The following is a 144,179-nucleotide window of genomic DNA, read 5'->3' as shown; positions in this document are numbered from 1 at the left end:
TATGATGAGATTGCTCATGCATTTATACATGGATAATGTTGGGTATCAAATCCACCATGGTGGTTAGACAATGGGGGATACGTTTAAAAGTATTATAATAGTTTTATTTAAAAAATCAGTATTTACAATATATTGGATCTTCTTTTGCAAGTAATTAAACTTTGTTGAGAACTTATTGATACCAACTTGTAAATGCATGTGGGGTATTTTCTTCAATGTTCCTTTAGCAGTAAAAGAAAAAATGTTTTGGGACTTCATTCTTTAGTTATTGATGAAATCAACACATATCCTTCAGCTCCTTTTAATTTTTTTAAGTTTATATTATTTATTTTGAGAGAGACAGAGAGAGAATGAGAGGTGGAGGGGCAGAGAGAGAGGCAGAGAGAGAATCCCATGCAGGCCCAGTGCTGTCAGCACAGAGCCCCACGTGAAGCAGGGTTTCATTTCATGAACCATGAGATCATGACCTGAGCTGAAACCAAGAGTAGGATGCTTAACCAACTGAGTCTCTCCTTCAGCCCCTTTTAAANCAAAGTAGTACCTGATGGTAATGCTAGTAGCTATGTGTAATATTACATAGATAATGGTCCTTCCAGTTTTCTAATTTTTAACTATAAATTTATCAATCTAAGTTTGAGAGGCTAGGTCATAAAAATAATATTATTAGGAACAAACGATCAAACTCCATAGATCCTGGATGGAAAAATCACAGTTTTCCCTTGACATAGTCCATTTATATTCAAGATGANAACTCTCAACTGCTACTTCAAAGTAGTACCTGATGGTAATGCTAGTAGCTATGTGTAATATTACATAGATAATGGTCCTTCCAGTTTTCTAATTTTTAACTATAAATTTATCAATCTAAGTTTGAGAGGCTAGGTCATAAAAATAATATTATTAGGAATAAACGATCAAACTCCATAGATCCTGGATGGAAAATCACAGTTTTCCCTTGACATAGTCCATTTATATTCAAGATGCTGCCATAAGTTACATTGGGGACCAGTGTGGCTGGGGCTGGGCCACCACTCCTAAAAGGCTTAGAGTTCAAATTCTACTGAATGACACTATATTAGAAAGTTGTTCTTGTTAATATATTATTGGAAAGATAGAAAAGTTAAATGTTCATTTCTGCTGGTGAGGTTTTTTTCCTCTTTGTAAGCCAGAGTTCCAAAATTAGTCTGAAATCAGATTTTGTCGCTAACATTGGTCTTAAATTAAAAAAATAAGGTCATGGTGTGTTTCTTATAAGTTGATTTATGCCAGTCCCAACTGTGTCAAGGGAGAAAAAAGATGACAATCAAATTTTGTACTGAGAATATATTAATGTCTTTTATGTAAACCTCCACTCTGAAATATATTTTTAAAAAATAGTCATGGGAATTGCTAATACTCCTTTACGTTCTGAATCAGACACGAAAGAATCAAATAAAATGATTTTTGTAGCTTTTTTTCTCTAAATGAGAACGTGTTTATCAGGTTTTATACACATCCATATCACTGCATGTTCTCCTGAGTTATCCTTCATAGAAAATATTATTAAGCATTACTCTGAAATTATCACAATATAAAAATGATTCTGCGGATATGGCAACCACAAAATAATATGAGTTAGAGAAAGAATATTCAGGACTATGGTAAAGGAAGTGAAAAGCAGCCTAAATAGGCCAAAATTTGAAGAGGAAAGAAGCCAGAAATTGACTTACTCAAAATAAGTCATGGAAATGGGAAAAAATTAAAATTACATATTGTGCTAAAATAAGACAAAAAACAATGGGTATGTAGTTTTGGAACTGAATGCTTCCTTTCAAGGCTTTAAGATCGTGGAAGAACATTAATGGCAAATATCATATGTTTGCACGTATAGGAGGATTAGGAGGAAATTGACGGAGGAACAAGGGGGAGAAGAAGGGCGGAAATGGTGGGGGAAAGGGAGAGAGGCAAACCATGAGAGACTCTTGAATGCTGACAAAAACTGAGGACTGATGGATGTGGGGGGAGGGGGGATGGGCATGGAGGAGGGCACTTTGGGGATGAGCACTGAGTGTTATGTGGAAACTAATTTGACAATAAACTATTTGTTAAAAAAAAAAAAGATCGTGGAAGAACATTAATGATCTTGTACAAAATGGAAAACCAGAAAATTATCTTCTGTATAATGTTCATTGAAAACATTTTTAACTTTAGTATTGACCTGTTCTTCATTGCAATGTGATACCTTTCTAGAAAGAGGTTAATATATACACTGGATTTTATAAACAGGACTTAATGAAGGATTATGGAATTGAAGGGAAACTTCAAAGTAAAGTCCAGCCATCATTCATTCATTCATCCATTCATTCAATATTCCTTTATTCACTCAACAAATATATTTTTCAATAATTGGGGAAAGAGCAGTGAATGAGCAGATAATTCTTACTTATATTTTCATAGGGAGATATAAACAACAAGTAAGTAAACATGCAAAATGACTAGAAGAGCTATGTAGAAAGAACATAGTAAGGGGAAGTAATAGAGAAAATGGATAATTACATTAATACATGGGATGATGGAGGGAAGGTTTACTGAGAAGATGACTCCTGAGTAAGGCTAGAGAAGGTGAGGCATGACACCAACAGGTATCTAGTGGAAGAGTTACTTAGGAACAGCAAGCACATGCAATAGAGCTTAAGACAGTGGTGGATCTGGTTATCAGTGCAGTGATCGGCAGTACAGAGCATGCCAAAAGGTACGCTTTGGGTAGAAAACTCATTTAAAGATGTTTGTTATATGGACTGATGCAGGATTTCAGTCAGGGCCACCCATAGGTTGTATGGGGTCCTAGACAAAGGATTTTTGTGGGCCCCTGTTCTTATAAACAATTTCATTAAACTGTATCACATTTTAATGGGCTCATGCATGGAAATGTAGACTAATGAGTAGATGAGAGACACTTAAGTTTATGGTTAGCAACGATCCTGGGTGAAATTGAGGCAGGGATTATTAGTCAACCACTTTCTTCCCAGCCCCTAGTACCCAGATCCTTATATGAGACACTTTCTGCCATCCTTTTAATTCCATTGTTTGTTTCATTTGCTCTTCTACATAATCAATTCAATCTCTAGCCCTTGGCAAGATTCTGTACAATTACTATGCATTCTTATCGACTGTGCTTGAAGCAGAGACATTAGTTAGAAGACTATTGCAATAATCCAGGAAATAGATGATTGTGATCAGCTGTATCAAATACTGCTGATACATCAAAAAAGATGACTGAGAAATGATCCTTGAATCATCAGTCCATCCTGATTGTTCATGTTGGCTAATGACCGAACACTGCAAGAGAAAGGAAATTTCTTGCTAAAGTACTCCTTCCAAACTTCTACAGCTCTGGCTGTTAGACTTCTGCTTAAGGCATACAATGTCTAAAGTTAATGTTGAATTCCCTGATGTATCCACGCACTAGTTTAGTTCTTCTCTTCTGTAACACCACAAAGAACATATGGGCACGGGAAATCTTCCTCCTTCATTAAACTTGTTAGTAAAGGAGAGGTTCAACTAAAAATTTAGACACTGGTCCAAATAAACCTTAAATTATTATCCACTTTCTTAGTCTCCTAAGAAATTAATCTATTGTTGCTTTTTTTTTTTTTTCTTTGTCAAGGACTAGAGGCTGAGTTGGTAATTTGGGCAACAGGACAATTAAATAAGCAGTAGAATTAGCTAGATGGTAGAAAGTGGCTCCAATAATGATCTGAGGACCAGGGGCTGGAAATGAAGAGGACTGTACAATAGTTCCTCCCCATCTATAGCCAGGGTTACTCCTGACACTGAACCACATTCCTAATTAGGCAAGAGGTACCTACATGCTTTTGTCCTTGGGTCACAGTTGGTCTCAGGATATGGGTTAATTCAAACTCATTGGTAGAGGTCAAGAGAGACATTTGTCAGACAGTTTCTGACATTAGGGGATAGACTGTAACTGGAATGATCCTCAAAAATAGGAGCTTAGAGCCTTATGACAACAGAAGTATATTCTACATGCAAAACATGACTGTTAGGCAGTTCAGGTGTATGTGAAACATTTTACTATGTAAATATAAAATAACATTATGATAGCTGAAGGACCATTTTCTTTTCTATCTGTCATATATTTTATGACATTTTCCAGCTTCACTTGAGATATTTCTGGTAAATGAGGTACAAAAGTCAAAATATCAATTGAAGCTGCAGACCATAGATTTTTTTTCTCTTTGTGTTTTATTTTTTCAAAATTCTGTTAAAGAAATAACTTGAGATTTTGGTTCAGGTTATAAATAAGAAGCATCCAGGGATAAGACCCATGCATGAGTCAGCATGAGTCAGTAATTCAGTAAGCCTGGGAACTGGAAATGAGTTGGAATGTAATAACTTTCTAGCACTTAAGTGAATAAAACTTTTGAACGCTTGAAATTTCAAATGTCTGTGGTTGTCTGTTTGAAGATGATTTTGTAATACAAAGTAATTCAGGGAAAGGTCTTTCAGACAGGACCAAAAGTTGCTTCCACGTCTTATTAAAAGAATTACATTACTTGAGTAACTCAGCCATGGTGAAATACAGAAGTTACATAGTGTGAAATCCTGCAACAGCCACAGCTAGTGAAAGCCTGAAGTACTTAACGTGAAACCCCAAATAAATCATTTCCGGGACAGATCTAAACAAATTTCATAATATAAAACAAATGTAACTTTCAAATCTTCAAACACTGTACTCTTATAAGGAGGGGTTTCCACTTGTCGAAGGAAGGAGCTGCATTTGATTTTATCAGTCTCTTCAGCTCTGGTGATGGTAAAGACATCTAAATAAATTGCTGGTGAATTCCTGTTATAGAAAAGCAAACAATCAAATAAATAGGCAGATAATCTCCCACTGCCAACTACTGAGCTAATTGACTAAGAGATCCAAACAGGGACACTGAGTAGTTATAAATTATAAGTAGTAATGACATTCCAACTGATTAAAGAAAAAAACCAAAATAACATAGTCACAAGCCAATCAGTATGGGTGGCCCAATTATTCAAAAAGCAGCTGTAACTAACCAGGAGAGTCTTACCGGTAAATATCTCTTGAATATTAGTCTAGGTTATGAGTAAATTCACCTAGCAAGTTAATGATACAAAGGAGACTTTGACATCAACTAAGTCACTTTTATGTGCCAGTACACTTATATGTACCGAAATTTTATTCATATTCATATGTTGGAATTTGATCACTACCTCACAAGCTGTTTGGAAAAGTATACAAATTTATTGGGTTGTTGAGAAATAACGAAATTAAAATTTTTCAGTCAGTAAACTAACTTGGATACATGTGTGGGTAATAATAGACCAGTATTATTTGTCAAGGTCCTTCCTATCAAAAGTGTGGTAGCTAATTTGACTCCGGTGAAAGGATTAGAAACTGACTCAGTTTGTAGAATATACTGAATCTTAGCTAGAGTATATGTCTCCCTATGACTTCGAGTAATATTTTGTGGTTTGCATTGAATGCTTGGTTAGAGAGATAAGATCAGTGTTGTTGGTTTCTTATTTATGGTGCTATAACTCTAAAAGCAGCAAATTGGAATTAGTGATGTGGCGGCTGATATCTTACCCCACTTCTAAATCATAGTGTTGGCTGTGAATTAGAGCTTGATGATCCTGGATGTATTCCCAAGCTCTTTCAGACCCACTTGTGTTGCAGGTCAGTGCTAAGTTACCAAAAGCTTCATAATAAACTGTTCATCTGAATGTGGAATTGCTAAACAGAAAGAAATTTAGGAGAGAGAAGGAGCCCCACTCCCCTTTTAAACTATTATGTTCAATCTGTTTTATTATATTTGATAATATCAAAGGCTTTTGATTTTTATATATTACTGCATACTTAAAAATTACCCAAGACTTATCCCATGTTTTTCCATTCTTACAGAGTATCTAGAAATATAATGTATACAAAACAAGAAAACCTCTTTTGCAAGATTAAAAGAGTTCTGGAGATTGATTGCACAACTATGTGAATGCACTTACTACTGGAATGCATGCTTAAGAATTGTTAAGATGGGAAATTGATGCCATCTGCATTTTACTATGATTTTTTAAATGCTGAAAAAAGTGAGCAGCAGGCAAGCAAAAAGCAATGCCATGTCCTGGGGAAATTCTAAAGTCACTTCACTCATGGAAGGTCCACAAATAACCTACACTATCCTTAGTCATGTAACTTCTTAATCAGGCAACCTTTTCAAAGCAGCATACTAACTTACTTCCTGGAGAGGTTGGATACATAAGGGGAGAGGATGCTATCTGCTTTGTTCTCTGCTATATCCCCATTGCCTGGAATAGTGCCTGGCATGGAATAGACAATACATCCAACAAATGGGAGCCCACTTATTTTCTACATTACATTATCTGCTAAAAGTAAAAAAAACAAAAGAAAAGTCAATCTCTGAGGATAGATATTTTTGTGACTCTCAATTCTAGGAGAAATATATCTTAAAGCCCTGTTTTCAAGCATCATATGCAGTCCATTTCAAAATATTGTTTCTGCAACCATGTTTTACATTCTCACCACAGTATCTTCCAAAATGATATCCCACACGATGCTTTCTGGAAATTTGGCGGATGTGTTGAGCACAAAAGAATTTTAGATTACAGATGACTGGGAAGGGCTAGGTTACATCTTCCCACTTTTCTATGTGGTAAGAATACTCATCCCTTTTATAAGCCAGTGAGCATCAGGGGCCCTCAGGAGGGCATTAACAACAAGCTGTGCTTCCCAAACACTTTTAATCATAGAGCATTGTGAGTGTGTGTATGTACATAGTACTTGGTATATATTTCCTGGAAGGAAAGCTCTCCAGCTCAACATTCCACAGAATGGAGTTGGAAAATGCTGTTCCAGCTTGAGACCCGCGTGTTGATTCTGTGTCAGAGACACCCCTGCTAGGTGGAATTATGTTAAGTTTCTACTTAGTGGGTGAGGATGCTCCAGGTGTCCTTTTGAGTGATCTAATCAGGTTTAAAATGTACATCATCTCAAAAAGATCCATCAGTCTCCTATTGATTGGTTATCAATTTAACTTCTGACACTAAGTTATGTTTGGAGAACTGTGATATCAGGATGATTCATTTTTGGGTCACACACAGGCTCCGAGCAGATTCTCCATTCCTGCTATTTTTATCATAGTTCTCCAGGATGCATCTCCAAAGATCAGCACAGTTGTTCTTTTCCAATGTAAAGCAGTCCACCTTAATTTACTTTCTGCAGGACAAGAGTGCTGTTTTTTCTGCTCAGGAACTAGTAGGAAAACATGGAATCACATCATTTCTGTATTACATTTAAAATCACAAAGATTTATGTATACATATATTTTTTTCTAGTTGACGTGTATTCCATAAATTCTGTGTATAGTGATGTTTTATTATGGGATATTGTTGAAGCATATGATTAACATGATTTATCTGGAGCAACCCAGGAGCAAATTCTTTCAGTAAAGATAAGAATCCTTTCTGCCTTCATTTTAAAGGATATATGTGTTTGACTATTTTCATAAAGGAGGATACAGCTGCAACCATGAAATTTTAGTTGTGGTGGTGTTGGTAAAAAGATGATTGATAATCTGGAATTTCTGAAGAGATTTCATCTGTCCATTCTCATTTAATTTTTGCAAATACTCTGTAAGGTAGATATTATTAGAACTGCAAAATGGTTCTGACAATCAAACAAGTTTTAGTGGTTTGCTCAAGTGTCTGTAGTTAATAAAATGAGCTGAAACTTAAATCTAGTTTTACCAAATCCAGCCTCGATTCTTCTTTCATTAGGCTGCAGCTACTTACCTTGATAAATATATAATGCAATTTAAATAATTCGGTAAGTGCATTTATATGATGAATTCCTAGAAAAGGAATTGATGGGTCAAAAGATGCACACACAAAAAAATTGATATATATTGTCAAAATCTTTCCAGAGGCTAAGTCAATTACATGCTCACATAGGGGTTTCTCTTTACTCATACCCTAGACAGCTGTGTGTCTTATTAAATATTGAACATTTTAACAAATTGTTCTTCTAGTAATTTTGATTTCTCTAAGTGGTGAGTTACTTTGAGGGCCTTTTAATGCTTTTTTTAGAAATGTACAGTTCTGTTTTCACAAGGTAGATTTGCTTTCCTTTTGGTCCTTTTAGAAAAACCATTTTGCCTCATTGATTTATAAAAACTCGTTGCACCTTAAAATTAGCCTTCAGGGGCACCTGGGTGGCTCAGTCAGTAAAGCAACCAACCCTTAATTTCAGCTCAGGTCATGATCTCGCGATTTGTGGAATTAAGCCCCACCTTGGGATCAGTGCTGACAGGGTGGAGCCTGCTTGGGATTCCCTTTCTCCCTCTCTTTCTCTCTGCGCTCTCTCTCTCTCAAAATAAACAAACAGACTTTTTAAAAAAGATTAGCTTTAATTTATGGGAATATAAATTAGTGTGGAACTGTTATGCCCAGATCGCGATCTCCCCAAAATCCCAAGACCACCAAAGAGTCCAAGTCACGTATGCAAAGGCAAAGGGCTTTATTACAGGCTTAAGCTCCGGCTCCCAGACCTCACCAACGCAATGGATCCATGCTGAGACCCCCAAGCAAAGGCAGAGTAGGGTTTTTATGGGGTTTGAGACGGGGGAGTTACAGAAGTTGTGACATGGGAACAGTGATCCAATCATAATTATACAACATCATTGACAGCGGGTTTGAACCATACACATTGTCTAGAGTATGCGATACTTTTGGCGAGATCCAATTACAACGTTTAGAGTACCTTTAAATTTAACCAATCACAGAGCGAGCCTAGGGTCTTACTCGGCGACTAACGGGTTAACTTTAACATTAGGTAACAGGGTCCTATCTATAGTTTCTATCTCCAGGCCTCTCCCTTAGTAATGTGGAGGGTGGTCGCTGGCCTTTCCTGATTGGGTGTTGCAAGGGTGGTTTCTCCTGCCTTGGGCAATGTGTAACTACCTGATAGTTTCGGGGAAGCCGAAACTCAGGCCATCTAGTTTAGAGGGGAAACTTAAAGCCTGTCATGGAGTCAGTTCGGTTTAGACGTTTCGACTTGTGGCCTTACAGAACCAAATTTATCCTTGTAATAACACTTTCCACAGTCATTCCAATATATTTTCTTCAGTGGGAGAGAAGAGGCAGAGTGCTGGCTAATACACTGAGAATTCAGTGTACATGATCTGTTTTATCTGTGATTTGGTCCGTCTGAAACATTATTTACTTTATTCCCCACCAGATTTTCTTTTATGTCAAAATATGGACATGCTCATGGGAAAGTGTCACACATGTGAAAGTCATCTGCTATGAATGTCACAGAAGAAAACAGTTTGCGAAATATTTATCGGGTATATCATCCCTTTTTCTAATGCAAGGGTGGAATGGGGATGGGGTGAATAGGTGAGAGGGGAAGAGTCCAGAAGCACCGAGGTCAGGTGACTCACCAACAGTCATGGGATTACTGAGCACCAAAGGGAAAGACTACCAGGCTCTTGGAAGCCTCACATTTCGATCCCAACTTGCCAACAAATAAATTCTACTGCCCTGGCATTCCATTTCTTCTTCAGATCCAAGCAAGGAAAAACAGCATCCTAGGAAGCTCTGCAACATTCTTGATATGGTTTCCCATAAAAATCCCCTTGACAATTAGCTAATATGAAGCATTCACATGAGTTTATTTGGGAATTTGGCCGAGGCTGTGTTTTTGCTGTTGTTGCTGCTGCTGAAATAGTTTGAGTCTGAAATCATTATGGCTGTGGTTACATTTCTTTGGCCAAAGGATATTGTGAAAGTCTCCATCACCACAGAAACAGATGAATATTCCTCCGCTCATACTGGAAAAAAAGTGAATTGGTGACAGCAGCTCTGACTGCTTCATGGGAGGCCTCAAGCGGTGACTCAGGCTCGTGAGTTGATGTCCCCAAACATGATGACCCATTTCCTCTCCTGCTAGTACTCGCTGCTGCTCACAGGACCCTTGGTGCACTTTGAGCAGTCTCTTTGAAAAGTTACTTTTCTCCCAATTATTTTCTGGATTTTGGATAGCTTTTCTAAAGAAAGGATTTGACATTATCCTATCTGGAAAAAGTGAGTTCTTTCATGAAGCTAAGGAGCAAAATTGCTAGATTCATTAAAAAAAAAAATCTTAGGTTCTGATTCCTGAAACTTTGATATTCCAAAACAATAAATGTAATTATAGAAAATTTACATAACAGAAACAAGCAAAATCCAAAGAAACCACCTGCTATGCCAGCACACGATATGATTCCTGTTGCCGGTGATGAACAGGGAGTTTCTCTTCTATGAATTTTTGTCTTTCAGCCTTTTAAAGTTTTGATTTAATTACAGGTAACTTAAAAGAGCACAAGGACAATTCTTTTTATATACTCAGATAATATAATATTGTTGTTTGGTGAAACATTCATCTCCATTTTATGAAAAATATCAAATATATAATGTGGCAATGTGGCTAAATTTGACTGATTTTAAAAGACAGGTCTTAGCGCTGTCTCCTCAGTGAAAATCACTAAGCTCTTTAGGCTTTTCTTTACCCCATTTCTGAAATGGAATTTGATGACCCCTAAATTTTTTTAAATCCATACTTTTATGACTCCATTCAAAAGCAAACATAGGGAAATCCCCCAACTCAATCTCCGAATTCTGTTAAGTGTGTGGGAGGCCTCAGACTAGTTAGAAGGTCTTAGTTTACCATCTCAGAAACATGAAAAACATCAGACTAAGTGATTATTTTTAGTTACAGATATATTTTGGGTTTTGGAGAAACCAAGAAAATGACTCTTTCATTGCAAGAATGCTGCTTGTTGCACAGTTTAATATTTCCTTTTAAAATGTGGTCATAATCCTGAAAAGCTTCTGGTATGCATCAAGATGCTCTCTTTTCTTTTTCTTGTATGTAATCATTTCATTATTTTTATTAAAAAACATGAGTTCTTTATAGAAAATTCAAGGATTTCCAAAAATGTTTAAAGAAGAGGTGACTCCACATGCCACCACCATAAACTAACAAGAATCAGCATTTGTGAACATCACTACAAATATCTTCTGTGCATTAATATAGAGGGAAAGATGGACAAACAGACTAACATAACAATGTAAAGCGAGTTTGACAGGTGTAGTTAGCTCTATAGGTAGAATCAATTTTATAATACTTTGATAATTCTGTACATACAATTTTAATAAAATTCTAAAGTTTAAATATACTCGAACCTAATAGAAAAAATAAGGAAATGGAATTTGAAGTAAAGGAAATGCTGAATATCATTTCAATCAATTTGTCTTCAACTCATGGGATGGGGAAACAATTTTGAAAACTGTAAAAATGTTATAATCAATTTTTTCTTTAATTTCTTTTTCAATTTTCTGAAAAATTGACTCCCTAATATAAAAGGTAAAGAAGTTAGGAATCTTACATCTTCTCTATCCTTCCTTCCCCCATCTCATTTTTATTAGTTCTATTATCACTATTGCTTTTAAGACTTTTAAGATTTCCATAGAACTAACAATCCTTATTTTTGTTTAATATTTGTCATATGTTCAAATATTCACTGATTATCACTAGTTCTTTTCCCAAAGCTTCTCCATTTCTAAGAACATCGTTTTAAATCATCTCTTGATTATTCTGATTTTATTCGCAATATAAACTTTCAGGAAAGGCTCTGATTATTACATCCTCCAAGCTCTCTTATTTAAAATTGTCGAGCTCTTGCCTTTATACTGGAATTGTGATTTTTTTAGATAAAAATTTGGAATAAGAGTTCTATAGAACTATAATTCTATAGAATCCATATCTATAATTCTATAGAATCCCTGATTTCTATAGTTAACAGTAACAATTCCATTGTATTGTCAAACTAAAGGACGCTATGATAATAGTTTTAAAACACTTAGAATAGCACGTGGAAAGCACTTAGAAAGTCCTATGTAAATAAACATCTGAGGCCAGTCTTCTTTTTTATCTCTTTACTAATGGGTTGCTTCATTTGTTTAGATGCTTGAAGATTTGTTTATATTTTAATACATCAGCAGGATATGCCACAATACTGATTACTCTGCATCAGTATTTCTTGGAATATAGTGCATCATTTCAAATTGCAAATTAAATTTCCTCTTCATTTTAGGGAAGTTTCTTCTTTTATATCTAGGCATATTTTTCCACTGTATTTATTTATGTCTCTGTTTTAGAAATACCAATTTTGCTTCAAGTGTTTCAACTCTGCTTCACTTCCATATTGATAAACATCTCATCTTTTAAATTTTCTTGTATTTTTCTTCCTGTGTTTACTGTAATTATCCTAAATCTTCCTGCATGATAATGTTTTTAGTCATAAATATCTTTCTTCTCTTTCTTCTTCCAGTTCTTTTTAATTCATTTATTAAATATGCAGAAATGTAGCCTTTGTTAAGATATTTCCATAGCTCTGTAATCACTGCTTTTCTCTTATTCTATTCTCTTATTACCTTTTCTTTAATTTTATTTGTTTCTGGCTGTTTTGAAATGTAATAACATTGTGCAAGTTGAAAAAGTACAACATGACTATGTGATACATGTGTATATTGTGAATTATGATCATAATCATGTTAGTTAATACATCTATCACCTCGTATAATTATAACTTTTGTATGTGTATGGTAAGAATATTTAAAACCTAGTCTTAGCAATATTCAAATATACCATACATTATTGTTAACTATAGTCGCTATGCTGTATGTTGGATCCCCAGAATTTATTCACATAATAACTGGAAGCTTGTGCCCTTTGACCAAACTCTCCCCATTTCTCCCAGCCCCTGCCAACCACCATTCTACTTTCTGTTTCTATGAGTTCAGCTTTTTTAGATTCTACACATAAGTGAGATCATGCGATATGTGTTCTATTCTGCCTGTCTTCTTTCACTTAGCTTAATGCCCTCAGGTTCCATCCATGGTGTCATAAATGGAAGGATTTCCCTCTTTTTCATGGTTGAAGAATATTCCATTGTATGTATATCCACATTTTCTTTATCCATTCATCTGTCGATAAACATTTAGGTTAATTCCATTACTTGGCTATAGTGAATAATGCTGCAAGGGACATGGGAGTGCAGTTATTTCTTCGAGATCATGATTTCATTTTCTTATCTACCTGTGTTTTCTTGTTCACTGAATTTCTTTAAGAGGATTAGTCTGAATGCTTTGTCAGACACTTCCTAGATCTTCATTGCTCATCAGCTCTCGAAATTTTATTAGCTTCTTTTGATGGTATCCTACTTCTCTGATATGTTGTGATGTTTGCATTGGTATCTGAGCATTTGAGAAAGTGGTCTTTCCCAAGCCTTCTTCAGGACTTGGTTGGGGCTGCTGACTCCCTCACCTGCCCTGGGCCACAGGACCTGCCCTGCAGATGCCTGGCATCTCCAACCAGGATTCCTGGCTTAATGAGGCTGAAGATGGTCCTCCGCATTCTCTATCCAGATAGATCTCTAAACTGGGCTCCCGAGCTCTGATGGAAGTGGACAGAACTACTAACCACACTCCCTGGATTTTTTTGTTCTTTTTTAAAAAATGTGTATTCATTTTTGAGAGAGAGAGAGTGCAGACTAGGGAGGGGCAGAGAGAGACAGGGAGACAGATCAAAAGCAGTTGTGAACTTGGAGCCCGAAGTGGGGCTCGAACTGTTGTGCCTGAATCGCGAGTCCCCTGAGACCTCCAAGGAGCCGACACCAATACAAGTACATAAGGGTCTTTATTACAGGCTCGAGCAGGGGCTCACCCATTAGCCGGCTCAGCGGCAGCAAGCAGAAGCCCTGAACAATAGCGAGCAGGGTTTTTATGGGGTAAGGGACGGGGGTGTTACAGTGCACACGTTGTCCGTATTGCATCATCACATAAGCACCAATCCTAATTGTACAGGACCCATAGTAACAGTTCTGACCATTCAGTGTCTGTGAGGCGTCCGTTACTTTTGGCGGGACCCAATCATGACCTTTGAGAATCCTTTGAAAATGACCAATTATGAGATGAGCTCAAAGGGCCTACTGGGGTTTAGGCAAGCGGTGAGTGATTGGCTAGTTTGTAGAGTAACTACCTGCAGTGCCCAGCGCTGACTCAGATCACAGGAATGTTTCACATTTCTTTGGATTAGCTGATCTGAGGGCGGTCCCAGGGTGGCTTCAGCTGAAGCTTTTCCTGGAACTGGGGCTACGTGCAGCCCGAGGTTGCTCTTAATGGAGGCCTTAATTTCAGGCTCCTCAGAACTTATGAACTGTGAAATCATGACCTGAGCTAAAGTCAGACGCCTCACCGACTGAGCCACCCAGGAGCCCCCACATCCCACAAAGATGAAAATTTAAATTCTCAAGATTTTGTTGAGTGATTTTCTTTTTTTAAGCATCACTTTAAAAAAAGTTAGGAACAGAATCATACTCTAACCGAATCTTGTGTTCTTTTCCTCAACAACCATTTTTCAAGCAGCATTGGGTCCTACCTAGTCCTTCTGATAAGCTTTTATTAAGGTTTTATGATTTCTGTTTCACTTAGTTGGATGTTGGGAGAGAAAATTTCTGTAATCTGGCTTTATTCTGCCAACTATAACTACAAAAGCAAATGGATTGATTTTCTTTCTTTTTTATTTCTTTGTTCCTTCATCCCTTTCCTCTTTCACATTATTATGTTTCCTTTTTAAATTTAATTTCTTTGCAAATGTAATCTATTAGCGTGATTTAAAAACTAATGAGTGTAGGGGCACCTGGGCAGTGTCTGACTTCCACTCAGGTCATGATCTCCTGGTTCTTGAGTTCCAGCCCCATGTCGGGCTCTGTGCTGACAGCTAGGAACCTGGAACCTGCTTCAGATTCTGTCTCCCTCTCTGTCTGCCACTCCCCTGCTTGTGCTCTCTCTGCCTCTCAAAAACAAATAAACATTAAAAAAAAACCTAATGAGTTTATTTAGGAGGTATATCTCATTCCTATCCCACCCTTTAAGTTCCCATGCATCTCACATAAGTTCTAGTGCTCTCAGGTGTACACTTCCAAAGTTCTTGATGTATATAAAAGTACAAATGAATAGGATCTAATATTTCCCATTTTACACAAAACATTCCATATTGAACACCCTGTTATGCATATATTTTTTCATTTCTTTGGAGATTTTTCCATACCAGAACACAGAAACCCCCCTCATTATTTTTTACAGCAGCCTCAAATTCCATTTCATGCCTATATCATGATTTTATTTAACCAATTTACTATTAGGAGACTTTTAGGCTAGTTTTTTTTTTTAATGTTTTATTTATTTCTAGGAGAGAGAGAGAGACAGTGTGAGCAGGAGAGGGTCAGAGAGAGAGAGAGAGGGAGTCACAGACTGAAACAGGCTCCAGGCTCTGAGCTGGCAGTCAGCACAGAGCCCGACGCGGGGCTTGAACCCATGAACCGCGAGATCATGACCTAAGTCAAAGTCGGACGCTTAATGGACTAAGCCACCCAGGCGCCCCTCTTTTAGGCTAGTTTTAAAATTTGATGCTATATACAATGCTAACAACTGTTACAATTTTAATTTGATGTCTTAATTGTATGCACTCCCCCATGAACTATGCATGTGGTTTCCAACAGCTTCAACAATGTTTGTTATCAAACTTCTGGACTTTTGCTCATGTGATCAGTAAGAAGTGATATAATAGTATAGTTTTAATTCATGCATATCTTGTTGTGAGTGTATTTAGTTACGTTTTCATATGGCTAAAAGCCATTTACATTTTCTTATTCTTTGTTCATTTGTCTATTGTGTTCTATGTTTGTTGTTTTTAAGTTCTATCTAATTTTATNTCATATGGCTAAAAGCCATTTACATTTTCTTATTCTTTGTTCATTTGTCTATTGTGTTCTATGTTTGTTGTTGTTTTTAAGTTCTATCTAATTTTACTTATTTTTGAGATAGAGAGACCACGTGAGCAGGGGAGGGGCAGAAAGAGGGAGATAGAGTATCCAAAGCAGGCTCTGCGTTGACAGTAGAGAGCCCAGTGTGGGACTCAAACTCATGAACCAAGTCAACTGTGAGATCGTGACCTGAGCTGCAGGTAGAAGCTTAACCTACTGAGCCACCCAGGTCCCCCTGTTTGGTTGTTTTTTGAATTTCAAATAGCTGTTTAGATATTATGGAGATCCTATAGGTCATCTCAACTCATTGGTTGGGGTATTCTGTCATCAAGGCAGATTCATATCTACAGTGGGCATTAAGTTTAGGAACCACTGAGTTAGGGCATATGTATATGTGAATGTGGGTTTAATGTACATACTAATTATGATGCTGGTCTTTTCATCTTGAGACTGCTAACAAGATCATCGTTCTTTTTTTTTTAATCTCATATTATTATGTGAGTTTTCCTCTTATTGCTGAGAATGGTATCCCTCTCCATTGTACATGACCCATTGTGAAAGTGGTGACTCCCATGTCACATAGATCTAGACAGGTGCCTTATAATTTTTTTAATGTTTCATTTATTTCTGAGAGAGAGACAGTGTGAGCAGGGGAGGGTCAGAGAGAGAGGGAGATACAGAATCTGAAGCAGACTCCAGGCTATGAATTAGCTGTCAGCACAGAGCCCGATGTGAGGCTCGAACCAAGGAACCTTAAGATCATGACCTGAGCCAAACTCAGACGCCTAACCGACAGAGCCACCCAGGCGCACCTACAGGCGCCTTATAAAAAGATATATATACACCAATGGGTGTAGTAGAGTAACGGTAAATTCTGGCCAAGGCAATTTCAGTCATTATCCTAGAAGGTAGAACTTGATCCCAACCTTATAAATGATATTATTTCCATTTTCTAAAATATATATTTGGATTTGACAAAGGAAGCCGGATGCACACACAAACACAAACATGCACATGTGTGTGCGCACACACACAGCACATACAGCACACACACGCACATCTGACAACTAGAAAATGTATATCCAGTTCTCTACTGTCTATTTTTAAGTACATGTTCATTAAGATGAAAAGCAGAGTTAAATAACGAGCTGGAAGAGGTTAAACTAAAAAGCACCTGCTTTTACTCCTTACTTTGTTTTAAAGCCGCTTGGGGCTACATTTCTCTCTCTTGAAAGGGTATCTTAGAAAGTTTCAATTTTTTTCATTTATCCTTAGTAAATCCTATGGACTATTTACCAAATATCATCTCAACTTAGAATTAAAAGTCTTGTACAGTTCTCAGCTACTATATTAAAAGAAACTTCCCTCCTCCCTCAGACCGAGGAGGCTGCAGCGGGGAGGGCACTGGGGGTGCAGGGAAGGAAGAACTCTCTCTCCTCTTCTACCCAGAGCTACCTCTGGTGTGTTGAGCTGGGGAAATAGAAGGAAAAGAGAAAAGATAACACAAATGTGCAGACGGTGTCTTCTTTGGTTGATACTCTGAATCCTGGAGTTGGTGCCTTTATGTATATATTTATAAACACAAATAGATAGTTAATGGAAATTAGCTTTTTTAATTCTTTGGCAACTACCTGATTATTTAACAGGTAATAAAAGAAAAGTGATTAAAATTTAGGAAAAGAAAGTAAGATGCTTACATCATAATGTACTACGAAATAAAATTACAGATTTAGAAAGGAATTGTAACAAACCACCACCACCACTAACAAAAACAACAACNGGTGTGTTGAGCTGGGGAAATAGAAGGAAAAGAGAAAAGATAACACAAATGTGCAGACGGTGTCTTCTTTGGTTGATACTCTGAATCCTGGAGTTGGTGCCTTTATGTATATATTTATAAACACAAATAGATAGTTAATGGAAATTAGCTTTTTTAATTCTTTGGCAACTACCTGATTATTTAACAGGTAATAAAAGAAAAGTGATTAAAATTTAGGAAAAGAAAGTAAGATGCTTACATCATAATGTACTACGAAATAAAATTACAGATTTAGAAAGGAATTGTAAAAAACCACCACCACCACTAACAAAAACAACAACAACCACTTAAAAGGATTAGCACAGGCAAATGGATCAACAAATTGTGGTATATCCAAATAGTGGGATAAAAAGGAACAAGCTATTTGCAACATGGGTGAATCTCAAAACGACGCTTGAGAATAAGAGCCTAGATGAGAGAGTTTGTGTGTATGTTGCCACTTATGTAAAAGTCGAGGACAAGCCACTGGTCTACAGTGACAGCAGTAGTGGTCAACTGGGAAGTAGGCTGGGGACAGTGAGGAAAGGGTCTGTAAGGGAACACAAAGAAGTGTTGGGGGTGATCAATATGTTCCCTCTGGTGGTGATAGTTTTATGGGGGTACACATATGTCAAAACCTATCAAATGGTACACTTTAGATATGTATAATTAATTACATATCAATAATACCTCAATAAAGCCTCTTTTTTAAAAACAGAAAAGAACTTATTGGGAGGTGTTGGAAAAACTAGATATTCACCTGTGAAAGAATGGAATTACACCCTGAACTTATACCAGTCAATTCAAAATGGATTAATGAGTTAATTGTCAGACCCAAAACCATAAATCAGTTTATAGAAACTATAGGGACAGAGGTGCCTGGGTGGCTCAGTGAGTTAAGCATCTGACTCTTGGTTTTGGCTTAGGTCATGATCTCACGGTTCATAAGTTCAAGTCCCCTGTCAGGCAGAGCCTGCTTGGGATTCTCTCTGTCTCCCTCTCTCTCTCTGCCAATCCCCCCTCAAAATAATAAATAAACTTAAAAAAAAAAAGAAAATATAGGGCGCCTGGGTGGCTCCATCAGTTAAGTCTCCAGCTTCAGCTCAGGTCATGATCTTGCAGTGTGTGAGTTTGAGTTCTTCATCGGGCTCTGTGCTGACAGTTCGGAGCCTGGAGCCTTCTTCAAATTCTGTCTGTCTGTCTGTCTCTCTCTGCCCCTCCCTTGCATTCACTCTGTCTCTTTCTCCCTCCAAATAAATAAACATTAAAAAAAACATTAAAAAAAGAAAACATAGGGACAAAGCTAATTGATATGAGTCTTAACAGTATTTGGGGGGGGCATGCGGATATGACTCCAAATCACAGGCAACAAAAGCAAACATACAAGTGTTATTATATCAAACTTTTCTGTACAGCAAAGGAGAAATTAACAAAGTTTAAGGGCAACCTATAAAATGGGATAAAGTAACCACAAAACATATACCTGGTAAGAGGTTAATATTTAAAATATATGAGGAATTTTTACAACTCAATAACAAAACCTAATCACTCAGTTAAAAGATGGGCAAAGAACTAGAAGTGACAATTGCCAAAGAACACATACAAATGGCCAGCAGGTATATGAAGAGTTACTCAAACATAACTAATCATCAGGAAAAGGCAAAGCAAAATCGCAATGAAATACCACTTCACACATATTAGGATGGCTCTTTTATTAAAAAAAAGTATAGAAAACATGTTTATAAGGATACAGAAAGAAGGGTACCCTTTTGTTCACTTGGTGGTAATTTAAATTAGTAGAGCCATTATGGAAAACAGTATGGAGTTTCCTCCAAAAATTAAAACTAGCGGGGTGCCTGGGTGGGTCAGTCAGTTAAGCATCTGACTTTGGCTCAGTCATGGTCTCGCGGTTCATGAGTTTAAACCCCGTGTCAAACTCTGTGCTGACAGCTCAGAGCCTGGAGCCTGCTTCAAATTCTGTGTGTCACTCTCTTTGCCCCTCCCCCACTGACATTCTGTCTCTGTCTCTCTCAAAAGTAAATAAACATTAAAAAATTTTTAAAAATTAAAACTAGCATATGACTCAGCAGTCCTACTTCTGGGTACATATCAAAAAAAAAAAAGGCTAGGAGAAAAGTTGTGTAAATACTACCTTTCTCAAGTATGGGAAAGATCATTCTCTGAATAAAAACACAAAATGACTTATTATTTGAATAATAAGTTGTTAAATTATATCATATGAAAATTAAGGCATTCTACATATGAGAAACGCCATAAAATTGAGTTACTCTGACCAAAAAGTCTTTGCGAACAAATCCATAGATATGTCTCCTAAAAATACTTCAGAAAATAACAATCTCAACAGAAAATTGTATTATCACTCATGCTTAGAAATTGTTCAATGATACAGGAAAATGCTCATTTCCTATTATCAGTTAAAATTGCATAAGAACCAATTGGCAAAAATATGCTATAAAATGCCCATCGTGTTTAGTTCTGTGTAACGACATTACAGAAACTTTTAAAATATTTTCATACTTTTCTGGATTGTCTCAATTTTCTTTTATATTTAGAAAAGAATATTGTGTTTTAAAAATGCAAAAGTCTAAAATAAAGTAAAAAATAATTATTGATCCCTAAACCAACTTCAGGGGAATGGTATGGGAAGATATTTGAATAATGTATGTGTTCACACTTGGTGAAAAGATTACCGTTAGAAATGTTTGTCCTATTGAAAATGTGATGGCAATTATTTATTTCAAGAAGGCTTTTTTTGAAAAGCATGTTGAATGTCTAGAACTGTCTAGCCTATTATCATTTTGTAAGGTTACAAAAATGTCATAAGTGAGCAAAACAATAGAATAGGTTAAGTGTTGTCTAAGCTTCATCACTGTGTGTGTTCTTAGATGAATCATTTTATTTTTCCGTCTTTTAGCTCATTTATTAGAAAGGTTTGAGCTTTAAGCTTAAGCAACATTTGAGCATGTCAGGGAGCACTGTGATGTGGGCAGCCAGAGATCTATTTGCATAGAGGGCAGGAGGTCAGTCAGGCTATAATATCCCAACATTAGCAGGGATTCTGGTGGGGCAGGAATGCTTCTCAACCGAGTTTTAGCCATGAGAACAGAAGAGTGGGTCTGAGTACACACAATTTCTTTTATTTGAATTTGTTTTTGGCTCATTCCCCATAGACTTGTGACTTAAGAAAATAACATCTAAGTAAAAAGCGTAAAAACAATTTTAGTAAAAATTTCATAAGGCAATAAATAGAGCATAAACTGCCTTACTAAGAAATCTAGTTGTTTCTCACCAGAGTGAGCTTTCCATGTAGCTCCACAGAGTCAAGCTGAGTGATGATGTCTGACCTGAGAGGTCAGAGTAGGCAGAGGACCCAAGAGAAACCATTGGTTACATTCATAAATGGACTCTCCCAGGGAAGCTTTGTAGTGAAAGGACTTTTAGAACAGCTGGAGCAAGAAAAAAGACAGAAGTCATCATTCTGCTTGAGGCACAGATGAGATAGTGCATGTGGAAGAGCTCTGCGAAATAAGGATCATTACAGGAGTGTTCACGATGTGTATTTGTTCAGTTTGGACACCATGTGAGCAACCGAAAAGAAAGGGAACAAATCTGGGACTGGCTGTTCTTTTACTCTGAGGCCCCACTCTTCACTGTTAATTATTGCGAGGCCTTGTCTACATTAGTAATTATAAGAAAGATCAAAAATCAACCAAAAATGGGGTGCCTGGGTGGCGCAGTCGGCTAAGCGTCTGACTTTGGCGTAGGTCGTGATCTCCTGGTTCGTGAACTGAAGCCCTGCATTGAGCTCTCTGCTGTCAGCACAGGGCCTGCTTTGGATCCTATGTCCCTGTCTCTTTCTCTGTCCCTTTCCCGCTTGTGCTCTTTCTCAAAAGTAAATAAGCATTTAAAAACATCAATCAAAGAAATTAAAAAAAAAATACCTTAAAGCAAATTGTTAAAGTTCTTTATAATATCCTGGTATGTATACACAGACATACATAATTTATGTAAATCGGGTTATATCATGCATACTCTTTAGCAACTTAATGTTTTCACCCAGAGTTATTCATTAACAGCTTCATCCCATTTGGGGGAATGCATAGTATCCCACTGTACGGACAGATCATCTTTATTTAACCAGACATGTACTGCTGGAGAATCATTCAATCAAGTCTTTATTGAGCACCTACTATGTGATAGGCAACTGTGCTACATTGAGGTACTACAGTGAGCAAAGTGGAGATGATTCTGGAGAGCTTCCAGACAGATGTGCAGAGACACAAAATGAAGCACCAGGAGATCCTGGTCTCTTCCACCCAAACAGTAACTGGGCAGGGCCTGAGAAGTGGAGAAGATTTTGGTTCAGTTGCCTCTAACTGTGAGCCGCCCTGTGTGGTGCTCGTTGGAGCAGGGTAGTGATTAACGTTGTAGGCTGCGAACACAGTGAGGGTACCAAGCGCAGGCTGTTTCCTTATGACACAGCGACAATGTCCAGGAAGCACTCTCTTCTTTCTTGGACATCTAGAGCAGCGGCCAGCCTCAGAGCTCACGCTGCTGCCCGTAGCCAAAGGCCTGGGAGCTACTGAAGGAGTTCACAGTCCAGGTGTCAGGGAGCATGATGAAGAGGCCACCCCGTGGCCAGATGTGGTGGAGGGAAAAGGAAGCGAGATGAGGCACCAGGCAGTGGCGGCTTCAGGTAACATCCTCCGTTTCTGTTTCCATGCATTAGAAAACGTGTTTTCTTTTCGTTCTCATAAAATTTGTTTGCACGTCAGTATATTTTTCTCTGTGTTTGAAAATGTTCTCTCTTTTAAACTTAGAATATAGATGACACACAATGTTATATCAGTTACAGGGGTACGACTTAGTGATGTGACAAGTTTACATATTATGCTCTGTTCTCCACAAGCGTAGCTACCATCCATCCGGTTACATTGCTGTTACCATCTCATTGACTGTATCCCTCGTGCTGTGCTTCCGGGAATTGCATCGGGACTGCTCTGACAATGCATGGTCATTCTGCAAATTAGAGTATCCTGGATATCTTGAAATACTTGATATGAAAACAGTCTAGTTGGATTAAAAATCCATTAGTACTCTCAAACAAAAAATTTGTTGATGGAAGGAAAGGAAAACCTGTTAGATTCCTTAGATACAAATTCAACTCTTACGTCCTGATGCAAAGAATCACCTCCACAGAAAACAAGTTCATATTTCTCATTTTAAAAATAGTAGAAAAGATTTAATTTGGTTCAATAATCAATTTCTTCTGTGTTTTGCATTATGCTTTTCTTATCATAAATATGTGGTGTAATAGTAATATTCTTCATCCAAGCCCAGTTAGAAAGCAATTAAAAGCCCTTTATTTTACCCCAGTGTCTCACATAAATATTATCAACTTTTTAAAAATCTTTGCTAGGAAATGATACAAGCTAAGAAGCACTGATCCAATGACTGATTCTTAAAGAATATGTGGTGAGGGGCGCCTAGGTGACTCAACTCAGTCAGTTAAGTGTCTGACTTCAGTTCAGGTTCTGATTTCATGGTTCATAGGTTCGAGCCCCACATCAGGCTCAGTGCTGACAGCTCAAAGCTCAGAGCCTAGAACCTGCTTTGGATTCTGTGTCTCCCTCTCTCTCTGTCCTTCCCCTGCGTGCTCGTGCTCTCTCTCTCTATCTCTCAAAAATAAATAAACATTAGATAAATAAATAAATAAATACATTAAAGTATCTGTGGTGAAGGACCTTTTTTTTTTTTTAAAATTTCCCGTCTGTAGTGGATTTTTGTGACAAATGAAGTGGCGATAAAAATGAATGACTAAAAAGAGAAAAGATAAAAAGGCATAAAATATAAGCTTCCATTTTTTAATTACAAAGTTCAACATATATGAAATTATCTTGTCAAATTGCTATAAAAGTTTAATGCTTTCCCCCAGTTATTTATGTTATCATGAACTCACTAAAAACCAGTTTGCAGACCAACAATAGAAAATAGACCACACTTTGTTCACCCTGATCTGTCAGTTTGATTCAGAATTTCATCTATTTTGAAGCCACTGAGGCATTTCTATATTATTAGGCATACAACTTAATAAATTTTCTGATTATTTCCTGGCAATAAATTCTTAGAAGCAGAATAATAGTCTTTTTAAACTTCTTCCATAGATAATGTAAATCATTTTTTTTCCCACTGATACATTTTAGCATAGCCAAAACAATCCTGAAATAGAAGAATAAAGTGAGAGAAATCAATCTTCCCAATGTTAAGACGGTGTGGACCTGGTTGAGGGACAGACACATAGATCAACAGAACAGCGAAGCCAGAAATATCCATTTAAACACATATGTCCAATTTTTTCTTGACAAAAGAGCAAAAAAAGAAAAAAAACTGAATGGAGAAGGGACAGCTTTTTCAATAAATGGTGCTGGAGCAATTGGACATCTATGGGGAAAATGTGAATCTCAACCAAAATTCACATTTCATACAAAAATTATCTCAAAAAGTAGGTCATGGATTTAAATATTGAGCAGAAAACTATAAAACTTCTAGGGAACAAATGAGAGAACATCTTTAGGACCTAGGATTAGACAAAGAATTCTTAGATTTGATCCAAAACATGTCCCATAAAAGGAAAAATCATTAGATGGGATTTCATCAAAATTAAAAATTTTGTGCTGTGAAGACTCTTCTAAAAGGATGAAAAGACAGGTTTCAGACTTGGAGAAATAATTGCAAATAACACATACAATAAGGGGTTTATATTTAGTATATATAAAGAACTCTCAAAAGTCAGCATTAATAAACAACCCAATTAAAAATGGGCAGAAGGTACCCATAGGCACTGAACTGAAGAGAATACACAATGCAAATAAGCACATGAAAAGATGTTTGACATTATCGGAGGGGCAGAATCTGAGGGTCCAGGAAAGGCAGAGCTTAGCAGCTATACTCAAAGAAGGAGCTATGAAAAATACCATCATCATTGTCACTGTTTCCATGATCATCAGTCATTAGAGAATTGCAAGTTACAGCCAGGAGGAGATAACGCCCCTTCAGAATAGCTAAAATTAAAAAAAAAAAAAAAAACAAAAAAACCCCCAACAAACTGGTGATAACCTTAAATACTGGAGAGGTTGCACAGAAACTGGATCATTCATTTATTGCCTTTGGGAATGTAAAATGGTACAGCTACTGTGAAAAATAGTTTGGCAGTTACTTTCAAAACTAAAAATACGGACGCCTGGATGGCTCAGTTGGTTAAGTGTCCAACTTTGGCTCAGGTCATGATCTCTTGCTTTGTGGGTTCGAGCTCTGCGTAGGGCTCTGAGCTGTCAGCAAAGCTGGAGCCTGCTTTGGATTCTGTTTCTCCCCCTCTCTCAGCTCCTCCCCTACTCACAATCTGTCTCTCTCTCTCAAAAAATAAAATACAGACATAAAAAAAAAAAAACTAAAAATAGACTTCCACATAACCAGGACATATATTACAGAGAATTTTTTTAAAACATTTATGTAGATGGTAACCCTGGGTGGCTCAGTCGGTTAAGCATCCAACTTCGGCTCAGGTCATGATCTCACGGTTCATCGGTTTGAGCCCTGCATCGGGCTCTGTGCTGACTGCCAGCTAAGAGCCTGGAGCCTGTTTCGGATTCTGTGTCATGCTCTCTCTCTCTCAGAAATAAATAAAACATTTAAAAAATTATGTAGAAATGTGTCCATTAATGCTTATGGCACCTTTTTTTTTTTTTTTTAAGTCAAATACTGGAAACAACCCAGATGGCATTTCAGTAGGTACATTCATATCATGGGATACTACTCATCAAGAACAAAGAGAGAGATATTGATACAGACAACTTGGAGGAACCTCAAAGAAATTACATTAAGTGCAAAATCTAATCTCAAAAGGACACATACTTGAGATCCATTCATGAGTCTACTGATGTAACATGTCTGTGAATGACATAATTATAGTTAGGGAAAACAGATGAGTGGTTGCTAGGGATTAGGCATGCTTTGGGACTGGGCAGAGTGGCATTAAACAGATAGGACAAGGTTAAGTATCTTAATTAAGATGGTACAGTTAAGTATCTTCATTGTGGTGATGGTCACAAAGAGCTACACATGTGATGCAACTACAGAGACACACACACGCACACACACTCGTACAAGTACATATATTATCAGTGAAACATGAATAAGCTCTATAGTTGTATCAGTTCCTGGTTGTATCAATACCCTGGTTTTAAGATTGTGCTATAGGTAAGCTAGATGTTAACAATGGGAGGACATTAAAAGTTTTATATATATGTATATGTAATCAATTTTATAATTTAACATTCTATTTCTAATGACTCAACATTAAAGCATTTGGAGAGAAAAAAAAAGGTCACACAATGATGTGAGGAGGGAGGGAGCCTGGGGAAATTTTCAGAATGGAAGAGAGGTAATGTGGCATTTACCAGTATAAATTATGCGTATATTGACATCTCAGTTTTATATCCTTACATTGTGGTAAAGAAAAGTTAGAGAAAATGAACAAGAGCCTACTAACAGAAATTTCAGGCAGGCTGGTGAGTTGGCACTTGGTTATTGAAAGTACTCAGAATTCCTTGGTATAAGGGCTCTGTCCAAGTTCATGGCATTATTATGCCTATGACTTCGAAAGCCTTATTGGGTAAAAGCAAGGGGACTTTCTATAAACACGCTGTTTTTATCCAGATGATTTCCGAGAATAATAATGAAAAATGATAGTGAAATATTAAAGGAATGGGCACCAAGTAAGGAGATTGCTTTTGAAATGATGCTTGGGGATATTTATACTTCACTCACTAAGACTTGAAAGATTTCTCTCTGCCCATCAGTGATAGCACTATCGTTGTGATGGAATCACCAGTCTATCAAATGGTGCCCTTTCTGGTATAAGTTTCCTTGGATTGGTTGAAAAGTCTAGAACTTTCCATCCCTGATAGGTATCAGGACAAATGGGTAAAGAGATCCCAAATATGAGAGAAAAAGAAAAGGAACTGAAGGGGAGGGAGGAGGATATGGCTTAAGTGAGAAAACAAACACACACAAAAACAAGCAAACCCAGGATCCTTTCCCCATCTGTCAGAGCAAGCCAGCCATCCACGTTAGGCTGACCCAATTCATAGCTACACCTCTCTGTCCCACATGATCTCGAAGGCAGAAGACAGAGAACAGGCAGCGGACTCTGCCATAGGAAAACCCACATGGGAGATCTCTGTCTGTAAGCATCCCATGTGAGACAACTCACCGGGAATACCAGGCATGAGATGGCATCTGTAGGGTGTGAGAAAGGGGGTTGAGAATGGAGATCTACCAGTACTATTCTTGGACCCTGAAGTAAATATAAAATTAGAATTTTTGCTGATCAGCCTATGCAATCACTTAATAGATATTTAGAGTCATACCTTTAACCGAATAAAGTGGATTTGTCATAATTTTAAATAAAAACTCTTCAAAGGTCAGATAAAAATTATACTGGGGCAAAAGCATAGATGGGTCCTTTGAAAATCCTTTGAAAATGTGATTTATTTGCATGATTACTTACTTTTTAAAGGATTATGAAGCAGAGGTCTATTCAATTTACTTTAACCAGTAAATAATAAAAGACAGTTCATTTTCTTTATAATTGAACAATTATTTTTCATGCTTCTGCCGAAAGAGATGGATTCTGAAGTGTGACTAGGTGGTGAAGCCAGTTAATAGAGCCTGTTACGATGAAAGGAGAGAGAAGCGGGGAGGGAGAGAGAGGAAGGAAGGAAGGAAGGAAGGAAGGAAGGAAGGAAGAGAGAGGTGGGGGAGAGAGAGAGAGAGAAAGGAAGGAGGGAAGGAAGGAAGGAAGAGAAAATTTTTTACAAGAACATTATTCACAACTTTTGGAGGGTAAGATCATGAGCACTGGAATCCATCTGGCTGGGTTTGAATCCTGGCTTCACCACTTACAAGTTGCATAAACTTGTTTTGGTTGCTTAAACTCTATGTTCTTCATCTATAAATTAAGGGTAATAAAACAACTTGCCATATAGTGTTATTGTGAGGGTTAAATAAATCAACAAAGCTTTTTATTTTTACAATCATAAACTCACCAAAAAACTTGAGGGCCAAGGAAAGATAGGGTTTACTAGCTGTGCTCATAGAAATAGTAATGAAAAATATCATCATCGTCATCATCATCATCATCATCATCATAATCATCATTATCATCGTCATTATCATGGCTGAGATGGCTTCACTGGTCAATTCTACCAAACATTTAAGAAAGAAATAGTACTCAACCAAAACTCTTTTTTAAAAGAGAAGAAGAGTTTAAAATAGAGGAAACAGAATGAGTTCCCAACTCATTCTTGGAGGCTAGTTTTACTATATCACAGTAGGAGAAAGATATCACAAGAAAATAATACTAAAGACAATAATACCCATGAACAAAAACTAAAAAAAAAATTAACAACAAAAAGAAACTGAATCCAGAAATACATATATGTATGTATATATTGACTATATGACCATATATGACTATACACTATCCAAGGGGACATTTCTGCAATGTATCAAGGACTCAGGAAGGCCATTCTGTGGGATTAAGTATTTAATAAATTCATTCTCTGTAAAGAAATTGAATGTCTCATTCTTCATGTACTCACACTTGTTTCTCAGCCTCTTCAGCACTTGCTATGAAATATGGGAAGTTCAAAGACAGAGTACAATGATCAGAAGGAACAATAGAAAGGGAACAAAGAAAAATCTAGTTATTCAGGTCTGGTGTTGGCATAAGTATAGTAGTAGAAACTTGATGTGTATCCCACAGTGACAAAGAGATCCCTCAAGTACTGTCTCTATCCACTAACAGATAGTCTTAAGGAACACACTCATTACACTGAGTTAGGCAAGTACTAGATGAAAAATCTCTCCACATCTTTCCATAACCAATCCAAGGCTGATTGACTGGACCAGGCTCCCGTCCCCACATTCCATGATGCTGTGTTTCTTTCATGACATGTATAACCAGTTTACAAGAATATGTTTATAAATGTAACTACTGTGGCGGGGCATCTGTGTGGCTCAGTGGGTTAAGCCTCCAACTCTTGGTTTTAGCTCAGATCTTGATCTCAGTGTTTTGTGAGTTCAAGCCCCGTGTCCAGCAATGGCAGTGTGGAGTCTGCTTGGGATTCTTCCTCTTCCTCTCTCTCTGCGCCTCCCCTACTCATGTTGTCTCTGTCGCTCTCAAAATAAATAAATAAACTTAAAAATATAAAAATAAAAAAATAAACATAACTACCTAATATCTATATTTGTTTAAAGGTTTTAGACTAACCAGTGTGAATGGACACTAAACTGAAAATACAAATAATTTTTATGCCTTGGCAAAAAACAAGTCTTACATTTGGTCAAGAACTAAAGGTCAAAGGAGATAGGCAGCTTACAAGAAAAACAAATTATAGGGACTGATTCCCATAATAGTTTGGCCAGATTTTTCCTATACATGTTACACATTCTTGTTTGGAATGCAGTGCTGTTTTTTCAGTAATTACAAAAGAATGATAATGCATTTTTTTCACGTTGGAGATTATCTTTGGAATCAATGATATGCTCAGTTTGCTATGTCCTTAAAAATTAAACCTTATGATAGAATGCTTAAGAACCTTTGGGAACTGTAGTCTGGAAGAATGTCTCTGCCATCTGGTAGAAACAGGAAAACTGCTTCTGCCTTCCAAGGCAAGTTTAGCCTCGATATTCCAAGTCAGTAAGACTCTTCCTTTAGGGGGAGCTCATGGTTTCAGTGTGAGCCTAATGGCCAGTGGGCGGGCAAAGGTGTGGTGGGGAGTGAGGATGGGGGGAGTGGAGTGGGGGGAGGAAGAGGTAGACACTCTCAAGAGTTGAGGGGCTTTTGCAGCTGCCTCCACAAACCAAGTGTGTCTCCTCTGAACCCTGAGGTCAGCACTGAAATACTTGCTGTTGTTTTCTACCTCCTTCAGAGAGATTTCTTTGCAGTGGGTGAAATCTTGCCCAGAAGTATGTGGCTTTGAATCTTAGTAATAATTTGCGATGCTGGTCAGTGGGTAAATGTGAATATAATTTGGCAACACTTCACCTTACCCTGACAGCTGTTGAAGTTTAGCTGAACTAGGAACTCGTAAAAATGACTCCAAACATTCCACATACTGTCTTTAATTGTATTTCCCTGAATCTGCTCGAGGGAAGTCTTTTAGCAGATGTCCTAACCATATGGAACTGTCCTAGCAATTAATTTTTATAACTCATGGGCTGAGAATGTATTGAATGGAAATAGGCCTGCTGGATAGATAAGTGTTGTTGACACTTTTTATAGAAACAGTACATTGGGGGAACTTCTCGTTTATGGCAAGTTCATCCTTCCTTCTCTGAAGCACTGCTCAGACATTCCTCCATTATTCTGCCCTGCATGTTGTCAAAATGTTAAATACTCTTTGTTCTGAGCACCTCCGCTTTCTCATCAAGGTCTCTGACACTGTTATTTTTCTTCTTTCTGAATAGATAGGAGGGAGGCAAGATGGCGGAGAAGTAGGGAGCTCTGTACATTTCACTCGCCCCCATCTTTCTTTCTGAATAGACAGGTAAGTTTTTTTCTCTTCCTGTCCTGTACGTCTAACCCCTTCATGAAACTCCTCAAAGTCTTAGTCTTTATCTTCCCACACCTGTCCCAATTGACTGTTTTGAGGGTGGATTTTGAGATTTTTGAAACTACTGATTAATTTCCTCTCCCACCAACCATGTACGCCTCCTATAGTGATTATAGGAAAGTTGTCTTTTAGACTTCTACCCCATTCATGCTAAAGATGTAGAAGAGAAATTTATGATAGAAGGCCAGAGCGGTGTTTTAAGAAACCTTTGTTTTGGTTTCATACATATTCACATGTATTGGTTATTATGGGATTTATATTAATTAATTGTATTCTAGAATACACTTACATTTTAAATTGTTATTTTTATTGTTGTTATTATTGTTATTGTAATCTACTTGCCCTCCTTATTCCCCGGGTACCTTTACAAATTCGGTCTCCTTGCATTTAAGGAGGGCAGAGAGTGAAGTTTGTTGCATACATTGTGCACCACATAAAAGTGTTCCCTGCTCTCAACTCACCCAGATCCCACGTTCACCTTTCTTGGAAGCGTTGAAGTTCTTTTTTTGTTGTTGTTAATTTATTTTTGAGAAGCGGGGGTAAGAGGCAGAAAGAGAAAGGGAGACAGAGAATCCAAAGCAGACTCTGGTCTGTCAGTGCAGAGCCCAATGCGGGTCTCAAACTCACATATCTGGAGATCAGAACCCGGGCAGAAGTGGGACACTTAACCGACTGAGCCACCCAGGCATCCGGCAGTGTTTAAGTTCTGTAGTTGTTTTCAACTGGCTTCTCTCACTTAAGGTGTGGGTATGCCCTGAGAAAAGGTGCAGCCAGTGAAGCAGGAGGAAAACTAAGAGAGGGCAGCACCTTGGAAGCTGAGTCGAAGGAGCAGTGATTCACAGTGTCCAAGCTGAGGAAAGCCCAGGTGAGGATGGAGAAGTTTCCATTAGGAACATAGAGGCTATTTTAGTGCAGTGGTTGGGTCTGTGTAACTGGCAGTGATTTAAGGAAGAAGGAAGGAGAAAACAGTAGGTAGGGAGCATATATAAATCATTTAAGAAATTTTGTAGTAAGGAGAAGCAGAGAAAGTAAGTAGGAAACGCAGGGGTGAAAGCAGACCAAGGTTTATTTGCTTTTGTGTTCCCTTTAGTGGAAAATCTTGCTGCAGTCAAGAGTAATGATTCAAGAGAGGGAAACTCAGCGGAGTTGGTAGAAGGGGACAGACTGCAAGGGGTAGGTTTGTCCTTCACAGGGGCACAAACAGTTCATCTATTTTGTGAGAGGCAAGTCAGGGTATGTGTGCATAAGGGGCTGTGAGTGAGTAGATCAGCAGGAGAAGGATTTCAAAGGAATCATTTGATTGCTTCTGTTACCGCCATGACATTGGAAGCAATGCTTTTAGCTAATTTATGTAAAGCCTTTGCAGAGAATGTAAATTTCATTCCAGTGCAACCACTGAACATGTGCGCATCCACTTACTCGTGCATTTATTTCACTTTCTGTTTATAAAACATCCCCTTCAACTCATTCCTTCTTCTTCTTGGGAATATAGATTCAAACTCAAATAAGGGAAAGCTTGCTGAGGATACTGGTAAGTAATGCCTTTACGTGTGTGTGCGTTTGTACAGGTGTGTGTGTGTGTGTGTGTGTGTGTGTGTGTGTGTGTATTTTCTTTTCGTCCTCAACCACCTTCCCAAAGACTCTCAGAAGTGCTACACCAAAAGGCACACGCATTATATGACTGGACACATGCCTCCGGGGCCCTGCATCAGTCTCCTTGGCCTATTGGAGTTCAGCAGCAGTGGGGATTCATCCTCACCTGGCATGCTAGGTATCCTGATCAAGGCTTTACACTTAAATGCCTCCCACTGCAGAAATAACCCAGGAGACTCATCAGTGTGGGACAGGAGCTAGTGTATTATCTAAGTGACAAGTCTACTTTCTATGTGAGTTTCTTTCATGGGCTAAAGGGCATCAATCTCATTCTTCAGGGCACCTCAGGGGGACATGCTGTATACTCCTAAGGATCTAAAGAAACAGAGTCCCACTGCTCCCCGCAGTGAATGCTCCTGCTTTTCATCTCTCTCTCCTCTTGTCCCTGTTCCCTCACCTTCCTTCTGGGAATGACCCCCTAACAGACACCTGAGCCCCAGTACTCACCTTGGGCTCTGGTTTTGTAATCATTTAAATAAAAAGTGAACATCTAAAACCATAGAGGGGGCTGTAATATATAATAATAGAACAAATCTGAGCTGATAGAGGACCATATTTGGAAGCTGAATTTTATTCTGAAATTTCCTGATACCTGAAGCTCAAAGAAGAAATGATGGCAAATAATGATTATTGTCTTATAAAAAGATGTATAATGATTGACTTGGCAAAACTCTTATCTTTAAGAAAACTATAAAGAATATTCAAACTCAGATAAGATATAATAATGCCTTAAAATGAAATACTGTGGTGTGAAAGCCTTATTCTTCACATCTCCCCATCAGGAGAACCTAAACCCTAAAGTTGTTCATGCATTTTGGCAGGTGATCAAGCTAATAGAATGAGTCTTGTGTTGATCATCTGCATTATCTCAGATTATTCCAAAGTCTAAAATATAATCATATACCTTTATACTGCTAACAAAATTTTTGAGAGCTTTTTTAAAAGGTAGAGTACAAAGATCTGATAAAATATTTTTTCTTACTGCACAGATTCTACAATAAGCTAACAATGCTTTGATTTGCCTCATAATTAAGCAGATAAACTCCCCTCCCTCACGGAAAGGGTGGAGACTCCACATCTGTAAAGCTATGAAAAGGCAAAACATGTCACACCTGATACAACTGCCTTTCAGGTTTAAGTGGAGCTGTTTGCTGCCATAAGAATGCCTAGACCCGCTCAAAGGGTCTTGTTTGCCCTCAGCCATAATTATACAGTTAGAAGTCAGCAAAGTAGTGCCTGATATTTCTGTGCAATTGTTCAGTCTATAAATAGCAGTTTTGTGAACTATTAGTAGAAGAAATTTCTAATAATGCAGCACTCCCAGTGTGTAGAGTGAGGTTTTTCTGAAGAGCCTAAGATCTAGCCTGGTGCAAGGCTTCCTGGGTATGTTACCCTTTGTATCAACTAGGGTTCAGTCAAAGAAGCAGAGCCGCTAGGAGGTCTATGTTAAGAAATAAGTTGTGTATACTGACTAGATGAGTCCAAAATCCGCCGTCAGGAAGAACGGGCGGGAACACTTGGGCACCGAGGAAAACTTCCACAAGTGGAAACTCTTCTCTTAAGGAAACCTCAGCTCCTCTCAAGACTTTTCAACTCACTGAATCAGGTCCACCAAGATTATCTGGGATAATCCCCCTTACTAAATTCAGTTGATTATACTAAAGTCCCATGTACAAAATATTTTCATAGCAACACCTATATTAGTGTTTGTTTGAATCCCTGGGGACTGTAGCCTAGCCCAGTTGACACATCACACTGACCATGACACCCCTAAAGAAGAATTATGAACTTTTGCAGACTTTAGTAACACAAGAAGCAGCCTGGCAAAGCTTGTTTGGATAAAAGTAAGTAAGAAAAAAAGAATTGTGAAAACCTCTCTTCTTGCTAGTCTATTTCTGCCAAAGTACTTTGTAGTTCATAGTCATTCTTCAAGTACAGTACTAATCTCTTTTTTAAAAAAATTGTTTATTTGAGAGAGAGAAAGAGAGATTGAATGCATACAGGTGAGAGACAGAGAGTTAGGGAAACAGAGAATCCAAAGCAGGCTCCAGGTTCCCAGATGTCAGCGCAAAGCCAGATGCAGGGCTTGAACCCAAGAACCATGAGATCATGACCTGAGCCGAAGTCAGACGCTTAACCGACTGACTGAGCCACCCAGGTGCCCCCGTACTAATCTGTCTTAAGTATCGGGATACTTTTAAGCAAAGGGTCTCAGGGCTTCCAGGGATTCATGACTAAACAAGACCTAGTCCCCAGAGAACCTCAATGACACCAATCTGATTTTCTAGGGGATCTTTGGTGAATTGACTGAGGATCTTTGAGCAGCTAAAAGCAGAAAGATCAAAAAATTCTCTATTAGGGAAATCTCAGTGACGTTACCAAGGTTTCAGAGGATGTATACATTAACTTGATTTCTAGAGCATGGACTAGAAGCATCACTTATGCTATCTAATGCCTGCACTAATAACACTGACACGCCTTTGATCAGGACCAGCTGCTTAGGGTGAGGTACCAGCCCTCATTAAAGATGGTCTGGCAGCCTAGGAGGTCGCTAGCATAGATTCCCAAAGCAATGTCTTACCTTATTAAATCTTCATGCCTGAGGCTCTTTACATAAATTAAAAAACCCAACTTTCATTCCTAAAATAATCTACTTTTCTGGAAAGGTTATCTAGCTCAACAACAACTTTGAAAGGAAATGAGAAAGGCTGAACTCTGCAATATTAATGTGACATTAGCTTGTGCAGGTTCTTAATTGTCATTGGAATGAGTGGCTTTTTTTTTTCTTTTTTTTTTGGTAGTTACAGTAACTAAATCTCAGGAGCACACCTCTGAGGAATAAAATGAGAGTGGGAGAGAAGTACAAAGCTGGTAGTGCACAGTTTACCTTGAAAATCCCTCAATGGTATGAAAAATCTTCAGTGCAAAAAATGTAAGATTAACAGGAATTAAAAATTGCCTATGGGTAATGTGGGCCAAGAATACAGTCTACCACGTCCTTCTGTTCTCATAATTTGCCTTTAGCTAGTCTTTGCATGTTAGAAAACTCAATTGGTGATAATAGGAAGTAGTCAGTTATCATGGTTTGTTTTCTTTCCTTGTCACTTTTTTTTTATGATGAAGATTATGCCTTTCAAAATTTTCATATTTAGTTCCTGGCTTTTCCTGTAGCTTTGTTTTTGTTACAAATATTAGTGAAATGTGGGGTGCCTGGGTGGCTCGGTCAGTTAAGCATCTGGCTTTCAATTTTGTCTCAGGTCATGATCTCACGGTTCATGAGACCGAGCTCTAAGTCAGGCTTCGCTTACAGTGTGGAGCCTGGTTCTAATTCTGTGTTTCCCTCTCTCTCTCTCTGCCCCTACCCTGCTCATGAACGCTCTCTCTCTCTCTCTCTCTCAAAATAAATAAATAAAAACTTAAAAAATTTTATTAGAGAAATGCAAAACTGCCTCCCAGGCAGAATAAAAGGATATGCAGTTCCAATCAGCTTGGTTTATTATCAGTCTGTATTCACAGTTAGGTTCTATATGGGATTTTAAATTTTGCTGACTTTTAAAATATCCTCCTCCATTAACTTTTTAAATAAGTACAATTATGAATTTAAGGAAATTTTATTATTTCTAAATAAAATTAGAATTAGTTCTAAATAAACTTAGTTCTAAATAAAAAATTATAACCAACATTGCACTTTTAAATATATTACCTTTTCAGGAAGGCATTCAAAGCAACCAACTACAACACATTCTATGATGAAGTTGTTAACACATTTCTAGAAATTTACTTGTGTGAATTATCTTCAGAGCCTGCATTAGTTTTTCATATTTTTGAAGAAATAAATGAAATACACACACATAAATAAAATTTGGAGTTAAGCTGCAGCATAGACAAGTTATCAAGTGAATCATTCTATCTCTGATCAATAAGCTATGAAACTGGGGTGTCAGGGTAGCTCAGTTGGTTGAGTGTTCAACTCTTGATTTAGGCTCAGGTCATGATCCTGAGGTTGTGGGATCAAGCCCTGTGTTAGGCTCTACACTGAGCGTGGAAACTCCTTAAGATTCTCTCTCACCCTCTGCCACTCTCCCCCATTTGTGCTTTCTCTCTCTCTAAAATAAAGAAGAAGAAGAAGAAGAAGAAGAAGAAGAAAGAAGAAGCTATGAAGTGAAAACCATACATGAGTACGTATTATTGAATCTGAATACAATTTTCAAGAAGGAGTTATCAAAAAGTATCTCAAATATATTCCTTGCAGAGACATAACACCAACTTGGATGTATATTATTGGATATGTTTGCTTTAGAAAGTGATTTAATATGTGCAACACTTTTCTTACCTGCTTTAAAATTGCTTATACGTAGTTTAAAATTACCAGTTCATTATCATTCTACTAGGGGGTCTAGTCAGATGAATTACTGTTAGAAAACAGTGTTGCTTACTTATCTGGAAGGAGTTCTTCTCTCCTTCTAGATACACGGCTGGATTTCACTCTTCCTCCTGTTTGTAATAAGCAGGGCCCCATGACTAGTTCTAGACAATAGGTTGTGGGGCAAAGTGATCTATGTAACTTACTGGCAGAGATGGTACAAAGTCCATGTATAATTTCACTCTCTGTTCTTCAGCCAAGAAGACCATGTCATACATAGGATGCAGATAAAAGATATGGAACATGTAACAGCCTGTGTTTTGTGTGAATGTGGAGCCAAACCCCCTCCAGACCATTCTGGACATAGTGGGTGAACAGGAAATAACTTTTGTTCAAGTATGGAATCTTTGTGTTTACTTTTCAGCACAGAATAATAATGGAACCAAGCCCAACTAAGATTGTAAGTATTTCTTCACCTTAGAATTTAAAGAATGTTGGGTATCATTTGATCTTATGGTGAAATCTAATTAGCGATCAGTTCCATCCTGCATGGCATGGCCCCTCTTCCACTACCAGGCCTCAATTACCAGGAAAAATGCTAGCAACAAACCAAAGTCCTGGGTGGGGGGAGTATTTCAAGGGACCTCATTGTTATTATGGTTAGGTGGGGAAAGGCAGTCTTAAAAGAAGTAAAACATAAAACTCTTTATTCTACTAGGCTTATCTAGAATTAGACTATCCTTTTAAAGTCTTTCTAATTAGGAATTGGTTTTCTAAATTTTAGTTTCAATTTAGTTCATAGGCAATATCATACCTCATAGAAAATAATGCCAAGTATTAAAGCAATTTTCACTAACATATTCAAAGACAAACACTATCTTACTGAGCGAAGAGCCCTGATAATATAGGGAGATAATTTGTGATGGGGGTATTATCTAGGAAAGGTCCAGAATATATCCCAGTCTTATTCTGGTTGATCAATCCTGTGTGGAAACTGACACCCTGCAAACAAGAGGCGTCATGAGGCAGGAAGGAAGGGGGTCAAAAAGGAACTGAAGAACCAAGACATAAAGTGAGATGGCACAAAATGTATTTCATTCTTTTGTGATATTTAGCCTACTGCTCATACTGACTTTGATTCTGTTATTCTTGTTTTCTTTATCTCTAGTCTGCTAGGCCACCTAGGAGATGTATATGTCCAGGAGTGCCTGGTGGCTCAATTGATTAAGCATCTGATTCTTGGTTTTGGCTCAGGTCATGATCTCACAGTTTCATGAATTTGAGCCCTGCATCAGGATTTTGTTTGGGATTCTCTTCTCCCTGCTCTCTGACCCTCCCTGACTCATTCTGTCTCTATCTCTCTTAAAACAAAACAAAAACAAAACTAAACTAAAAAAAAATACATGTATCCACTTAGTTCACTGAATATGCTAATGAAGATTCATCAACACAAACACAACACAGTCACAATTTTGAATCCTTTTCTGCAGAATTTGCTGCCCAAACTACCTCATACTACCTATAGTTTTTAAATGACCAGATTAGGAACAACTTCAACCTAATTTGTGAATATTTTCCATTATTTCATCAGTGGTTTTGCTAAACCTTCTCCCTCTGGTTGGAGAGAGATATTAGGTCTCATGAGACTGTCTTAATATGTTTAAAGAGCTTTTAAAAATCAAATTGTAAGTACTAGCTATATAATGACCTAACCAAAAGAAGCTGGAGTTATTAAAAGGGCAACAGAAAATATATTCATAAGATATTCAAGAAAAGCATTGCTTCTATTTTTGTAAAGATACTGTCTGAAGTAATGTGAAAATGTTATTGTCTTAGTGATGCTGTTTTTGTTTTAACAGAAATGATCATACATTTATGCCATTGGCTATATAAATGGATCCATTAAAGCATGTACTAAAGTATCAATGTTAAAATAATTAAATAGTTATGATCATAGTCAGTGAGAAATAGCCCAAAACTTCAGCAAAGTCACACACCTAGTGAATATTTTATTCCTTAAAATAAACACATAGGTTTATTTGAATAAATAAAAGTGAGTTCCTGGATATTGTAGAGACATGAGTATCATATCTGGGAAATTAGACTGAGCTAATATCTTTGGCTGTCTAAACACAATGAAAGGACAGCATTCCAAATGCAGTCATGCCAGAAACAAAGTGAGAGAGAAAATAAAACAATTTCCAGCACTTTTATTTTCAGTCTTGGTTTCGAGGCCATGTTTTGGAAACTTATAGTGCTATGTATATGAAGGGTGTGTAGCATTCATGAGGAATGAATTGAAAAATCTCTTTGAAAGGTTCTAATTTGTTTCCAAGTCCCTGAAAGTCACTGTCAAAGTCAGGGTTATGCTAGGTTATAGTATAGTTGAGAATGAGGAGACAACATCCCTTTGCATTGGTCTGCTAAGGCTGCCATAACAAAATACCAGAGACGGGCTGGCTTAAACAACAGAAGTTTATTTTCTCATAGTTCTGGCGGCTGGAAGTCCAAGATCAAGATATTAGAAGATTTGATGTCTCCTGAGGCCTCTCTCCTTGGCTTGCAGATGGCTATCTTCTCACTTTGTCCTCACATGGCCCTTTTTCTGGGTGCTCACCTCCCTGTTTTCCCCTCTTTCCATAACTACATCAGTAATACTGTATTGGACAGTAATACTGTATTGGATTGAGGGCCACCTATATAACTCCATGTAACATTTCTTCTTTAAAAACATATCTCCAAATATAGTCGCATAAGAGATTAAGGCTTCAAGATATGAATTTGGGGGGAGGGACAATTCAGTCCATAACACCCTTCTGATAAAATATTAAGAAATATGCTCTGATCTTCAAAATCAGAAAAGATGTAGAAACAAATTCCACTTCTCCATGCTATGTTTTAACATGTTTCATATACAAGACATATCTACAGTCATAAGAATGATATATAAATACACTGGGTACTTAAAAATGGTTGGAATTATAATAATCAAGGGGCAAAGCCATTTTGAAAGATGAAATTCCAGATTCTCAAGAAAGTTTCTCCTGCAGGGGCCTCTTACTGTGGATGGCAGGTGTTGTCAGTGCTCTGGCCACAAGGCCTGCATCTTCCAGTGTGCTCCGGTGGCCTTTCAGTTGCTGGGATCTGTACATATATTCCTGAGGGCTGTTTTATCGGAATGGAGGAAAGCTTTATTCAAGCAGAGAAGAAATTCTGGAAAATTCACGTCTCATTCCACCTCCCCAGAATTTCTCACATAGGCTCTCAGGAGCTGGAATAATTCTTAGATGTGTGCTTAGCAGCTTCCTGGGTTCTCCATGAGATTAAATTCCAGTTGCTCCCTGCAGTAAATGGTTTAATAGTGTACCCTTTATTAGATGGCATTCCTATGTCTCTTGTATCCCACAGGTAAATTACTTGCACTTGATTCCTTGCAGCAGAGTCTACCCCTGGAAAAATCCAGTATCAGATCTCACAGTGGACTGAAAGATCAAATTTCCATCAGGACAGATGCACGTCTTACATAAGATGTTCTTGCTGGTGGGCCTTCTAATTTAGGCTTGCAGATAATTTTTTATTTCCATTTTCTAGAAACTGACGACACATGAATGTAAGGTGAAAGTTTTCGAATTAGAGTGTCTAGAGTTCCCAGTTCTGTGTACTGTCTGGAAGATTTGGTTATTTTACACATTTAGGTTTCTCTGAATTGCTAACCTGGGAGAACCAAAGGCATAAAAGTGGAGCTGCCAGAAAAGATCAAGTAGATAGAGATGGGGGGATCCAAGGTAGAGACAGCTCTTAAGGAGAATAGAGTAAGATGTAAGCCAGGGAAGGAGGATTTAAAAGGGTCCTAAAAAATAGTATGTTGGAGTGGGCTCATACCGCCTCACCAGACTGAACTATAAATTTTTCAGGAATTTTGTAAGGTTGTTGTTTAAAATAGCCAAAATTTAAAATTAAATTATATGAGCATAATTTAATAATATATGCAAAATAAAGGTAATAATCATTATTCCCTTTTTATTGCTATTTTCCATGGTCTTGAGGTTTTATGTCTATAGTATTTACAGAGTGGAAATACTATATAATAATATGTATTATTGCATCTCTTTTCAACTTTGCATTCAGTGATATCTTGTTGGTAACCTAAAATGAGATATACTGGGATATTGCTGTCAATCAGGGACTGTTTTTTATTTTGGTTTTTTTTCTGGAGACCCAATTATTAAACATTTACCAGCATAGTACTGATGACAAGATAAAATATTTATGATAATTGAGTATTCTGAATACAGAAGAAGTAAATTTGGAAGGAATACAGGAGACTTCTCTGACAGAATGATGTTGAGCTTGGAATACCCTGTCAGACTTGTTAAAGTTACATAGAACTTCACTGTAATCTAAGACCTTTCTGCCTCACCTTTACTCCTTCCCACTCTCCTTCACAAGGATCAGACCAACCCTGTGATATTACACCTCTCTCAGCCTCCTCCAGCTCTGTTTTCCATCACAGGCATTTTTCCTAATAAATCTCTAACATTCTTGATTCTGCCTTGGTGCCTGCATCTCAGATGATCTAGACTAACACTTGTGGTTCCAAGAGTGGTACAAGAAGACCCTTGGTAAGATTGAGATTCAAGGGGCACCTGGGTGGCTCAGTTGGTTAAGCGCCCAACTTCACTCAGATCATGATCTCATGGTTTGTGAGTTCAAGCCCCGCATCAGATTCTGTGCTGACAGCTCAGAGCCTGGAGCCTGTTTCAGATTCTGTGTCTCCTTCTCTCTCTGCCCTTCTCCCACTCGTGCTCTGTCTCTCTGTCTCAAAAATAAATAAACAAAAATAATTTTTAAAAAAAGATTGAGATTCAAGACTCTTCACTGCCTTGCAGGTGAAAAGGACACCATTGTGGTTGGTAGGTGGGGCCTGGGAAATCCCCAGAACACAGCAGCAGCTTAACCACTAAGAACCTTGGAAGAATATCCTAGTGTAGAAAAATAATGTTATAGGCAAAAGCATAAAAGAATTTAAAATATATAGACAGAGGGAAATCCAGAAAGACAGTGGAGTTTGCTGGTTATTGAAAAGTTGTACTGATCACATGAAGAGGAAAAATGAGAGATTAAGGGCCTAGGTAAACCAGGCTTGATTTTGATGGCTCTGTGTGAGCGCCAAAAGCCTTAACAAAAGGTCCCTTACTCTCTGCAATGGAAGAGGGGCCTGCTGAGCAGCAGGCCAAGGACCTTATTGTTAAGGTTTCAGTTTGAGAAACATTCCATTCATGGCCCAGGCAATTCTAATATGTAGAGATAAAGACCTTGATGGGAAAGCCTGGGCCCTGTGGTATAAGAGGGTAACATCTGGCTGGGTATCTCTGTAGAGGTTGGGTCTGCAGTTCCTCTGACCTCTCTAGGCTTGCTGATGTGACCCACCCTTCCAAAGTAAGAACTCGTACTTCTGATTTACCTGGAATATCCTGCAGGTACCTCCTCATTGCAAGACAACAGGTGTCTGCTTCAGGAAAGGCCTCCACATCTGTCCTGACTGCCAGGCCAAAAAGTAGCATTAAATTTCAGCATGAGATGGTATTTGTGCTAAGGTTGGGATTTGTGCATGATTTGTGCTAAGCTTGATTTAAGAAAAAGATGTTACCCATCAAATGGTTTGCAAAAGGTAACTAGTATGTAGCAGGAGGAGTGAGGAGAATGCCTGTTATTGAATTTTGAGAGTGCTTAGCAGGGCTGGATAACCAAGAAGTTGACAACTTGGCCTCATCCTCTCAAGACACATGATCTAGCTCCAGAGACTACTTGCTGCTGGGATGACTTGTGGAAGTCTGGACAAAGTGATGGTAAAAATTCAGCAAAGTATAAATGGCCAAGTTTCCTTTGTAGACAGCAGAAGTAATAAAGAGGCTGAAATAAGTAAGCATTCTGGAAAAGATACGTTATGTGAAGACCTTGCAGACAATCATTTTCCACGAGAAAAGACAGAAGGACACACTGTTCACTGAATCCATGAGGAATGTGCTCATAAAAGGGCCGCCAGCATCAGTGGAAGTTCAGTGGTAGCTGTTCTGTGTAGGCCAGGGGTGATGGTAGGGGAGATTGTTGTAGAGCTGAGTTATTAGTCTCCATGGAGATGTAGGCACAAAGTAATAAAAACCAGGTGAGGGGACACCAAAATATCAGATCCAGGAGGCAGCAATTACTGTAATGACCAATAAGATTGGATGAAGACCCAAGAAGGCTTGAGTCAAAGGTAAATTGTGGAGGTGGTTGAGTATTGTTCTCTAGGTATAAGATAAATGGATACCCACATTGACGCTGCTTAACATGTACTGATAACCCAAAAAGGGCAAAAATGAAGGAGTAAAAATTGGAAGACAGAAACTCCAGGAAAAGATCAAAATGCCTTGCCTTTTGACAGACTTGAGCAAGTTATCAGATCTAGTACCTATGTATAGAAGAGGAGGCCAGGTCCCTTGGAGGAAGGAGCCTATTAGAAGCAGCTTGCCAGCAAGTGGCTGGTTTGTCCACTCAATGTATAGTTCCTATCAGAAGCTCAGGGTCAGTTCTGCTGCTGAAAATTTGGACATTTAGATGCAGCAGTACTTGGATTAGCCTTGGCAAGTAAAATCCATATCAGCCACTGTAGTCTTTTCATTGATATGACCATCATGCCTGTTTTGGGTGTGCAATGATGGAGGGTGGTTAAAGTCAACTGGCAAGTCATCTGTTTCTTCCATGGTGGATGCTTCCAGGTGATTATTAACATATGAGACAAATATCTTCACACTTCAGGTGCTCTTTTGCATGTACATGAACTTGTCGCTGCTCTAGACTTCCTTGTGTCTCATCTTCCTGGACTTTTCTTTCCAGATCCTTGTTCGGATGACCAGACCTTTGGCTGTTGCTCAAAGAAATATGTGTGTGTGTGTGTGTGTGTATATATATATATATATATTTATGTATATATATATTTATGTATATATAAATATATATTTGCATATATATAATATGTATATTATATATAAATACATAAGTATTATACTTATATGTAAACATATATTTATATATATTTAATATTAATTTAATATATAATATATTTATATGTACTCATTTCAGCCTACTTCCACATAAAATAAATAACTAGGTACATGACTCAAGGCTCCTCCCATTGGGAAGTTTTTTCTTTTATCTTTCAAGGGCACAACTGAATGAGGTGTAATTTAGCGGCTGTCTATTTATGGCTTGTCCTTCCTCATGTAACAGACCAGCCCATCTGTAAATTGAGCTTAGGCTTGCAGTTAAAGTATTTCATGGTCTTGTAAGCAGTATAAATGCTTGTTTGTTCTTCTGGTTCGTCCAAGAAGTATATCCTAAGATGGGATTGAGTGTGCAAAGACGATATCACACAACATCTGAGTCAGAAAATCATCCTGTGCGACCCTGTGCTCTGCACGAACGCACGCACACTCCAGGGACACCCACTGCTGGTCTCTGTGCTCTCATCCCAGTCCAGTCCTTTAACTTCTGGCATCTCCTCTGTAGAGCTTCTCTGCTGCCCTGAAATTAGCTGGAGTGTAGCAAGTGTGCCAGGGCTGGCCTCAAACCTTCTCTTCGAGGAGCAGAATTCCCACTCAACTGTGACAAACTCCTGAGTGTTACCTTACCCTGCTGCCCTAGCACCTTGTGTAAGGCTTGGCATAAGGTAGGGGTTCAATGATGGCTAGAAGGTTCTGGAAATTGAGTTCTCCAAAGGTGGGTCCCTTGAACACTGCTGTTGTATAAGAATTACCAGAAATTATTAAGGAGAGGGGCGCCTGGGTGGCTTAGTCGGTCAAGCATCAGACTTTCACTTAGGTCATGATCTCGCGGTTCGTGGGTTCGAGCCCCGCGTCGGGCTCTGTGCTGACTGCCAGCTCAGAGCCTGGAGCCTATTTCGGAGTCTGTGACTCCCTCTCTCTCTGACCCTCCCCTGCTCACACTGTCTCTCTCTCTCTCTCTCCTAGAAATAAATAAAAAAAATATTAAAAAAATTATTAAGGAGAGGACAGAAGGGGCCTAGGGAATGATTTATGTTCTCAACACAAAATTCTCCCCAGCTCTGTGCCAAGAGCTTAAGATTCAGTCTGGGTTGGGGGTAGGAGGAGGGGGTTCTTTCAGCTAGGACAGTTTCCAGTGTGTTTCCGAAGTCATTCTGCTTCTGACAAATGGCTCACAACCATTGCACACAAGGTTGTGGAGTTTTCCTTCCCTGGCTCCCAGAATTTATACATATCCTCAGGCTTCTTTCACTTAGTATAAGGCATTTGGATTATTTTCATTCGGAGAGAAGTATTTTTTTTTAATTTTTTTTAATGTTTTATTTATTTCTAGGAGAGAGAGACAGCGTGAGCAGGGGAGGGTCAGAGAGAGAGGGAGTCACAGACTGAAACAGGCTCCAGGCTCTGAGCTGGCAGTCAGCACAGAGCCCGACGCGGGGCTCGAACCCACAAACCGCGAGATCATGACCTAAGCGAAAGTCGGACGCTTAACCGACTAAGCCACCCAGGCGCCCCTGGAGAGAAGTATTAAAAAGCTGCTATACACATTCATGTACGGGTTCTTGTGTGAACATGTTTTCATGTTACATTGGACAAATACCTAGGAGTGGAGTTAAAAAGTTATATGTAAGTGTGTGCTTAACTTTTTTTTTTTTTTGAACAAGATTTTCAAGTAAACATCATTGGTTGGAAGCTACTGCAAATACTTCCCAAAGTGATCTCAGTCTATGCTTCTTAAAAGATTGAAGACTGATCCTCTTAATAATATTTTAAATACAAAGAGACCTCAGATCCTTTTCTGAACATATTTTACTTTTACCTTTTGACCCCCTTTACCCATTTATTCTGCCCCAAACCCTTGCCTCTGGCAACTACCAACTTATTCTCTGTATCTGTGAGCTTGTTTGTTTGTTTATAGTCTACATATAGGAGAGATCATAAGGTGTTTCTCTTTGCTGTTTGACTTATTTCATTTAGCATAATACTCTTGAAGTCCATCCATGTTGTCACAAATGGCAAGATTTCATTCTTTTTTATGGTTAAATAAAATATATATATAAACTTAAAAAACAGAAACACATTTTGAAATCAGGGAGTGTGATTCCTCCAACTTGGTTCTTCTCTCTCAAGATTTTTTGACTATTCATAGTTTTTTGTGGCTCTTTACAAATTTCAAAATTATGTGTTCTATTTCTTTCAAAAATGACACTGAAATTTTGTTAAGGATTGCATTGAATCTGTAGTTTGCTCTGGGTAGTATGGGCATTTCAACAATATTAATTATTCCAATCCATGGGTACAGAATGTCTTTCCAATTATTTGTGTCTTCTTCAATTTCTTGTATTCACATATTGTAGTTTTTAGTACACAGCTCTTTCACCTTCTTGGTTAAAGTTATTCCTAGGTATTGTATTCTTTTGTTTATTTGGCTTTTTAAATGGAAGTGGCCCCTTTACAGCCAACATCCTTGTATGCTGGAACTTCAGGTCTTTCTGGGATAACAGTATAAATGAAGGAATTCTAATCTAGGATTTGGGAATTATAACAAAGCCACTGGAGAGAAAAAAGTTACAGATATAATGGATGAATAATGGATAATTATTTTACAGGTGAAATTGAGAACAGAAATGGATGAGGTTCATTGTAAAATGAAAGAAGTTTAACTTGTCTTATCTCTTGAGTGACAGAGATGATGGCTAACTATAGCTATTTTGGGAGATGAGAGAGGGAAAAAAGGGTTGTTTTTTTTTCATATCTTTCAACTCTGTTTGTATCCACTACAAGTAGATGATGCAGCCGAGATTGACAAAAGTACCTTGCATAGAATACTGAAGGGATGGAATATTTCTTGCTGTGGGGAGTAAGGACCAGGATTGATTATGGACAAATCATAGAGTAGAAGGTGTTCTAAGATCCTAAAAATACTTAGACATCAAGCATTTGTAACAGGAAAAATCAGCAGAGATACAGAGGAAAGTAGAGAAAAAGGGACAGCAAAAGTCCTGAAAAGAAATCAGTGGTCAAGAGAGTTTCAAGAGAAAGGTTGCACAAAACACATGACAGAATGAACACATCACATGGGATCCTACTAATGTAGATACCAGTTAGGATTTATGCCATCTTTCTCAGACCTAGAATATGTTTTCTGACTTCTGTTAAGGTGTACCAAACCCAAACATTGAAACAAAGAGATGTAGCAACTAATGACAGCCAATATTGACATCCCTGTGTGTGCAGATGACAGCGCAGGAGTTCTACACACAGAGGTGTGCATGGTTCAGATCTTAGTTCTGCCACAATTAGTTCCATGGCTCGGATCTTGTTATTTAAATGGTCTCATTCTATATTTTCTTATCTGTAAAACTGGAATAGTGATATCTGCCTCAAAGCATTGATGCAATAATTAGGTGAAAAAACATAAGCAGAAGAGTTTTTCAATAAATAATTCACTTCCTTGAGTTATATAAAATATTAATATGGTTGAAGTACTAATTTCCAGAATTTCCGGTATTAAAATCCAGAATTTCTGTTTGGAGTGTTTGTGGACCCAGAGCAGGATGGAAGCCTGGAGGCCAGGAAACTTCTCTTGGGGCTGTGTTTCTATAGCAAGAACACTGTTTTTTCAGAGACGTTATATTTATTTGGGTTATCTTTGGTGGGTTGCATGGCTACTGATAAAGCATCACTCAGTTTGCAAGCCTCCCCTGGGCACTGCTATTGGTGATAAAGTTTGTTGCTTGGTGAAATGGGCCATATCTCACTATTTTTATAGACCCTAGCCGGTAGTAAATGAGCATATCAGTCAAAGTTGATGGGTAGAGTTATACTGCATGGTTGCTGAGAGCCCAAAGCTGGGTGACAACTATTAAATCATCCTGTAGACAAAGATTCCAAGAGGGAACGTTAGGTCAGAAAGGCTGCTTATTAAATCTCTGAGATCACGGTTTTCTGTGTCTCACTGGAATTCACAAGCCTCAATGACTGTAGCTAATAGGCCTGAATTTTCTCAACAGTCCTTTCTAGAAGGCATACAGGAGAGTGGCTGAGTAACTTTTGCCTGGGATTCTGACTGTTTTTATGAGCAACCTTAGGTCTTCATAAATACACTTGTAAGGAAGAAATTCCCCTCTGAAAGCAAATCAAAAGCTCTACAGTATATGGTCAAAGTTTAACTCTGAATGAGACAAATTGTTTTGTAAAGCCTATGTGTAGAGTTTGAACGAGTCTGACATTTGGAAAAATCTCAGTCTCAGAGAACAATCCACCAATCCTGCCCCAGATTCTATAATAATACAGGATCTGAATTTTATCACTTATCTGCAAGGTTAGATTTTTAATAAGGATTGTGTATTACTAAAGAAAAGGAAATACTCATATACAGATAGGTTCACACCGTCTAAGGGTTGGCAGTAGGAGCATCACAGGGTAATTGAGCAGGAACTAGGAGTTGTGTGTTTAATATCTAGTTGACTATAGCAACCAAAAGAGACTACTTAATGTTTCAGGGATTTTGTTCTGCATTTATTGTTGCCTTGGGGCCATTGGTCAATTCTGGTGTTTTCACAAATAGATTGTAGAAGCTTTTGACCTTTCTCCTTTGCACTTTTTCCTCTTCTTCACCTTTCTGATATGAAAAGTCTTCTTTATGATACTACCTGATTTTTTCCAATTTTCTCATGCATGATTTTAAAAATTCTCAAAATGAATTGGACTATTAGGTGAATGTGATTCAGATATTTGTCATTGTGATGTCTGTCAAACTGCTTAGGCTTTTTTAACAGGCTAAGCAGATGTCTATTCACTTCTTCCCTTACTATTTCATGAATCTCCCTTGAAACTGAGCTTCGTTGCAATGATGAATGATTTCAGGTAAAGGATATCATCATCTGTATATAATGAACTCCAAAAGAACACTCAAAATATACTTTAATGCATTTGAACTCCTGTTTATATTAGTCATAACTAGGATGTTTGGATAATTTTTCCTAACTTGAGTATATACAGTCTTTCTCTGTTGATGGCTTTATACTTGTTCTTGGTGAACTTCCCTTTTCCATTTATTATATTTTAAAGAACTTTATATTTTACAGTATACCTTTTTTTCTTAATCCACAACTAAACTTTGGATTTCTTGCACGTAGCCACAATATTACTTATCCCTGAATCCCAAGAACTTATCAGTTCCTAACCCATAAAAGATACTCAACTGATTTTTGACTAGTAATTAAATGAATTAACAAAATAAGTTTATATTTTATGCAAAGTAAATGTAAATTCAAAGTAATAATAATTCATCAAGGTTTCATTCAAAGTGATGTTCAATCATAGTTTGGTCATTACTTCTTAACTAAATTAAGAAAATAAACCTTATTTTTTTAATGTTTTATTTATTTCTGAGAGAGAGAGAGGGGCAGCATGAGCAGGGGAGTGTCAGAGAGAGAGGGAGACAAAGAATCCAAAGCAGACTTCAGGCTCTGAGCTAGCTGTCAGCACAGAGCCCAACGCGGAGCTCGAGCCCACGACCGTGAGATCATGACGTGAGCCAAAGTCAGACACTTACCCGACTGAGCCACCCAGGCGCCCCTAATAAACCTTCTTAATTAAGACAGCCACTGAGCAAAGTTTAAAGTGTTGAGGAAAGGTTTGCATTAGTGAGAAATCATAATATTATCTTTTGCAGAGTACAGTGATGAGCAGTTAATGAAGAATAGGACTGTTCTCATAAGTACAAGTAGAAATCTGACTAATCTACTTGCTAATTTTCTCCCTTTCTGTTACATCTGGTATCAAGATGATGCTCATGGTACACTATCATTGTCACGGTTGTTGGGTATTTTTGTTATTGTTATTTTTTAGTAGCAGGAACAATGGACTCAAACCAGTTCATCTAGATTCTTTTCCTTAATATGGTTTGTGGCCAGAGAAGTTGGTGTATGAGATTAACATATAGACTTTGCCCATAGATAAAGCATATCTAAATGTTCAGAAAAGCCTTTAAGTAGTGACCTTACTCTTATCTTGTAAAACCTAGAAAATGATTTTGACTATGCATCAATTCTCTTTGAAAATAATGATCAAAAGGCTATGGCTTTAGAATAAGCAAATGAATAATAAATTTGAGAACATATAAGTGTACAGTTCTTAAAATTCTATAAGAAACAATGAAGAATCTATTAGAAAAACATTTAGAATACATATACAAGCAACGGGTGAATTGTTTGAATTCACAGGGTTCACATAAACCAAATCTAATAGAAATATTAGATAGAATAGAAATATTATATATAGTTATTATGTATAGTATATATACATATAGAAATATTAGAATATAAATATACATATTAAATACACATATTACAAATAGACACATATCTTATAGACACACACACACACATATATATATACAATAGAAAAATAATAGAAACATGAGCAGGGGATTTGAATAAATAAGTCTCAAAAAATATACAAATGCACAAAGAAATGTGACAATTTTCACTAAAAATTAAGGCATAAAATCAGAAATCAGAAAAGTGATTTTCTAAATACGTAAATACATTGTCAAAAAATAATATGTGTGGTATTATTTCTTAAAGGAAAGACTGTGGGATAATAGGGCTCTCATACTTTGTTGATGAGAGAATAAAGTGGTGGCATATATTTGGAGAGTAATCTGATATCTGACAAAACCACACAGATTTTACATATTTTTAGTGATTCATTCTGTAGTCATTCCTACAAAAGAACACCAGATACAATAAACCTTATGTCAGCATTTTTAGCTATTGGAAAAACCTGAAAATATCTTCAGTTTTCACCAATTAGCCCAGTTAAGTCTTAGTTTGTACCTGTCCCCTCACTGGTTTCTGTCTGTTTAGCACTTGTCGCTCTTAAAAATATCCTAGTTAGGTAATAAATATATCATCACCCCTCCAGTATGGAAATGGTTAACTTAATTCTGAAAGAGAGTGTGGTATACATGGATTCATTTTTTCATTATATTCCTTTCTATACTGTTTGAATTTTGCCATGTGTATGTACTACTCTTCTTCTTAGAATATTTTTGGTAAAGTGTGTGAAACTTAGTCTCTGAAATTTAGTTAATGGAAATAAACTTTCATATTCTTACACAAACTATTGTATCACTGTTTTTATGGTTACCTTCAGTGGAGATAAAAATTCCTGCTGAACCCTGAAGTTCTAACTCTCTGATTTTGATGCAGACTAAATCCTAGTGAATTAAGTTTTAATTGTTTGTTGAGGAGCTGAAGTTTGTTCTGTCTGAGACCGTATCAAAATCTCTTGGTTTGGTACTAGTATAGTGCATGTGAATTTCATATATAGATGTTAACATTTGCTGAATGAAGAAATTTTATGCCTGAAATAATGTTCTCAATTTGAGCTTAGGTCATTTAGTGCTAAGCGTTATGCTGAAAATCACAAGACATGATTGAAAAGAAAGTCTCAACAACTCTTTAATATGAAACAGACTAGAATTGGATGGACAGAATGTCAGGGAGTTTCCTTCATAAGCCTCCTTATTGTTAACTGTGAAGGTTTCAGAATCAGACTGCTAGGGTTCAAATCCTGACTCTTAACATTTGGAAGTTATGTGACTTTGGGCAAATTAGTTACTTTCTCTGTATCTGAGACCCTTCATATGTAAAATCAGGATAGTGACTGCTATGAACTTCATGTATGTGTCCATCACAAAATTCATATGTTGAAACTCCCCAGTGTAATGGTATTTGGAGACGAGACCTTTGGGAGGTCATTAGGTTATGAGGGTAGCATCCCTCGGATGGCATTAATGCCCTTATGAGAAGATGCCAGAGAGCTAGCTAACTTGCTCTTTCTCTTTCCATCCTCAGCGCTCTAAAAACCAGGAAGAGAGTTCTCACCAAGAACCTTATCAGTTAGCACCTTAATATTGGACTTTGCAGGCTCCAGAACTGTAAGACATTAATGTTTGCTGGTTAAGCCATTCAGTCAATGGTATTCTACTGGAACAGCCTGAGCTATAACAATAACTATATCTAATTCATAGGTGCATTTGTTTCCTATGATTTCTGAAACAAACTACCATAAATTTAGTGCCTTAGAGCATCAAAAATTTATTCTTTTATATTCTGGCATGAGAAGTCAGAAGTGATTTCACTGAGTTCTGATTTGACTTACAAAATATAAAAACCCATCTAGTTTTCCTCGCATCTTTCCAGTTGCTTTTTTTCCCCTTATGGTCTTACTTTTCTCTATACTTGTCTAAATGGGGTTTGTTTTTATTTTACACTCTTTCAAACTACTTCCTTGATGAGGTTCTCAAACCTTGCAGTATATTCGTATTGTCTTCAGAGTTAAAATGCAGTGCCCAGGCTGTACTTCCAATCAACACAGTTTGCTTTCTGCGGCTGGGAAACAGGTATCGTGTTTGTTTGTTTGTTTGTTTGTTTTAAAATTTATTTGAGATTCCAATGAGTAGTAACATTTGAGAAAAAAAAATGATGTATTTTACTATCCAAAGTGTGGTCATCAGACCAGTAGTTTGGGTATTACCTGGATGCTTGTTAGAAATACAGAATCTCGGGCATCTGGGTCGCTCAATCAGTTAAATGTCCAGCTTTGTCTCAGGTCATGATCTCACAGTTTGTGGGTTCAAGCTGTCCTTGGGCTTTGTGCTGACAGCTCAGAGCCTGGAGCCTGCTTTGGATTCTGTCTCCCTTTCTCTCTGCCTGCTTAGCCTCTGTCTCTCTCTCTCTCTCTCTCTCTCTCTCAAAAATAAGAATAAACATTCAAAAAAAAAAAAAAAAGAAATAGTCTGTGACCCATCTGAGATGAGCTAGGACAAAAAGTACATTTTTCAAGTCCTAGACAATTCATATCCACACTAAAACTTAAAAAGAACTGATGCAGATGCCTATATTTCAGCACTTATCCTAACTTTCTTTCCTATGCTCTTTCTCTGTGTTTCCACTGTCATTTGCTTGTGGAATAGCTTTACCTGTATCATCCAGTGAGGACCTCACAACTGAACTTAAACTTTCAATTGAACTAATATTCTTTGCTCTTCCAATCATGAATCAGCATTTTTCTCTGAGTCTTTATCCACGAATAATATCTTTGCTCATCCTGCCTTTATACCTTCTAAAAAATTGTCTCTTTTAAAAAACTTTTACATACAGTCCCAATGTCCTTTTATAATACTCTTCCAAATCTCTCGTGTGTCATTCCTTTCCGTTTGGACCACCAATGCAGACATAATTACCTCTCACTTGAACTTTTCAGATCGCTTCTTTACATAGATTTTATGTGAGTATAGTTGACACACAATGTGACATTAGTTTCAGGTGTACAGTTTCATGATTTGACAGGTTTATACATTATGTCATGTTCACCGTAAGTGTGCCTACCGTCTGTCTCCCTACATTGCCATTACAATGTCATTGACTGTATTCCTTATGCTCTGCTTTTTATTCCTGTGACTTACTCATATCATAACTGGTGGCCTGCGCTGAGATTGCTTCTTAACTGATCTTGTTGCCTTCAGTTGCTCCTCACTTTAATCTGTTGAGCACACTTGGGTTAATCCTCCTGATACACACCAGTATCAGCTGGCAAAGAGGAGTGACTAATCTTAATGATCTCTGGAAATGGTCAAGTATCTTACCTGAGCAACTCACTCATAAATTTCACTTTAAGTGAATTATAATCTACCATTTTAATAACCATATTAAAAAATTTTTACATTTTCGAATTTCTTTGAAGATGGAAAACTGGTGACTGTAAAATAGAGTGCAGGGGCACCTGGTTTACTCAGTCAGTTAAGACTCTGGCTCTTGGTTTTGGCTCAGGTCATGATCTCATGGTTCATGAGTTTGAGCCCCCCAATGGGCTCCATGCTGACTGTGTAATGCCAGCTTGGGATTCTCTCTCTCTCCCTTTCTCTCTGCCCCTCCCCTGCTCATGCTCTGTCTCTCTCTCAAAATATATAAATAAATAAATAAACTTAAGAAAAAACAACAGTGTAGATTGGCAAAATCTAAAACAGTCAAATCAAGAAACCACAATGTCCTTTGAGAGTAAATATAAAAATAATAAATTATTTTCACTTTCTATTAATTTAGAAAGAGTCCTGCATGTTTGACATTTAATTTAGTTATTCTTTCCATCACTTACCATTTGGATAAGAAAGAAATTATTAACATTTCTAATCACAGCTGAGAGTACTTCATGTATTTCCTCAGCAACAAAATGTAATAAAATGAGTTGTTCAGATTATGCCATTTTAATGTTAGAAATTTTTTCAAACAATAACTATGCCATGTAAGAATTAATAAATTTTATCTGGTTTCAAATATTAATGATAACATAGTTTTCTACTTAACCATTACTTTTTAAAAACAGAATAGAATAAACTCAGGCTCGATTAATAGGATACTTTTATTTCTTTGTAATTCTTAGGCTCAATATAAAGAATGAAACAAGACAGTCTTAACAAAAAAGATTTCTTAAATTTTTTAAATGAGAAATTTGAAAAGTTTATAAAGAAAAGTACTTGCAGAATTCCAGAAACTCAGTTTGTAAGTGTGTGCCTGGACAAGAAGTTCGTTGAAGGGTAATTGGAAGGACCGAGGTTGGTTAATCACTAAAATAATTTCAATTAAGTTTATTTTATCTACACAGTGCCCTTTCATGTTTAGTATTTATATGTTCTATTAATAAGAGAATTGCAATAGAAAAACTCCTAGGTCCTTGGCACTGCTTTTGAGTCTAGGAAGAAACCTGAACAAATTTACTAATCATTTAATTCTGCTTCCTGATGTGCAACCGTGTTTCCTGAATTCTCAAGAATATGGTAAGAATAATCATCGAGATATTCCTGATAGGAACATTTTCCACATTGTTTTTTCTAACCTAGGAAAAAATAACTGACTCCAAAAAGACGTTCGTTAGCTGTGTATTTTTTGTTGTTCATTACTTAAATTACAGGACTAATTCATTTCCATTTCAGGTGGTTCTTAAACAGAGACAGATTTTGCTGATTTAACTAACAAATAAATGATAATATGGCATAAACGTTTGATTGCTACAGCCACAGTAGGCAGCAGATGTTTAAAAAAAGTAAAACCACAGATTCTAACCAACAACAATTTAAAGGGTTGAGTCCTCCTCTGGGAAAAAATTGAAACAGCATTTTTGGAATCCCCCTTGCCCCAAACACTGAACAATTGTTTTAAATATGAAATTTCATAGATACCAAAACAAACAAGTCAGTTTTTTCTCAATTCTATGGGAATTGCAGTAAAAGTTCAAAACTTAGCAAAGTAATGGGCCAGTGCTTGAGTTAGGGGATCAGGTAGGGAGTTGTAGGGTTTAAATGATTGCAAATTTCCTATTATATATAGACCACACTGGGTGAAGGTGAAGATAAAGTAAAAGGGTATGGAGAGCAGGAGCCATTGGTATGGAGCGGGAGATGGCTGCTTTGCATGCTACGTTGACAACAAAGAAGGGAGTGTTACATCCTGGGTTGGGTTGTTGAGTTTATTTGGAAACTGCCATTCTGATGCTCTAGGTGAGGAGAAGCCTGGATTTAGATGTCTCTGGAAAATGGAAGAAAGTTATACTTCCCAAATAAATGTATAAATTTACATAACTGGTAGTTTTCATCCTTTGACTGAAGGATGGGGTGTTTGTATGAAGGGGGGGTGTTTTGATTGCTTATCGTACAGAGCTGTAAGTTCGTTGGGTTCAAAGGCACTTAATTACAGACAATTATGGGAAAGTGACATCATCAGTATTCTGCTCATCCCCACAGATCCAGCAATTAAAATTTTTTTTATAGTTTATTTATTTTGAGACAGAGAGACAGAGCATGAGAAGGGGAGGGGCAGAGAGAGGGAGACACGGAATCAGAAACAGGTTCCAGGCTCTGAGCTGCCGGCACAGAACGCGCCGCGGGGCTCGAACCCACTAACCGCGAGATCATGACCTGAGCCGATGTCGGGCGCTTAATCGACTGAGCCACCCACGCTCCTCAGATCCAGCAATTTTAAAGATATAAAGTTGAAGGAAGTATTTTCTTGCCTTCTTTGTGCTGCTTATGAACTCCTGGGACTGGAGAACACACAGCATACAGATTAAGTACATGTACAAGCATAGAGACTCATACCTATCAATTTTGAATATAAAAGCAAAAAAAACCCCACCAACTTTTGCTCTTCACTGATGAAACCCAAAGTACTCGTATTTACCCATTCTTCAGCATTAGCAGTTCTCTATCCCTACCTTCTCCCTGTATGGTATATATCAGGGCAAATCCATTGCTGCTTCCCTCAGTAGCCACCATCTAGTATACTCTATGTAGAATCCTAACAGTGTTTGCAATTTATCTGAGAAGAGTAGACAAGTGACATTTTCCAAATTAAATTTGAATCATTTTTCTTCAACACATATTGCGTTGACAAAAATAAAAGGGCCAAACAAACAAACAAACAAATAAAACATTTCTTCCAATGTTTGCTTGATTGGAATTGCCATTTTTCCAAAGAGGAATTTCAGAGGCATCTTTGACCCTTCTCTTTCCTTAATTTAAACGACTATTTATTCACCATATCCTATTGATTCTACTTCCTAAGTATTATTGATTCTATCTTTTCTCTAAACCCACTATTACTTCCTCAACTTAGGCCCTAAATTCTCTTGTGTTGACTACCCTATTGGTTTTTTAATTGGGTACCATGTTTTCAGATTTTGTTTCTTATGAATCCTATACTTTATTTTATAAAAATCTGAAGTGGGTTACTCTATGTTTCCCATTAGACCAAAACCAAAACCAAATAAAGACAAATTTGAACATTCAAAGGCTTCATAATGCCTAGAGAATAAAATTTAAACTTGTCACTTAGGCTAAAGCGATCATACAGTCAGCATTCTTTGTGTTCCCAGGTTTAGAGTAGAGTTTGAAACCTAACACCTTGTAATTATGGATAAATTCAAAAGGTATGATGTCCTACAAGGTCTACTCACTTATTTCCTTCCTTACTTCTGTTTTTCCCTACTGCAGCTCTCCTAATCCCAGGTTCATGAAGCCATGTGATTTAGGTACCTCTCGTCATAAAACAGCCAACACAGAGTTAAAAAATAATTACGTTCCAACATGGAAAGAACTATTTATAGATTATTAAATAATTAATAAAGTTACCCTCATGAATAAAACTACGGGTTATTATACCAGCAAAACAAAACAAGACAATGGGTTTCTTTGGGAATAGAAGAAAATTGCAATCTGGGACAAGCAAGTTACTGCAAAACAAAAGTCAAGCCCAGAGGATACAGGAAAGGACCACTCTTTTATAGAGGAAAGAGGGAAGTAGGGAGGGCAGTCATAAACAAAAAGTCATGGGAGTAAACTGGGAATTTAAAGTATAATGGCTTTTCATTGGTTGAGTTATGACTCTCATTGGTTAGGCTGCTTCCTGTTGCTGAAGAAGAGGAAAAACTCTCTTCCTCCTGCTGGGATAGTAAAGTAGTGGTTCAAGTAGCTGGGCTTGTAAGGCATGTCTCTTCCTACTGAGTCTGCAATTGATGGTGAGTAGTAGGGCACAAAGTCTCCCCTTGCTGGCCTCCCAAATCCTTCCTAAAGGAGGTTTCCTTTTATTAATTTTCACAATAGTATATTCTGATGTGCTAGTAAGTATAGATAGGTAGATAGATAGATAGATAGATGATAGATAGATAGATAGATAGATAGATAGATAGATAGATAGATAGATGATAGATCGATAGATAATTGATGGAAGGAAGGTAAGGAGAAAGAAGGAGCAAGAAGGGCAAGTTGTGCTTACCATTTCCTTCTTACTACCATCAATTTGAGTGTATTGAGTTATTGTGCCCTCTTATGTTTATATGTCATTTTGTCAAGCATAGTAGGAAAACATGGAAACAGATTTATGATGTTTTTGTGGAACTAATGCAGTTTTCAAAATCAAAAGATGACTTGATGTGATAGCACTTTAAGTGATAAATTTAGATAGAAGTTTCAGTGGAAGGAACAATAGCTTGAAAGCATATGTTTTAGACATGTCCTTGATATTTATTTACTCTGAGAACTTGACAAATTACTATGTATTTTTTCATCATCTTATTTTATTAATAGGACATTGCTATTTTTTAGGCTAATATTTGAGCCTTAACTGTTTAACAGGTGAAATAAGGATATTAATATCCACTCCAACTTTTGATACTACACAGTTTGATACTATGAAGATCATATCAGATAAAACATAATACCCTGAAAATTGTAAAATTTTATGGAAATTTATTATTTTCTCCACTCATTCAGCCATTGAATAGATAAATTAAAAGGTACTTATTTAGTATAGTAATAAATAGTGTTCCTTAGAGTTCCCAGAAGATTCTTATATATCCATGGCCATCTTGGCATTTTTTAAATAATGTTCTTCTGGGAATTTTATTATGAGGAAACTAATTATTGAGCATATTTTCTTTTTTAGTCTTCTCTGGAGTGGCAAGATGCAGTAAAGTTTATGCTCATGTGTATTTGAAAGTTAGCATTTTAAAAATGGAATACTTTGGGGACGCCTGGGTGGCTGAGTTAGTTAAGCATCTGACTTTGGCTCAGGTCATGATGTCGTGGTTCATGGGTTCGAAACCCACATCAGGCTTCACATTGACAGTGTGTAGTCCACTTGGGATTCTCTCTCTTTCCCTCTGTCTCTGTCCCTCCACAACTCATGCTTTCTCTGTCTCTCAAAAATAAATAAATAAACTTAAAAAATTAAAAATAATGAAAATGGAATACTTTGAGTCCAGATGAAATGAATATCCTTTAGAATCTTGGCTTTTTTTTTGTTGAATATTTTATTGCTATGTTCCTATCAAATAATATATTTCTTCAGATTTAATATTTTACCTTAAGGATGGCTTACATTTATGTATTTAAATGCATCTGTTTTATTCTAAATATCTTTGAAAAGTGTATATAAAAATGAAACTTGTAAATTCTCCTTCACTTGGAGAATTTAATTTATGGTAAAGAGTGGTGAACATTGTAACTATCTAAGGGTGTTTCAGCCACTACTTGCTCTACTTTCATACATATTTTTATCTCATAGTAACTTGGATTATTGCATTCTGACTGATATAAATTTTATGGGAAATAATTGGTTAAATCACAGCCAGTAAATCAGTCCCCTTTGGAAATCCACTGACCTGAAATGTCAGTGAAATGTTTATCTTGATGTATTACACATAGATTGAACATAACAAGTGGTATTTAAGTTTCTCACCATCTTATGAACAATCCAAAGTGTGTTGGTATTTCCTGTAGCAGAGCAGGCATTATTATTCCCTTCTCACAGACGGCTCTTCCTGGTAGTCTAGATGCTGGTCTGACTGATTCTCACAATAGTACAAGAGAACTTCAAAGGGAAATGCATCAGATTTCACAGTTTTTTTGGTAAGCATGCTGGTATTTATTAGCTTTGGAACTTAGTGTAAATTCACAGTCCTTGAGGACATCAGCTTTCACATCTTTAAAGCAAGTGATTGCTAAGATCTCTTTCAATATAAACATTTTACATATTAATTTAAGTGTAAATCTTATTCTATAAAGTAAAATCAAATATACTATCATAGCTAAAAGTGTTTTATGGAAAATGTTGGGTAAAAAAAATCAAACTCAATCCCATGGCACTCAGGATTCTTTTAGCACTTAAAAAGTTTCTTCACTCATGGCTCACTTTTTTGGTTGCCATTTAATAAATTATCTTTTCATAATACATACAATATATTGAGTCAGATAATTTCAAATTAGAAGTTTATTTAGTGTATACATCATTAAAATTTAAAATTAACTTTCATATTTATTTATTGCTTTTATCCCATATTTCATTTCAAAAATTTTCAAAGATATAAGAAACTTGACTTAAACACAATCTAGATGCTAAAACAAACATTTTGGGCAGCCGGGTGACTCAGTTGGTTAAGGGTCCGACTTCAGCTCAGGTCATGATCTCACAGTTTGTGGTTCGAGCCCTGCATCAGGCTCTGTGCTGACAGCTTGGAACCTGTGTCTCCATCTGTGTGGATTCTATGGATTCTGTGTCTCCATCTCTCACTGTCCCTCCCCCATTCATGCTCTCTCTCTCTCTCTGAAAAGTAAACATTTAAAAAATCTTTTAAAAAAATAAAATAAGCATTTTGCTCTCTTTGCTTTATCACATATCTATCCAACTATCCATTTCTCTGACATTTCATTAATCTGTCTCATTATGGATACATTTTAAAATAAGATGCTAACATCTGTACCTTTAGCCCCTAAATACTTTAGGGTGCATAACCTTAACTAGAGTTCAATATTTGTTTGTAGCTTTTTCTTTTTTAGTTTAAATTGCCATACAGTGAGCAGCACCTGAGTGCTCAGTTGGTTGAGCGTCTAACTCTTGGTTTCACAGTCATCCCCACCTTGGGCTCTGTGCAGAGCATGGAGCGTGCTTGGGATTGTCTCTCTCCCTCTCTCTCTGCCCCTCCCTGCTCTCTCTCTCATGTACATGCTCTCTCTCTCTCAAATAAATAAACTTTAAATTGCCAAACAGTGAATTGCACAAATCTTAAGTGCACCATATGATAAATTTTGATATATATGAATATCTATGTAACCCAGAGATTTGTCAAGATAAAGGATATCATTATCTTTCCAGAAAGTTTTCTTGTGCCCCTTCCTGGTCAATCCTTTGGCATATCCCCTAAAGACACCTACTGTTTTGATTATTTTTCCCAGCAGAGATTAGTTTTACCTATTACAGAACTTCATATAAATAGAACAATGTAATATGTACACTTCTGTGTAAGGTTTCTTTTACTCACCAAACTTTTTCAGGCACATCAATGTTGTATGTATTAGTAATTTGTTCTATTGCTTAATACTATTTAATTGACTGAGTACACCAAAGTTGATTTTTGTTATGTTTGTTTTGTTTGTTTCTCTCATTAAACTTTTGTTTTAATGGATCTCAAAATTCTTTGACAGATATTTGGTCAAGTTGTGTTCATTAAAAGTACTGATTTTAAAAACTAATAACAAAACTGCCACACACACACACACACACACACACATGCACACACACACACAAATTGTCCACAAAACATTACCCTTTCCTTCTAAAGGTTTTATGATGCATTGTTATCATTAACCAGTCCTTTACTATTAAACTTAAATGGCCAATTGACACAAACAGTTGAGACCATTCTTCCATCACTGATCAAGACTGGGGTGGCAGGTATTGGTGATAATATTCATTTAGCCTTCTGAGCTTTCTGGGAAGACTTGGTGATTTTGCCAGATCTAGCTGCCTTCTTCCATTGCTTTGATGACATCCACAGCAACTGTCTGTCTCACATTACAAGCAGTAAATGGTCCAGAGGAGGATAGTCAGAGAAGCTCTCATCACTCATAGGAACCGTATCAATGATGGTAGTATCACCAGATTTCAAGAACTTGGGACCACCTTCCAGCTTTTTTCCAGAATGACAATCAATCTTTTCCTTCTGCTCAGCGAACCTGCAGGCAATGTGAGAAGCGTGACCATTCAGCACAGGTGCATATCTGACACTGATTTGTCCTGGATGGTTCAAGATAATTACCTGAGCTGTGAAGACAGCTGCTTCCATTGGTGGGTCATTTTTGCTGTCACCAGCAACATTGTCACGATAAACATCTTTGACAGATACATTCTTGACATTGAAGCCCACACTGTCCCCAGGAGCAGCCTCACTCAAAGCTTCTTGGTACATTTCAACAGACTTAACTTCAGTTGTAACATTGTCGAGCAAAGGTGACCACTATGCCAGGTTTAGGAATAGCAGTCTCCATTTGGACCACAGAGACAGTACCAATACCAACAATTCTGTAGACATTGTAGAGGGGCAGACGCAAGGAATTTCAGTTGGACAAGTTGGTGGCAGAATGTAATCCAGAGCTTCAAGCAGTGGTTCAACTGCCAACTTTACAGATGACTTTCCATGCCTTGGCTCCAGCATGTTGTCACCATTCCAACCAGAAATTGTCACAAATGCTAATGTTTCAGGGTTGTAGCCAATTTTCTTAATGTAGGTGCTGACTTCCTTCTGCTGTAGGCTGGCTCAGTGGAATCCATTTTGTTAACACCAACAATAAGTTGCTTTACATCCAGTGAGTAAGTCAGAATGGCATGGTCATGGGTCTGCCCATTCTTGGAGAGACCTGCTTCAAATTCACCAATACCAGCAGCAGCAATCAGGACAGCACAGTCAGCCTGAGATGTGCCTGTAATCACATTTTTTATAAAGTCTCTGTGTCTTGGGACATCAATGATGGTCACTTTATACTTGCTGGTCTTGACTTTCAACAGGGAGATATCAATGGTGGTACCACATTCATGTTCAGCTTTCAGTTTGTCTAGATACAGGCATACTTGAAAGAGCCCTTTCCCATCTCAGCAGCCTCCTTCTCAAATTTTCGATAGTTCTTTTGTGAATCCCACCACATTTGGTAGATTAGATGACCAGTAATGGTAGATATGCCTGAATCTACATGTCCAATGACAATGATGATCATATGAAAGTCTTCCTTTCATGCTGTTTTAGGTTTAGTGATGTTTTTCATGATATCCATGTTCTGGCGACACATCTGTTGGGGAAAAGCTGAATACACCACAGTTTATCTTTTTTTTTTCATGGACTCTTGGGCTGCTTCCAGTTTTTAATCTAACATAAATAAAGATGCTATGAACATTTGTTTTAGGTCTTTATATGAGCATATATTTTAATTTCTATTTGGACTACCTAGGAGCAGAATAGCAGAGTTATAGGGTAAGGTATATGTCTAGTTTTAAGAGAATCTACCAAAAGTTTTCCTAAGATTTTTGTACCATTTTACACTCCAACTATCAGAGTTTGAGAATTCTAGTTTGTTAATATACTCACAAGTATTTTATGTTGTGTATTTTTAAATTTCAGACACTCTGGTAGGTGTATAGTGGCATCTTACTGTGATCTTAATTTTTATTTCTCTGATGACTAATGATGTAGTTTACCTCTTCAGAAATATATAGGCCTTTGTCAGATACATAATTCATGAATATTCTTCTCCTGAGATTTGGCTTGCCTATTCAGTTTCTTAATTGTGTCTTTTGATGAACAAAGTTTTTTTTTAATTCTAATGAAGAGTAATTTACTCTTCATTATAAAAATAAAATGATTTTTCTTTTATAGTTATTGATTATTGTGGCTTTAAAAATAAACTTTTCTTTCTTCCAACTCTCAAAGACCTTCTGTTTTCTTCTGAAAATATTGTTATATGTTTAGCTTTTATGTTTATGTGTTCTAATATAGCTATCCAATTCTTCCAGCACCATTCTACAAAAGGCTTTCTTTTCCCCATTGCATTGTTATAGTGCCTTTGTAGACAACTGAATGATTTGATAAGCATGGGCCTATTTCAGAGCTCTTTATTGTTTCACTGATTTACACCAGAATTATTCTGTCTTGGTTATTGCATGTTTATGGTAGGTCTTGAAGTAAGGTAGTGTAAACACTTATTTTCTTCTTTTTAAAGATTGTTTTGTCTATTCTAGTTCCTTTGAATTTCCATGTACATTTTAGAACCAGATTATCAATTTTCACTAAAAAAGCCTGATGGGATTATGCTGGCATTGTATCAAATCCATAGATTAACTTGAGGAAAATTGACATCTTAACAATATTGAATCTTCCTATTTATGGACATGGTATCTTTCTTTGTTTCAGAATTTTTCAGAAGAATGAGGGTCATTACATCTATTTTTAGAAATGCTTGATTAATGAAAATGACAGGCATAGCAGAAAAAGCAGGGGAAAAATAGGTAGAGAGGGGAAGTTGGAAAATGTGGCTGTGGCTTATATTATGTATTTAGACCATACACAATTCTTATGAAAAAAAAGATCAAAGATCTTGAGAAAGCTCTGTAATTGGAGTATTTTAGGCCCAGTGTAAAGCCAAACCTGCAAAGCACTAAATATTTTATTATGTAAATGGTGTATCATAGCAACTTGACGTGTATGTGGTTAACATGCAAGATAAAGGAATGATGAGTGAAAAAAACAAATTCTAATCTTATCCTAAAAATGTTTTAAAAAAGCTAAGATTATGCTTAGAATTAGGTTTCTGTTTGGAAGTTAATATAATTATCTCATACCCACAGCTATTATGACAAACCAGATCTATTTCTGGCTGATTAATGAGGAACAATGATGATCAGTTAAAGTACCAACTGGACTCTCTTCCTGATGTTTCTGTTTCATATACTAAGTCATGAGGATAGTAGTGTTATTGATACTATGTAACAGTAGAAGTTTTTATGATCTCTGTAAGCTTGGTAATGGAAGTTTATTAAGATTACTTATTATAAAGAAAACAAACAGTGGTTTCAATTTATCTACAAGATAGTCTTTGATTAATGAAGTTAAATGAATTAAAGAAGCAACATCTGACATATCAGTAATACTCACTGTTCTCTGAGTTTCTCTTCTCTCTCTCTTTCTCACGCACACACACACACACACACACGCAGTTTTTTAAAAAAATCAGTTTAACAGAATAGAAAGCTTAAGTGGTTTGCTTGATCACAAGCTGAATGTAATTTGTATTAGGACTCTCTGGCTTTAATATGTCATAGTTCCATATGCTCTACAGCTTCCTGAGTAATCTTAGCAGGTGGTTAAAAGGAAATGTGTGAATGGCTGCATCGTCCACCCTATTCCGTATTGCTATATTAACTGAATTTTTAAAAGTTTACTATTACAGAGACCATCTCTAACCCAGACCCAGAAAAGCTCTATTAGGGGTTTTTTTTGGGTAATTTTTTTAACTAAACATTCTAAAATTATAACTGAGAGTAGAATGCTACAGCATTAAAATATTTTGTAAACCGTTTTGAATCAGATTCCAGAAATCAAGTGGTACTTCCTATCCTTCACATGAATGCTTCATCCCAGTTCTGAAGCATGAGCTATTTCTATCTCTATTAGTATTCCATTTCCATCTGTGTGATAGAAGCACAAAATACTTTAAATTATAAACATATTCTAATGGTTTCTGCTTTAATATGCTCTTTTGCTTCTATTTGGTGAATATATCTTTTACTGATGATTCCTCACATCACATAATGAATTGTTCCATTTACTATACTATAAGCTTGAAGAACACAAGTTATATGTTTTCTTCTCTAGACTGTGCTGAAATGCTACATTTATTTAAAAACCATGAGGGGCGCCTGGGTGGCTTAGTCGGTTAAGGNTGTTTTAGCAAAGATTATCTATTTTCAGTTAATTTATATATATATTTTTAATCTTTATTATTACATTTGATCATTAATCAATTTTTGAAATAAAGGCTCTTGGACACTATATTTCCTCAATTTTTTCATGCTTGAGAAAATCTATAATTTTAATAGTAAGTCTGTGACTTAATGAGGAACAATTCTAGGTATAGATTTTTTTGTTATAGTTTCTATTTCTTATACTTTTATGAATATAGATGCTGCTTTATTTTTCTCTGTCATGGCATGATGGTAGGAAGATGTCTAAGGCCACCCTAATTCCCTCCTTATAAGCTACTCAAATTTCCATCCATATACTTAAATAAATTATTATTTTCTAAGCTATAACTTATCATAAACATATATTTATCTATTTTCTTATAACTATGTGTGACCTATAAATGCATTTCAAANCTCACGCTGTCTCTCTCTCTCTCTCCTAGAAATAAATAAAAACATTAAAAAAAATAAAAAATAAAAAAACCATGAAATCTATACCTTCTTTTAAATGTCATACTATAATATCTGCTTATTTTTTCTTTTATAATAATAATACTGAAAATAACTTAGATATCAGCTCTCCAGCCTCCTCATTTAATACATAGGAAACTAAAAAACTGAGATATGTAACAATAAACTATTTGTTAAAAAAATAATAATAAATTAATTAATTAATTTTTAAAAAACTGAGATATGTAGTAAGTCACATAGATAATTAATACTTAGCTCAAATTGGAATTCAGCTGGGTCTTCTGGCTTCTAAAGCAACATTGCTTCTATGGCAGGAGAGAGAGCCACAATGTACTTATCCATTTACAGTCAAAATAGGATAAGCAACCATCAAGAGAATCCCAAACATACTATCTGGCCCCATTCTTCCCTGACTGCCTGTGTGACAGCAGCCTTACCAGTATCAATTACCCAAGCCAGATAGTAACTCATCTTCTGCCTGCTGGTCCTGCATATTGATAAAGCTTAGCAAGAGTTAACTACCTCCATAGTCCTTATGGATACGATTTCTACTCCATTTCTCAAAAGCCTGATAATATCACACCAGCTAATGAATTCTCCTCCACCACTACTCTGTCCCGGTTCACCAGTACAAGTTTTAATGATTACACTGCCACCTACCAGGGGCTATCTGTGTTCCACCTACCACCAGTGATTAGGTTGTTACTGCCAGCCACGTGGTAAATGATCCAGCTCCAGAATCCCATCTCACCATCTGCTCTCTCAGACTTTTAGGGATATGAAGTTCTCCAGAGCTGGTTCCTCAGGAAGCAGCAATTAACATGGTTTTCAAGGAGTAATCTTTGAGATCAACACCCCTGAAAGGAAAGATGAAAACGCAGGGCTGAGCAGCAACAGAAGTTGATTTAGTTTCAATGAGGGCCTCAGACAACTCTGCGGAGGGTTCTAAAGTTGGGACAAGGGAGCTGGCATTTATACCCCTACATCAATTAATCATCAAGATGCAAGGCTGCAGGTCCTTGATAGAAGTGACTCTCTTCAGCTAAGCCAATTCTGCAGAGGCTGACACCTATAGGTTTCCTCCCAGCAGTAGGGGAACAGGTCTTTCCTTTCTGAAGGGGATGTGCACAGTGCATCACAGGGGCCAGCACGCTTCTTTGGAATATTCACAGTTTATCATTTTTTATATCACTCTTACTGATGTATTTATATCATCCCACTTACTACATGGAAGGCATAGTGAAGATAGGATGTTGATCCGCCTAATAATGTCAGTTACTCAGTTTTATATTTGGGTTATTATATTGCATGAATGCATGGCTTTTTCTCTTTCCTAAAATCTTTATGCTAAATTGAGCATTTATACTGATGCTAAGTAAAAAATGTCAACAATTGCTCCAAGTGACCCTTTCTTTTTCTTCTTTTGCTGGTTATCATTTACTCTATTTTAAAGATGCAACTCTACTGGGGTGTCTGGCTGGCTCGGTCAGTAAAGCATGTGACTCTTGATCTTAAGGTGTGAGTTCAAGACCCACATTGGACATGGAGCCTAACGATAGATGATAGATAGATAGATAGATCGGTAGATCGATAGATAGATACAGCTGTGCTATAAAGTTCTTCTGGGTCCCCTGGATGGCTCAGTTGGTTAAGTGTCCAGCTCTTGATTTTGGCTCAGATCATGATCTCACCGGTCATGAGTTTGAGCCCTGCATCAGGCTCTGTGCTGACAGCATGCGGCCTGCTTAGGATTCTGTGTCTCCGTCTCTCCCTATTCTCTCTCTTGCTAAACAAACAAACAAACAAACAAACATTTTTTAAAAAGTGATCCTTCCATCCTTGTTCAACTCTGGCTATATCCAGAAATTATGTTGATTTTGAATGGATCATACTAGAGACAGTTTATAAAGTTTTAAATATTTTACTTTTAAGAGATGTCTAATGTCTCTATTAGCTCATATTAGCATAATGTGTGTGTGTGTGTGTGTAAATTATGGAAAAGATAAAATCTAAATGGACAGAAGAAATCATCTGGACTTTAATTACTTCTCCATCTCAGCATGAAGCTTAGTGCATACTGGATATTCAGCACTTCTGTTTATTGAATCCACATGTTGAAATATTCTGTGCATTGGAGACTTTATTTGACAGTGACAAATAAGGTGATCAGGTCACCAGCTGATCAGCTCCTTAGCAACCAAATGTACAAATTGACCTCATGTATACCAATAGTTCCCTCAGAACAATCTGTTTAAGGTATAAGAACAATAAAAGGAAAAGTAAATTTTTGCATTGTCTGGCTTATATTTATAAATATGGATCAATTCTAGTTGAACCAGAAGTAATTGAAATTTTGCCCAAAACTGGAAGAAGAACATTGGAAAGAATACAACATGCCGCATGGAGTTCTAGCATTCTTTTAGTTTTGACAAAGTATAGACAGTGTTCCCATAAGATTCCCCCTCTCTGGTCATACGGAGACATTATTTACACTGCTTTTTAAAAACTGTGTCCTTTCTCATTTGTGTATTTGCAAGGGGCTATCAGTCAAGCTTGGTAAGATGACAGATCCTTAGCAATGTGTTTACACTCCCTGAGGCAGCCAGCTAATAGTTGATGGGATTATATGGTTAGCAAGCTGAAGGCTGACAATATTTCATTATGCCAACAACAACATTTACTAAAATAAGGCTCAAATAAATTCAGGTAGCAATGTTCCCTTCAAGGAAATGGAGAATATGAACTCTTTCTGTGTAGAATCAATAACATAAGACTATTTAACACCATACTCTGACAGGATGTCTATATGAATGGGCTCCTAAGTTAATAAGCATCCTAATAATATTCTTAAAAATTCAAAGAGTGTAAAGCTATGGAACTAAAGATGGGGAAGTAAATCTGATTGTTAAAATGAATAAGGATATAGAAATGCTTAGTGGTTCTCTATTTAGTTGTTTAGTGTCTTATACAAATAGCCATTTCTATTATTTTGAAAACTAACTTGTTTTAGTTTCATTTAAAAAAATTTTTTAAAACTGTTTTATTTATTTTTGAGAGACAAAGACACAGAGTGCAAGCCAGAGAGGGGCAGAGAAAGAGGGAGACACAGAACCCAAAGCAGGCTTCAGGCTTCAAACTGTTAGCACAGAGCCTGACTCGGGGCTCAAACTCATGAACTGTGAGATCATGACCTGAGCTGAAGTCGGACAGTTAACCAACTGAGCCACCCAGGCACCCCTGGTATTGCTTTAATGTTACCAATTCAAAGAAGCCATACCGAGAAATAAAAGATTAAAAAACTCCCATGTTTCTCCACCAAGAACTAATTATGATAGATATTAGATGGACAGTATTCCAAACATACCTAAATGTATGGAGAGAAGGATAGACACATTAACAAAGAAAGAAATTTTATAAAAATAAAATCATACCTTACATGCTGTTTTTAACAAAAAGTATTAAAATTTATTTAGTTTTTATTTTTTTAAGCTTATTTATTTTGAGAGAGAGAGAGAGCGAGCACAAGCAGGGGAGGAGCAGAGAGAGAAAGGGAGGCAGAGAACCTCAAACAGGCTCTGTACAGTACAAAACCAGACACACGGCTCAAACCCACCAACTGTGAGATCATAACCTGAGCTGAAACCAAGAGTCGGACATTTAATCAACTGAGCCACTCAGGCGCCCTGAATTTATTTTTTATTATATTTAACAGAATGAAAGAAACCACAGTGCAAATAAANAAATAGCTATTAAAGTTTCTCTAAGAAGAATAAAAAATGAAAAATTTAAAAACATCTTTTTTTCTTGTTCTTTTTAAAACCAATGACTACCAATTTGTCTTCCTGCTTTGGGAGCAAAGTAAATTAGTACATTCTACACTTTTCCACCTCTCTATTATTCTTAGTTTTGTTAATTATACTGTTAAGTTACTGTGGTTTATAATATTTACATTGTTACATGACTATAAGTCCNAACACTCAGTGCTCATCCCCACAAGTGTCCTCTTCCATGCCCATCCCTCCTCCCCCCCACATCCATCAGTCCTCAGTTTTTGTCAGCATATCATTGAACGTTTTTAAAGACTGCCAATTACATTTATGTTGGATGGTCTTTGTCTTCCTTTTCTGTATTTTTTCTCTTGATGAATTTCATTTGCCTCTATATATTTCCTACTTTCTCTACATTTATTACAATGATAAGTAATTAATTAAAGGTAAGCAATGGTAAGATAAGTAATTAAAATTGAACTCTTCTATTCTTTTAGATGCTATCCAACTTTTTGGATATATAATGCCATTTTAATTCTTGACTTTTTCCTTCAGTAATATTTCTTTTAATGTTACTCTATTGTAATAATCTTATCTTTGAATACTTTTTCCTCAAAATTTATGGCTTCATTAAATTCCCCTTTAATATGGAGGTTTTCTTATGGTGTCTGAATTATAATTTCTTTCAGACTGAGTTCTTCAACTTTCTTTTGCTTAACATGTTACCTATTTTTGCTATAAAATATTCATGTTTGCAGTGACAATTCTTTATATTTTGCTCACCCAAACATTCCATTTACTTTTATTTCATTTTGATGACCTTTCCATGACTCTTTTACTCCTTTTCTAAGATCTTGAACATGGAATTTGAGGAATAAATGTTGTCTTCTAAAAATTTCATTCAAGTCTGAAGGCGCAGGGTTGGGAAGAGATTATCTGGAATTTTGTGGAGCTTTTGTTGGATGACTTAAACTTTACTTAGTCTTTGTTATTTTGTTGAGAACCTTCAGTTAATGTTATGGGTTGAATTATGTCTTCAAAAAGTTGTTGAAGTCCTAACCTTAGTTCCTATTAATGTGACCCTATTTAGAAATAGGGTATTTCAACATGATCAAGTTAAGATAAAGTTGTTAGCATGGAATTTAATCCAATGTGACTGTATCCTTGTAAACAGGGATATGTGGACATAGTGGCAGACATGCACATGGGAATAATGCCATGTGATGGTGAAGGCTGAGATTGAGGCGATGCATCTACAAGTCAAGGAATACCACTGGTTACCAAATAGCACAAGAAACTAGGAAGGAGTCATGGAACAGACTCTTCCACACAGTCCTTAGGAGCAACCAGCTCCACTGACACACTGAGCTCAGATTTTGAGCCTCCAGAGCTGTGAGACAATAACTGTCTGTTATTTATGCCACACAGTTTGTGGTACGTTGTCATGATGACCCTAGGAAACTGATATGTCTAGTTAGGATTATTTCTTTTTCTTGTGGGGAGAAAGGACATTCAGTTTTGGCTTATTCCCCCAATGTAACCTACAGGTCTAAATTTTGGGGGTTTTTTTTCTTTTAAAGGGGAATGGGGATAAGAATAATTAAATTCTCTTGTTCAATATTCTTGCATGAAGATAGGAAACTTCACTTGGAGCCATCTCTGTCTCTTACCTCATTCTTCAGTTACTATTCCTTCATTTATTCTCAAGAGCTTATTAAGCTTAGACACAGAAATGTATTTAATACAGATTCTACCTAAACCTTTATCTGTATTCATGTTTGGCTTTGAATACTTTTAAAAGAAAATATGCCCATGTTGTCTTGAACATAGCAAGTCTTATGCCAAGGATCCTCTGAGCCTTGAGCTCTAATATGGATGGCCCTGTGAACATGTGCCTTTTCAATTTCTATGGTTTCCAGGCTAGTATTAGATCTGTGAGCAATTCCTCATCCATTTAAATAAAGAGAACATTCTAATAAGAGTGAATATGTCACTTTTTAAATACAAATAATGGTATTTAAGTATCTAACTTTAACTCAGGTCATGATCTCATGGTTTGTGAGTTTGAGCCCTACATCAGGCTCTGTGCTGATAGCTCAGAGCCTGGAGCCTACTTTGGATCTTGTTTTTCCTTCCCTCTCTCTGCCTCGGCCCCCCCAATAAATAAACATTAAAAAAATAAATAATGGTATTTCTAGATAATTATAGGTTTGTTTTGATAATAACAACTGAATTTCTAATTTCTCTCATATCTCCCCTTTTTACTGAAGTACTAGGATAAAACATATTTATTTATTTATTTAAAAAATTTTTAATGTTTTATTTATTTCTGAGAGAGAGAGAGACACCATGAGCAGGGGAGGGTCAGAGAGAGGGGGAGACACAGAATCTGAAGCAGGTTCCAGGCTCTGAGCTCGCTGTCAGCACAAAGTCCGACGCGGGGCTTGAGCCCACGAACCGTGAGATCATATCTGAGCCGAAGTCAGACGCTTAACCGACTGAGCCACCCAGGCGCCCCAGGATAAAACATTTTTTAAGTTAAAAATAAAACAAAACAAGAACTGTCCAACAAAAGGAAATGGTAGCAATAATGATGTAATGATGACTATTCATCTCTTTACTAAAGTTATTTTCATGCAAAGAATCCAAGCTGAAGGGATCAAGCTAGCTCTCATTTCACTTCTATCCAGGGGGAAAGGAAAGAAATGGGTAAGACATCGGCATATAATAAGAACTGAATTCCTAGTCTTCTCAATTAGAGTATCTTCATTTAAATGTATAATCCAACATTTTTTTCCTAACTGCCAACATACTTAAGAGTAGTTATTTCTCTTAACACTCCCCAACAATCAAAAAAGGACTGCTGCTTGGGCACCTCGGTCGCTTAGTTGGTTAAGTGTCCAACTCTTGATTCAGCTCAGGTCATGATCTATCTCATGGTTCCTGGGATCAATCCTCACAATGGGCTCTGTGCTAAGTGTGGAGTCTGCTTGGCATTCTCTGTCTGTCTGTCTGTCTGTCTCTCTGTTCCTGCCCCATTCACTCTCTCTCTTTTAAAAATAAATAAACATCTAAAAAACAGAACTACTACTTGAGCTTAGGAAAATTATATTGCAGCAAAAACAAACAAGCAAACAAACAAAAGCCCTAATTATTGATGAATAAAATCTCTGTACTGCTTCTTTTTTTAATGTTTATTTATATATTTTTTGAGAGAAAATGAGGGAAAGAGAAGAAGAGAGGGGCAGAGAAAGAGAGAGAGAGAGAAATCCATACAAAATCTGTGCACTGTCATCACCGAGCCTGATGGGGGGCTCAAATTCATGAACCATGAAACCATGACCTGAGCAAAACTCAAGAGTCAGACAACTTAACCAACTGAGCCATCCAGGTGCCCCTCTGTACTGTTTCCTCATTATAATTGGTACAAAACTAATTAATCCCATTTGAATAAAGGAACATTGGCTCATTATAGAATACTTTGTTAGGAGAATATTTCAATTCCTCTATTAGGCAGTGATAGTTGTCTGTGGCTTCCTTTATCCACATTAGTCTGTGAAGGACAATGATACCTAAGAGCCAACACTAGTCCTGGGAGCACATATCTTCCACATAGCAGTGCAGCAGTTTAAATGTGTTTAAATGCATATATGCATACAATAACAGAATCCAGCTGATAGTGGACTAGACAAATGAACTTCATTGTTTTCTTTAATTACAAAAGGTCTGGAGGTAGATTTTCTTTTACTGTTGATGGGCCAAAGGACAGAGTGCTGATGCCAACCATGATGGTCCCTTTCATTAGGAAAGTGAAGGAGGCTGGAGAAACAAGTATTTGGCTAATTCTATAAAGAAAGGCATGGAGACAGCATTTGGGAATGCTTATTGAATCAACCATTCATCAGGAAATAATATGAAAATAACATATTTTACATGCTCTTTGTTTTCCTATTAGTTTATTTTCCACATTTGTCAGCAAGCTTCTATTGAGTAATGAATATTCATTTGCTAGATTAAACCCTTTGGATTTAAGGTACTTCAAGATCTGAAGTTTCCTATTTAGAATATAATAAAAATGGACTCACTGGTTGACTCCTTTTAGATTCTTGCACCATTTCCATTGGGAAAGGACGTTTGTAAAATATTTGCTGACTCTAAATGTTGGAGTTTTTCTTGCATTAGTCACAATAGACTTTGCAATCAAATGAAAACTATGATGGCCACAGATACTCAAATTTATATTCTGATCCATTTCACATACATGCTTGTGAGATAAAACACAAAAATGACAACAGCATGGTGAGCCAAGAAAAGCGAGAGCCTAAGAAATGATTCAGGAGCTCCAAACTGATTTTGAAACTCAACAGTGCTTCTGAGGATATTTGCCTCAGGGCAGTCAAGTTACTGGGCTCTGGGTTAAACTAACAATGGGAAGCCCTAGATGTAAGGGATTAAAGTTAATATTTATGTGAGCTTTGAACCGTTGGGACCCCTTAGGTTAACTAGTTACGTAATATTAATGGGAAAATTTAGTTTTATCACTATTTCCCATAGAATGGGAATGTATTAAATTTGCTTATGAATGTTTAACAAAAGTATTATAAAGTATCAGGTTTACCTAGGGAAAAGTATCCTTTGGGAGATACTCAAGGTGCTCAGAACATTAAGATGTTTAAAAAAATAATAAAAGTAATAATAAAGGAAAGAAGGTTGAGCAATATAAAGGCAGTTGGCTTAGCTTACAAGACAAGAGCAAGCTTCCTAAAATCTCAAGTCCCAGTGAGCCCAGCAGAGGGGTCTATTCAACATTAAATCACAACATAATCAATGGCTTCTGGGTGACCAGGGTAGGAAAACATGCTAACTGCCGACTTTTTAAGATGTTTTTGAAAACCTTAACACTTTGGACTAAAGTGTTTGCTAAAGAGAACAAAGTGGATGTTACAAACATTTTGAGTGATTATGTATGTATGTGCCAAAAAATATACAGCAAGAACAGGAAGTAGAGGAATAAACAGATGTGTGAAATAAAAAGCAAAGCCTTTAATAAAAGAAGGAAAACAAGTTCTCAAAAATGGGCTCTATTATTGTGTCCTAGACCTGCCCTTATCAATCAACCTTGCTCATCTTTTTTTTTCTTTCTTTTTTTTTTTTTTTCAAAGGTACACAAATTAGAGAAAGCTTAGCAGTCCTATTTGGAAACCAGAAGACCTTGCTTCCTGCCCTTAACATGGTCACTCATTCTGTCAGAGCCCTGTTTCCTTGGAGCACTTTCTCTATGATTCTGTGGAGGCTGAGCAGGGCAGAGCAGAGAGTTAAAAGTACTCAAGACTGTCAGCCTAAGGTTTATCCTTTTCTATGAGTAAAACAGATGATGTTTTACTACAATTACCTCCATCATCCATGGCCCATTGCCCATATCAAAACGACAGGCTTGCTGGTGTTAATGCTATGGAATTGGTTTTAACCCTTTGTGAGATTGTTAAAAGTATTTTTAAATTGTACAAAGGCCACATGCATTTGACCTGTAACAAGCTGGACAGAGACAGAGAAGCAGAGTGCCGGCCCTTATGGTTGCCTATCTTGGGCAGGTGCCAGGCAAAACTGAGTCACATAGATTCTGTTCAGCATTGGATCACTGTTCTTCTCAATGTGGCTCTTCGTGTTCCTCCCCACAGTCCTCAGGGTATCTCTCTTCTGGTTGTTAAAGAACTCCTTGCCTGTTTTCTCTGCTGGGAACCTGGTTCTTGTCTAACCAAATTGACTCCAGTTTCTCACCCCAATAGCCAGCCTGGCAGATATTTCTGTAACAAAGGCTAGTGTTTACAATGGTGATATGTTGAATTGTGGATTGTCTGCATCAGTGCTATTTTGGGTTACCGGCTTTTCTGAGTACTTTTAGCATCTTGCTATTTGATCTTACCAATTTTTAGCTTTGTTTTAAGGGGTGTCTTAGCTTTAAATCCCCCAAAAGAAAGCCTGGGACAAAGGCTTGTTTGTAGGCAGGTATTTAAGAAAGACAGAGACAAAACAGAAAGTGGGAAGGAAGGGGGAAAAAAAGCCAGTACAAGAATTTGCTACCTATTTACCCACTGCAAGTGGCTGGAGCTTGATCCAATGTGACTTTAAGTGGGGACATATGAAATATGCCTCAGAGCTGTGTAACCAAGGGACAAAGGAGAAAGCATATATCCATCAGCTCCTGGACCACTGGTCAAGGATGAGGTCATCGGTATTAACTCCCCAAGCTTCCTTGTTTGTCGGCCTCAGCACCCAGACTATCCCTGCTGCAGAAGAGAAGCCCATGGCAGAAGCAGAGCCCTGCAGTGAGTCTGTGCGAGGTGCTAACAGGATGGGCTTTTGTGAAACTAAGCAAAGGTTTAGTGAGCTGGTTTTGTAGCAGAGGCTGGAGGAAGAAGTGGGACAAATAGAATCTGAGATAGTGTATAAGAAGTGTCAGATGTACTGGAAAGGCCAGTTCCAATACTCTTAGCTCCAAGGTTGTCTCTTCTCAAGATGTACAACATAAGGCTGGATAAAATACTTTCCTTAAGGAGGGTTAACCGAGTAACAAAGTCAGACATTTTCTGTCCTCCTACTTGGCTTTATTACAAGAGAGCCCTAATGAATGGGCCTCTTTGGCCACGAGTTATTCTCAGATGCAAGTTGTTCTGAAGTGTTACCAACTTTTCAGTAAAATAATAAGTATAAATGCATTACATAATCTATAATAAAATCTAAAAATCAGGAAGAAGCAAGAGTAAAACATTCTGGTTTCTTTCACTTCTTATGGATTTGTCAAAGGAAGTTCTGTTCTATGAAATATTTCAAGAAAAGCAAAGAATTGCTTTCAAAGAAACCAGGGTATTTAAGTGGGTGAAAAGAGAATTCAGAAATCTAATTCCATAGAATGTTGGTATCTAAAAAGCAGGAAGTTAGGATTCCTTAGTATTCCATCAAGCCATGTAATCCCAGCTTTCCTGCATATTTAGTTTTGAATGGTTTGCTCATAATTTCCTCTTAACCCTTCCAATCCAACTCAAATTCCATCTTTCCTTCAAAACGATGCCCCAAGCCCCTTCTCCTACATTAACCTGTCCCTGAATCTGCTGGCATATGTGAATCTTTGCTTTTCTTCATCTTTGTTAAAAGCAAAATACAGTTTGCCAGTATTTCCAAACTGCTGCTTCACAGACTGAGAAGATAGAATATATAACCACATACTTCAGTTTGCTTCACTTCTCTTTCACTGACAGTGGAATAATGACCCAGTTCTCTATTTATTCACCTGATATATATTTATATGAGGTGTTACATACATTGAAAACCATGAGTCTGCCCTTTAAAAATGGAGCATTCATTTATTTACTCATTCACACACACACACACACACACAAAACGTATTAAAACACTTACCCCAAAGCAAGGACTTGGGCTGGGAGCCATATGCATAAAACTAATATGGTTCCTTCTTCACAGAACTTCTGTAGGGCCAGGGATGGGGTACATACCAGTATGCAATTTTATTTTTAAAAAATGCAAAAACTGAAAGCTGAATAATGTGCTAAGAATGAAATAGGGAGCTGAACTGGAGGATAACAGAGATGGACTTTAAAGCCAGCGTTCAAGAAAGTGTTCTTTGGGAAGGTGATACTTACGCTGAGTCCTAACTGATGGGAATGACTAGCTCCATGGAGGGTTGGGAGGAGAATATTTTAGGAAGAGGGCTACAGCATGGAAAAAGTCCTTGAGCCAAGGGGACTATAGAGAAGGACAGTGCCAAAGAGGAGGTTGGAGGGATGGGCAGGGCTGCCTCATTCTGGACCTTGTAGCATAGTGAGCATTGTGGTTTTTTTCTAATGTGGAATGAAAATTCCTTGAAGGATCTTATGCGAAAGAATGGCATAATTGAATTTGCTTTAAAATTATTAGTTTACCATATGGAGATTAGTTTGGAGATGGAGGTGAAGGGACTAGTTAAAAAGAGGTTGTTTGAGCTTAAGATGATTGGTGAGCTCCACTAAGAAAGAAAAGAACAGATTCAAGACGCATTTCAGAAAGAAGATTGTCAAGTATGGAACAGCAATAAGGAAAAATACGTTTCCTAATATGTATTACCTGAGGTAAACTAAATAATTTTTTTGGTATGCTTGCCTTCTCTCAGCCACCAAATTACTAACTCTTCAGGATAGGATCAATTTTTATATGTGACCTATATTTTCCTTAAGCTTCTGAGAACAAGATAGATATTTAATAAATACTTGTTTTCTTGTTCAGTTTTTATTAACTAAACCACAGAATATTTCATCAAAATTATATTAGATGGCGGAAAAAAATATTGTGAATACTTTCAAGTCTTTCCAATGTTGTTTTTATTACTCTGTTACTTTGTGGATAGATGCTAAAAAACAGAATGTTGACTTTTGTGGGTGTTTCATAAAAATGAGAAATCTCTCTGCTTGATTTAGCATTGATTCTGCCAAACTATTCAGCGTGGTTTCCAACAGAACACAAACTTGGCACCTAAAATAGGGCACTGTGTGTCCTCACATTTGCAGCAGATCAAAGCATTCGTAACCCATGTAGACGCTGGACAACTTTAGAAAACAAAGTCAAAATCTTCACAAGATAGTCCCAAGCAAAGGGGACACACCAGCCCTCACGTAGCAAAAACACTTTCTCCAGGCAAATTCTGAAGAGGAAACGGTCATCTGCACACCTCCCTTTCACACACTTTCCCCTGTAGTGGTATCTTTTTTCCCCCAAATACCAAAATTTACTATCATGGAGAAGACCAATACGTTTATTTACACAATGGTATGAAATTCTTGAGGGGGTTATATTTCCCAGGAATTTCTGGTGCCAAAAGTATTTCCATAGATTTCGTTTTAGATGTGGAGGAGCTAAAGGGATGGTACTCATATAAGAAAATCCTACTGGAGGGTCAAATGGTGATTCTGCCTCCTGCTCTGCATGACATGAGGTCTGGGGAGGAGCTGAAGACAAAACTCCAGAATGGATCTGGTTGAGAATTAGGAGGATCTTGGCAGCCCACATATCTAGGAGCTTTCCTTTAAATTCGGAAGTCCTTGATTCTCTCTTTGGCCTCAATCTGCAGTTTTGAAGAATTCCAGAAAAATTATACCGTCTTCCACTGGAAAAGGCCTCCACACCCTCTTGTTGGAACTGGAAGACCTAGTTACAGAAGGGAGGTTTGTCTCTCTTGTGTTAGCTAAGGTTTGTCCTTTCTGCCGTCTAACATTTGAAGAGGATAATCAAATGTTTGAAAGTGTCAGATAACTGTCAGCATGGTGTTTGGGATTAAAGGCTCAGTTTGGGAAACAGGGTCTTCACATTTATTAATGGTTCCACAAGAGCACAAGTCTGTCTACTGGACCCAGGTTGGCCTGCATGATTGTCTTTTTGAGTAGCATACTACTGCTATGTCCTGTGACTCCCTGATTCTGGTTCTAACCTTGACGCTGACTTAGAAATTTTTATGTTATGTTTTTGACCTTTATGGGACAGAATACAAGACTCTAGCCTCATACCTTTGTCCACCTACTACATATTGACAAACCGTCATATATGAACAGGGATCATCTATCATGAACCTTTCCTATACTCCCTGATTCCTGAGCCCCTAATAGTCCTCTATGCTATGTATACCTTTAATGACATGGAAGTCTTACCTCTTAAAACTCTTTGTAAAGTCCTAGATCATATGAAATTTCCCTCTGTGATGAGGATGTTCAATCTCCATGTAGACCCCTTCATACTAGCTTTAACCTGAGCCATATGAGCAGATCCTTTCTCTTAAGAGAATCTTTCAAAAATTTGGAGTTGGTCACATTTCAGCCAAATATTTGGAGTCCATGTCCAATTACTCATCTTCTTTAGATTATTAGCTCCAATTACTTCAACCATTTCTGATAATAAAAGTTTTAAGACTTTTTACTGTCCTCTGTGCTATCCCAATCACTATAGCCTTTCAAACATTTCTTCCAATGATTGACGCACAGAAGAGAATACAATAACTCAGGATTCACCCTAAGGCACATGGAAATGACAAATCTTCCTCGTCCTTCATACAAGGTGAATTATACTGATTCAGATTAAGGCGACCCTTTCTTATTGCTCTGATCACTTCTCAAATATTGGTATTTATTTGTCGTAATTCCAATAAAAAACTCTAAATGGTCTTCAGTGTGTACCTGCCATGCTCTTAAAATATTATTTGTTTTGTTTTATTTATTATGTTATCAACATTCCTTCTTTATATTCCCTTGTTTCTTTAAAAAATGTTTTTTGAGAATCTGCTAAATGCCAGTCACTCTGCTAATTAGTAGAGAGACAATGCTGGCCTACATATCATGCCCCATCTTGTTCACAGTTTATAATCTAAGGGCAACTAAAAGAAGTAAATATCTAATTAATTACAAATTACTATAATTAATTCTCTAAAGGAGTAACTAAGGGTGTTACTGGAGTCTAAATGAGGTAGCTTAGGGAGGTTTTTCTGCAATAGGTGGCACCTGGGTTAAGGAGTTGAAGCGGGTACAAAGCTGGAAAGGAGGATTAGTTTAAGCATAGAAACTTCTTATCTATAAAGTTCCAGGCATGAGGCTGAGCATGGTGTTTTCTAAGACTGGTTAATAAGAATAGTTAGAGCTTATGCATGATCTGAGAGGTGGATATTACTGAGAGATGACTCTAGAAATATAAGTAGATTCCAGATTCTGAAAGACTTGGCACTATAACTTGAAAGAAATTGGTAGCCGTTGAAGGGTTTGATGGAAAGGAGTGACACATCGTTCATGTGTTTTAGAAAAATTACCTTATTGTTGTGTGAAAAAAAAAACACTCAAATCAGGGAAATAAGACAGGAAATTATGGCAGCTCTCCAGATGCAAGATCATGGTGGCTTAAATTAAGAATTTGGTAGAGGGTTGGGGCACTTGGGTGGCTCAGGTAGTTAAACGTCCAACTTCGGCTCAGGTCATGATCTCACAGTTTGTGAGTTTGAGCCCCATGTTAAGCTCTGTACTAATAGCACAGAGCCTGGAGCCTCCTTCAGACTCTGTGTTTCTCCAGTCTCTCTACCCCTCCCATGCTCATGCTCTGTCTCTCTCTGTCTCTTATTAGTAAATAAAAACATTAAAAAAAAAAGAAATTGATAGAGGGTTTACTTGAAAGGCCTAAAAGATATAAGGACATATGTTATGAGGAAACATCTGTTATATTAGATATTTGGCTGATAGAATTGATAGACTTAGGCCCTCATGTCTTGGTGGATTAACCAATGTCAAGGAAAGTGAAGAAGAATAACTAAGTTTCCGTCTTGGAAAAGTGTATTGCTTATAACACTCACTGAAAGAAGATTCAGATTCGGAATGCAGTAAGAATAAGAAATTCATTTTAGACATGTTGGATTTGGATTCCTATGGGTCATTCAAATGTGGATGGTCAATAAGCAGATACACATAAGTTAACTGACCTGGGATTTAAAAAAGTAGATCTGTGTATTTACACGAAATTAAGTACATAATTAATGAAGATTACTATATATGTACTACTTGAAATAAAAGACTGGACAATTGTAGAATGAGATGAAAAGCAAGCTCTGGATAGAATGCAGATGAGGGGGGAAATGGGAACTCCAGAAGGAGGAAGAAAAGTATGGGCATAAAGATGGTACTTAAAAAAAAAGAAGAAACACCGGAATGTGTTACCATGGAAACCAAAGAAAGAGAATGTCTTGAAGTAAGCAGTCAAGATTGTCAAATGATGCTGAGCACTTGTGTCCATTAGATTTAAAACTAAGGAATTTGTTAGAGATCCTGACAAGCATAGTTTTAAATGATAAGGGGAAATAGCTGCTTGTAGATAAAGGAGACTGAGAGGACACAATAAAACAAGGTGCCTCCAAAAGCAGGAATTTTCTCTCGGGCGCTTCTGAAAATGGTAATGTAGATTTTGCTCATGTTGTTCTAGTTATTATATTGTTACCATTTCTTTTTTTTTGGACAGTTCTTGTTTTGTTTTATTTTTAACTTAAAAAATGTTTTATCCTGGGGAGCCTGGGTGGCTCAGTCGGTTAAGCATCCGACTTCGGCTCAGGTATGATCTCATGGTTTGTGGGCTCGAGCCCCGTGTCGGGTTGTGTGCTGACAGCTAGCTCGGAGCCTGGAACCTGCTTCAGATTCTGTATCTCCCTCTCTCTCTGACCCTCCCCTGCTCACGCTGTCTCTTTCTCTCTCCCTCTCTCTCAGAAATAAATAAAACATTAAAAAATTTTTAAATAAATAAATGAATAAATAAATATGTTTTATCCTAGTACAAAGTGGTAGTTACATAGAATGAATGTCTAGAGATCTAATGTACAGTGTGATGACCACAGTCAATATTGTGTTGAATACTGAAAATTTGCCAGGAGAGTAGATTGCAGGTGATCTCACCACACACGAAAGATAACTAAATGAGGAGATGGATGTGTTAATAAGCTTGACTGTAGCAATTGTTTCACTATGTATATGTACACCGTACACCTTAAAATACATAGAATTTTTTAAAATAAAAGATAAAAAGATAACACCAAAATATTACTTATGGGACCAAAACATTCCCTGTAGACCATTTTTATTGTTAAAAAATAGTGTCTTATGCATAGAAAACTCTGTCTTTCTCTATTCATTTATTTATTCCACCAATAATCACAAATGCTGACTAAATATTACAGACACTGGACTAAGTGTTGGAAATAGAAGAGTAACACATAGTCGTAGACTTCAAAAGGATGATAGTATATATAGAAAAGACTTCCTATTATTGAATGCCTTGCCAATCAGTCTCTTCTTTTAAAATTTTAACTTTTTATTTTGATATTAGATAATTAAAATTATCTATTAAGACACCAAATAGCATAGGACTAAACATAAATTTGAGAACTATCCAGCCTGATGTCAATCAATAGATAATATAATGTTTTTTGGTTTGTAGTTTTTTTTTTTTTTGGAGGCAGGTGGCTGGGGTGGGGGGTGGCTAACTTTCCAGAAAGTAGTCTAACAGAACTCATCTAATTTGCATTTTTCACTGCTTATACTAAAGACTATCATGAGAGACTTTTGAGGTTCCTCACAAAAATTCCAGAAAGTCTGAGATTTAGAAGGACTATGTTAGCCCCAGGGAAAGAATCCACCACTTTTTTAATCAAAGGTTAACTTAGTGGTATAAGAAGGTCAGTGGGTCATTACCTTAACCAAAAAAACCAAAACCAAAATGAAAAGAAACAAAAATACAAAAACCCAATGGCATCGCAAAACAAAATATAAACAATTTTCTTCAGACACATCAAGGCTTGTCCTACGTAAATAGTGATTTTCCTGTCTTTGCTTTGAGATTTTAAATGTCAGCCAACAATCTTCTTGGCTTCTTTTTCTGGCACCAACTCCTCTTGGCCATTTCTAAAACCTCATGGAGACTGTTTGCTTCTCCATACTGCATATAATTAAGAGTTCAATGTCGTCCAAAATTAACAAAGTTCCCATACAATATTCTGATTACATTTTAGAAGTTCTAAGACGTAATCTACCTTTACACTTTTGTCTTATTCTACTATGACAGATAAATACTGCTCATCTTGGTATCTAAATTAATTTTAAATAACTTGTGGTAAAATTCTTTTAAAATTACACTTTTGTTTTTATTAAGGAAGTAAAGATATGTTCTATATGGTAGAACAATGTGGAAAATAGAGAAAATGTAAAGATAAAAATAATGTAGTTGATGATATTTTGGCAAAATATCTAACATTTCAAATACTATATACAAAATATAGATCATGTATTACAAACTTACTTTCTTCACTTGGACATTTATTTTGAATTTTTTTTCACAATTGCTTAAACTTTCTCCCACAGAAGGATACTGAGGATATAGAGTTTAATCATATAGATGTACTATAACATATTTAATCCATGTCCTTATTTATCAGCCTTTATTTTCACTATCTTTAAAAATTGCATAATAAATGTGTGAATTTCTGATTATTTTATAATACATATTTATAGAATTTATAGAATTAGATTTAAAGAATTAGACTTAGTAGGTCAAAGAAATCTATATCTTTTAAATGCTTTTGATACATATTTCCAAACACCTTTCCAAAGGTACCATTATCACCAACTATATGACTGTTTAGCAGTATCACTGACATTTACTCTGCTTAATTTATCATACTGTATCTATTCATCTGTTCATCCTTCTTTCCATCAATCCATCTTATTTATGAAGTATTTCCAAATAAATTGCAGACATCAGTATACTTTTTCCTAAATACATAATTAATTAATGTTTAATATCTGTTTAGTTTTTTTCTTTTAATATAAGAACGTATAAGTCATAAGAGTATTTCTGGTGAGTTCTGATTAATGCTTATTTCATATAACCCAAAAATACCATCAGTATATATACAGAACATTATAGAGTTGTTCTGATTGCGTATGTTTTTATTGAATATTTTTAAACTTTCTCTTTTTCTCATCTCCCACGTGAAGTACAAGGACAAGCCTGACCGAGTCTATCTCAAATCAGTTTTCTTTCTTTTTCTATTGTTCCTCACATTATCTTCTCAGCTCAGCTATACCTCTACATAAGCATTGCAAACATTCCCCTTACTTACAACCATACTCCTCTTCAGTGCATTTTTCACATAGCAAATTGAAAGATCTTTCAAAAATATGAATTTGGCTATGTTACTCTCTTGCATTCAGTCCATTCAGAATTCTTGCTGTGGACTGACCCTGCATGACCTGGTCTCAGCTTCCTCCCCACCTTCATCCGTTGTCTAGCTCCTTCATGGTCTGTGCACTTTAGCCATACTGGCCTTCTTCCAGCACTTTCTCTTCTCAGGACTTTTTACACCTGTTTATTTTTCCCCTTGCCTGGAGTGCTGTAGCACCCTCCCCTTGTTGAACTAACTTTTTGTCTTAATATATCTCTTATTGAATGAAGTCTTCCCTGACAACTTAATATATCTTCCATTGTTAGTCTCTTGGATCACTCCTTGCTTTCTGTTCTCCAAGCATTTATTATAGTATACAATTAGAGAATGTTTTGTGTGCTTTCTTATTTCATGCATTTCTCAGCCCCTAGGTTGTAAACTCTACAAGAGCACTGTATGGTTGTAGACTACTTTCGGGTAGCCTGTGGTTGGCAACACAGCAAGTGCACACTATACTTTTAGCAAATTGTGCAACAAATGGATGGGTTGATGACTCCTTCAGTTTCGCATGCTCATCCACATGCTAAGGAAACCTCTAGCAAAATTCTTTTCACATGTTTATCATATATGGTTAGTCCATGTACTCTAAACATGACTGGAAATGGACAAACATTTCATAAGATATATGATGGAAAAAATAATCTAAGATAGAGCTGACAGACAGGAGTGTTCCATCCTAATCTTTTCTTAGTAACATGATTTCTTTCCCATTATATTTGAACAAACTTTCTGTCTCAGCTCGTTTATTTTTTTCCTTTCATCTAAAAGTTACGGCTGTAACATACCCTTTGCACACAATAGTACTTAATACTTTACAAGTTAAAAGAAAGACACATGATACACAATTATTAAGACTCTATCACAACACAGAAGCTGTTAATGAGGAATGTTGCTTTATCTTCCTGCCTTATATCACTAGCCCAAAACTGATACCGTAACTTGATCAACTCTTTTAATTTTTTATGACTTGTAGATAAAAATATTGGTAATTACCTACTAAGCTGCAACAGCATGTTTTTGTTAGAGAAGTTTTGTCAGACAGCCATTCCTGTAAACTCTGACTGTAGGATTGTCCAAGCGAATGTTTTCAGATTTTAAATATGTCACAGTGAATTACATCTCCATGCCTAATATTCTGAGCACTGACAAAGAAGTGCAAGAAATGCTAAATTTCTGTGATGCAGACAGAGGTGAGTCAAGACTAAATATCCCTTTGCCTGCTTTATTCTACTATAAGGGAAAGAGTAGAGAGTAGGAGTTCTGATTTTTTTTCTTTACTTTTCCACTCTCAAATGTGAGCTCCAAAGTATTCTCATTTTCCACAAATCCAGCCCAGAAAAAAATGATAATAGAGGTTCATGAATGCCCTGTCCCATAGAATAGGGAGTAATGTTTTGAAAAAAATCTTTCATGGCTTAAAGTGCCTTATCAATATTTCTTTGCTGTTTGTACTACTCACTTCCCACATTCGTGGCTCTAATTTTATTGTGGTATGAAGGTAATGGAAAAAATCTTGACGAGTTTCATTAAGTATTGGATCTTGGAGAGAAAAATATTTCCACATTGACAGAGAAAATACAGAGTTCAAAAATAGCATTCCTCTAATTGTCACTACAATGGCCATGTTTGCAGTCTGGTAAATACCATGGAAACACATGAAGCTTAGGCAGTGCCTGGAACCTGCTAAATTAACTTAGCCCCTTTCTCTAATTGAAATTTAATCTCTATTTGTTGCATACCTAACTTCTTGCCTTTGTGCTTCAGATTCCCTAGTTGCTAAGAGATAATGCTCCATTTATTCCTGAGATAGAGCATTTCACTATGGATGCAGGGTACCCAGAGTATCCAGAACGTCCCTCTTTGCCATTTTATTTAGTCATAGCTCTTCAACTAAGCAGCAATATATTGAAAAGTCTGCTACCTTAGAGATAGTGCCAACCTCAGTGGGTCGGAACATAAATACAGCTTTCAAAACTAGTCTTAACCCCAAATTCAATTTTGCCAATCACACATGGTTCTTTTAGTCCGCCTGGTTCTTGCGAGTCTAAGCTGGGCTAGAATGAGGGCCTGATGGTCAGTAGGAGTGACACTCTCCTCTGAGAAAAGTTTTGTGAATATTATACTTTTTTTAAGTTTATGTATTTATTTTGAGAGAGAAAGAAAGACAGCAGGGAGGAGCAGAGAGAGAAGGAAAGAGAGAATCCTAAGCAGACTCTAATTGAGCCACCCAGGCATCCCTGATTATTATTACTATTTATTGAAAACTTACAAAGTAACAATAAGAGTTTAATATTTATCTCAATCCCCATAATGACCTTTGAGGTAGGTGTTAGTATTATGGCCATTTCATAGGTGAGAAAATGAAGGTTTGTCCAAAGTCATACAGTCACTAAAAACTAGTTAATAGAATTTGATTTCTGATGTGTCTGGCTCCAGAGTTCATGATCCTCATTTTTCTACTCCACTCCTTCACTCTACCTGGGAAGGAACAGACTCAAGCTCATTTTTCCTAGTGCCTCTGTCTTTCTAGAAGAGAAATTCGGACATTGCCTGAGCTTTGCTGCTTTACTCTTTGTTTAATAATGATAGAGAAAAATTATATACCAGACACGTGTTACAAGTATCAAGGAAGACATTGCTCAAGACAATGACAATGAAGCTCAAAACTACTGTAACAAAGGATAGAGGTTTAATTAAACTCTGAATACAATAAGGACTCGTGCAGATTCATAGCCAGGGGACAGGGTGAAGGAGAAGATGGGAAACGAGTAAAAGGAACTTGGTTAGACATTGAGGACAGAGGAAGAGGAGCTTGACAGGGAATCCTTGTCAAAGAACATGCAACACAAGGCTTCCTCTTTATCAGTTCACTCCTTGTTTCTGTGAGAAAAACAAAATGTAAGATACTGGTACTGACTTAAAAAAAAAGAGAGAGAGAAGGGACATAGTAATGGAATTCTGTATAATAACTCATCTGGAGTTGAATAGAAGGCCTGAACCATATTCATTGTGATTAAACTCTAAACTCTATGAGCTTCACTTTCCTTCAAAGGAAACACCCGTAGGGAAGATAACTCCTGTCCTGGCCTTTTCCATTCCTTCCTTAAACTTAAAACAGAGGCTCAAAGGGACAAAAGGATCCCAAAGATTATCATCCAACCTTCTTGATTTTATAGATTATATAGATATCATTGGTTGCAGAGCCATGCCTAGTGCATGGTTCCTTCTCTAGCAGGAAATATTTGAAGACAGAAGGTTTTCCCCTTATTCATGTTTTATTCTGAACATTATTTAAAAACATTATTGACTTTATGAACACTTTCTTAGATATAAGTCAGAATCATTATTATTTTTTCAGAAATACTTTTTAATATCATATTGCAATTCCCTAAATTTTATTTTAGTCCTGTTTCTCATTATCAGTACTGCTAAGGGCTCCTTCAGCTTCTTTAAGCAGCACAAATCTAAAATAATTTGTTTCCAAGTCTGTAATGTAACTCGATTTTGAACCATCTGAACATCGGGAAAACAAAAGAAAATAAACATCTTAAGAGTAACTTGAGTTTACCTTAGCCCAAGTTTCCAAGGAAGTTACATGTATATCTTTTTAAGGATTAATTAGACTTCATGAGTTTTTACATTTGTTTTTTATTTTGTTACTAAATTTCAAAGAAAATATATAATTAAATTTCATTATCTCAGGGGTATAATCCATAATTTGAAGGCTAATAGTCAACTTATAATAAAAAAGAGGAAAACAAATCTTATTAGATACAGAAACAAATACAAGTAAAATATTTCAATGCAAAAAAAAGTGTTAATTCAGAGGAAAAACTCTTAACTACGTTTCAATTTTTTCCAAATGTCCCAAACATGAGAAAAAATTTGGATATTTGACTTTGGCCCTGTTACTGCACCCCCATACAACCTCAACCCATATGTCTTTGTCACTTTTTATTTTTGAATTATTCTTTGTTACTCTCCTTTCCAAATCCTGGTGTTCTTGGGATCAGCCACAGAACAGGGAAGTCACTTGAAGGGTAGGTAAGTCTTTCACACACCAATACTTGACAAATGGATGTGTATATTCATGCGATTACCCACTCTCTATTAGGGTCAAATAGCTGTCTCAGGATGACTATGATGGATGAAATGGCTTGAAGAGGCATGCTGGTTCTTTCTGGAAAATTTTAACTCACTTCTGTGCAGAAAATACATGTTTATTATTTCTTTACTTTTCCCCTATCTTATTTTGTCCTGTCTCTTCCTTTCAACTTTCTTTTTGTGCCTACCATTTACCTCTCTTCCTTGATCAAAGAACATATGGAGAGGGGTGAGACTTTCAGCTGTGAACTTTGGCCCCTTCGTGTTCCCTGTCTGGCCATAGCTTATGTGTGGAGACTGGGGCCAGAATTCCAGGCAGGGGCCCAGTGATTAAAATATGGACCTACTGCTCTTGACACCTGCCGATGGTAGTGTGATACAATCATTCTGTTTGGATTCCTTTGAGTCCAGTGGTGCTTGGGCCTCTTGAACTTCTATAATTGTAAAATGCACTAAAAAAGTGTCCAAGGACAGTTTGAGACTTCAGTAAAGCACCATTATGTAAAATAAGTTTATCTTCCACTTTGTTCATTGCCAACTCTCAGGGCTGGGCTGGTCGGTTTGCTTAAAACTGAGAGAAGAAAGCTTAGACTCTGGCTCAGGCCCTGAGCATGGTTCTGGAATCCAAGATTGTAAATTGAATCAAGTACTAGAGTTAAAAAGAATTCAATTCCTTTAAAACTTCTACTTCAGTCTGACTAGAACCTTTGAAGCTTTCACCATCATAGTAAGATCTGTGGTCTCAAATCTCTAAATCAAATTTTCTAAAGGTAGAAAAGTATGTTTTCTTATTGCACACTAGTTTCCCCCCAGGGCATCTTTCTCCATTGATACGTCAACTTTAAATACTTCACTTAATTTTAAGATCTAACCCAACCACATAATTATAGGGAATAAGACATGCAACATTCCTACAAATATCAAAATGTAGGCCAAATTTGATTTCAAAATAGCATTTTTGGGATTGAATCTTTATTCTTTGTCACATTGCCTAAACTATTCATAAGGGAGAGATTAAGAAGTTCTTATTTTTTATGAGAGTTGATATTTTTCTTCAAACTCTTTTCTACAATGTTATCAGACACTTTCTAATTTATAATTTTAATACTACACATGTACCAAGAGACTAAACTAGGAGACTGGTGACTTTTATTTAAGGCTATTATTTTTCGAACTGCACTTCTTCAGCATAAGATTTATCATGTTGTGATATAGTGGCATGTCTTGCCTACACCTGCCAATGGGAAGCCCAGTGTAGGGGATGCAAAATCATATAAACTACTTCACTTCTCCAAGTTAAGTGTCCTTATGGCCAGTTCCACAAAAGAATGATTTAGTTAAAGAATAAGACATTATTCAGAGGGCTTAAGTGAAAGGGCTGTCCTCTCTCTCAGGCTTAATAGTCTATTAGTTTGTGGAAATGAAAGAAATTCTTCACTGAATTTTTTTGGTTGTTGTATTTATAAGTACATGTGTATACTCATAATTCATATGTGTATATGAAATCTTGCATATAGTTTATGTTTTCCTAATTTAAAGGTTTTTAAATAGTTCCATCTAGAAATTTGATATTGAAATTCATTAATAAATGCCAGTATTGAATCGTTATGAATAGTTATCCTTTCTCCAACATATCTGAGCCAGCACAGTCCTCTTAGCACTTGAAATCCAACTATAGAGAAAATCAATGACATCTTTTCTATGGAACTTATATTCTAGTGGGCAGAAAGCATAAATAAGCAATGAACATGATACATACATTAAATACTATGTTAGAATTCAATGAGTACTATAAAGCTAGAGCAAGTTAAAAGGGTGGAGAATGCTGAGGGGCATGGAAATGTAATTCAAGTAACACAGTCAAGGAAGAGTTCACTGAGAAGAGGACATTTGCAAAACACTTGAAGAAGGTGAGAGAGTGAGCCGCGCACATGTGTGAAGGAAGATCAGTCCACACCGAGGTCAAACTACATACAAAACCCTAATGTTGGAGGGTTCCTCTAGTGTTCCAGAAACTAAAAGAAGGAAAGGGTATCTGGATAGGATTGAGCAAAGGAGAAAGGTAATGGGGTGACTGGTAATAGGGGTTCAGAGAATACAGTGGCTTGTAGGCCATTTTAATGAGTGGAATGAGGAGCCATTGAAAGGATTTAAGCAGGGGAGTTCCATGATTTGCCTTAGGTGTTAGTAACGAGACTGGTAAGTGCCGCAGGCGAAGACAAAAGCAGGGAGATCAGCAGGTCAGGTTAGACTCCGTATGGCTCCGGTAACTGATGATGGCAGCAATGTAGATGGTGAGAAGTGGCTTAAGTAGGTTTAGTGGCAGTTTATCGATCAGAAAGCTGAGCCTGCGGGGACAGACGGCAGTTAGAGGGTAGGTACGGTTTGCTTCGAATTTCTCAGTTAGATAAGAAGTAAGACCGTCAGCTGAGAGTGAGAATAGAGAAAGAGGTGTTGGGAGTTTCTAGGGAAATGAGAGGGTATGAAATAGTCCTTGAAGAGTATAAGGTACTGACAGGCTCAGGGGACATGAAAATGATTTTGTGAAACTATTAAGGCCTCACTGTGAGTTTCATGTTCATGAATGTCAAGTGGAACAAGCTCATCATGGTTGTGTATTTCTCCACAAGAATAAGCTACACGGGGGCTGGCACAAGGGGGCTGAGAGTTGTACTGATCCAGGGCTTTGGTTTTGCCAAGTGTATAAGGCAAAGGCAAAGAGTAACCCTGGAGTCAAAAGTATGTGCCAGAGACCAATTATACTGACTGACCATGGAACTTCAGCTTGCTAAGGAAAGCAAGAGTGTATCAAGTGGATGATAATACTGAGACAGTGATAACATGTCGATGAAGCATGTGAAGGCATTGGAAAGTTTGAGGTAATAAGTTGAAAATTTAGGAGAGGGTTGTCAGAGCTAGGATGAATGAAATTGGAATTATAATGTGTTGTACTTGTTGGTCATGACTAGCTTTAGAATAAGAACAGAGGAGGGAATGTCCAAAATAGGGTGAAAGACAAGATTACAGGATTGAGAGCAATTCTATCTGATGACAAGAGTTTCAAGCTGCTTTCTTTTGGTGGGTGGGTTTTGTGTTGTTTTCTTTTGATTTTGCGGTCCATGGATACAGTGAAAAGGGAGAATGGCCAAAAAATGATTATGAGGAAAAAGGGGGAGACTGCTTTAAGTCTTCAGTATGGCTCACTCTTCGGTAGAGGGAGGAGTGAGTTACCTTTTGATTTCTGTTGATAGAGCCACGATTTATGGGGAAGCGAAATCTGGATCTCCTATGTCACACCCAGTGCATTGTTCTCCACAGAGCCTCTCAGATGACCCCAGCTTTCCTATGGGAAGTGATAATACATGTTTAAAACAGCCCTTGGACCTTTAAAAAGTTGACACCAAACACAATGTTGTTAAACCATTATTTAAAAGAGCATTAATTCAATTCTAAATTAATGTCTATTTCATTTGTTGGGCGGGCATTATTACAGCCAAAAATGGGCTTCTGGTTTAATTAATTTTGTTGAATGTCAACACCGATAAAATATGTTTTTCTCAAGATTCCAACTTAAACTCTTTCCATAGCAAATGTGATAGCAATTTAGTGAGGCTAAAATCACCTTCTATTTGGACAGGAACAGATGAAGTTCTGGAAATCATCACTTACAAAATAGAAGCCACTAAGCCAGACTCACAGAAACATTAAAGACAGAATACCAGTGCCAGATCCAACCTTGACTCCTTTTCCTAATTGTAGAAAGAACTAGCTTGCTAAATGGCCGATGCAAAAAGGGAAAATGTTTGTTTGTTTGTTTGTTTGTTTTCCCAGCAGAATTGTGATAGTTTGAATTAAGAAGTGGAGTATTAAAATAGCTAATTCAAGTTACAGGGATTCCCCACCCCCCCAAACTAAAACACTTGGAAATCAGGAGAAATTTTTTTCTTCCTAGAGGAACGAGAATTTTCTAGGTTTTACCTGTGAACTGCTTCCATTTTAGCTCATTAAGTTCTACAGCTCATTTCTATAGTGCTAATCACAGAGAATTCACTGCACTCTGTGTGAAAGTTTCCTTTCACCTTCTGGTTATAAATTGTGTTTTGAGACATTCCCCTGAGCCAATAGACACACACAGACATATGTGCATACATACTCCTTCTACTTGCAAGGGGAGAAAAAAAAAAAACTTTACAGTTTAGTGCAGTGCGGCTAAAGGTTAGATGGAGAATTTATAGTAAAAAAGAGAGAAAGACAGAAAATAAAAAATTGAGAAAATCAAACTCATTAGCAAGTATGGTTTACTTATAGGTTTATGGACATAGTGTTTCAGGTTCTTAACTGCTAAAAACCCAGTGGGAATAAAAGCCACTGAAGAAAAAGACAAGTCTGGAACTAGAGGGGAAATAAACTATAGCAAAATCTGTGTTTCTCTCTTTTTTAATCTAATCCTTTTACAATATTCTCCTCTACCTTTCACATCCAGGGTCACCAAGTTCTCCCCTAATTAATCCATCTCTTGGGAAATGTATGTCAATTACTTAAAAAGAATTTTTCTTATATTTTTAGTTCATTTGCTCTAATAATAAAGATATAGTTCCTCCAATGCAATTATTTTTTTTTTAATTTTTAAATGTTTTATATATTTCTGAGAGAGAGAGAGACAATGTGAGCAGGGGAGGGTCAGAGAGAGAGGGAGGTACAGAATCCGAAGCAGGCTCCAGGCTCCAAGCTAGCTGTCAGCACAGAGCCCGACGCAGGGCTCGAACCCACAAACCGGGAGATCATGACCTGAGCTGAAGTCGGGCGCTTAACCAACAGCCACCCAGGTGCCCCAATCTCCTCCAATGCAATTAAATGATGTTTTGCTTATTACCTAATTCACAATTGATTCTACAAATAATATAAATCACTGTAAGAAGATGACACTTTAAAAATAGGAAAGTCCATGTTACCCAGTATAATAATTTTGATAGAATTTTTAATGGCTTCATTAAGAGTTCATTAAGTAAGAATTTGGATGAAGAAGAACATAGTGATGACCTGTTATATAACAGGTCAAGAAGAAAAATAACTGATAAATTAATTTACTATAAGTTTATTTAATTAATAAGAAATACCATGTTTACCACACAACATGCATTATTTTAGAAACATAAAGTAACTTAAACCTTGTAACAATCGTATAAGAGAAGGTCTGGTATTTTTACCTAATTTAAAAGAAGATGGGGCACCTGGGTGGCTGGGTCACTTAAGCGTCTGACTCTTGGGTATTGGCTCATCATGATCTCACGTTTTCATGACTTGTAGCTCTACATTAGCCTCTGGGCTGACTGTGTGGAGCCTGCTTGGAATTCTCCCTCTCCCTCTCTAAATAAACAAACAAACAAACAAACATTAAAAAAAACAATACTGAGACATCTCAGGGTTAAGAAACTTACTCAAGGGACACCTGGGTGGCTCAGTTGGTTAAGCATCCAACTCTTGGTTTCAGCCCAGGTCACAATCTCACAGTTCACAAGTTCAAGCCCTGCATCAGGTTCTAGGCTGTCAGTGCAGAACCTGCTTGGGTTTTCTCTCTCTTTCTCTCTGTGCCCCTCCCCAGCTCATGTTCTCATTCCCTCAAGATAAATAAATAAACATTTTTAAAAAGAAGAAGAGGAAACTAACTGAAGATCACAAAGCGTGTGTGCTGACAGTCTTACTCCAGAGGCTATGATCGTGACACCTGTACTATATACTTCCTTGAGATAAGTCTAAAACAGAGTTTTATGTACTGTCAAAATTCTTGAAATCCCCTGAATTTGTACAAAGAATCATGTACAACTATACCTATAAATATTTTTTTAGAATAAGGTTGGGATTTGGTAGTGATAAGCTATAGCTTTGATCAGTTTTATAGAAAAATCTAAAACCATAAAGTTTACAATCTCTAATAAAGATTTCTACTTATTTTCAATCAAGAAGACAGTATAATAACCAAACTTTGTGCTTTTTAGCGTAGAAAATGGAAGGCTAAATTATTTTGTAGCTATTGTTCTCTCAATTCATTTATTTTAATTCAGAGAATGGCCAACTCTGGGATTGACCACCCACATGCATTTTTAGCAATTATATGCAGCATGTCATTGACCAAAAGAGTTATCATACAGGAAATAGTTGAGAAATCAGGCTTGACCACAAAGAAGCTCAGGGAATTATTCCAAAGTCTCCTGCCAGATGCAATCTTTGAATCTTTGTGTGTTTATTAAAATTGGCTGCTCTGCATAGGGAAAAAAGGTAAGGACTTAAGGAAATGTTTTTATTATAATCTGATTTGTCAGAGTGGATGAACTGATATTAGATATAAAATTTGAAGCAACACAAAAATTAAGAAGTGTGAGAGTTTGAAGAATTTGGGGAAAATTGAAACCTACATTATGGTGAGAAATGGTAGGAGAAAGGAGAGAAGGGAAGGTAACTTTGTTGGAGCTACAAGATAAGCATGAAAGTGTTCTCACAATGGAGGAGTCCAGCCTTCTGAATTTAAAGAATACAGGAATCTAACATTCTATGAGGCAACCCTGGGGAGAGAGATGAGAACGAAAACCAGATGTATCGTATGATATGTTAAAGAATGTGTGATACAGGAGGGATACATGTACTCCACATGCCTCAAACCACCCTGTCGGCATGCGCCTCTCTCCACTCATATGAGGACAGTGCAGAATTTAGGGGTGGTGGTGCGAGGATCATGGAGAACTAATAAAGACCTTGATTGTGGATAGTGGGGATAGAAGGGAAGGTATGAGGGATAACAGAGCCAGTCAAGAATGTGCTATAGCTGAGAAGGCTAATGGTCTGCCCATGTTCATGCTCTCCATTCCACAGTGTAGAACTGTCACTGGCAAGCAGCTGTCCACCCATGAACTGTATTTCCCAGGCCTCTATCTGTGGCCTAAGGACTAGTTCATACCACCAGAATCTGAGTGGAAATTATATTTGTCGCTCCTAGGTTAGGTTCATTTAAAACTCCCATGCATTATATCCCCAGTGCTGCCTTCTGTTGCTGTCTGTTGAGGACTTCAAGGCCTTACTGACTGACAGAGCTTCAGGGGGAAGGAAATGGGGTCCCTGACTTACCTTATGGAGGACAGTTATTTGCCAATCAGGAACAATCACAGTGGATCATTTACTGTGAGATATAAAATTCTAATGTTGAGACAATAAAATTTTGAGGGTTATCTATTAGAAAAGCTAGTGTTACCCACCTCTCCATATATACATATATACAAAATCTACTGGGAATTTAAAAAAATAGAATGTGACCGTAAGCAGATTGTCAGTTAACCAAAACTTCTGTGTGCTACCCTTTACTTCTTATTTGTAGACTCATGATTGACACCTAACAAAAATAAATGATTAAGGTCATGTAGGTTATTAAGAGCTTTTAAACTATTTTTTAAGTGTATTTCTTTATTTATTTCTTTATTTATTGAGAGAGCATGAGCAGCGGAGGGGCATAAAGAGAGGGAGAGAGAGAATCCCAAGCAGGCTCCATGCTGTCAGAGAGGAACCCAACTTGGGGCTCAGTCTCATGAACTGTGAGATCATGATCTGAATCCAAATCAAGAATCAGATGCTTAACTGACTGAGCCACCCAGGTGCCTCAAGAACTTCTGTACTGTTGAAAGAGAAATGGAAAAATGAAAAGGAATGATAAAAATGTTATTTTTATTTTTCACTAAATATTAGTACTTTAACAAGAAAGGGGGAGTGGATTACAAGAGAAACAAATGGATGGCCAAATGGAAAACTGAAGCCCAAAATTCTTCTTAGGCTTGAGATCTCTTGAGCTCTGGGAGCAAGTCATTTGCCCAAATGAAGCTTTAAAGTAAATGCAAGGTATAGAGAAGGCTCCCAAAGTTGGGGACCGAGTGACCATGGAAAACATGTTATGACAAGAACAAGGAACTATGAGGGAGGTGCCCAGGGTTTCTAATAAGAACACGGTTTGGTAAAAACAAACACAAATAAACAAAAAGTGATGCCAGCATGGTAGGCCGAATAATGGACTCCCAAAGATATCCCTGTTCTAATTTCCAAAACCTGTGTTTAAGTTACAGTGGGAAGAGAGGATTAAGGTTGCAAATGGAATTAAGGTTGCTAATCAACTGACCTCAAGATAAAGACATTATCCTGAAGTATCAAGTGGGCCCAGTGTAATCATGGAGTCTTTTGAATGTGGATGAGGGAGGCAGAAGAGCAAAGTCAAAGAGAGATTTGAAGATGCTACCCTGCTGGCATTAAAGATGGATGAGAGAACATGAACCATGAACTACAGATGGCAGATGCTGGAAGAGACAAGGAAAGGGATAATCCTCTAAAGACTCCAGGAAGTAATACAGTCCTGCAGAAACACGGATTTTAATTCAGTGAGACCCATTTCAGATTTTTAACCTTCAGAACTAAAAGATTACAAATTGTACTGTTTTTAGCCACTTAGTTTGTGGTAATTTATTACAACAGCAATAAGAAACTAAAGCAAGTGGTTTCCTGCATATCTCCATATGCTAATAAGCAAAGTAGGAAATAAACAAGGTACATTAGAGATCAGATACATACATTGTATCCATTGTATCCATGGATACAATGCAAACTTGAAGAGATGTGTCTATAAATGGGAATAAGGTAATGGATGAGAGCTCTGGATCGAAACAAGATGCGGTAAGAGGCAATTGTGCAATATTTCATGTAGATATACACTTGTGTGCATCAAAACATTGAGCATGGAAGTGTTTGGAAGACCATCTGAGAAAATTTTTTTTAAAAAAGGGTATGTGATATTATTACTGATAGTATACATTCACAATGCCTCACATTTAGTAGGTTTTAAGAAAGGATGTTGCCATACATTTTCCCCCTACAATGTTGTTGGGGTTGTCAGGGAAACAAATTAGAAAAAGAAGACTTTGAAAATCATAGTCCAAGAGACAGAGATGAGGCTAGAACGAGCATCTTTTGATCAGTTCACGTTCCACAATATTGACTGCAGAGGAAGAAACCCCAATGTGTTCACAAAAAAAAGTATAAAAACAACAAATAATAGTAAAAAATAGTAATGGCTTTAAACCATCCTAACATATTCTAAAAATCCTGTATAAAAAATTAAGTGTATGTTAAGTGCATTAAGCTGACAGCCAGCTCAGAGCCTGGAACCTGCTTCAGATTCTTTGTCTCTCTCTCTGACCCTCCCCTGCTCATGCTGTCTCCCTCTCTCAGAAATAAATAAAACATTTTAAAAAACAAATAATAGTAAAAAATAGTAATGGCTTAAAATCATCGTAACATCTTCTAAAAATCCTGTCTAAAAATTAAGTGCAGGGGCGCATGGGTGGCTCAGTCCGTTAAGCGTTTGACTTCGGGTCAGGTCATGATGTCACAGTTCGTGGGTTCGAGCCCCGCATCGGGTTCGGTGCTGACAGCTCAGAGCCTGGAGCCTGTTTCAGATTCTGTGTCTCCCTCTCTCTCTGCCTCTCCCCCACTCGTGCTCTGTCTCTCTCTGTCTCAAAAATAAATTTAAAATATTAAGTGCAAATATCTCCTCCCTCAAAGATTTTCATGGCTTTTCTCTGATTTCACCAGGTAAAATTTACGGTTCCTTTCTCTTGCCTTCCTGTTCCATATATATGCACCCAAAATAGTATCTATAATCCTTAAACATAGCTATTTACACATGGGCCTCTTGTTAAGACCACCGAGGGCAGAAATTATTACTTATTTATTTAACCATCAAGTTTAGGAATTTTTCTAGACCTTCTTTGTTAGGTACTCACAAATACTTTTTGAATTTAAAATTAATGAAATAAAATGCCCCTGGCCTAGGCAGAGTTCAAAACTGAAACGAAATTTATATACAATGAACAATTATTAAGGAGAATTGTTTTTAAGTTTTACAGTTAGACAAATAGGAACAAATACCTGTGTTATTAAGCTGGAAATTTTTATTTTCTATTTTTTCTAGTGAAAGGAATGGTATTTACACAAATACAAAGCACAGTGTAGTTTAAAAGCTTGTAAAAACCACAATAAGATACCACTTTGGAAAAGGTCTGGCAGTTTATTGTAAAGGTAAACTTACACTGTTCCTGTGAACCACTAATTCTAGTTCTAGATAGTTACTCAAAAGAAATGAAAACAACTGTCCACAAAAAGATGTGTGCAAGAATATTTATAGCGGCTTCATTAATAATAGTCAAAAATTGAAATAATATATCAAAAATAGATAAATAAATGGTATATTCATACAGTGGAATACCTCAATAAAAAGGAGCAGACTACTAATGCACAACAAATGGATAAATGTGAAGCCATCCTAAGTGAAAAAAGCCTGAATCACAAAGGACATATTGCATGATTCCATCTAAAATAGAGAAAATACTAAAACAATGAGAATAGTAAGGGCTGTAGATCAAAATCCACGGGAAAGGGGCACAGAAAATTTTTCTGAGACAATATAATATTCTGTATATTTATTGGGATATAAATATCTTATCAAACTTATCTGATGTTATACTTAAAAGTCACACTTCACTGTATATAGATTTTATACCAACAGAACAAGGTAACTATAAAAATGTTTTTACTCAAGTTAATTGTATATTATATAAAAATAACATAGATTGGTGGATAGCTTGGGGAGAGGCAAGATCATAAAGCAAATATAATAAAATATTAATTGTAGAATCTAGGTAGTGAATATATGACAGTTCACTATGAAACCCTTTCAACTATTATCATAGCAAAGTTTTTTAAATCATGTAGGGAAGAATTTTGCCTGCTGCAAATAAGTTTAAATCTCCTAGAATTTTAGAATTTTAGAGAATGGAAGCAGTATTAGAAGACTGGAGGTGGGTAAACACAATTTTGAAAAGCAAGAGTGGTGGAAAATACTTATCAATGATTTCACACATGATTCTAGACTGACTGATCCAAATTTAAAATTTCACGGGTCACAGATTAATAAAATTGGATGTGCAAAAATGTCTATAAATGTCCTTAGCCATAAAAAAAAAGATGAGATCTTGCCATTTGTGACAACAACATGAGTGGACCTACTATATGCTAAGTGAAATAAGTCAGAGAGAGAAAGGCAAATACCATATGATTTCTCTCATATGTGGAATCTAAAAAAAAACAAAACAAAACAGACAAACAGCAACAACAAAAAAAGCAGAAACAGACCTATAAATACAGAGAACAAACTTAGAGTTTCCAGGGTGTGGAGAGGGGATGCAGGGGAGTGGGAGATACAGGCTGCAGTTGTAGAATGAATAAGTGATGGAGTAAAAGGTCCAGCACAGGGAATGTAGTCAGTAACAGTTATAGCATTGTTCGGTGACAGGGAGTAGCTACATTTGTGGTGAGCTGTATGGTGTAGCATACCATACAGACTTGTGAAATTACCATGTTGTACACCTCAAACTAATGTAGCGCTGTGTGTCAACTATACTTCACTAAAAAAATAAAAATGAAATAAGGTGGTCCACAAATGTATACATTTAATTAGTGACAATCGAGGGGCCTGAGGGGCTCAGTTGGTTAAGCATCTGACTTCAGCTCAGGTCATAATCTTGCGGTCTGTGAGTTCAAGCCCCACTTCAGGCTCTATGCTGTCAGCTCAGAGCCTGGAGCCTGCTTCAGATCTGTGTCTCCCTCTGTCTCTACCCCTTCCCCACTCATGCTCTGTCTCTCTCTGTCTCAAAAATGAATAAACGTTAAAATTTTTTAAAAAAATAATAATTAAGTGACAATACTATTTCAATCATTACCTTTGATAATTCCAGAATTTTCCAATTGATAGTTTTCCACCTTTCCATTTTTCACAAAGTGTGCATCCAAGTTCAAGGTACCTCATACAGAATTAGGGCATCCATGAAAAGAGTTCTTTTGGTTCTCTATCATAATGATCTACCCAAATTGTCAACTTATGAAATGTCTCCGTTCTTTCATGTTTCTCTATATATTCTAGGTCTCAAAGAAAGGAATCCACCACCACCACCCGTACTTTATCATCTCTATCCAAAAATCTATAGCGTCTGTGTCTCCATGTACTATTATATGGCCTTGTGTCCACAGCCAGGCACTTTTTTACTTTTTTTCTTAATTTTTTAAATGTTTTATTTATTTCTGAGAGAGAGAGACCACACGAACAGGGTTGGGTCAGAGAGAGAGAGGGAGATACAGAATTTGAAACAGGCTCCAGGCTCTGAGCTGGCTGTCTGCACAGAGCCCGACACGGGGCTTGAACCCACGAACCGTGAGATCATGACTTGAGCTGAAGTTGGACACATAACCGACTGAGCCACCCAGGCGGCCCCGCAGCCAGGCACTTTTAAGGTCTCTGTCTAGTTATGCCCATTTGGGAATTGTCCTTGCTATCCTTAAGTCCCCAATCTATTTTAGGAGTGGTCTCATAAATGTGCTTTAGCCACATATTTTGAAAATCAAAGCAAAAATCAACTTCTTTGCCTTTTTTCCTTTTAATTTCTGAACAACTGAGTTCTAAGGCAATAAATTTTTCAGCCTCAAGGTCTGGTTTTAATGGACAACATGTCTTAGGGTAAAAAGGAATTTCCAGGTATAAAAGTGCTAATATTTCGAAGTATTATCTTGCTACAGAATTAATACATAGGTGATTTGTAAGCAGCTAAGAGAAAATACATCATTCTGATTCCTAATGACTACTAAGAGCCAGGGATCCTTCAACTTAAGAGCAAAAATATCTTTATTAACAACATTAACAATTCAAGAAAAATTAGTACAAATAAAGAACATAGACTTTAGCAAGGTATTTGCAAAGAGTTCTCAATGTATTATCATAGCCCCATATTACAATAAGTTGCAATAGATGTTGGTAGAATTATGTGTAAGCTGTGAGCTAATGTTGGTTTTGTTTTAAGCCAGTAAATTTGTGGTAATTTGTTACTTGGCCATAAAAAACTAATGCATAGAGCTTGCATGTGTTTGTTTTAGTAGATGCTGCCTACAGTTCTTCAAAATACCACTTTATATTCTTAGTAGCAGTGTATGAGAGTTTTAGTTGTTCTATAAAATCAATACATGCTGCTTTTAGTGTAGTCACAGAATATAAAGCACCTAGCAGAAAGTGAAATGCAACATTTGTAATGTAAAACAAAGACAATTTTGATAAATTGTAATACCACTTCTCGAATCTACCCAAACACATGTGCCACTCAAATTTTAACAATTGGTCATTCAAGGGAACTAGTAATTATTTATTATTTAAAGCAACTGGTTGATGGTAAAATAGTAGCAGATGTCTTCTTCATAAATTAAAGAGCTATTATAGGAAAATTTAAAAATTCTAGTTATTTTTTTTATGTTTTATTTATTTTCTGAGAGAGAGACACACAGAGTGAGCAGGGGAGGGTCAGAGAGAGAGGGAGACACAGAATCTGAAACAGGATCCAGGCTCTGAGCTCGCTGTCAGCACAGAGCCCGACGCGGGGCTTGAACCCACAAACCGTGAGATCATGACCTGAGCCGAAGTTGGACGCTTAATCGACTGAGCCACCCAGGCGCCCCAAAGATGCTATAGTTATTTCACTTAATCTGTTTCGCTGCTCTTTGCTGTGTATGTGTGTGTGTGTGTGTGTGCGCGCGCGCGCGCCCAGGCGCGCGCACGCACTCGTTCAACACAACATCCCTAAAGAGATACTGGATAATCTCTTTTTTAAATATCACGGATAAGGGCACCTGAGTGGCTCAGTTGGTTAAGTCCAACTTCAGCTTAGGTCATGATTTCATGGTTCGTGAGTTCAAGCCCCGCTTCGGACTCTGTTGACAGCTCAGAGCCTGGAACTTGCTTCAGATTCTGTGTCTCCTTTTCTCTCTGCCCCTCCTTTCGACACCTGAACACATTTTACAAACTTCAAGAGGAGAATAATCAAGTATTATATACACCTGGATATTTTCCCATTGTCTCTCTTTCTTCACTCCTGACGTTCCAAGTTTCCTCCTGGTATTATTTCCCTTGGATCCGAAGAACTTCCGTTAGCAATCTTCTGAAGCAAGGCTGCTGCCAAGAACTACTTTTAGTTTCCTTTCATCTGAGAATGTCTAATTCCCCTTAAGTGCTGAAGGACATTTCACCGATGCAAGACTCCGAGTTGACACTTCATTTCTTTCAGCACTTTACAGACGGCCTGTCACTTCCTTCAGGTCAAGGCACAGCCTGGGGGTGAGCCCAGGATTTCATAAACAGCTTTAGGTGTGGCCTTCCCGAGTGCCCCCTCTTTATTATCCCCGAGAACTTTCCAGTTCCACAGGCTGCCCTTTGCAAACTTGCAGCCAGAAAACCGCCCGCTTCCACCCTGTCCTGGGCTACGCACAGCAGGACAGAGAGAGAAGGAAAACATTAGCACAGTGGGTCTGATGACACCTTCTTGAAGCCACAGCTAGATTGAAGGAGGTGACACTTCCCGGCCCTCTAAGTTTGGGCTGGTTTCTGTCTTGCCAGTTGTACTTTATGGGACTTATTTTAGGATTTAAAATACTGTATTGTATAGGAAGCATGCTACCTTCTTATCTGTAAGTTTACCATACACTTTGATATTTGAAGTGCTGTGTACTGGAAAGGCCACTTATATTTCTAGAACAAGTTAGATTATATGCAAACTTTTTTTTTTCCTTCAAAGAAAGAATGTTTTTCTCCAAAGAAAAATTAATAGCCACTAAAAAATAGATGGGAGAAAAATCTCTTACCACTACCACTCCTCTGAAGATAATGGAGGGGAAAAAAAGGGAAAAGGTCCAAGAAATCTCCCAACTGTCTCCGAGTTTTAGGCGTTTCCTTTTCAGTTTCTTGGGTTAGAACATCTGTCTTCTTCACAGGGCTTATCCTGGATTGTTCATTGTGCCGAGTCCTGGCTGGGGTATACCTAGGCAGAGAGAAATGGCAAACGCACTGCTGGCTCAGTGGCACTTTGGATTCTGGTGTTCAGTCCCAATCTGCCTTCTTATATTCACTTCTTAGAGCTCTCAAACAGCTGCCTGTGAATTCTGCCCACATTATAATTGAGTTCAGTGGAAGTTAAAGGGTGTTTACACTGTCTTAAACAGGACCAAAAGTCTAGAACTTAAATTTTATTTTATTTTTTTTTAATTTAATGTTTATTTATTATTGAGAGACAGAGCATGAGCAGGGGAGGGGCAGAGAGAGGGGGAGACACAGAACCTGAAGCAGCCTCCTCGCTCTGAGCTGTCAGCACAGAGCCCGACACAGGGCTCAAACTCACAAACTGTGAGATCATAACCTGAGCTGAAGTTGGACGCTTAACTGACTGAGCCACCCAGGCGCCCCATAATTTTACTTCTACTTACAGTATCTTTCTCTGTAAAATCTGTCTTTTGTTTTTAAATTTTAAGCAAATAAGTCTTAAGTAAGTAAGTCTTTCTTTATATCTTCTGAATATGCTATTAGTGTATGTTTCCATCACAATTTTAAAACATGTTCTCTTTTATTTTCTCCTAATTCATTCATAGATTTACAATACATATCTTTAATCTACCCAGACTATACTATATTAATTTTTTCCTATCATAGGCAGTAAGTTGCAGTAATAGATTTTCTAATGTTGAACCGTGCTTGCATTTTTTGGGATGAACTCACTGTGTCCATGATAAATTATTCATTCAATACATTATTGCTTAATTATTATATATAATGTATGAGTGGGGTAGGTTTATAAATTCCTTTTTGTTTATTGTATTGTCTATTGTTTTTAATCAGAACTATGCAAGACAGAGTGGCTTAGAAAACAGACCATTTTTGTTATTATTTTAAGAATTGTGGGCATTTTAAACATTGGTATCCTTATTGATTTTCTCCTCTAACATAAAACACAATGTATGGAATATAGTACCTCTTCAAGAAATATATGTTCACAGATAAAAGAAAAGATGAGTGAATGAATAAATGAATCCATTTATTTTTAAATTGTCTTGGAAATTATATCCATTGGAAATGCAACCATCTTCCTAGGTTGATATAACTATCAAGTACTATACATGGTATTAGATTCCAGAGAAATAAAAGGCATTTCTCATCCTTCAAAGAGTTTCAATGGCTTCTTAAAGATCCTGAAAATTTGCTCCCCAACTACTTATGTGTCCCTATAAAACAATAAACTAATTAATGCAATAGGCACAATAAGTAAATAAAAATATATTCCCACATCACAAGTATATTACTTATAAATATTTTTACTAGTTAAATTTCATCTATCCCCTGACTTTTATTACATAAGCAGGACTGTGTTATTTTAGACAATAAATTTCATTCTCAAATATGCTAATATAAAAATTAAGAATATAGAATATTCTTTTGAGAAACTATAAAAGAAAAATAATTATTAAAATATCAATTATGCCATTCTAATTATGACTAATAATTTCAATTAGCTAAACATTTTTCTTTAGCCCTATAGGCCATATTGCCAAATAGAAAATAAATAAACAGGAATAACATAAAAATAATTTGAGAACTGGTAATTAATGAGTTTCTTATATGAGAATAACTTTATAGCTATCATTGAGGTAACGATAGCAAGTAAAATCACTATAAGCATTCTCCAAAATGCGTATTAAACCTGAAAAGTTATGTCATCTTACTCAAATATTCAATATTTTTATAAAAGCTAATCGAATATTTTTCTTCTGTGTGTTCTTTTCATAAACTCTTTGATTTCTTCCTGGAAAATGAATTCTGACAGGGAAAAATCAAACACTTTATTCATAGCCAGACAAACAGAAACAAATTAACTAACTTGTGTCAGTGACACAGAAGTTAACATTATAATGTCCTATAATAGCTACCAAAAGTACCAGACAAGGCATAAATGGGCAGTTTCTTCTCTAACCTCTGAACTCTCCTTGAAAAAGAGATGGGTGAGATACAATGTGTGTGGTGGGGAAGAGCATATAGCCTCAATGTAGTTGTCATTGTCACTTCCTTTAGAGGTATGCCTCAACAAGAATGGTGTGCCATCCGTGCTGCCAAAATAAAGTTGAACAGATCCTCTGATAAAAGCTGTTAGTTGAGATGATTGAGACAGACTCATATAGCTATCCAGCTGCCAAGGCCTCAACGTCCTGTGGGAAAAATAAATACCAGAAACTTCAGAGAGGGGATGCTGGAAATGATTGTTCATGAGCCTCCCTTGGGAGCAGCAGGTAGTAGTCTGGCCAAAGAGCCATTATTGCTTAGAATTCTCTGGCTCTCTCTGCTATAGGAGAATGAATCATCTTTGACATCTTGGGCAAAGGTACAGATTGTAGATATTCCTTCTGGTATTGACTGAAATAACGGCTTCCCATGAGGAAATGGATAGGATTAGAGACACAGTTCTGGAAGCTACTAAAGTTTAAAGGTCATAACTTTTAAACCTGTTCTGGTCTTCATATTTCTAGATAATGTCCCCCTTCTCCATCAAGGAGAATTAAGCAGCCATTTGAACTCCTTCAGTCTCCTATCACCCAACTGGTCCTAAGAGGTTGATCCTAGATCTTCCCTTACTGTGTGTGTGTGTGTGTGTGTGTGTGTGTGTGTGTGTGTGTGTGTTATGTTATGGTATTTCTGGGGAAAGTCACCTGAAAGTGCTACTGTGGAACCTGGAAAAAAAATGTGTTTAGTTTTAAATATACACCCAAGTACAGCATCTGCCAGAGACAATTTTGACTCTAACAAGAATACTATGACTGCCACATACTTGATTCCTAACATATACAATATCTTGTGATGATTCTTGTTATTTTGCCTTCAATGGATTTTTATTCCTTGATATCCTTAAAGTCCTTGCATGTAGATGGCCGTCCACTCTCTAACTAGTTTATTTTAGTCTTCTAAGGGTTGGGTTAAGATATGACCAAAGTTGCTCAGATTGTATGTAAACTAAGAACAACTGGGTTCTAAGTGAAAATATGAGAAGGTATCCAAGACACAAAATGTATTTGTTTGATTACTTAATATTGGCATTTAATTTGGTTATTTTTTTTCTTGTTTAATCTCAGCAAACAAGCAATTTTATCTACCCAAATAAGAAAATCTCCAGGAACTGTAAAGTATCACCAAATTTGTTTATTCTACTGGCATTTGATTTTTATGTATATTTTTCTAATCTACCAATTATGTTTAGATCCCTAGAACTGGAAGAGTTTTTTCCTGCATCTCTGATAGTTTATTCCCAATAATCAAACTCCTAATAAGCTCTATAGCTCAGTGAATATGTGAAAATAATATAAAATAAATCTATGAGTTCCATATTTAGAAAATAAAGCTTTGTTTTAAGCATTCACGATGCAGGATGACAACTTAAATGTTATCATAGTGATTAGTCAGCAGTGTGTCCAGAAGTAAACTCATCTGAATTTCATTCTTGTCTCAAGCAGAAGAGAAAATGTCTTGTACGAATGGTGAGTCAGCCTGACTTATCCTTCTTCCCTCTATTAGCAAACATGAGCCCATACACTCACATATGAGCAGGGACTGATTAAGTAATTTTCTAAAGTTTTGAAAGAATAAAATCAATTACTAACTTTGTCAATTTGAAATGATGAATCGCAATTCAGTTTCATAAGTCCTTTGCGAATTGTCCACCTAAGATTCAACTTCAAAACATTTCTGAGAAAGTTTTGTTGCTCTACTGAAAGCAAATTTCAAATGCGCCCTTCTTGAATACTGAAGCTCTACGCTCTAAAATTTAATGTAAAATGTCTAGGTCTCTTCATTTTCTTTTTCTTTTAAGACAAACAAGTTGTCTTGGGCCATCTCTTCCTCCGTAGACTGTATTTTCTTATACCCTAAACAGTCAGGAGGAGAGTGAGAAATTCAGTTCATTGTGGGAGCCAGAAACTTATACATGTGGAATCAAATCATAACACATTTTTTTTCAAAGCAGATTTCATCCTTTAAATTGTTACTGTGAGTTTTCAGAAAAACAATGTCTAGATGGAAGCCAAAATTTTTACTTATTTGACTTTTTTGATTCATCTGCCTCTGTGACACCAGCCAAGTATCTGACCTGAATATTCCCTCATTTTCATCACCCAGGGAATGTTAGAGCTAGAAGTAAACTAATGATGGAGATCATAGTGTGGAGAAACATAAAATTCAAGTGGCTGACAACTGAAGTCCATGTGAAACATCCACACCTGAAGTTGTATAACTGTATACAGGGACACTAAATGTTGGGGTGTGAGATGATTCTTTAACCCCACTCTAACAAGAATTCTGCAGCCTCTTTCTTGGACTCTCTTCATGTTCACCTGTGTTTAGAAATATGTAGAGATTCTGGGGCACTTGAGTGGCTCAGTAGGTTAAGCAACTGACTCTTGATTTCAGCTCAGGTCATGATCTCACAGTGTGAGCACAGAGTCCCACATCGGGCTCCATGCTGACAGTGCAGAGCCTGCTTGGGATTCTCTCTCTCTTTCTCTCTCTCTCTCTCTGCCCCTCCCCCCCCAATAAATAAATAAACTTAAAAAAAATGTAGAGATACTGTACTGAATAAGCCAGAGGAGTTAAAACAACTCCTATGAGAAAGAGAGACAACTCTAGGGAAGAATAAAATACATTTGGGGGGATGAGAAAAGAATAGATGGGGGAAGATTTTTAAAGATGCATTCAGATTGTGTTTAGGAGGAGAACAAGAATAAGAGTGAACAGATTGATATGCAGCTTTTATTCTGTGTGACTTTTTTTTAGAGTAAGATAGTGAAGGAAAGTGTTAAAAGTTTTATTTGTATTATACATATAAGCATTATTGCCTTTTCAAACCTATTGCCATTCAAAGACTTCTTTAGAATTAGTTGCAAAAAGAAGAATGGTGTGATGTGTAAAACACAGGTTCTGAAGTTAGATTGTCTTGCATAAACTCTGGATCTCCTATTCTGTCTAAACTTGAACAAGTTGCTTAATCTCTCTTCCTTAGTCAGTCCACCTATAATAGAAGTCATAATAATATGCACCTTATAAGGTTTGAGGAATAAATGAGCTAATATATGAAACATGTTTAGAATGCCCTTTGGGGTGTGTGTGTGTGTGTGTGTGTGTGTGTGTGTTTAGAGATCAAAACAATATTAGATTTTTAAAAATATATAAATTTTGCATTAATATATTTTTTAAAATCTGATACTGTGTGAAATGGATAGTTAGGTAGAACAAAGTCTCTTATAAGTTATAAATAATTAATGCCAAAATATATTCTTTAGAATATTTAAAAGCTACTGAAATAGTTACCTTTTGATTTTTTTCTTTATACAATACTACTCCAACTTTATTTGAAAAAAAAGCAAAACAAAAAACTGAAAGACTGTTTAAATCTCAGTTATTCGTATATTATATTTATTTATCTGAAAGTCACTATAATCATGGCCCAAACTTGTGAATTTCTATGTGAAGTGTTAGCAATTCAACCCCACTGACACATTAAAATGAAAGGCCTCCAAGTACCACTGAACTTCTTATTTTTTAGTGAGAAAATGGAGACCAAAGAGAGTAAGAGACTTGTACAAGTTCAAATAGCTAACTTGTCAGAACAACCTGTGACAATTGACTTTGGATATTGGCCAAGAAACTAGATTCACAAGACAAAAATTAAGAAGCTAGAGGGTCCTTAGACTAGGCAAACACTCAAAATTCAGGAATACTCAAGAGAATAGAGAGAAACAATGAAAAAAAATCCAAATAAAAACCATAGGGACATGAGTGACAAGGCAAACTTGAAACTGGAGTGGCCATGACTCAGCTGGAAAGCTCTTAAGGTGGCCGGAGTGAGTGAGGTATTTTCCATAGGAAAGACAAATCCTGACAGAGGTAGGCACTGCAGGAGAATGGGAAGGGGTTCAGGGTAGGATGGGTGGTTGAATAACTGAGCAATGGCCTGACACTCTAGGCATTTTTTCTGGGAAATTCTTGGTGATAAATCAATATTTAGAAATTTTGAGGAAAACTGTGTTGCACGAACACTATTATTCACAACTGAACCAGTTCCTTCTCTTACCTACTTATCACACAACAAATGCAACCACTTGTTTACTCATTTGAATGTAATCTAGATTATCAAGGACAAAATAATAACTTCCTTCTAATAGAGGTCCATGTATGAACAGAGGTGTTAATTGGAATGTAACATATTAAAAGAAAATAGAGTAGGCTAATGTTTTTTCTTTTAACAGAAAGTGCTTATCAGAAGTCCTAAGACCCAAGAGACTTAACCAGACTCTCTAAAGCTCTAATACATGCCCAAATAAGAGCAGTGAAACCCTCATTCTTTGTTGTCTTTAGACATGATGCACTCCTGAACTCTCAATACTTATTTTTGACAAGGATTTTTAACTGACGCTCAGATCACCCTAGAGTGTAATGGGAAAGAGAAAAACCACAAGAGCTTTCCTTTTCTCATGAGACACATGATGTACACTTCAAGCTACCACAGGGCAGTGGGCTATCACTAAACACTCAAGACTTGGATGAGAATTGTACTAACCTTTCCAATTTTAGTGGACCTTAATGGACTATTTGTATAATAATTTACTGCTGAAGATAATTCACAGCCCACACAATTCTACTTAAAGCCCATCCTTCAGTGTCTGAAGAATTATGACTTTGTTCTTTAGCTTTAATTAGCTGGCAAGGAAAGAAGGTTAATGACATTGGTGCATGTTCTTTGCAGCTGTAACTGTTTTGTCCTGACAGAAGATGTACAGAAAGAGAATTCATCATATCTCAATTAAAACACTATTGGCCAAAAGCATGGAGATGTTCTCTAAGTGTTTGATAGGTTGGAGATTGGATTAAAATACTTAATGTAATTAATCATCCTTAATCCTTTGTTGTACTTTTCTGAGAGACTGATAAATTTGTCTAATCCCTTAAAATTATAACCATTACAGTAATATTCCCGGTTTTTCAATCCCTGAGTAGAAAGTCCGGGCATATGCCTGGACCTGTGTGACTGTATGCAGGGATGGAGAATTTGAGTCTTCCCCACTCTTGCATGCCAGGTAGAGCCTGACACAAGGTCCCTGCTTGGGCATTCTCTAGTTGGCACTTTTTCAGCCACGACCTAGAGACATTTATATTCTTCTCAAAAGGCTTGTCCTAGAAATTGCCTATTTCTATGAAAAAGAGAATGGAAAATGTCAGAATCTATGGCAATTAAAAAGAATTAAGAAAACCTTGTCTTTTTGACCTTGGAGACAGTGTGTACTCTGAATATAAAGAAGAAATAAGTACAGAATACCACTAAATATGGTTTTATTTCATGTCCTAGAGTTATGGCCTAAAATATGGCCAAATTCTGGACGCTTACTGAGCCTTTTTTGCAAGTGTTTTTGGTAGTAAGTATATGGTCTTGATAAGACTAGCATCATGAAAATCATGTAAAAATTGCTATACTATACATTCCATGCAAAAGGGATAACATTGCTTTTTTGACTTCTGTATCTTCAATCCTTAGCAAGTACTTGCTAACATAGTTATACCCAATGTTTGTATGTGTGTGTGTGCACATACATAAATTATATAACTATAAATATAAATAGTAGCTGATTTAATTATTTACAACATTCAGATTGGAGAATTGATGTAGTACTTTACATTTTACAAAGTGCTTTTTATGCATACTCAAATATATGCTTCATTAGAAAACTGCTATAGGACACACCTATTACCTGAAACCTCAAGAGACCCAACGACACAGTAAGAAATAGAACTTGGGAGTACTTAACTTTGGCACAGCAAGAATTTCCTTATTGGAAATAGGGTGGATTCTTGAATAATGAAGTTCCATAACTCCATCATCCACATCCATCCCCACCATCTTCAGTTCAACAGAGTGTAAGTAAACTATAGCTGGAAGTCCTCTGAACTGATAGATTTTCGGTCTACCTAATGAGCTCACCAAACTTTGGGCATGTTTTTTGGTAAGAATAAGGGAGATGACAGAGAGCATGTTCACTTATTTGTAGCCTTGATCTGGTATATATCTTTGATTATATGTTTGTGGTTTGGTTGTAGACCAGAGACTATAGCAACCCTTGCAAAGTAATACCACATCATGTATGATTCTAATTCACTAAGGTTTTGCATTTATTTCTATATCCATGGATATGAGATGAAAAGAACTAAATTTAGGCTACTTAGCATTTTAAATACACATATAATGAAACAGCGTATATTTCTAATAGTACCCGTCTGGTAGCATGAGAGGATTAGGGGGGGTTGTTTTGATTTGTCTTGTTTTGTTTTCTGTTACTGATCAGAAGATAATTTCCAGAATGATTTTATTCTTACATGCAAAACATGCTTAACACAATTTCTGGACCGCATAATTCAGTAAGCGCCTTTCCCTTTCTGCTCTGTTTCTCTAACACACGGTTTTCCAAAACGTCAACACATAGGTTGAACCTGGGAAGAACCAACTAGATAATATAATTTATCTTGAAGCTCCTGTTCACTTTTCCTTTCAGTGACCCTGTCCATTATTTTGGTAAGCTCTTTCCAAATAACTAATGCTTCTTGATTTAGTTACCAAGGTATGGGTCTAGCCACTGAGAATCTGTCAGTTCCACGGCACCTTGTTCTTGACCTTTCACTTGTCTGCCAAAGTTACATGTCCTAGTGCCCATTTTTTTCAGGGATATCTTATGGGGTAAATTTGCCACCTCATAAAAGGTATGTTTGCTTCTGCATGTTTATTTCTTCATCCCCTAGATAATTATAACTTAATACAAATTGTAATTTTCATGTAATGCAAAAAAAAAGATTACTTATTCTGGTTTTATCCATAATGGCAAAAAAAGATATTTTAGAATTAACAGGTCTTTTGTTATTTATAATATTACATTCATATTCAGTTAACATTTTTCTGAATACTCATTATGTTTTAGACATAGAATTTTAATACCCATATCATATATGTATTACAATCCCCATTTTACAAGAAGGGAGAAAAAGCTTTAAAGAGAGGTAGTCATCTGCCCTAAACCACAGAGTTGATAAAGAGTGAAATTGATATTCAAACCCAAATTCTGACCCAGGTTTATTATTATTATTGTTGTTGTTATTTGCTCTATTCCATTTTGATATCTCTATGTGTTTATAAATGTTAATATAAGGAAACCAGGGGAAAGAAAGGAGAAAATATTGAAACCAAGTATTTATTTTCTTTTCTATATTCCATTCCCTGTTCTGTCCTTGCATCTCTGGGGAGAAACACAAAAATTGGTTGGAAGGCTAAGAATAGGCAATAGTATTTTGGCTAGAAATAGCAGACATCAGAATGATTCTAGTTGTAAACAAGAGGTCCCTGGTGCTCCCACAGGATAAATGCTGTTTAAAGTACACATCAATGTAATATCTGGATAGCATTCTAAAAACAGAGACACCTATTTAAACCCTCAGTCAAACAAATATTTCATCTCAACACTTTGCTTACTTGAAAGAATATGCATACATGAAGAGGCTACATGTTCTAAAAAATAAAAGAAAACATGACACAGAATTTCCCTCTGAGCACATTACTGATTTTTCTAGATGTCATCCTGAAGGAAGCCAAAATTATTACAACTCAAGAGCAAAGCATACTTGACAAATGCAAGCTTCTAGTTTTGGGTTGGGAAAACTCTATCTTACCACATGTGACTGCATAAAAGGACAAGTCAGCAAGACTTACCTGTTTCTTTTTCATTCCTTTTATATGCTTATTTATTCATTTTGAGAGAGAGACAGAGAGAGTGCACATGAATGGGGAAGGGCAGAGAGATAGAGAGAGAATCCCCAACAGGCTCAGTGCTGTTAGCACAGAGCCCGACGCAGGACCTTAGCTCACAAACCATGAGATCATGACCTGAGCTGAAATCGAGAGTTGAATGCTCAACCAACTGAGTCACCCAGGCAACCCTAAAGTTACCTTAAAATACACACACACACACACACACACACACACACACACACACGCATACACACACACATATCCTTTCAGAGATTTCTAAATAGATGTATTTTTCCTCGAAGAGGTTTATATACATAATGTATAAATACCAGCTAATCTAGGAAAGAGCAGGATAAGAAAAATGTGTGTTCTGGTTTAGGTTTAGTAGCTGTGTACCTAGGACATCATCCATATTTTAGTGGGACTGACAAAAATAACCAATTTTAAGAATGTTTTTAGCAATAAAACCATTTTTTTACTTTTTTAAGTTTTTATTTTTATTTATTTTGAGAGAGACAGTGGGTCAGAGGCAGAGAGAGGGGAAGAGAGACTCGCAAGCAGGCCCCATGTTGTCAGTGCATTGCTCCACATGGGGGTCAAACTCATGAACTGTGAGATCATGTCTGAGCCAAAACCAAGAGTCAGTTGCTTAACCAACTAGGTTGCCCAGACACCTCAGTAAAACCATTTTAATATAAAACCTTCATGGATGCCTATAAATAGATAAAGTACATATGACAACATAACATATATATCTTTTTAAATTTCACATATATATGTTTTTCATTTTCTATTTTTATATAGATGCAGAGTTGCTTTGTCTGAAGCTGAACTGCAGGTGTTAGGACTAGTTGCTCCTCTGTCTTCTCAGGCTCCCAAGAGATTATTGATGACAACAGCTTGGAAACCTCTCAACCTTGATCACTCCTTGATATCTTCTAGGCATGCAAATTACCCGTGCATTCCTCAAATTTGTAGCCAGCCAGTAAATTAGCAAATAAATGTACTTTAGTAAGATGACCACTGCATACATCAGACCCGGCAAGAACATTTAATTCCAGTGACAATTCTTTCTAACCACTGGGTTAAGAATAATGAGAACGTTATGATAAATTTATTGAATTCTGCTATGCAGCTACGAGTTTAAGTTGTTGCATCTCTGTACACATTTTGCCATTCCCAGAATAGTACTTGTATACGTTATATTCAAAAACTCCCCAAAATAGAAAAATGTGATGACAGTAGTACTGCAAAATAATAACTGAATGCTTTTCTCTTCTGTTTTTTTAACACTTATTCATTTTTGAGAGACAGCAAGTGAGTGGGGGAGGGGCAGAGAGAGAAGGAGACACAGAATCTGAAGCGGCCTGCAGGCTCTGAGCTGTCAGCTGAGCAGAGCCTGACACAGGGCTCGAACCCGTAGACTGTGAGATCATGACTTGAGCCGAAGTCGTACACTTAACCAACTGAGCCAGCAGGTGCCCCATTTTTCTTCTGCTCTATCAGCAAAAGTATATCTATGAGAACTCATGACTTTGGATGATTAAGTTCAAATTGTTCTGTTTTTTCCTGGAAGAAAATCACAGTTTAAAGGAATCTGATTAAATGGCAGGAGAAAGAAGTCCAGTATTAGAGACCAAAGGAATGCAGCCAGAAGAAGAAAAAAAGAATGTGGGCTCTAAAGCATCAACTATGTAACTCAGTTCCAGTCACTGGATAATTCATTGATGATGTCACCTCTCTCGGGGAAAATATTTTCAATGATAACCCTTGAAAGAGACAAGAAATCCTTATACAAAGATGACAAACCTGGTGATTTAATTCTCTGCATTGAAATCCCAACTTGGTTATTTACTACAAATGTACTCTGATTCTCAGTTTCTTCAAAATAAAATGATGAGTGTTATCAACTATCTAGTTGGATGGTTGAGAGTATCAAAAATAATGCTAGAAAAATGCTTGCCACATAGTAGATGAATGGGAGCTAACATCTTTGGTCTTACTTTACACGGTTCTGGAAAATGTTGAACAGAAATCTGTTTCAATTTATAAATGATAAATTTGAAAATGAGAGCCAATGGAGGTAATTATTTCCCGTGTAATATTCATTGCCTATTGAATGCATCCCTTATGTTAGCATTGACTACTCTGTCCCCACCTCCCCTACCTCTCTTTCCTGTCACTGATCTAAACCTACCCATTCCCAGATATGAAAGATTTTGGGAAAAAGAGGGCTTGACAAACAAAAGTAAACAGTTTTTTCTTTCAAAATAAGCCAGGTCTTGTGCAGTAAACTGCTGAGAAATCTCAACCTTATGCTCTTATTTCTTATACCATGCTTTAAAAAGTAATAAATTGTTTATTGTGAAATTTGTTTCTAGGATGAAATAGAATGATCTCTACTCTCAGCATGCATAAATTTAGGATTGGGAACTACATGTGAAATCTTTAATCTTCTCGTGAAACAGTTTATCATCACACTTTGACAGTTAAAAGGTTACTTTAGGCTGGGACGGGGGGGGAGGGGGCAGGGAGGCAATATAATCTTTGTCATCAGTTATCAGTGCTACTTGAATAGTTCTTTATCAGTCCTACATTTAGTGGGACTGACTGATTTGAGTCAAATTTCTCAAATGCTCAAGTGAGAGTCATTCCTGAAATCTCATATGAAGTGAGGGGGCTAGACATTTTAAGAAAAAACTAAAACTAAAACTGAGCTTTAACTGATTTTCCAAACCAGAGCTGAGAAATGTAGGGTACTCTCAAGCCTGTAGAATCATGTCCTTCCCCAAAGAAGTGCTTTTGCTCTCCCAGGATGTATCCCTATAGAAGCCCTAGGACCCAAATGGAAGGAAATCTGAGTAGAGCCTTTTTCGAGTCTCCCGTTTCTGTTTAGGAACATTCTGATTCCTTACTCTTTTGATTACATTCTGTCTTCTACAAATTTCACCTTTCTGCTCAAAATATTCAGTGGAAAATGGGGAAGAATATATGAATCTACAGTCTAGAAATATCCTTTCACATGGGATTTTCATGGATTTCCCATTGTCACTTGAGTTATGAAATGGCAGTACTTATGGCTATCAGTGTGGACATGATATCCGGACTGTGTGGGTCCAGCCACTGCTGGAATGTCCCATAGCTGTGTACTATTGTGTCCTCAGTTCACACAGAGCATGAACCCATTTCCAGTTGCTTAGAAGAAACTGTTCCAGCACTCAGCACTACCTACTTCTTTACATCAGTCACCTCAACTGGAATTGCAGAGAAATCTCCCCGTCCCCCCAAAAAAACAATACTGCAAAACTGTTCTCCAATAAAAGTTTTCCACTGACTATCCAGGAACTTGATGGTTTCATCTGTTCTGCTAAGGGGTCTCATCACCTCTCCAATTTTGGAAACCCCTTTCTAAAAAGAGAGGTGTTGGGAACCAATGCAAACGTGCCAATCAATCTTTAATTTGGGGGGTTAACTATTGTTCTCTTTTTTTAAGCTTAGGAAAAGTAGTGACTTTTATTTACCATTGCATTTATCAAGATTACAATAAAAACACTAGTGATACCATCTGAACAAAAGCAATGACCTGTTGGTAATTGCAATGAATGGAATGTTGACAGTCTCTGAGGACAATCCAGAAATTATGCAGGAGCTATAGACCTGATAGATAGCGATATGGTCGTATGGAGGCTTTTGTGGCTTTTTCCTTTTTTTTTTTTTTTTTCCCCAACTACTGGGTTAAAGTCATTCATATTTGTTGCCTAGATTCCAGTACCAATAAAGGTAAGATATGAAATGATTGTTTCTTTACCTTGATTAAACCGAACAACTACAACTACATTGTTAAGATTAATAATAATGAAGTGGGACAATGCTATCATCTTTAATATTATCCTTTGTTAGTTCTAAAGCTTGAGTTGATCACTTCTTTCTGCTTATTCAAAATCCATAGGTTGGGGTAGACTGATAAAAAAAATTTACATATTCGGGGCACCTGGGTGGCTCAATTAAACGTCCATCTTCGGCTCAGGTCACGATCTCGGTCTCGCGGTTTCTGAGTTTGAGCTCCGCGTCGGGTGTTGGGTTCTGTGCGGACAGCTCAGAGACGGGAGCCTGCTTCAGATTCTGTCTCTCTCTCTCTCTCTCTCTTTCTCCCACTTGTGCACTCACTCTCTCTCACTCTCTCAGAAGTAATAAATGAATAAATTTCAAAAGGTAAAAAAAATTTTCTTTTTACATATTTAGGCCCCTGACCATTACATGCCCCTTGCAATCTTATTGAATAGAGTTTAACAGGTTGCTTAAATGCTACAATAATAAGTAGCTAGTCTTCACAATCAGATTCTAAGAAGGTCATGCCTTTTAGAAACAGTTGTCCAACTCATACTCTTTGCTTTCATTAAGACATGTGCAGCATATTAGAAGGCACTAAATCCAGATAACCTTTTGAAAAATCTGTGCCCCGTTTTTCTAAGTACTGCTTGACTTTCTTTTTCTTCTAATCCCACAGCATCACTCCTTGATATTGGTCAATTCTCCTTTTGTTTTGAAAAACAGAAATGTTGGTGCTGCTGATATATTGCAGCGGCAGCTGTTCCCTGACTCGGATGCAAATCTACTTCCAAGAAACCTGGCTGCGTATATTTGTTAACTCCTAGAACCAAATGCTGCACCCTCACATGGTGAACTTGACTGGGGTGAGTCTGGAGCCTATGCTGTACAGTTCAGGCTGGAAATCTGGCTAGCTCCCCACTGGCTTCTCTGACATATTTCTCAGAGAACTCAGCAGGGCAGCCATCAACAGCTGAAGACTCAGGAGAGGGAACAGGCTCTGGAAGGTTGAGACCTGAACAGATGAGGTGATGACCAGGGAGCTTTCTGTGGACTCAGTGCAGTCTCCAAGGAGCAGAACTGCCAAGATGGTGGGTGTGGGAGAGGACAGGGGAGAGGGGAGGAGAGAAAGAAAGGCTTGCAGCCAGCGTTTACCTATTGCTTTTAGCATCTCCTTTGCAAAGTCTAATTGTAACCACCCCAAATCTTCTCAGAATATGGCAAGGGTATGGTAGGCAGATTAATGGTCCCCCAAAGATGGCCACATCCTAATCCTTGAAACCTGTACAAAAGGCACCTTACATAGCAAGAGACATTGTGGATATGGTCAAGTTAAGGATTCTGAGATAGGGAGATTATTCTGGATTATCCGGATGGGCCTGTGTAACCATAAGTGTTCTTATAAGTAAAAGAGGTAAGGGGGTAGAGTCAGAGTCAGAGAAGCAGATGAGCCAAGGGATGCAGGAAGCTTCTAGAAGCTGAAAAAGGCAAAGACTGGATTCTCTCCTAGAGCCTCCAGAAGGAATGCAGTCTTCCCTGCATCTTGTATGTTCCTAGTATTTCCTAGTACCTCATCCTAGTGTCTAGAAAAGACCCTGCCTCTTGGTTAGAGCCTATAATTATCTGTGGATAAATAAATAAATTATATCTCCCAACACTCATTAGTATCTTCATTCAACAAGGTGCATATTTTGAGCCATCTATGAACTCAGAACCCCAATATGTGTGTCAACATTTCTGCCCTCCATCTTACCCTTTCCACCACTTGGATCTAATCCTATCCCTCATTCCATCTACAACATTGATTACTGTGCCCTGTGGAAAGCAATACACATTATTTCATTATCCATAATAACAACAGATATTATGTGATAAGAAAGTATGATTTTCTCAATCATCAGATAAAGAAAATAGAAACAGAATGAACCAGTCAAAGTCCAACCAGAAAAAGATAATCATTTCAAGTATTTAAAATAGAAGTTGTGGGGAATAAGTTTAGGAATTCCTTGAGCTTGCACCAATGGCTTAACAAGGGTAGGAATGGAAGTGTCAAGAATAGGTAAGCAGGTAAACAGGGCGATGGACTGCCACAGCAGTCTATTTGCTAATTGCCTGGAGCTAATTAGCAAAATAAAGGTGTCTTGTTGACCATGAGGTAGCACACTCTATCTGTCTTATCCCTTAGGAAAGTTAAGATAAACAGACACGGTGCCTGGTCCCTGCCAGAAACACCCATCAGCTCAGAATCAGGATTTCGTTTTGTATTGACCCAAACCCCTAACACCGCATATCTTTGAAACCCTCTTTTTCTCACACACTTAAATTAATGATCACTGTTTCATCGTCCCTTTCTGCACGTCCATCATGCCTGTATTCCTTCTGATCTTAATAAATATGGAGCAAGGATCCTTACTTGGGGCTCTTGGTCCCCTCCTAGACATTAGTCTCACTCGCATTTAATTCTGCATCCGCTCTCTTGCTGAACTCCTGAGTTCAAAGTCTGCGACGGAAGCTGGGCTCCAAGCGAGAGGAAAATGTGGTAACCCTGAGATTAGAAATAGCAGAAGCTTGGGGCGCCTGGGTGGCTTAGTTGGTTAAGCGTCCGGCTTTCGCTTAGGTCATGATCTCGCGGTTTGTGGGTTCGAGCCCCGCGTCGGGCTCTGTGCTGACTGCCAGCTCAGAGCCTGGAGCCTGTTTCAGTCTGTGACTCCCTCTCTCTCTGACCCTCCCCTGCTCACGCTGTCTCTCTCTCTCTCCTAGAAATAAATAAAAATATTTAAAAAAAAAAAAAGAAAAGAAATAGCAGACGCTTGCATTACACACAGGCTAGGACAAAGGTAATAGATGGGTTACTGGATCCCAGAAGAGCTTGGCTCACCTGGAAGAAAGTAGGAGGGCCAGTTGTGTGGGAGCTGGAGGCAGAAAGTGCACAGGGAAGAATGGATATTTGTTTGATGCAAAGAAACAGGTTAAGAAATGTCTTGGACTGTAACATTGTATGTCAACTATACTTTAATAACAAAAATTAATAACATATACACACAAAAAAATAATTAATACTGACAAAAAGACAGATGGGAAGGAAGGAAGGGAGGAGGGAGAGAGAAAGAAAAAAAGAAAGGAAGAAGGAATGGAAGAAAGAAAGGGCAAGCTTTGGACTCTTCTTTCTCTCACTTCCAATCTCCTGATAGTGCCTGCTGCTAGCCAAACCTATCCAGAAGCTATCTGACACATGAATGAAGTTCATTTTGGACCCCCCCCTTAAAAGACAAAAGCAGAGCATGGGGTGGGGTTCAAATATGCAAAGAAGCAGCATTCAGAAGAAAGTGATTTCAACTTCTTATATGAAAGCATACAGTAAATACCTAGAATCTAATTATCTCTTAACTGGTTTGCAATACACTTTTAGTAAAACATTTAGAATAATCTTAGTTGCTATCATCTATAACAAAGTCTGATAAAAACTATAATAAATCAAGGTAAAACCTGGTTCCAAGGCATACCTCATACACTATTCAAAGCAATCAAAATAATCTGTTATAAAATGCCTAATGGAGACTAGTTTAGAACACGCTGTACTCCTAATTCGCATTGTATGCTAGACATATATCTTCTAAGATAAACATGAGAAAAGTGTAAAGAAAGAAAGAAAGAAACTCAGCCAACATCAATGGACAGAGATGTATTTTCCAAGAGGTTTACTTAAAGTGTGGGCTGATTTTTCCATTGAAGACAATATAAACTGTCATTTAGATCATGAAGAATTGGAAACAACACCTAAAGCTAAAAAGATAAAAAAATGAATAATGTCATGGAATGTGTATAGAATAAAGTGACATAAAGTACTTCGCCAATTGTCATGTTTTAAACTAAAAGGAATTTTCCTATGGTCTTAGAATAGTAGATTACTGACATTAAAACATCTTAAGTGTTTTTTATATTTTCTTCCTCTTTCCTGCTTATTATAGGGGTGGAGGGAGCCAATCGTTTCATGATTCATGACCCAGGTCTCAGAACTTTAACTCCAATGCCAGCTAGACAAAAAGATAAGTCATTTTGTTATGACTAATTAGCTATTTCCATTGAAAATATTGGACTTATGCTGGGTAGAATTAATTTATGTTAGGATTAAAATGTTCATGACAGTTCATTGTTCAGAGTCTAAAGAACATTTTTAAAAAGGCAATATGATGTTTGCACGTATAGGAGGATTNGGAAACTAATTTGAAAAAAAAATATTAAAAAAAAAAAAAAAAAAAGGCAATATGTTAGTCAATAAAATAATTACAAGATTTGTGCTATGAAAACTATGCTAGTTTTTCTTTTTCAGCTGCCTTGCTTCCTGATAATTTCACCATCCTGGATTTCCAAATTCTGGAACCAACCATTTAAATTGTGCTGCTTTACCCTCATTATCCTTCAAGACCCAAGGCTAACCTTGTGTCCTCAATGAAGTCACAACTTTTGGTCACCAAATCCCACAAGCATTTTTTTAGACCTCAGAGGAATTTGGTCTCTGTCAGTCATTCCAGCACTTGCCAGCTCTACACATAGATACAATTTTGTCCATATTTAATTCCTACAAAATCCTAAGCATTTGAACATGTTTGTTCATAAGTTAGTTATGAGTCCTTTGAAGGTATAGACAATGTCTTATTTTATCTGACATGGAAACCAATGTATATTAAGTGACAACCTCTCCCAATTATGTATTTATCCTTACATATTCTCTCCTGTGTTATTTCCCCCATTCATTTACAATATAAACGTATGGGACACATAGGTGGCTCAGTCAGTTAAGTATCTTGACTTTGGCTCAGGTCATGATCTCACCATTTGTGAGTTTGAACCCTGAGTCAGGAGTCAGGCTCTGTGGTGACAACTCAGAGCCTGGAGGCTGCTTCAGATTCTGTCTCATCTCTCTCTGCCCCTCCCCTGCTCGCACTCTGTCTCTGTCTCTCTATCTCTCCCTCTCTTTCTCAGAAATAAACATTAAAATAGGAAAAGATACCTTCACCTATCTCTGAATATATGGCTAGATTTGGAATTTATTTATAAGAGTAATATAGTTGTAGGTAAGTCCCTTGGGCACCTATCATTCCCAAACAAATACGTGAGAACCAGATAAAACTTCTTTAAAAGCCACAAAACATCATAGTCATATTTTTGAGCTTGTTCAGTTCTATAAATATATTTTTAAATCAAAAGTGATGGATATAAGGAGCACAAAGATAAGTATGACATGAATCCTGCCTTCATTTTTAGTGGGAGAGAGATCAAGTGGACAAATGCAATATGCTTGGTGTTATGTGTTGGATTATGGGCCATGCCCCAAATTCATATGTTGAAGTCCTAACCCCCAATACCTCAGAATGTGACTGTATCCAGCGATTGGGTCTTTAAAAAGTGATTTAAAATAAGGTCATTAGGGGGATCCCTAGTACAACCTGATTTGTATCATTAAATAAGGAGAAAACTTGGACACACAGAGAGACACCAGGGGTGCATGAACACGGAGATGACGCTACATGAGGACACAGCAAGAAGACGACCATCTACAAAGCCAAAGGCTTCAGTGGAATCCAAACCTCCCAACACCTTGATCTTGGTCTTCCAGTCTCTAGAACTATTAGCAAACACATTTCTGCTGTTTAAGTACCACGTGTATGGTATCTTTTCACTGCAGCCCTAAGAAACTTATACATTTGGTAAGCCCCACAATGGATGTCAGCATACAATGCCATAAGAAGCAAATAGAAGGGAACCTTATCATGGTTAGCAGTGCAGTGCAAAGGCCATGAAGAAAACTTCCTCTACAACACACTCCATGTTATCTGGGCACTCTCTGAGGAATATTACTCGATGTCAGTGGAACTTTATCTTTATGTGCTTAAGTGCACAAATGCACAAATATACTATAATTCAGACTGGTGATTTCCAAGATAATGAGCTAAAGATAGCCAGGAGACAGAAAACTCAAGTAGCTCTTACGTTTGGCTAACGGCATTCAGAATCTGAATGTATGACCAGGATTGTACAAATTGAAATGTAGAGAATGGATTAGTAATGGTAAGGTCTAAAGAAAAGTTACACATGCTCGGTGCACCTGGGTGGCTCAGTCAGTTGGGCGTCTGACTTTGGCGCAGGTTATGATCTCAGGGTTTGTGGGTTTGAGCCCTGCCTCATGCTCAGTGCTGACAGCTCAGCGCCTGGAGCCTGCTTCAGATTCTGTCTCTCTCTCTCTGCCCCTCCTCTGCTCATGCTCTCTCTCTCTCAAAAATAAGTAAAAAATTAAGAAAAAGAAAAGTTACACATGCTCAAAGATGAAATAATCATTTTAGAATTATTTTTGTTGATGAGTTCTACAACAAACGGGCAGTTCATTAACCAGCTGCCCCCAGAATGGTATTTTTCTGGCTGCTGCCTGATGTGCATTGTAATTCCTCTGATATTTACCATTCACTTTACCTCCATTGAAGTAAGGGATACAGAAGTCAACTGAGGAGGTCCTTCCAGCTCAAGGTAGTCTGTCTTCGCCCCAGTTTTAGAGAGACCCTGAGTCCCACAAGTATTTGTGCCCTCATAGGAAAGGAGCAGGGAGATGACAGAGATGTCATGCTGCCTATTAGTAGAGCAAAGGGTTTAGCGCAAGTGCCCAGCCCCAGTAGAAAAAAAGTGAAACACACCCTCAGCATTCTCTGTTCTCTTTTTTTCTGTCCCTTAAACTCTTTGGCATCTTCTCCCCAGATGCCCCTGCCGCTACTCCCTGCTGCTAGACAATAATGTCTGCCAAAAAGCATTCTGCTTTGTTAGAAACTACTTAATCTGATAAAGTGATGTGTAAGAAGGTGTTTATGTAAATATTCATACAATAGCATTGTAGCAGAGACTCTGTGTTTTAACCAAAGACATGAAATTCAATGATGTGTTACAGCACTGTAAGCACTGAGCTCAGGGGTCACTAACTCGAGGGAGGAGAGGAGTATGAATGAACCAGGTGGCTGGATGGAGAGTGGTGAAGTAACAGTGTTCCATCCAAATGGATTCAGTAGTTACTCATCTCTGTGTAATTATTGTCAGGTAGACTGTGGCCTACAGTAGCCAAGTGTTGCAATCTATATTTTTTTCTTATTTTTATCTCTCACTTTTAGTAGTAGAAACCATGTAGAATACTAACTCTAAGTGAACCAAACAAATGTATGCACAGGCCAGATCGACCTTATGGGCCACCATTAATCTATAATTGGAGATATTTTAAGACAACTATTTCTTCCAATGAAAATAACATCAGCCTTTATTCACAGAAGTCAATGAACATTTTGTATGAGGAAGATTAAGAAAGTGGGGTAGTGGGGCGCCTGGGTGGCTCAGTTGGTTAAGTGTCCGACTTCCACTCAGGTCATTATTTTGTGGTTTGTGGGTTTAAGACCCACATCAGGCTCTATGCTGACAGCTCAGAGCCTGTAACCCGTTTTGGATTCTGTGTCTCCCTCTCTCTTTGCTTCTCTGCTGCTCATGCTCTGTCTCTCTCTCTGCCTCTGTCATAAATAAATAAACATTAAAATAAATTAATGAGTAAACACTAAAAAAAAAAAAAAGAAAGTGTGGTAGAGAAGTGAGAAGTCTAGAGAACTGATTTATAGTTTTCTATATTCCACACATCAAATGTGTGGCATTGTGTGAGTTCCTTGTCCTTTCTGAGATTGAACTTTATTTTTTTTATAAAATGATAGGTTTCTTGGGATCCGATGTGATCTTATGATTCCAACTAATGTCACTGCAAAATTTCTGTTCAAGTGGGGCGCCTGCCTGGGTGGCTCAGTCAGTTGAGCGTCTGACTTCGGCTCAGGTCATGATCTCACGGTTCATGGGTTTGAGCCCCGCGTCGGGCTCTGTGCTGACTGCCAGCTCAGAGCCTGGAACCGGTTTCAGAGTCTGACCCTCCCCTGCTCACGCTGTCTCTCTCTCTCTCTCTCCTAGAAATAAATAAAATGTTTAAAAAAAATTAAAAAAAATTTCTGTTCAAGATAGTTTGTGAGTTTTTGTTTCAATTTATAAAAGATGATCTAATAGGTTAAATCTTTTAAAAATATTAAATACATATTTATTTTGTTTAGATAGTTAAAAGATATAGTCAGAGTCAAAACCAAAGTCACTATCTCAGTGGACCATGGTTAGAAGAGGCAGAAAGAGGACCTGGTAGGAGAGGAAACAAAGATTCCCTGACAAACCTCCCACCTGATACTCCACCTGAAGGTGGCGGAGGAGAAACAAGTGAAAACCCAGTAGATGTGGAGAAATAGGTACAGGAAAAAAATGGGGGGCAGTTAAAAAGAAAGATCTGGGGCCATCTTTCAAACTAAAACTCCACCTACCTGAGGAAAATCAAAGTCATGAAAGAAAGATAGTTTATACATTTTACAGACAGAAAATTTACTCTTGAGAAATTAGAAATACCATGGCAGTCTAAAGATTGTACATATGTGATATATTAACAGAGCTTTAAAAATGTACTACATTTATAACAAAAAAGAATAAAAGTTTTCAGGGGAAAAAGGCAGGTGGGTATGAATCAAAAACAACAACCAAAAGAACCGATTTGAAATCCTGGGAATAAAAAATATTTTTGACGTTGAAATTTAAAAAGTCAATGGACAAAAAAATAAACTAGATAGATAAAGAGATCATTAGTAAACCAAATGTTACTATTAAAAGTAATACAGAGAGATAAAAATGCTTGTTTAATATTTGAAAGTAGAGTTAAGAGACAGACACAGAGGCCAGAATGAGAAGTGGCCACAAATGCCTAAAAGGAATTCTAGATTTTGAGAAAAGAGTTTTTGATAAGAAGGCAATATTAAAAGAGACATTTACTTAGTGTTTTTCAGGATTTTAAAAAGATGTTTCCTCAGGTATAATATAAATATCAAATGCCAACAAGCATAAATAGAATAAACTTACATCTAAACACATTGCAGTGAAATTTCAGAAGATCAATGAAAAAACTAGTGAAGTTACCCGTAGACTAGTGTTTTCCAACAAAGAAATTTTTACCTATAAAGAAAGAGCACTTAGATTGACACTGGACTTTTTTTTTTTTAATTTTTAAGGTTTTATTTATTTCTGAGAGAGAGAGAGAAAGAGAGTGTGAGCAGAGGAGGGTCAGAGAGAGAGGGAGGCACAGAATCCGAAACAGGCTCCAGGCTCTGAGCTGGCAGTCAGCACAGAGCCTGACGCGGGGCTCGAACCCACAAACCATGAGATCACAACCTGAGCCGAGGTCGGACGCTTAACTGACTGAGCCACCCAGGTGTCCCGAAACTGGACTTTTCAAAAGCAACAATAAATTGTTGAGGGAAAATAGCTGTCAGCCTAGATTTCTACAACTAGTTCAAACTTCTCATGACAAAAATCAAGAAATTCTGTACATAAAGAGACTGAAGGATTTTGATGCCCAGAGAGGGCCCTACCAAAAAGAACCACTAAAGGAAGTATTTTGGCAAGAACCAGGAACCCAGACAGAGAAATGCATGAAGCAAAAGTGAAGGGAAATAGTTTTTAAAAGCAATAATGAATTAGCATGAAGCTAAATTTCTTTTTTGCTTCTGTAAACTTAGAATTAATTTTCTAGGCATGGAAGGTGGGATGGGAGAGTTCAGATGGCAGTTGCGTAGTTCCAAGTCTTCTGGAAGAAGACAAAGACATGGAATATTTTAGACTTAGAAACAAAATGTTTAAAGAATAAGAAAACTTGTTTTCTGCAGTGGTCTAAACTAGTTTTTAAAGATGCCTCTAAATTTAATTTTCATGTATCTGTAAATATAGACTGTTTAACGTGCTTCAGTTGAATTACAAATTTGCCACTCAAAGAGGTCAATGATATAACTGAAATGAATGGTATTTTGTTATATCAATAGTCAAAATGATAAAGACATGAACGTTATTACAGCAAGATATTTCTCTCACCTATTCAGAAAATACTCAGGAGTCGATGAACTCTGTAGTCAAACATAATTACGTTCTTCCCCAACCCAAGCACCTGGGTGTCCATAGGAAAGTTTCTTCATCTTTCTGATGTTCAGGTAGCTTACTTGTTATAAGGAGTAATAACATACACTTGCATGGTTGTGGGGTAAAGATCTGAGGTAAAGTTTGTAAAGTGCCTGATACAAGGTAAGCATTCAATTGATGAGAACAAATATTTTGTATTAATAAAAATCATAGGAAGCAAATGACTCTGGTGACTACCTGGGACATGAGTGCAATTATAACATCCATGTACTCAGTGGGCTACAGAGACAGACAGGATGAGAATAAAATGCAAAATGATCCAACAATACAAAAATAACTCCTAATTCATATCTCAACCACAGAATGTGCACAATTTTGCAGAAAAAAGTAATTAATATAGAAAGAGTAAATATGCGTCAGAGAAAAATACTTTACTTTTGTCCTTTTTAAGTCCTCAGCCCAAATGGATTGGCAAATGTAATTTAAGACTACAATTTTTTAAGTCCAATTGGGGCCCATGTTAACTGAATCAGCAGAGCTGTAAACCCTTTAGAAATGGGTTTTTAAATGGAATTATTGACAGACTTTTGCCTATGGTCACATAACCCAATGTCCTTGCATTCGGCTAAAAGACATTCTTTTACTTCATAAACAATCCCTAATTCTCGTCACACAGACTTTTTCCCCCCTAAATTATTTTTGGTGATGTAAAGATTATTGAGTGAATTTTAGCAAGGCCTCTGAGGCAGTATTTGTAGGCAAGCATTTTTCACTAGCGTCATTATGTGGACAGGAAATATAAATCAGGTTGTAAATGCTATTTGGGGCTAAGGCGAGGGCCAATGGAAGTGTTAAAACAAATGGAGTCTATGATGAAAAAAAAGATTTTACAGCGCAGAGCCATTAATATTTTAAGATGAAAGGTGTATGCACTTTCTAATGCTTGCCTCAGAACCCTCAATTGTGTCTTTCTACAGTTTGTCATGTGCATTCAAAGTTACTGGTTGTGACTTTGTGGTTTCAAAAGTCTTAATACCAGAGCCATGCTTTTTCATTAACCTGATGTATTTGTTATGTCAATGTGTCACGTATATATTAGAGAATTGTGTTGAGGAATCAGTAGAATGGAAATTAATTAGAGAAAGTTCATATGGCACAGATGTTCATATGAGAGCACAGATACGTTTTCTTCTTCTTAATATTATTATAGAGCAGGGTGGGTAATCTAGTCAGAAATGTCATGATAGGATTTCAATTATAACTAGAATTTCTTATATAAGCAAAATATGGCCAGTGATGAGATTGAATAATGTTCAAATATTGAAAGTAATGGTCAGGGGCACCTGGGTGGCCCAGTCAGCTAAGCTTCCAACTCTTGATTTCAGCGTAGGTCATGATCTCACCGTCTCTGGGATCAAGCCCTGCATCCAGCTCCGTGCTCACAGTGGGGAGCCTGCTTGGGATTCTCTCTTTGTCTCTCTCTCTCTCCCTCTCTTTCTCCCTTTGTTCTCCCTCTACCACAAAATAAATAAATAAACATTTTTTTAAAAAAGAGAAAGTAATATAGTAATGTTTAAATGAAATGATATAGTCATTGGAGCAGAGGGGAGTAGGAATAATTTCAGATGAATTATTAGCTCTTTTGATACTGCCTAATAGATAAATGGAGTTCACTATACTATTCTATTTTTGTGTATGTTTAAAATGTTTTTTAATATAAAAAATTTTAATATGATGCTTAAAACATTTTAGATAGTATTAGAACATGTTTATTCTATGGCAAACAAAAATACAAAGCAGCTCACAAAATGGTAAATGCAGTGTAAACAATGTAGAAAATATGTAGAGTACAGGCAATAAACATAAGGATATTGCCTGTAAGGATATTGAGGATATTCATAACAATTGACTCTTGAAAGTGAAATGATGGGTGATTATTTTTCTATATAATTATTTCTAAATTTTATAAATTTAATCTAAAAAAGTACAAGATATAATTGAAAGCACTGAAAAATTTCAGTGTGTCTCTTACTCATAAGAAGGAACTGGATGAAAGTACGCACATATGGGTAGGAAAAGTCAATATTAAAAAGCACACACAAAGCAGAAACTTCCTTAATCATGTTACTGCCATACAGGAGAGTGTACAAGACTATCTTTGTTCAAAACAGAGCTGTGAGGACCCAGGTTCCACTCTGTGGTTTAGTCCCAGAGCCTGGGACTCAGCCATTTTTAATCTTTTGACTTTGGGCCAAGTTTTCACTTCCTCACAATTGTAAATATACAATTGTACAATCGTGCAATTGTCCAAACAATAATAGAACATACCTCATTGAGTGTTATGAAGAACAAATAACACAATCCGGACAAAGCACTTATGACAGTGTCTCACACATCGTTCTTAAAAAGGTTTCCTAATAGTGGCATGGCCTTTACAGTGGCTCCTTGGTGTTTCATTCATATAATTTTATGTCTTTGTATTTTGCTTTCTTCTAATGTAAAGTTAATCATTTTAACTGTCGCTAAGATTATTTAATGTCTTTGGCACTTTTATGTTGTGAAGAGGTATACTAACCATTGCTTGCAATGTAATTAATGATCAATCTGTTAAACTTTGTTATACAAAATAGTTTTCATGTGGGAAAATAATTTGTTAAGACATTCAAAAAACTTAGAAAGCATCTCTGGGGAAAAATTTCACGTAGTTCATGTGGTAGATTAAAGATGGTTGCAAATTATTTGCTGCTTACTCTATTGACAGGCAGATTATAGTCTCTTTAAAAAGCTGGCAGCATCTACTAAAAACACCCTTAAAAAACCCTGAAAATTTAACTTCTCTTAAGCACGTAAAATAGCAGGCAAAATATATATAAATACAATAATACAAAATTGCCTTAAATTTTTTTAAGTTGGCTTCACATCCAGCACAGAGCCCAACGCAGGGCTTGATCTCATGACCCCAAGATCAAGATGTGAACTGAAATCAAGAGTTGACTGCTTAACTGATGAGCCACTCAGGTGCCCTGAAATGCATTACTGTTTAAAGCTATCAATCATGTGGGTTTATCTCTTCATTATTTCTATCCTTATCATTTTTAGGCTGCTTACCATAGTATTTCAATACTGTTCTGGATTATAACAATGTTACAAGACTTCCCTCCCAGTCCCCAACACACGCACAATTATATTGTTTCAAACCTGCCAAGGGTATTTAATTTGTGCTATCAACCAATCAGCTGGAAGTCACCACATGGGGTCACAATGAGGCAAACCTTGAGTGACTAATAACGAGTCTGCACTCTGGTACCTTTCTTTGAAATCACATTTTCAAACTTTTATTTGGTCAGTGTTATAAAACCCATTGTCTTGCTATTTCCTTATATTGTTCCAAAGCACTAGCATTATGGGAAACACGTCAGACTGGATATTAAAATGACATTGTGTCTAAAACCCAAAAACAATAGATTTCAGATACTAAAATGAAATGGGAGACAGATTGGCATTCAGACATTTCCATAAAGGGTGGTGAGGAACAAGTTAAAGACCTTGCTCAGCTGAGGACATAAAAGTTATTCAGCATGCGGCCAGAAAAAAACATTGATGAGCTATGTGAGAAGGAGTTCTTGGAAGATAGCTGTGCTCTGAGTCCTACCTAAACCAGAAAAGGAAGGCAGTTGGGTGTGCTTCCCCCTGGGCCGCAGGTCAAGAGAAGGGGTTTCCATGAGATTTCTCTGGGAAGTTGGTGTGTGCCACCTGCAGTTAGGGGGTGTTGCAGCTTCTGTTAAACCTGTCATAAAAGTTACAATGAAGCAATTGGTGGCTAGAAGCTCCTGTAGGAGAAGCAAAGGCAAGGTAGTTATATTGGGCAGTCCACAGTCCCCAAATCTGTAAGCAAGGATGCGTGACTAATTTCCATAAACCCGATATGGAGCCGCAGAAGTGAAGATAAACCAATCTGGAGCCAATTTAAATGCTGCCTAAGAGGGTACCTATAAGGGCACAATGGGGCTCCAAGGAAAGAGCCTTGATTTATTGGACCACCAGAAAAGCAGAGCTAAGGATAAGGGAAGTAGCCAGCCAAAGGAAGATGGATACGTAACATATCACACACACACATACACACACACATACACACACACACACACACACACACACACATACACACTAATACTTAATGTTCTCACCATGGGCCTCAGAGAAACTCCCAAAAGTACCAATGAGGGAAAACAAAACAAAATGACTATATACCGGGCATTTTCAGGAATTCTACAGCCCTGTATACAGTACCTGACAAGTTAAACTTTTCACAACCCTATTTACACAGCTAAAGATGCAAACTACATGCTATAAATTGGTATATACTTTTAAAAAGATACAAAATAGCTTTATTTGTTAAAACTCTTTTGCTCACTAAAAATAAGTTTTATGTTAAACATATCCTACCCTAGTTACCCTTCCTTTATATTACAAAAACCCTTCAACATGCTGTATAAATTTTTCTCTTTGACACATCATTATGATTCATATCACAACCTCAACTTTCCACTTAACTATGCTTATTATTCTTATTACTGTATCATTTGGGGTATTTGATCATCACTAATTGACCTGGGAGCACTTTATGCTGACCGTATTACCTTTTTGTACTCTCTGAAATTTCCTGAAAGCACCCTTGATTTCTAGCAAAAACAAGATTTTCAAACCCAGATTGATTTTTTTTCCTACCCTAAGACATGATATCAGCTACTCTCCAAAGATACTTGTTTCCTATAAATGGAGACTAGATTTAAAAATAAATATATAGGCCAAAGAATCTATAAATTATTGTTCCCAATGAATACCAGTGATGATCAAGATGATACTGTTAATGCCACATGATCACAACACTGAAAAAATAATTTTTAAAATCATGAGGGGCACGTGGGTGGATCAGTCAGTTAAGCATCTTATTTAGGTTCATGTCATGATCTTGCCATTCGTGAGTTCGAGACCCACATCAGGATTTGTGCTGACAACTCAGAGCCTGCTTCGGATTCTGTGTCTCTCTCTTTGCCCCTACCCGCTCACACTCTTGTCTGTCTCTTTCTCAAAAATACATAAACATTAAAAAAATTGTAATTGTTTTAAAATCATGAATTAAAACAAAGATGCAACTTCACACTAACATATTGTTTTCCATTGCTTTCCAATGTAAAACCATATTTATATTGGATTTATATTCTTTAACATTTTTAATTCATTTCCTTAAAATTTTCCTTAAAACATTTTTAATCTCTATCCCCAAACTATATTGCTCAGTTACAATCCATTTATACTGACTGATCTCCATCCTCTGGTCATTTTATTGACATGTTTACATGGGTACCGTTGTAATTTCTGGGACTGGAATCTGATTCTTCAACTCTGGAGCCTGACCTCTGATGTTCTATCTGGTAGAGATTAAATTCTTCTACCACAAGGAGCTTAAAATGAATAAGGCGAACAAAACAAATATTTCAAAAACAATCTCCAAGTAACAAAATGCTTAAAAATGTGCCATACAATGTAACACAATACGTGAGTTGGCTGTACCTACTAGTGAGCACAAATGGGTCTCATTTCCAGCCCAACCCCAAACTCAATCTTTTTTGCCCCCACTGTGATTAAGGGCCATTCCAGTTATTTTCTGAGAATCCTCTGTCCAAATCCTTTCCTTTAGCAATTTGGCAAGAGTTTGTACATGTGATCAGAATTGCTCCCCAAAGGTCTTTTGCTACTCTTGCATCTTCTGTTGGGAAAGTAGACAGGGAATCTGGTAGATACAATAAAATAACAAGGAGAAGCAGAAAGTATTATGGATGCAGAGAAAAGGGCCAGCATGGCATTTACAGATTACTGGTCAAGGTTTCTCCCCTGAAGGTAAGACTCAGAAGCTGAACCTTCAGAACAAGTAGAGGTTATCCCAGGGAAGACAGATGGACAGTGTTTACAAACCAGGGAATAGCATGGTCAAAGGCCTGGAGGAAGTCATAGGATATGACTGTTTAATTGTAACTGACAGGTAGGAGATAGGAAAATGCTGGGTAGATAGAAGAGAAAAGGCTGAGAAGTGAGAAGGGGCAAATTCAAGAAGGCCTCAAGTAATGTTTCAGAAACATTACTCTGGGTATGTAAAAATGGGCTTAGGGAGTGACACAACTCAAGGCAGGAAATCTGGAGTTAGGTACTGTTCTAGTAACCTGAGAAAGAATAAAGGCAAAATTAAGGTGGTGGTGTGGTAACTGAAAAAAATCAGAGCAATTTGAAGGTTAATGAAGGAACACAATGTATGGAATTTGATGGAATGATTCAGGGACAGAACTGAGAGTGGCTTTCAGGCTGTTGGTTTGGGAAAGTGGACGTAGGAATTGTGTCATTTACTCTTGGACAAACTCAGAGGCAGAACACACTGGGATTGAATATGGGTATCTGCAGCATGTCCAATGGGAGATGTTTGCATGTAGCTGCAAAAAGATGGATCTAGGGAGTGGGTACTGAGCTAGAGATATGGATTAAGTCATCATGAGCATGCAGCTCATGACAGTAGAATTGCCAAGAGATAGTGTACACGGTGGCGGTGGGGGGTGGCGGTGGGGAGGAATCTGGAGAGGAAAGGAGAGGAAAGGGGAGGAGAGGAGAGTCTAAACCAAAATTCTGAGTAATGCTGTTATTTAAGGGACTGTCACATAGAAAACAAACAATCAAGTTCAACCAAAGAAGTCAAGGGAAGACTCATAGTATGAAGTAACCAGTGGCAATAAAAAATTGCTTTTATTGAAGAAAGACGTGATTAACAATGCCTAATATTTTTACAAATTACCTTTCAGAAAGACCTCACTATAAATTAGGTACCAAACTGGGTGCCTTGTCAGAGGCAAATCTGGGGATTTTTATAATTAGTAGAGATGAGAGAAAGAGTGTTAAGCAGTGGTATATATTCTAAACGTAACATTCAATGTCTAGGAACAATTACCACTTATTGTTTTGTTTTTAAATTTTTTTGTTTATTTATTTATTTGGGGGGGGTAGGAAGGGAGAAAGAGAGAATCCCAAGCAGGATCCTAGCTGTCAGTGCAAAGCATGATGTGGGGCTTGAACTCACAAACTATGAGATCATGACCTGAACCCAAACCAGGATTTGGATGCTTAACCAACTGAGCCACCCAGGCGTCTCTCCACTTTTTTTATTGTTAAAGGAGGTAACGTTCTCAACATAAGTGGTTTAAAATACAATGTATTTTGTAACCACTGGAAATCCTCCTGTTTAACATGTTGGTTGGTAAGTGATACAGCACATCCCAAAGGAAATTGGAGTTCATTTAATTGGCAAGACTTTCCACAGAGCCTGAAACCATTTTATTAAACAGGAATTAGGTTTCCTTAACTGTGTCTAAGGTTAAGCACCATTTAAACCCTTATGAATTCTCATAAGCCCACAGCCCACATTGTCCATCTCTATATAAAATTCAAATGGAAAGAACATTTTAGAGTTAAAATTTCTAATACTTTTTACATTATCCCACATTTAAACATTCATGTTTCTAATTTCTGTGAAAAATGACACATTTAAACAACATTGCTCACCCATGTAGAGTGATTTGTGGTAGTGGCAGGTGATATAATCAATGTTTAAAAGGGATGAAAATGAGGGCCTCAAGTGCAACATAAAAAGGAAGGTATCAAACCTACATTTTTGGTATCACCTTATTGCCACATTAATTGTTCCAAAGGTGAGTTGTCTAACAACAGGTCCATTTCAAGACAAAAATATCAAATAACAAAAAGTTATGAAAATGCTGGTCCTTTATTACTTCAGACCTTATTGAACAGTTATTTAATAATGTTTTCTAAAATTTCCCTTAAAGTTAGTCATGAGAAAACCCAAGAAACAAAACCATTAAACTCTTGAAAGGATGATTTTCAAAAATTGAGTGTTCAAGTAAAAAGGTAACACAGATAATTCTTTGAAAATTTGTATTTTCATGGAAATTTATAATCATCTTTTGTTAGTATGTGTGCTATATAAGGCCCACTATAAATTCTTCTTAAGAAGATACACTTAGGGGGCATCTAGGTGGCTCAGTCAGTTGAGCTACCAATTCTTGGTTTAGGCTCAGGTCATGATTTCATAGTCCACGAGATGGAGCCCAGCATTGGGCTTTGTGCTGACAGTGTGGAGCCTGCTTAAGATTCTCTCTCTTCCTCTCTCTCTGCTCCTCGCCTTCTTGTGCTCCTTCTCTCTCTTTCTCTCTGTCTGTCTGTCTGTCTCTCTCTCTCTATATATATATCAAAATAAACATTATTTTTAAAAAAAGAAGATACACTTAGAATTTTCTGCAAAATTGTGTTGCCTATCTAGTAAATTTGGTAGATAACCATTGATAGCACTCAGCACAAAGAAATTCTGAGATTAATCATAAGCACCACTTAACTGACAGTGTTGTGGAATATACAACTTTCCTAAATTTAATGAACAAAGCAGGAATCACAAATTAAGATGCCAGGAGGGAAACAGGAAGTTAGTTATCCATAACAAAGAGGATCAACTGCTTCTATGCAAATATGATTGTCAGTAATAACAGGGCTCAGTACTGAGGATATATACTATAAGCAGTGGTAGAGATTAAGTAAACTAAAGTTATCTCAGTAATCTATACAAATAATATTTTAATGCAATAGATTCTTTAAAAATCGAAATTCAGGCAAAACAAGTCATAATGAACAAAATATCAAAAGCCTGAATGAAGATAGAATCAGTGATCATGACCTGCTGAGTCACACAGAGCCTGAGGGAAAAGGAAAAAACAATTAACACTGATCTTGTCATCAGGAATATTTGCTACATATAAATTATTATAGCAGAATCAACTGTGTGTATATATGTGTATGCATATTTACAGAGCTATACTAATTTTATAAGTGTATATGCTTATTTATCTTGCATTTCAATGGTTTTTTTAAACTGTTATGAGTGTTGATAATTTTCAAAGAAGAGCAAAAATGATATTTTCATTGCTGTCATTAAATACAGGGAGTCCAAAAAGACAATCAATTCAACAAGTGCTCTTTGAAGTTGCTTAATTATGTAGTAGGGCTCCTGTTTATTAAGATATATCATCATCCGAGATTCATTGTGAAGACTTGCATCTAAGAAATAATTAAATAGATTTACTGTTTTGTGCTACTAAAATTAAAATCAATCTAATTTTAGTAATACAAATTTAATAATTAAAACAGAGCTTTCTTTTCAGTTCAAGAGTATATCTTCTGTCATTGGTCAAATAAGGCTAAAAATTGGTAAATAATGATGTTTAGAGAAGTCTGAACCAATTTCTATTTGTAGCTATATCACTTAAGACAAATGTTCATAACTCAAACTTTTACCCTCAATTTTGAACTTATTAAATTGTACTATCAAGTTCAAATTCAGCTGCAAGCAAAATCTTAATCTTTCAAAATATCTCCAATTATGTCCCTATAACACCAAAATATGAATTAATTGAAAAAATTTTAACCACACATTTTTAGTTCACATAACCAAACATTTAATTCACTTGAATAGTTTTTTAATTAGCTCTGTGTCAGTGCTATAGAAATTAAAACCCTTTCTTCATTCTAAAACTCAGTATATCAATGATTCTTCCCATAAGTGAATCTTAGACCTCAAGTGCCCTCAGGGACATAATATATAATGAGGTAGATAAAATCAATACACATTAAACATTAAATAATTATAAACTGTAATATAAAACCGCTAAATTTGATGTAATCAATTGCCAGGTTATATATAGGATAGTCAATAAGTCTTGTGTCCATAGCTAAAGTTTTTGCTATCTCCATATATTGACTCATTTTATCCTTATAATTACATAGTAACAAGAGTATGTATTTTTCCTGTTGCTCAATGAGGACAATTAAATTCTGGAAGTATGAGTGACTTGCCCAAGGCTGCTTGACTGCTAACACCAGGGGGTTGTAAACAAGGATCCAAGCGCCTATGGTATGTGTGTGTGTGGCTATGTGTGTGTGTGTGTGTGTATACATATATGTATACACTCACATAGTGAGTATGTGTTGGCACATATGGGGATGGTGAGCACAAAACCACAAGTAGATGAAATAAAACAAGTGACAATGACGATTTCTTCTTTTAAATACCACTCTAATAATTCCATCTCCCTTGCAAGCACTTGTATATATCTTCTTAACTGACATTAATTTCACAAATTGATCCTAGGAAACCAAGTTACAGATAGTTTTAGGAGTTTTCATTTTAAAAGAAAAATCTAGGAGAAGTAAAGTGAAAATTGAAATACAACCTTTAAGTCCAGTTGGGGTAAGCATTTAGTAACATTTTAAAGGATGGTATTAGGCACCTATCAAACACCATCACTAACGCTAACATATGATCAGTGCCAGATATAATGAAACATATAAAGACCATAATGAAAAAAAGAAAATGCTTATAATTCTTAGGCATACAAGATGATAAAATCAAACAATTTACAATTACAACTGCAACCGTTTATCAAAAATCATCATTGTTCTACAGCTGAAAATGTTCACGAAGAAAAAGGGATTTTTTATTAATGTAAGATTAGAAAATGTAATGTCTTCTGAGTGAACATCTGTCATTCCATATGACATTATGTCTTGTTTTTAGCCAAATTCCTCATTAAATAAATCTTGTATGAAAACTCAACTAGAAGAATAGTATAAGGTTCTGATTTAACTTAACATTCATGAGCTCTACAAACCTCTTCTATTGTCACAAGAAGCTTCCTTAAGAAAGAAACAGTAGTCTTGAAAAGTTGAGGAAGAGACTAGGTTGTGCTTGATGCTTAGGAGGTGCTACCATATGCAAAGCTCCAGGAGCTGCCATTTACATTGCTTTATTTGTGTGCCCCAGATGGTATCTATTTAAAAAGATATACATTGATCAAGCAAACAACTTAATTTCCCTATGAATTTGAATTCTCTTTGAGATGAAAGATAACTATGAGGGCTGCCTGAGACGTCACTGAAATAACATACAAAATAGTTATGGTGCTTGACACAAAGAATGAACCCCAAAACTACTCCTTTCCTCTCCACTCATTCCTATGCAATGCCTGCAATTGTAGAGCAAATCATATTACTTTAGCTACAAGATACAATTCAAATAACTTGGAATCTTTGGTTCATTTCAGCCACTGGAGCTCAGCCAGTCACTGGACTATTTTTGACTACAGTTAGTAAGAAAGAAATTCTGTTCATAGTAGAGGAAGCCAATGAAGGATGTCTTTCCATTAAAAAGATAATATGCATTTAGGTAATCATATCACTCCTACTTCAAAAAGCATATCTATTCAAACATCCTTTATTTTCTTAGTTTATCATGTTAGAATTCTGCTTTATCTTCAGGTTAATTGTGCCCAACAATGGGAAACTGTCTAGAATGTGGTGTTCTTGTTACTTCTGACATGAATAAATACTGGACTGATTAGAACATATGTTTCTATCAGAATCCCAAATAATTCCTTAAACACCATTAAAACCACCACATTATAAACCTTCATGGTTTTATGTATTTATATTTTTCTCACTGCAATTATATGAAGAATAAACATACTTAGTAAAGACCATTTTTAAAAATACTTCCTACCTCAGAAAATTACTTCTTGTATTTACATTTTTATTGCATTTTTATTTTAATTTTCACAATGATTTGAGTATTTCACTGCTAAAACAATATAAGTAGATAATGCCAAATAATAGATGACTTTGGTCAATTCAGTGGGGATAAAAGTCACATGTTCATTAAAATTGTATTTGCTGGTTGTTGGGATAGATTTTTCTCTCTTTTCAAGTATTATTACAGTGTAATATAAAAATATCCTAAAGAAATCAAATGAATAAAATAAAGATATATATTACCAATTCCTACAGGGTTCTACTTCTAAATAAGAATATGCAAATCAGAGCTAAGCCAATAATTTCTTACACTGGTATGAATTAGAATTAAATAGTATATATTAAACAACCAGGATGTTAAGTTTCATCTGGCGATGACTTTCATATAAGAATAATACGTAATAGAGAAGTTAGGGTTGAGATCGTTGGTTAGGAAGACAAATTTTATTGGCATAAAAGTACCAAAATACATTGGAAATAACTCCTTGGACAGAAAAAGTAAAACAACAGAAAGAGAAAATTGTGGGTGATTATAAGTAAGAAAAAAGATCAAAATTCTCTCTTTTCCTTTTTCTTTCTCTTCCTATTTCCTTCCCAAATAATTCAGCCTTAGTGCTCTGAAGTCAGGCAGACAAGTTACACACCTGGATGGAGACAGAGCCTGGCGGGGACAGCAGCTGCATGTCATGAGTGAGCAGTGTAGGCTATCAAAGCCTACCAGGGGGAGGAAGGGAAAGTCTGCAGTGGGGAGTCAGAGTCTGAACAAGATGAGAAGGAAATTATCCATGTGAAGAGGTGGCCTGGTTTGGGGTTCTAGAGGCTGAGGAAAGTGAGGAGGGTATCTTTGAAAAGGGACAACTTGTCATGAGGTGTCAGAGTCCAGCTGGAGTGATGAGGCTAACCACGCATGGGAAAAGTTTGATATAGGCTGAGAAAGCCCAAATGGTAAGGGAGGTGTCCATGTGGAGAGGAAGCCAGCTGTGTGTGTCAGAAGACAACTGTGTACAGGAGACCTCCAGTAGAGTAGATGCAACAGTGTGAAAGAGGGGCCCCTATGGACGTAGCCTGGGGTGGGGAGGAGTCACAGCCTGAGCCCAGTGAAGAGAAAGTCCATATGTGTTTGGGGGCATGGGCAGGAAGGCAATGTGAGAAATCAGTCAAAGCAGTGTGAGTGGGGAATGGGGTGCAAGCAGCAATGGAAAATTGGTTACATACAGCGGTATTGAGCAAATTAAATATATTAAAGATAATGGAGACCAGATTGGTATTGCCAGAGAAAGGAGTTACAAGTACTAAATTAGAGAAAAATAGAATGGTTTGGGGTTGGAATTGAAGATAGTGGTATGAAATGGGTGGTTTTCAATATATGTTAATGAATTCAGATACAGATATAAAATCTGTATGGATGTACCTACATATACTCTAAGTTCTATCTTCCAGGATGGCCTGCAAGCAATGATAGCCCAATAACAAGAGTACACCTTCCACTTAAATCTGGCTTGTAATTAGCATTCTCCACTTGCAGGAACTAAGGTTCCCTGGAGAATTGAGTCCAGGGCTTGGGCAAGGAGAATCAAAGGTGAATCTGGAACATCATTATATGCTAGACAACAAGTACTCGAAGAATGATATGGACACTGAAGAGTTCACAGAAGCTAGCTCAAAGTGTCTTCAGTGGATAAATCTGAGACAAAGTGAGAATAAAATAGATGAGAGTAACGCCTTATGACCTGTTGAATAACATAGGAAGCCATGAGTTCATATTGATATGCCTAAAGTTACAAATGAAAACTATCATAAAGAACTGGATATTTACATAATTAAAAATATTTCCCCATGATATACTTACAAATTAAGGAGAGAAAAAGAGTAACTTTATAGTGGCGAGGCTTGGGAGATAACATCCTTAATTAAGTGATCTAAGTGTAATGGGAAACATCAAAATCATGTGGCACATAACAGAATGCAGTAGGTAGAACACAGCATCACTTCTGTGAGATTCCTCCCAAGGATGCATAACTTAAATTAAATCATGAGGAAACCTCGGAAAAACTGAACTGATAGTTTGCAAAGGAATGGAACTATAATCTTTGAAGTATCACAGAGACTGAAGAGACATGAAAACAGAATATAGCACATGATTCTAAACCAAAATCTTTGCTATAAAGGACAATATTGAGACAACTGGCAAAATTGGAAGGGGTCTAAGATTTAAATAGTATAAATGTATTAGTGTCAATCTCCTAACGGTGGTGGTTGTATTATAATTATGCCAGAGAAAGTCTTTGTAAAAAAAAAAATACACACTAGAACATTTGGNAGCATTCAAGAGTCTCTCATGGTTTGCCTCTCTCCCTTTCTCCCACCATTTCCCCCCTTCTTCTCCCTCAGGGAAAAAGCTCTTGCATTGTATTTATAGCTCTTTTATAACCTTGATATTGTTTCAAAATTAAAATTTATTTTTAATAAATTTTTATCTATTCTTAATTTAGACAGAGAGAGAGCATGAGCAGGGAGAGGAGCAGAGGGAGAGAGAGAGAGTCCAAAACAGGCTCCGCCCTCAGTGCAGAGCTCGATGCAGGGCTCAATCCCATGATCCTGCAATAATGACCTGAGCCAAAATCAAGAGTTGGATGTTCAACCAACTGAGCCACCCAAGATCCCCAAACTTACTTTTTTATAAAGAGCAAAAATTGGGGTGCCTGAGTGGCTTAGTTGTTTAGTTGTCCGACCCTTGATTTTGGTTCAGTCATGATCACAGTTGGTGAGTTCGAGCCCTGTGTCACACTCTGAGCTGACAGCATGGCTTAGGATTTTCTCTTTCTTCCTCTCTCTCTCCCTCTCTCCTTCTCTCTCTGTCTCTCAAAATTAATAAATTTTAAAAAAGAGCAAAAATCTAACATAATTTACGAGGCAAAGGTTTTAGAATGTAATACAGCAATCAGTCAATAAACATTTATCTGTTGAGCTTCCATGTGGGTTCCAGCAGTCTACATGACAAGACATGGCTGCTCGTTAATCAAAACTAAGGAAGAAATATATGAAAACAGTGGATTACTGGATAAATGTAATATTGGCAACATATACAACAGCCAGTCAAGAAGATCTGTGTGACCTGGAAATGATTCGAGATGAGAACATCAGCGCAGACAATTCCAGGGTTGACAGTAAACACAGGCTGAGCAAGAGATAGTCAGGACACTAATTTGATAAAGAAGAGAAGGCTTGTAATGGACAGTAGTAGGAGAAACAGCAAAGGCAGACACATCATGAGGATCTCGGCAAGTGATATTAAGGTGTGAGGAAGCATTGGTTAATTTGCTACTCCAAGCAAAAGACCAAGCTTGGCAGATAAAATCAATTGAGACAAAAGTCTATAGTCATCTTCCTCTTGACTAGCTGTCAACTAAGGTAATTGTTTACAAGTGTAACTATTTCTTTCCTCAAATGTAATCCTATTTAGAAATTCAGTGTATTCAGTAGATAAAGGTGAGGCTGCTCTCATTGAATATAGAGTCAAAAGTTGAGAGCCCTGCCTCTTGCTCTCTTTGCAACTGATATCACTGACATTTGGCTGAGGAAGGCCACCATTCAAAGATCATAGATGGCAAATTGCTACTATCAAGCAGTCTCAAGAACTTCCCAGAGATATTTACACTGAACTTTCGAGTGGAAAGGCTCATAATAACAGGCGTATATGCTGGTTCTCTTTCTCTCTCTGTTTGCATTAAGGTATCAGTCTGCATACAAAGCACTCATTCTTTTTTTTTTTTTTTTCCCTGTCAGAATTTCTAAGCCAAATGGGGTTGTTTAAATCAAGAAATATATTTTTCTTTATCCATAGAATGATCATCTGGAACTATTCTGTAGAAACATATGTGGAGATTATATGTTTGACATTCAGCTGAAATACTTTTTGAATCAAATCAAAAACTATTAAATTATATTCTCTATCAGATAGACAGAATTTATGAAAATCTTGTTATACAGTCATTAGCTTTAAGAATCTTCTTGAAAAACTAAGTTTTCTTAAATTTGATAGAATTAAAATCATTTCAGATTATTAAAATAATAGAATATTGAAAGAATATACTCAGAAATAAAATAACACTTAATGATAATTTCCTTTTCATTTTAATAGACATTGATAAAGGTATAATTAATGATATCAAAGAGATTGTTAATTTAAGTTTTCATTAATTTGATAAGATCTTAAAGTTGAGTTAGAATTTTTAATTTATCTAAGCCATAATTGGGAAATGTAAAAATACCTGTAGCTATAAGTGAAGCAAAGTACTATATTAAAAATAGTGCAAAATAGTCATAATCTTTAGGTACCCTCAAGTTTATTTATCATGCCTCTGTTTATACTTGCAAAATCACAACTATTAGCAAAATAATATAAACCACTGAGTTTCTTGCTAGTCCATGTTAGCCAGATTTTATCATTTCTTTGGTGTAGAATTCTTCTTCCCTATCAGACCTAGCACTTCCCCAGTGAGATCATCCTTAGATTTAGCCCCAGTTATGGATCCTGGTGGTCATGGAGTTCTATCAAGGTAGGTACTGATTGTCTTATAAGGCACTTACCTCCTTAGAGGACTCTGAATAGTCTTTAAGGGAGGTCTTATCTTTTCAACAAGGAAGTAGGCCACTTCTACAAACCTAGAGGGTTCAGAAAATCAGGAGATTCAAGGATTTCAAGTATATCTACCCAAATATCCCCCATTTCAGATATCATAATTTCTTTCTATCAAAGCCATGGCTGGTGTAGAAATCTTCCTTAGGCTGAGAGTAGCTCTGCCTCTTTTATAGTCAAGTACTGTGACTGGTTTTAGGCTCCATCCTCTGGCTTTAAGAAATGAGAGTCTCAGGGCTCCTGGGTGGCTCAGTCGGTTGGGCATCCGACTTCAGCTCAGGTCATTATCTCATGGCTCGTGGGTTTGAGCTCTGCATCTGGCTCTGTGCTGACAACTCAGAGCCTGGAGCCTGCTTCAGATTCTATATCTCCCTCTCCCTCTAACCCTCCCCTGCTCACACCATCTCTCTCTGTCTCTCAGAAATAAACATTAAAAAAAAAAAAAAGAAGTGAGAGTCTCTTTAAATGCTGCCAAAGTGAGATTCTTAACTTTCAACTTTGCTTTAAATTCATAATAAAGAGATCTAAGCCTTTTATTTTTTCTTTTTTCACACACTAATGGTGCTTAGCTGTAGCTACTCAATTTCAAGAATACTTATCATTACATCATAGACAGTGATTGACTAGTTAATCTATGCCTTCCTACTTGCATCTTATCTAAGTTCACCATAGGTGAAGATCTCAGCAATCCCAAAGCCAAAGCAAGTCACAGACCATCAACTCTTTGCCTTCCACCACTGACTGGGCTCTTGTCATCATCCAGCTACCAAGTGATCTAAGTCTAGAGTCCCATCTTTACAGCCTGCTTCCTCGCACAAATCCCAGCCACCTTGGTGAGCTTCTCTAGAAGCGGCACCAGAGATTGTTGTGTAAATAATTTATTGATCATGAATTCTCAGGAGAAAGGGAGTAAGTGAAGCAGTATAAAATAGAAAACAAACAAGAAGACTAGCTTTAGTCTGATTCTGTTCAGAGTTTGGAACATAAATTGCATCATAATTTAACAAATTAAATTCAACCGGGAAGCAAGACATAGGCAAGAAATTATAAATAATTGCCTCCTATGACATTGGTAAACACCACAGAAAGAATAACAAATGGTTGGGGATAAAAGAAAGACGGACACTATCTGACTGGAGTATGACAATCTTAAATGAACCAAAACATGGGATGTGTCTTAAAAGAAGTTCACCAGCACTAAGTAAATGTAACTTATTGAATAACTCATTTAAAAAAAAAAAAGGAAAGAAAAATACACAAGATACTGTTTTAAGTGCTAAAGAAAAACCTTAAC

The 144,179-nt window shown here is 37.0% G+C and overlaps 1 long non-coding RNA gene and 2 pseudogenes across 1 annotated transcript; all 3 read right to left on the bottom strand.

Moving 5' to 3' along the window:
- Positions 1-59,357: 59,357 nt before the first annotated feature.
- Positions 59,358-102,871, bottom strand: LOC144231042 (uncharacterized). The gene is made up of 3 exons (XR_013334965.1): positions 102,707-102,871; positions 91,175-91,286; positions 59,358-59,635 (listed from the first exon to the last, which is right to left on the bottom strand). It is a non-coding gene; the product is annotated as an uncharacterized LOC144231042 (long non-coding RNA).
- On the bottom strand, positions 60,742-62,079 carry LOC144231040 (elongation factor 1-alpha 1 pseudogene; annotated as a pseudogene).
- Positions 102,872-116,354: 13,483 nt separating the features above from the next.
- LOC144231094 (thioredoxin-like protein 1 pseudogene) lies at positions 116,355-117,715 on the bottom strand (annotated as a pseudogene).
- Positions 117,716-144,179: the final 26,464 nt, after the last annotated feature.

This window comes from Crocuta crocuta, unplaced genomic scaffold, assembly GCF_008692635.1.
Source record: "Crocuta crocuta isolate KB4526 unplaced genomic scaffold, BGI_CrCroc_1.0 scaffold4, whole genome shotgun sequence".
Taxonomy (NCBI): domain Eukaryota; kingdom Metazoa; phylum Chordata; class Mammalia; order Carnivora; family Hyaenidae; genus Crocuta; species Crocuta crocuta.
Note: the sequence above shows the minus strand (reverse complement) of the source record. Positions and strands in the feature narration are given on the sequence as shown.